General features: G+C 36.5%; 1 protein-coding gene across 3 annotated transcripts; it reads left to right on the plus strand.

Annotated features, from left to right (window-relative positions):
* Positions 1–21,098: 21,098 nt before the first annotated feature.
* OTC (ornithine carbamoyltransferase) lies at positions 21,099–104,067 on the plus strand. 3 transcript variants are annotated; one of them, XM_036226818.1, is made up of 11 exons: positions 21,197–21,366; positions 33,210–33,348; positions 34,815–34,896; positions 47,490–47,577; positions 66,982–67,135; positions 69,208–69,330; positions 75,232–75,285; positions 75,366–75,515; positions 77,952–78,089; positions 102,182–102,254; positions 102,620–104,066. In XM_036226818.1, the coding sequence occupies exons 1-10, from the start codon at positions 21,290–21,292 to the stop codon at positions 102,206–102,208; spliced, it is 1,032 nt and encodes a 343-aa protein (XP_036082711.1). In that variant the 5' UTR covers positions 21,197–21,289; the 3' UTR covers positions 102,209–102,254; positions 102,620–104,066. The 3 variants fall into 3 exon arrangements, with proteins under 3 accessions (XP_036082709.1, XP_036082711.1, XP_036082710.1); XM_036226816.1 differs by lacking the exons at positions 102,182–102,254; positions 102,620–104,066 and adding an exon at positions 83,641–101,846 and having other exon boundaries at positions 21,099–21,366; XM_036226817.1 differs by having other exon boundaries at positions 102,182–104,067.
* Positions 104,068–113,747: the final 9,680 nt, after the last annotated feature.

A 113,747-nucleotide genomic window follows, 5' to 3' on the forward strand; every position in this document is an offset into this window, starting at 1 on the left:
GAACATGACAGTTTATAATATAAAAGTGCAGATGCTGAGCTGAGCAGGCAATTGAGCAGAAGGTCCAGATGGAGGCACATTTTTTGGCAGATGCCTGGGTCTAGGTGGAGATAATAGCCTTGGGAAAGACTGCTAGGTGAACAACTGGAAAGTGACTACAGAATGAGAACAAAAGAGAGGTTAGGATGAGATGTGACAAAGGCCCACATTTAATGGCCCAGCAACAGATGCTGAAGCTGAAAAAGAGATAAAGTGACCAGAAAGGGACATCCTACAGAATAGGGTTTCAATAAGGAGAGTGTGGTCAATTGTATCATATGACACTGAGAAATCGAGTAAGGTGAAAACTAAATGCTCACTGAATTTAGGAATGCAGAGATCACTAGTGGTGCTGAAAAGAGCTGTTTGATAGAGTGCAGAAAGAAGAAACAATATTGGAGTGGTCAGAGTGGGAGAAGCTAAGGGAACGAAGTGAAGGTGAATGAATGCTTTGGAAGTAGGAGATAGAGATAGTCTAGGAGAGAAGGGGAGATAAAATTGGAGGAGGAAGAAAGGTGGATGGAGGGCTTTTATTAAGCTTGGAGAGACTTGAGAATACTGAGGGGCAAACTGAATAGAAGGGGAGAAAACACAGATTCAAGAGACCGAAGGAATAATCAATATTCTAAGGGGGGAAGAGATGGCATCCAGGTCTCATGTGAAGAGAGTGACCTTACCTTGAAGGAGAGACATAATTCTAGCATAACAAGAGGAAAGGAACAAAGCTTCCTTTCACAATATACTACTGATATATATGATATATCATATATCTATATGTAGATATCATCTATATTGATATGTATGATATAGATATATATCGTATGTCATATATGATAATACTATTGTCTATCTCATAAGGTTGTTGTGAGATATTAAGTAATGCATGTAGAATTTACAGCTTGGTGCCTGCAATGGATTAGCACTCAACAGTTTTAGCTATTATTAATAAGGCCAAGTCAGCTATGTTAACCTGGGCTATGATGCAATGCAAACAACACTCCATTCTCAGTGCTTGACACAAATGAAAAGTTTCTTTCTCACTTATGCTACAGGTCCAATGTGGATCAGGGAGGGAATCTGCTTGAACTGCTCCCTCAGGGCCCCAGGCTGCTGATGGAGGGTCGGCTGCCTTTCAGCTGCACCATATGTGATCCTGACCTCTTTGGTTGCTGTAACAGGGCAAGAGAAGGGGGCAAGACATTCAATGCTTCAGGCCAGAAGTGACATTTGTCTCCTCACAACCCATTGGCTAGACCTACTGTTCTGTGCCCCTGCAGGGGTGTGTGTGGGGGTGGGGAACGTGGGAGTGCCCATGACATTCAGTGAGTAGTAAATACCTCTGCCACAATCCCTGTAGCCAATGGTTTCAGACTATGGAGCCACCTCCCTCGTGCTGGAGAAGGCAGAGTTCAAAGGTATGTTTTTATGACTCTCTGCTTACCATTGTATGCTCTTTCAGTGCTCCCCTCATACATGACTGACCACTCATATACTCCTCAGGAAATCATGTTGATATTCAGAAGTCACCACCCATCTGTCAATATGTACAAAATGCTTGGCAATTTCCCTTATTAATTCTAGTTGTTATTCATTCTTCAGCATTTTGTGTCGAGTGAAAATAGAGGCACGTATGAACAAGGAAGACATTTGATGGATTATGCTTTTTAGCTGAACTAGTTTCTTTTTATACAACATTCAACAAAATCTTCCAAGGTTTGTATTTTGAATTGCGTTACAATGCAACTGCTATCGCTGTTTATTTCTCTATTTGGAATCAGATAAACAGGTTTGTCTCCACTTTGAAAACTCCACTGTGAAATCCCATAATCATTCGAATTTACAAATCAGATTCTAATGGCGTCTTGATTACTAAATTTTTGTAATGTAGCTCCAGGATAAATGAACTGAGGACACACAAGTCCGAAGCCAGGGACTTTTGTTTAAGAAGAATATTTTCTCCCACCTTATGGCTTACCTTTTTCAAAATTTAAAGAGGAGAAAAGAAAAAATAAATTAAAAAAAAACAACCAGAAAAAAAAAATCAATGAGTAAAACTACGGAGTTTGTACCAAAAAAAAAAAAAAATCTAATTTTTAAACATTTGAAAAGACAATTAACTCTATCATAAAAGTACAAATAAAACAATAAAACTTAGATATTTATTTTTCCTATTAGATTGGAAAGTATTAAAAAGATTGGCAAGGATTAAAAAGATTGCCAAGTCTAATTAGCAAAAGAAATAGTCACACTTATTCACGGTTTGTGGGAATTCAAAAAAGTATGATCTTTTCAAAAGACGATTTGGCAATACAAATTATAAATATTTTAAAAAGGCATATAACTCTTACTCATTATAACCACTTCTGTAGATAAATTCTTCCAGAATGTTTTTCTACAGAAATATACAAATTACACCAACTGCTGCATTTTTAGAGTGAAAATAATTGAGAAAGACACCTAAATGACTTCAATAAACTAATGAATAAGTAAATTATTGGGCTTCCATACACTAGACTACAATGCAACCATGAATATCAGTATAATCATTTTATGTGTACTTACATGGAAAAATATCTAAGATCAAATTTTAATTGATAAAAAAAGGTTGTGGTTCCATAGTGTAGCAGTTAATATGTCTGCTTTACATGCAGAAGTTCTTGTGTTCACACCTCAGTGAAGCCATGGTCCATGGTCTATGGCCACGCCACCCTGAACAAGTCCAGTGTCTGATATCGGAAGCTAAGCAGGGTTGTGCCTGGTTAGTACTTGTATAGGACACCACCTAGGAAGACCAGGTACTGTAGGCATACATAAATTAAAAAAAAAGTTGCAAAATGATAATGCAAAGTATTTGTTTTATTAAAAAGTAAATTAACACATAAGTAGGTGTGCTAAACATATGTAAAAATCTGGATCAATATTTACTATACTGTTTAATAATAATTCCCTCTGAGGCATAGAATTAGAGGGGCATTTTACTTTCTAAGTCATTCATATCTGTATGGTTTAAAATTTTCTTTTTCAACAAACACAATTTGCTTTTTCAATCAAAACAAAAAAGTTCAAAATGTAAAATAAGAAAGCAAAAAAACTAATAGAAGCTGACAATAATAATTGCTAACATTTAATGAGCATTTACTATGTGGCAGGCACAGTTCTAAATACTTTATAAATATTAACTTATTGGATACTCACAAAACCTTCTGGGGTATATTTTATCAAGTCTCCCCTTTTACAGATGAAGACAGTGTGGTACAGAGAGGTTAAGTAACTTGCTCAAGGTCAAATAGTTACTAAGAGGTGGAACCACGATTTGAACCCATGTATGTCTGACTACAGAACCCTAGCTCTTAGGATTATACCATCTGCCTATTAAGGAAAAATTAATATATTTTAGAAAGGAAAAAAAACATGTTAGAAGATCCTAGTTCATGCAATCCAGAACAGACTGGCTATCCATGATTATTGTACAAATTATGAGCATAGAGTAATAATGATTGTGTCTGTTTATCGATTTTATCATATACTAGTTATCTGATTGAAGCATTTTACTTACATCATCCCTTTAAATATATCTTCAGAAAGTTCTAGTTTCAAAATATATCTGTAAAGTCATCATGTCTCATCACTTCCACTATTACCTCCATGTTCCAAAACACCATCGCCTTTCATCTGCACTGCTGCCATCAGTTCTTAATTGGTGTCCCTGCTTCCGCCTTAATAGTATTCACAACCCAAGAGTCACAATGATCTTTTTAAAGGCATGGCATGCCTTCCCTTTTGTCAAGAGTCTCCAATGGTTTCCCCGCTGACTCAAAATAGAAAGCCAAAATCCTAACAATAGCTTACATGCCCCTGTATCACCTGGTTCTCCACCTCACTGAGCTCATCTCCCACCTCAAACCTGAAAGCAAGAAATTATTAAATCACCTTACAGATGTTAATCATCTGTAAGTGATTCTATTAGCAAATATCGAGCCAGGTATTCTAGTTTTATTTGACACTAATTATTGTATTCCTTGCATTACACTGTTCTAATAAAATGGTTATTTTTTGCATTAATATGAACATTATTTTTGCTAGACATAACTTAGATTTCTCCTCTTTGGGTGGTTATTTAGTATAGCATTGCTAAAAGTGCTGATAGCATGCTTTGCCTTCTTTTGGAAGAGATGCCGGAGCTTAGGGTATATTCTTGTAAAAGTCACAGAAATGAACATCCTTAATCTTTGCATTTGTATTAGACTTTAGAAAATAGATTTATTTTGAAGAATGATTTGAAACATAAGTAGACAAAACATTGTAAGATACCTAAATGTCAGATCACTGTTGTGTACCTGAAACTAATATGATATTGTATGTCAACTGTACTTTAATAAATAATAAATTAAAAAAAAAGTTGTGAGGGATCTGTGGTAGTAGTAGTATGACTAGATAATTTCTTGAACGATTACTTTGAAGGATCATGTAATGTGATGATAATGGCTTAGATTATTAGACTCTTATTATGTGCCAGATATTTGTCTAAGCACTCTATGTATTACTTAAATTTGCATAATACAGAAGAGGTACAGAGAGGTTAAGTTACCCAGGGTCTCTCAGCTAAAATGTGGTAGGGCTGAGGTTTGAACATATATAGTCTAGTTCCAGAATCTATGCTCCTAACAACTGCACTATACTGCTCTTTGCAAGAGCTCAGAGCAGTGGGCTTCAAACTTTTTATTTTACACATCCGTATTCATAACCAACCAGAAGCCAGAAGACATGAGAACTCATTAATGTACCCCTTGCATATCAGCCTTCTTGGGTAGATTTCTAGCACTTGAGGCTATCAGTTGGTGCACAGAATCAGTGAGAAGATTGAAGACCGAGGCTCAGAAAAAAATAAAGGCAGAGATCAAGAAAAGCTGCCCAGCAGAAGTGTAATGTGTATTTATGTATTTGTATGCATGTACTACTGTACTAATATATTATGGTTATACGTAAAACATATACAAAAAGCTTTAAAATGATGAAATTAAAAAATAAACATAACTAAAAGTTCTAATATTTGTTTTGCTCCACCAAAATGGATGTCTTGAACATCCCCTGGGGAACACATAGCTCAATTTAGTAAATAGACTTGGAATAGCATGATTTTGAATTCTGGCTTTACTACTTATTACCTGAGTATTCTTGGCAAGTCATTTACTCTTTACCTCTGATTCTTCATCTGTTAAATCAGGATAATAACACCTAATTTTCAGGATTGTGTGGTTAAAATGAGATGTGTACAAAAGCTGTAGGGCCTGGCTTTCAGTAAGCTCTTTACATATTATTTACTTTCCCTCATAATTTTAATTTCTATTATTTGTTTTATGGTCTGTGTTTTAAATATTGTATTACTTTGTATATACTCCTGTAATGAAGCAGGAGGCAGCTCTGCAGTTAGACTTCGTGCATCTAGATGGAGCCAGATCAATAGCTTTTTCATGCTCCAGCATTACAAACATGGTGCAGCTGTATCTCCCTGACAGTGAAGAAAACTGTGGAGGAGACATGTGGAAGAACCTATGTGCATTTTACTCTGCACAAAATACCATACGAAATGAGAGGGAATGAGGGAGGACTTAATGATTCTTCAGACACTTAAAAATGAATGGTCCAACTGTTCAGCACTGTATGTCTGTTATCTGTTAACAGAAGCTCCCTTTCACATCATCTGGTAGCCACTGCTCTTTTGTGATGGGCAATCAGGCTTGAAGACTCTGTAAGTCAATTTCGAACTATTTTTTATGTGTCTTTCCATGGGTGACTTTTTCCTAACAGGGTCCCTTTCTTACATTCAATGTCATTTATTACCATTCACTGAAAATTTCACCTTTGATCCCAGCTCTGGGCTTCTGTTTATTTCTCTTCCTCTTAGAATGCTAAGTTTGTTGTGTTTCTTTGGCACAAAGTTAACCAGAAAATAAAGGCGTATCAGTCAGGTTTATGACAAACAGATGATAGGATAATTAGAGAAGGATTTACTTACAAAGAAACTAATTTCAAAGGGTTAGAAGGGGATTGGAGCAGCCACAAGGCATAGTGCAAGGACTCAGGACTAAAAGCATTAGAGCAGTTACTATCCCTTGGCCCAAAGAGATGAAGGGACACAGAGTTTATTAGAATATGGAAGGGGAGAGAAGTGTGTTGAGTGGGCCACTTCAAGAGGAATAGTGAATTTTTACTGAGGAATAGCCAACCCAAGGTGACCTCATGGGAAACCATGAGAATAAATAGTCTGACTTCACTCTACTCCCTCCCTCCATTCTCCAGCTGAGATTCCAATAGCCAAATACTACCAGAAGCTAGCAGACATGAGAGTTCATAATGTAGACCATACAAATCAGCTTTCCTGAGTAGATATCTAACACTTGAGACTATCAGCTAGTATACAGAATGAGTGGAAATATTGGGGAATGAAGCTCATAAAAATAAAAAGCAGAGCTCAAGGAACAATCTGTTTAGAACGCCATGGCTGGATGTAGCCACTGCTCTCACCAGGCTTCTAATCTCATTGTTCCTTCATCTTTAGGTCATATTCTTGAGAGTAAAGTCTTGGCAGGGGTGGCAGGGGGTAGTGCAGAGAGCATTCAATTGTCTGAGGCTATTTCATCTACTAGTTCACCCTCATTGCCAAAGGGTGGAAACAGGGAATATTGCCTCAGGCTTCCCTGATAGGAACTGGGCTCCAGCCTTCTTTCAAGACTCACAAATTTGAGGATTTGTAAATTTTACGAAAGAGCTCAAAAACAAGGCAAGTCAAATGGATGGAAACTAGACTTTTGGTGGTAAGCACCCAATAGAGTATAGAGATAGCAAATTATAATGTTGTACACCTGATAATTATATCATGTTATTAACCAATGTTATCTCCAAAGAAACATTTTAAAGGCAGTTCTCTGTCTCTAAAAAAGACAAATCTCCATTAATAGATGATGTCCTAAAACTCCTTTATTAATCTGCAACAGTAAGACTACTAGACTACTAGAAAACACTACAGAGATTTGTTTTTACTTCTAGTTCTCTAACTTCTCTCTCTCATTTTCTTCTTTCTTGCATTTCCTGTTCTTAGTAAGGTCCCCTCATCTCTTTAGATCTTTGTATAAGAGAGCAGGACTAAGATCCTCAAATCTAGTTGGGGGTTCAAATGCTGGGCAACCGAAAATAAAATAAGCCCACTTAATAGAATGCCTTAATGTTTTCTTGATAGAATATGTATTAGGCTATTAATACCTAAAGTTTATTGAACATGTATTTCTCTCAATACAATGCAAGGTGTTGTTGTTGGTTTTTTTTCCAGCTGCTATTTATATAGAAAACATTTGTATTTATAGTCCTAAAATGCAGTGTAACATTTTTTAATAGAGTAATAAATGAGACAGACATAAGAGACACTTGCACAGTATGTGTCTTTTGGTGTGCATTCACAAAGGATATCAATATTCTCACCCTTTAAGAAGTCCATTCACATTTATTTTCCCCAAAACCTCTTCATCTCCAGTCTTTAAACTTGTTTCTTTGTCCTTAATCGTCTGACAAAGCCACTAACCATTGCTTGTGACTTGGTATAGAACCATGCCTTGAAGTTTCTCTCCAGGTATAATGCCAATGAAGTGTACTGCTTGAAGTTCTGTCCATTGGGAGTATTTCCTTTCTTCACCCCTCAGATTTAATATAGATGCTCAATCCACAGTGAATCTTGTATTATTGGATCTAGACCAATCCAAAATTTCATTCCTCATTTTTGATCAAGTATCCTCATACACACTTCCCCAGAGTTTTCCAATATAAACCAGAAATCCAGGAATTCTTTGTCCTTCTCTGGCTTTTGACTTTGTCATTGACAGGGTCATGTGGAAATCTGACAATCTTGGGAATTGGTGAGGAAGGAAGAAGATGAAGAGAATTTGCTTTATCTTACAAGTTAACTCCCTTAGGTAAAAGTGCATCTTCAATCAAGGGAAGAACTGTTTTATCAGACAAGCTAGGAGAGATTTCTTGAGCTGGCAAGGGAGATTCAATGAGAATTAAGGGTTCAGCATTCTGAGGGTCCTCTAAATCCTCTCATATATTTCCATGTTGATTTTCCAGTTTTCAGTCTAACCCAGGTAATGCCACAATATACACCTAAGAAACCTGTCAGGGCTATGAATATCACTGATATTGTAATTCATCAGCACACAGGATCAAACCAAAGTCTGAGTTTATCTTTGACCATCTCAGATCTGAGGCAGAGGCCTTTTTTCACCATTAAGCTATTCATTATAAGAAGCAGCCACTTCATTGGTTGTCATTGAACTCCTCATGCCCTTTATACTAGTCTCCGTAAATAGTACTTTCAATCAGCATTTCAGGTGACCATAAGTAATTGTTTAATCAACTATTGCCACTGTATTTCTAAGGGAGGGGGTGGTTAATATCAGTCAACCAATCCCGGTTTTAGCACTTTTCCTTGAGGGTCGGTTGCCTGCAGCTCACCTTGTGGTACCAACTTACGAATGAGTGTGAGTTTTTGGGGTGGGGGAGGATTTAGCAGGAAATCATCAAGGAGCTCATAGAATTAACAAAAAGTCTGAAGAAGAATGCTTAGGCAACGAGGGAAAGACTAGGGAGATGAAGTAGCAGGAGACTGGATTAGGAATGTTGCTGCTGATTTTGCTGTAGACCGTAGCCACCACTGGACCTAATCACTATGGGAAGAGTGTGCTAGCCAGTGGACACAGCCAGAAATGCTGGTAGATTACAGTATTGTAAATTTTACCTCATTGGCTCTTTAGGCCTTCAAGATTTAAAGCCCCAGGTGAGAGCATGTGCTAGATCGTGTGCCCATAACCTGGCTTTGCAGGGGGTGGAGAGGGAGGGAAGAATTTTATTCGAAGATTAAGATGCTATACTAAGACTCGCCCAATGAGAACTGGAGGGGTTTTGGATGCTGGGCAGTGAAAACCTCTCCTTTTATGTCAATAAGTAATGGAAAGAGCCTTCACTAGGAGTTCATAAGCCTTTTTCGATTTCTCACTCTCACTTGCTTTCTCTCTCTTTCTCCCTCTCTATCTAATTTTGAGAAAGTCACGAACTTTCCTGGTTCTCTGGAGGAGAAGGTTGAACTAAAATATTCAGGGTCTATGTATACCTAAGATTCCATGATCTCAGACATCTCTAGAATCTAATAAAGAAGGTACTATGCTTACATTAAAAGTTTAATAAATGCATAGTCTAAAATCTAATGAATAGTTTTAAATGATCATTTTGACTTAGTTTCTCATTGTATATGAAACTTCTATATATGTGAGAAAGTCATATTTGTGGAATTCCTCCTATAATATTAGCTTTTGAAGCATTTTAACCTTAATGCCTCTTGACAGTTCGTGTTGATTTTATTAGCTTTCTCAGTACCACCCCCCCAAAGTCAAAAAGCATATAAAAATCAAGGTGAACCTTAAGAAAAACAGCGATTAAGGAAGTTAATATTCCAGGAGGCCTTGCAGTCTTATCAAGGTTGGTGCATCAGTTTTACTTTAAATCTCTTATCTATCTAATTATTTCACCACTTTGATTAAATGAAGCTAAAATTGGTATTGATGAAATGAGAAGGCACAATCAAAGAAACAGATAAGCAAATAATTGAATGCAAATAACTCTTAATTATACTCACTTAATAAAGTTAAAGAATAGGGTCAGATGTCAAAATTACTTTGTCAAATCAAAGGCAGTATCAGGATGAAAAAAATAGCATAGAATGTTCTGAAAATTATGGTCATTTTCAAAATTGTTAAACACCTTTATAGCACTTTGGTTCCAAAACAACACTGAATCCTGGGTCGTGAATATGTTCGACCCTCCAAAGGAAACCCAATGCTTTGCATCCCACCCTATGTCTTAAGTATTTGTAGAATCTTACTAATATCCTCAGGCCTCCCCAAACACAAAAAAGTGTGGGCTTCCAGGTATGGCAGTTATACCTGGCAAGTTTAAAATGCTCTCCCATTTACAATTGTAATAGAAAAACTTGCAAATAGCTTTCACTTTAAGTTGATCAGTTTCTTCTAAATTCAGTAATGCATTTACACTTTGTCCCCTACCTAACTCAAGGTTACCTGGATTATTCTCCCTGTGTAGTGTCCTGCTGCTGTGATGCATGGTACTTAAGAACAAACATCTGGTAACAATATAAACTAACTAATATGTGCAGAGGAGATATCAATAACACATTTATTGGAGAAAAAGAGCTTGTGGATGGGAGGAAAGCCAATGTTGTCATTAGAAACTGAAGATGATCATGATACATTCGTTATTCTCATATGAAGTTTTAAAAATATATTGCCGATGTCTCCAGAGTTATTATGTGTTCGATTGATCAGAGACACCTACTTTAGAAAATGACTGAATTGTTTTCATGCCCCTCATTGCTTTAAACAAACAGGCTGCAATTGTAAAGTTTAACAGGCAAAAAGAGTAGTGGCCATGGTAGCAGAGATTTTAATGATTCATTTTTATTATACTGTTTGATTATACTGGAAGAGAATAATGACCCTTGGCATTTATAGTTCTATGTATTTTTAAAGAATTTAACAACCATTAATTACTTTATCTCGTTGCCATCTCAAATGGGATAGGTTAGTTAGTATGGCAGGGTTATAGAAGGAAAATAGTATCAGACAATAAAAGATTAGAAACTTGAAAAGTTAGGCAGTGGAAATACTGAGAGAGAACAAAGTTCCTTGTGTTCCCATCATTTGGGGGAAAAACAAAAAGAGAGAAGAAAACATTATAGGTCCTCACTGAGAAACATTGTTTTTTGTTTCTGATTTTTAATTAGTTTAAAGGACAATGGATGAAAAAAGTGAAGCACCTCAACACTTTTATTTCTAGAACATTGACTATAATAAGCCCACTGAGATAGGGGTGAGGGATCTCACCATGTGTACCGATGCTAGTAACTAATGAAAGCTAACACTGAACACTGAGCCAGGTACTGTGCTACAGTACTATATATCCATTATCACATTTTGCCTTTACAACAAAGCCATGATAGGAGCTGTTATAACCACCAGTTAACAGAAGAGGAAACTGAGGCTTAGAGAGGCTAAGTAATAACTCTCCTACCTTGATTCCAGAATCCCTGGATTAATTCTCCTTATATGCCTTTGAGGTGCTTTGCTTATTTCTTAATGGTGATACACTGGGTAACAACTGAGGATGACCTGGCAATCCATTGTCTCCTTGGTTCTTTGGAAGAACGGGTGCTGAACTCCAGCTGAAGAATTTTGGAGGATGAAATTGTTAAATATAAGTGCCAATCTTCATGACCAGGCTCCAAATAGTCAATAAAACTTCAGGAAAAAGGCTTGTTCCTCTCTCATTTTGGGAACACGATTCCTGTAGTCTATCTTCTGGATCCTGGGTAGGTTCCAAATTTACAGGCCACAGAATTGTTAACAGTGGAATAGCCTTAAGAGAAGAAGGCTGTGTTTAGCCAGTAGTTTAAGATGAGGGCAGAGCCCCTGCTTAGCAGAGATGGCCTAATAAAACGACCATGAACAGATCAAAAGAACCTCCCAAGCAGTGTTTTGTGGGAGGCACCAACCATAAAGATGACTGCACATTTCTCCAAGAACTAGAAATAGGCAGGGGAAGCATTGACAAAGCAGTGATTTTAAGGACATCAAGGATATGTGTCCTGAACTCATGGGGGAGAATATTGCTATGGAAATTATTATTGGGACTGTGCTTCTAGACAAGCCTTGGGCAGTAGAAAGCAATGCCAAAAGCCTCACAGGGGCCCCACAGCACTCATAATCTAAAATCCTCTGGCAACCCTAGGGAGTATCAGAGATGATCGTTGAGACACTGGGGGACTTTGAACCTCTGTGAGTTCCCTGTTTGCTTAATACTTGATAGCCTTTGGTCTACTAATAAATCTTTATGCACAGCTTGACGCTGTGTTTCCCAAGGGAGGAATTGGAATCAGCCTATAGGGAAAGAGATGGCTCTACAATTCTTGGTGGGAGCTTGAGAAAATAGAAGGACACCATGAAAGATAACCTCACCTTTTGCATTTCATTTGCCTCTGACACAAATGCTAGGTCATTAACCATATTTATATACCCTTTTCCTACCTCATAAATTATGTGTGCATTTCCTGGTCTTCTCTTCCAATACCCAAAATTTCCATATCACAAAATAAAAAACACCAGGTACGAAAAATTGAGATTTATTTTTCTCTAAGTACTGAAAAATTCTAGGCTCTGCTTAAAATCAACAACTGCCAGAGTAAATGATTAACAGAAGAGTGACATCAAAAAAATACATGTTTTCTATGGCAAGAGAGAAGAGAGATTGTGCTTGAATTTGATGATTAGTATTTCATGCTCTGGTTCAGAAGTTTGGTCTTCATGTAGGACCCTGTTTACCTTTTTCGCATGCCTCAATTAAAATGATATGGTGGAAAAAGGGGTGGAGAGGGGATCAGACATAATCCTCACTGATTGCACAATTTCCCCTAGGACCTGCATGTTTAAACAAATACTTAGCAGTATTTGTAGCAAGAAAACACCCCTGAATCAATATTTTGACTAAGTCTCATTACCATCTGTTAATTGAAAAGCAATTTTCACATTATCCGTAAAGCAGGGGCTCTATGGGTAACACATATACAAGTGGAGAAGGGAATAGTAGCCAGCTGTTGGGTGATTTACTTCGCTATCATAATTCTCATTTATTTCCTTTTGCAAATTCCTGTGTAGGTCCATATAATACATTCTTACAATAGGACAGAGCTTTACAGTTTATGATGCATTCCAGGGACATTAACACAAAAGAATTTTGTGGATTCTTCGGCAAATTACATATGATCTAGGACATAGAGAGCTCTTAAGAAAAGGAAAAGTGGACATCCATGTGCCCCCAAGAAAAACTCCCAACCTAAACCTATTCTTTGAACAAATGGATCATAGACCTAAATGTAACTTGTAAGGCTATAAAACTTTCAGAAGACATAGGAGAAAATATTTGCAACCTTGGCTTAGGTAAAGAATTCACAGATATACCATCAACATTATAATCTATAAAAAGAAAAATGGTAAGTTGAACGTGATCAAAAATACTTTTCCAATAGAATGCAAAGATAAGCTACAGACTGGGAGAAAATATTTCTAAATCATATATCCAATAAAAGTCTTCTATACAGAATATATAAAGAGCTCTCAAAGTTAAACAATAAGAAAACAAACAACTCAATTAAAAAATAAAGTAGGTAAAAGATTTGACAGATACTTCACCAAAGAAGATATATGGATGGCAAATAAGGACAAGGAAAGACATTTTAAATCATTAGCCTTTAAAGTAATACAAACTAAAACCACAATTAGAAACTACAATATACCTATCTAGATGGCAACAATGAAAACTACTGACAGTTCCATGTGATGAAAAGGACTCAGAGCAACTGGAGCCCTCATGCATTTGAGGGAGGACTGAAAAATGGTATAGCCACTCTGGAAAATATTTTGGCACTTTCTTTTAAAGTTAAACATATGCCTACTATATAATACAGTCATTCTACTCCTAAATATTTATCCTAGAGAAATAAAACCTATACATAAATGCTTGTAGCAGCTCTATTTATAAATATCAAAACCAGGAAACAACACAAATGCCCTTTAATGGGGGAATAAACAATGATATATCCATACAATGAAATACTACTCAGCAATGAAAAGGAGCAAACTAGTGATAAACTCAGCAATACAGATGAATCTCCAAGGCATTGTGCTGAGTGAAAGAAGCCAGTCTCAAAAGGTCGCATATTGTATAATTCCATTTATATTATATTCTGAAAATGATAAAAGTGTAAGAAAAAGACCATAAAGATCAATATGTCAAGAATTAGTGGTAAAAGGAGGGTATTACTACAAAAAGATTTAATGGGGAGATTTGGAAGGAGATAGAATTGTTCTGTATCCTGATTGTGGTGGTAGGTACATGAATCTATATGTTGCACTCATAGTACTGTGCACCAAAAATAAATAAATAAATAAATAAATAAATAAATAAATAAATAAAGTTTATCATATGGACATATACTTGATTTTTTTCAGCTTTATTGAAATATAATAGACAGTTGTTCCTACATTATACAATTCAATGAGTTTTTTTTCAGTTATAGTTGGCATACAATAATATATTAGTTTCAGTTATACAGCATAGTGACTAGAAATCTATATAATTCACAAAGTGAATCATTCCACTAAATGTAGTACTTCTCTCCCCCTTACATATTTTTACAACATTGTTAACTATTTTCCTTATGCTACACTTTATATCTCCATGTCTATTTTGTAACTATCCACTTATATTTCTTAATCCCTTTGCCCTTTTTTGCCATACCCCCAACCTTCTCCCATCTAGTAGCCCTCAAAATGTTCTCTGTATCTATGAGTTTGTTTCCATTTTTGTTGTTGTTGTTGTTGTTGTTGTTTATTTTGTTCTGTAGATTGCACATGTATGTGAAATCATGTAGTATTTGTCTTTCCCTGACTTATTTCATTCAGTACAATACCTTCTAGGTCAATCAAAGCAATATCATTTTCCATCCCCTTCTGTTTAGTGTGTGTGTGTCTTTTAATCTGAAATGAGTCTCTTGTAGGCAGTATTTGTAGGGGTTTTGCTTTCTTATCCATTCAGCTTCCTTGTGTTTTGGTTGGAGTACTTAATTTTTTTTTTCCATTTGAGGTACTTGTTGATAGGAATGTAGTTATTACTAGTCTTTATTCATGTTTTTGATAGATGGTTTTCTTTCTTAAAGAAGTTCCTACAACATTTCCTCTAATACTGGCTTGCTGTTGATAAACTCCTTTAGTTTATTTTTGTCTGGGAAGCTCTTTATCTGTCCTTTGATTTTAAATAATAACTTTGAGGGACAAAATATTCTTGGTTTTAGATTCTGGGGTTTCATCACATTGAATATTTTATGCCAAGCCCTTCTGTCCTGCAGAGTTTCTTTTTCTTTCTCTCTTTCTCTCTTTCTCTCTTTCTCCCCTTCCTTCCTTCCTTCCTTCCTTCCTTCCTTCCTTCCTTCCTTCCTTCCTTCCTTCCTTCCTTCCTTCCTTTCTTTCTTTCTTTCTTCTTTCTTTCTTTCTTTCTTTCTTTCTTTCTTTCTTTCTTAAATGCTTACAGCACCTGGTATTGCTAGGCGGTCTCCCATCCAAGTACTAACCAGGCCCTATCCTGCTTAGCAGACAAGATTGGGCATGTTCAGGATGGCATGGTCATAGACCCTGCAGAGTTTCTTTTGAGAAATCCGCTTCTAGTCTTATGGGTGCTCCCTTGTAGGTAACCGCTTTTCCCTTGCTGCTTTTAAGACTCTGTCTTTGTATTTAAACTTTAACATTTTAATTAAAATGTGTCTTAATGTGGGTCTCTTTGGGTTCCTACTTATTGGGATTCTCTGAGCTTCCTGGGGTTGTATGTCTATTTCCTTCACCAGGTGAGGGAGTTTTTCCATTATTATTTCTTCAAATAGTTCTTCAACTTCTTGTTTTCCTTCAGGTACCCCTATGACATGAATGTTGTTATCCTTAATTTTGTCCCATAGTCTCCATAAATTATTATAGTCTTGGCTTATTTTTTCTTGCCATTCTAATTAGGTGTCCTTGGCTTCCCCATCCTCTATATCGGTGGTTCAATCCTCTTGTTTATCCACTTTATTTATTCCATTTAGTATACTCTTCATCTCAGATAACGTGTTCTTCATATCTGAATGACTCTCTTTTATAATTTCCATTTCCATTTTATGTCTTTTTTTTATCTCTGTTAAAGTTCTCACTGAATTAATTCATCTACACTTCCCCTAAGTTCATTGAGCATCTTTATAACTGGTGTTTTGAACTTTGCATCTGTGAGATTGCTTGACTCCATTACTCCTGGATCTCTGTTCTGTTCTCTCATATGGTTTCTGCTTCTTTGTCTTCCCATTTTGGCTGTCTTTCTGTGTCTGTTTCTATGTAGTAAGCAAAGCTCCTAAGTCTTCTAGTCTTTTTAGCATGGCTTTGTGAAGTAGGTGTCCAGTGGTACAGTCTTGAGAGGGGTTCAGCAACAGGCCAAGTTTAGCCCCAGCCTATGCCCTTCTGGGGCCATCTGTTAAGATTTAGCAAGCAATCCACAGATGTTGCCTCAAGAGGCCACGCCAGAAACCAAGGCCAGCTGCCTCCAGTGTGAGTCTTGGTGCTGCTAAGCAAGGACCACCAGACTTGTGAAAGACACAACTGGATATGACTTGGGTGGGGCCATGAGTTGGGGGAGGCAGAATTTCAGGGAAACCTCTGGGTGGAGCGACCTCTGTTATCCAGTTTGATGACTATGGTGGTACTGTGTCTGCACACTGGGAAGTGAGAGGGCTCAACATAGGAACAATGGATACCACTGACACTTCTGCCAGGAGAGAGCCTTGCCTCCAGTCCCTACTCCTTTAGCTCAGGGTACCTGGTACCCCCAAGCAGCCAACCTGGCACTTGTACTCACAGCGAGCAGGTCCATCATCGCGAAAGTCCACTGGCAGCCACAGCCTCTTTAAGAGGCGTCTGCAGCTGCTAACTGCTGCTGCTGACTGCTGATGCCGTAGCTTCTGTTCCACTCAGCCGCTCAGGACCAGCAGCCTCACGTCTTCACCCCCTCCTGCCTTCTACCACTGCAGGTTGATTAATTATTTCTGTCTCTAGTTGTAGTGCTTCTGTTCATCTAGATCTCAGGTGACTTTACTTGCTATTTGTCCTGTGTTTCTGTCACAACTTTGATTTGGTTGCAAGAAGGATGAACAAAGCCTCTATCATCTATGCCATTTTTTCTACCTCTATAATAAGATAATTTTTAAAAATTAAAAATAAGAAAACATGCGAAGTACATTCATTTAACAAAATTTTTAAAAGATTAGGGAGAGAAAAAGAACAGTTTCCATTTGCAGATAAGGAAACTGACTTGCCCAAAATCGTTCCACCGAAAAATGATAGGTTCTGAACTACGAACACATCTTTGAAGAACATTATTCTTTCCCTGTTGTTACATGAAAAATAAAACTTCAAAAAACTAAGCCAAATTGCATATCAGCATGTATTTAGTTGCATGTAACAAAATATCCAATTTAGAGCGCCTTAAAGAAAATGGACATTTATTATTTTATATAACAAGGTGTTCAATGGTAAGGACAATCATGAAGTTGGTTGATTTTACAAATGAATGATGTCATGAATCACTGAGATTTCTTCCTTTTTCCACTCTGTCAAATCATAGCTTCATTCTAAGGCTACTTGTCTTCATGTTCATAGATAGTATAGCTATTGGATGCATGCATCTGTGTTCATATCCAGTGGAAGGTAGATCACCAGCAATAATCTAACAGAGCTTGTAACTAAATATATGCTGCCTGAAAATGCTATGGTTCCTTAGGGTCTTAAGGATTCCAGGTAACCAGCTATAAAAAGTATTTATGAAATTAGTAACACTGAGATAAACAGAGCTTCTCACTGCAGTAACAGCCATATGTCTTTTTTGTACAGAGCTCAAATTTGCAATAGATCTTTGGCAATAGCTATGCTGAGGATCTCAGACACTGTACCTCACGTTTGTGTAGCATGCTAAAATATCCCAAGCCATGTAATGCCTCCGTTTTCTTCCTACTCTACTTCTTACACAATGGTACTGGATTAATGTTTTCAAAACACAATGTGGGTAATGACATATGTCACCTTGTCTGCCCCAGCCCTAAAACTTTGTAAATTTTCCTTTGAATATAGATTAATTCTCAACTCCATAATCTGGCTTTCTAAGGCCCTCACCAATCTGACTCCAATATTCCTTTTCAAATCTTGAGAAAATCCTCCTTTCTGGGTGGGGGTTGTAGGTAGTGGTGTACTGGAGCCAGTTCACAATGTCTAGTAAAAGCCAATCTTACACCTTTCTCTCAACTCTCTGTTTAGTGATGTCACTTTGTAGCTGGAAGCTGACAATGGTAGGGGTATTTACACCAGACAGATCAGTCAATGCCACAAATCAGAGCTTTTTCTTTTCCTTTCCTTTCCTTTCCTTTCCTTTCCTTTCCTTTCCTTTCCTTTCCTTTCCTTTCCTTTCCTTTCCTTTCCTTTCCTTTCTTCTTTTTTTTTTGAAGAGCTGGTTTTTTAAACATTTAACAGAAAATCACAAGTTGCGGGGGAACTGGGACTAAATCTGAGAGTGAGGGTTCCTTATGAAATGGGGGACAAAGATGTTGATAGTGAAAGACCAGGTACCAAATCAGAGATAAGAGGGGCTGGGAGAAGAGAGAAACAAGCAGAGCATTGAAAAATTGTTGAGAAGGTAGACCCGGGCAGACATTGAGAAAGGGATTTGAGTTCAAGTGGTTTATTTCGAAGATGATCCCTTGAAGAACTGGTAAGGGAGTGAGGGAAGTGAGACAATGAAGGGAATATAGCTAATGCAGGTTGTATTGATGAGCAGGTTACTACTGTGGGCAGCTGAGGGAGTCTACTGGGTGTAGTGAGGAAAACATGTCTTGTGGCTTCCCACGTAGTGGTGAGAGGTATGAGGAGTTTATCCTCAGGTAGACAGTGGTGTGTGCTTGCATTAAGAAGTGGCAAATATGTAGGGAAGACTAAGTGTAAAGGGGATACAAACAGGACATGGACACTCATGGTTTTATATTTTTCATTAATTTGCTTGGTAGTGGTGGGAGTTCATTTAAATGGTCAATGAGGGTGGATCCACACCTTCAATTGTGAATCACCTGTTGCTACCCCCCACACCCCATGTATTCTTTCCTTTGTATCTACTTACAAGTTCCTTCCTTTGCTATAATATTCTTTGTAGATATCACCAGTTTTGACAGTTCCCTAATTCTTCCCAATTCATCAAGGATCAGTGCCACCTCCTCTAGGAACTCTATTGAACCCCTAACCTAACCCTGATGTTGGAAGCTGGATGAGGAGCAAGACAATCTAGAGGTTTCATGGGGTATGAAGCAAAGAAACAGGGAAAAAGTCTCTCCTCCTTGGTTAGAATGCATGGTGTAAGGGGACAGAGACAGAAATTGTGCTGTGGAATCATCTCAAATGGTGAACTTCATGTGGGAGAGATTATCACTCCTGTTTATCACTATATCCCTCAGAACCCACCCAGCACCGACACTGACCTATAATGGCTGCACAATTGTAATTGGTGGCAGAGAAAAATAAATAAATAGAAGGCCGAGTGGACAAAGAGAACTAGGTAGAGAGCCAAACCAAGAAGCTGAAGAGGAATTAGAGGAACCATGGAGCGAGTGGGTCAATAAGAGCACCTTGATGAATTCTGAGGACAAATGTCAAACCCTATAAGCTGTTTTTCCACATATGACCCAGATGTCAGTTGAGATATACTATCTTTTGAGATTCAGTGAGATTTCCTTTTACCTCATCCCACTGTGGGGCAGCTCCTCTCTTTCAATCTCTCTGGGGTTATGGGTGGTTTAAATTTTTTTTTAATCCTTCTGATGGACTGAGCATCTACGTCCATGGAATTATAAAGGTTTATGAATTGATTTGGCATCTCAGTAGTGTGGCTCATGTTCTCTACCACAGCACTTCAGACACTTCTTGATTTCTCCCCAAACATTGCTCATACAAATTGTATAGGTAGCACAGTTGACTGAAGATATGGCTTTACATTAGCATGCAGTTTGATCTCTTCTTTCTTGGTCTCCCTGCAAACATTGGTTTCCTTCCCTGTATTATTATGTAGAGTGATTTCGCTCTCTGAAACTTATCTAACAACTGGCTCATTTCATCTTTTCAAGGACGCTTTATGGTCTTTTCACATGAAGCATCCATCTGTTCTCCCACTTAGAGTATTCACTCTATACCTTCTTACCTTCATGCCTTTGCAAATTCTTGCCTCTGCCTAGAATATTCTTTCCAGAACAGAAGATTTGACAGAGGTTTGGAAATTTCAGTCTTTCCCTCTCTATAGCTCACATTATTCTCCATAAGTAGAAGGGAATTGTGTCAGAATTTGTTTCCCTGCTGATATTAATTATGACACTACAACTGTCCCTGCCCTGAAGTGCCTATAGTTGGTTTTTAAAGAACATTTTTCTTGCATTACGGAAACTTCTAGCAAGTGCTTTCCTTGCTAGAAAAATAAACTGACCAGAAAAGGCAGCCCCCACCCCTTTCCTTCTTCCCCTGCCTCCCACCTTTCCTAGCTTAGAGCATTCCCCTTCTCTGTGATGTGGTCCCACTTTATCTAGACTTCTCCTATGGGCTTGTGTTATGGATACTTAGTTAACAAATCTTATCACTCTTATTGAACTGTAAACTGCAAAGGTGAGATCATCCTCCTCCTCTGAAATTCTAAGGTAACCCAGTTTCTGAAACAGAATAGATTTTGAAAACATCTGATTTATAACTGTGGATGAATGAATGAATGTGAAGCTTTGGATGGCCCCTTAATGATCTGGAGAGGCTGCCATGGGAGGAGCATATGGTAACTCCCTACCCACTTCTACTAATTCAGAGTTCCTGCTAGAATTAACAAGCAACTACTGAGTTAGTGAAAACCTATTATGTGCAAGGCACAATGGGAGCTCCAGGAGTGAGATCTTTTTACTATACCTCTATCCAGCTTCTTGTCAAAACAACAGCAACAACAACAAAAACCAAAAACAAAAACCAAACAACTTTCTAGGGCATTTCTTGCTATACTCTTTTCTATTCATTTTGTGGAAATGCTGGGATTTAGAGGTAGAAAAGTGATATCACTGGAAATACTCAGGGCTGTCATATCTACATCTTGGGGTTGGCACTGCCAATTCACATTTTCTGAATGAGTTATTTCTATGTGCCTTCACAGTGCCCAGTACTGCAGTGCCTTGCATATATTATACACTCAGTGAGGACTTGTCAATTGATTTTGTACAAGCATGTGACAGCATAAATATATTATGAAAAATGAAGTGTCTGGACACCGACAGAGTCAGGATTCCTTCTCGAAAAAAAAAACACATTGGTGTAGCTTGGCTTAAAGTTCAAATGCCCTTGTACTCTGCCCTACGGTATCTCTAAACAGGGGAATTTGATAAGGTAGTTGAAGAATAATATTACCTTTGCTCTCTCAGTGCAATCAAAAGCATTCCTAGCTTTTAGGTGGATCCTACTGGCTACCTTTTGAGGCATTTTCAAGAGCATAGCAAAAGAAGATGCTGTTTAATTTGAGGATCCTGTTGAACAATGCAGCTTTTAGAAATGGTCATAATTTCATTGTTCGAAATTTTCGGTAAGTGATGACGGACAGAAATTTGAGTCTGATTTAGGAACCATGGTGATAAATGAAAATTTTCTCTCTTGCAGAGGAATGCAGCTTCAAAAGGACTATCTGCAGGGTGTAGTGTCAGGTTCGACCTTTATTTGAGACAGCTGTCTCTAATTACAGCTGAGCTTTCATTGCTCAGTCCTCTGTAATCAGATTTCATCGTGTGTTGGGGGATGGAGGGTACTAACCACGGCAGGTATAACAGACTAAATATTCTTGATATCTTCTGTTTGTGTATATTCTCAACGAGCAACTAGGTGAAGAAAATTAGAGGAACTAATTTACACAAGGCCTTTAGCTTGCATTTGGGTTTGCTTGAAAACAATATGTTATTCTAGGATGTGGGGATTAATCAGTTCTTTAAAATAAAATTCAAATAGCAACTAGATTAATATTTGTAAAGCTGTGGCAAAGGAGCCTTATGTGTGATGAGGAGAATGATTTTTTAAAAATAAAATGAAAATTTGAACTCTATCCCTGAAATTCTTGGTAGCATGTGTAGCGGAGGCTGTCTTTACTGAATTGATGTCAATTGAACTTACAGCCCCATGGAGCATATAGTGGTAAGTGGTGCAGAGTGTGTCTCTGGTGAAGGAAACAAGGGTGGTGAGCTAGCTATAGAAGAGCTATAAAATGTTAACAAGCAGATAGACTTTTCCCAGAGCCTCTTTACAACCTAAACCAACTTCAAAACAACTTCACTGACTTCCTCGAGGAGAATGCTTCTAGTCTGAAGTTTTCTTCCCACTGTTAGGAAGCGGGCCTATGACAATGGCCCTAGGCATCCCCTCTCTGGGTCACCTCACAGCTCTGAGTTCTCTGGATTCCACCATTAGCACCATCTTTGGTGAATATAAGACTCAGAAGCCAGAATGACCTTGTGAAATATTAGGTGGGACCTCAGAGCCACAGAACAATGCCTCCTTTTATTACATAGATAAGATAAAATAAAGTCTAGAGAGATTATGGGATTTACCACTTAATGACAGAATTACACCATATATCCAAGAGTAGGGAGGAAAGCTCAGGTTTTGTGTTCTCAAGAACTAGGTTCAAGGCCTGGCACCACCACTTCCTGGCTATATGAACTTGAGCAAGTCATTAGAATTTTCTGTAATGTTACTTCACTTATAAAATGGGAAAAAGATATCTGCTTTTATATCTTCTCTGCTCCACCACAGGGTACTTCAATTATTTATTTAGTAAATACTTATTGAGCACTGACTTTGTGCCATACTTTAGGCAAGGTGTTAGAGATACAGTGGTAAATAAGGTAAATAATATATTTTATTCCGGACACATAAAGTCACAGTCTACTGTTGATCAGTGTGATAGTGTGTGTGAAAAATGTAAAGTGACAGACAAATATTCATTATTTTGTCATTTCATCTCATTGAGTTATATTAGTGTGTGATGAAATTGTATTCCATAGTTTTTAACAGAGAATCAACATTGAGCTGAAAATAATCAACTTAATGAATAACCAAAGCTTGGAACTTAAACTTATCTAGTCTTCTTTGTTAATTTCAGTGATGATTGATTTTTTAAAATCATTATCCATCTCTCTTTTTTTTAAAATTAGTTTCAAGTATACAGTACATTGGTTAGGCATTTATATAGTTTATAGAACAATCCCTCTAATTGCTCCTTTTCTCCTCTGGTTTTCCACCTAGCCGATACATTAATGCTAACTACATTTCCTATGCCATGCCCCCATCCCCGTGACCATCTATCAACTACCAATTTGTACTTCTTTAACTCTTCACCCCATTCTCCCAACCCTCAACTCCCCCTTTCCTCTCTCCATCACCAAATTGTCCTCTATATTCGAGTCTGTTTTTGATTAGTTTGTTCTTTGTTCCTTAGATTCCACATATAAGTGAAATCATATGGTATTTATCTTTCTCTGTCTGACTTATTTCATTCGGTATAATAACCTCTAGGTCCATCCATGTCATTGCAAATGATAGGGTTTCATTTTTCTTTTAATGGCTGAGCAATATTCTATTGTATATATGAACCATAACTTCTTTATCCAAATAAACCCATGCCTATATGCTCCCTTAATATATGACAAAGGAGGTAAGAATATACAATGGGGTAAAGATGGTCTCTTCAATAAATGGTGTTGGGAAAATTGGACAAATGCATGCCAAAAAAAGAAAGAAAAGAAAAGAAACTGCACGACCTTCTTATTCTGTATACAAGAATAGGCTCGAAATGGATTAAAGACTGAAATGTAAGACCTGAAACCATAAAAATTCTAGAAGAAAACATTGGCAGTAAACTTTCTGATATTGCTAACAGTAATTTATTTTTAGATATATCTCCTTGGGCAAGGGAAACAATAGAAAAAATAAATGGGACTAAAAAGTTTTTGCACAGCAAAGGAAACTATTAACAAAACAAAAAGACAATGGAATGGGAGAAGATATTTGCTAATGATTATTTTTTTTACAATTATTACAGGTTAATTTTTTCTATTTTTAAAATTAACTAATTAATTGATTAATTTTTTAATGGTGACATTGGTTAACAAATCCAATAAGTTTCAGCTGTATATTTTAACAGTAAGGCATATATATATATATATATATATATATATATATATATATATATATGAATCACCTATCTTATTAGGAGCTTAAGAGTGTGAGTCTCTGTTGAAAAATAGGATAACATTGAAACGGTGACATTCTCATGTGAAATGGGCATTTTTCTTTTTTTACTCTTTTAGTTAGCCACACTACCTGCCAGCTAGATGAATTCAAAATTGCTGATCCTCAATAAGACGTACAGTCTTTGATGACCCCTCAGCAACAGAGAAAAGCTCCCTGTTGTAATTTTACTTTGATTTTCAGCTTTCCACAGAAATTTGACTCCTCCCATCAGCTCTCTTGGGAAAGGCGGATGGCCTTTCTTAGAAAACCTACCACATGCGTTTACCACTATAGAGTAATAGGAAATATGTGGTTATGGTTTGGCAGTGCCACAATACAGAAATTGCACAGTTTTGAAGTGAGAGCCATATTGCCATGGACAAGATAAAATAGTAGCTTAAGTGAGGTAGAAGCCATCCATGCTTGCTCCTAGATCAATCATTTTTAGTTAATAATAATAATAATTATTATTATTATTATTACAAAATCAATAGAATCAGATGTGAAGACTGACAAAAACACCCAACCCATAGGCTTTTCATCTCACAAATGAGGCTCTAGAGCCTAGTTGTGTTGGGAAACTAGATGGTATACTATGATTTGTTGCCTATTAGGAAAACCACTTATAGCTTTTAAAGAAACCACTAAAAAATCTCTTTATTAGAGAAGAGTTCAGTGCAGTTCAGTTTCATCTCACAAATAGAAATTTCTTCAGAGAATATTGAGCTATTGTGGAGGTTATGGATTGGAGCCGGAGGGAACTGGTTTTCAGGTATTTCATTCCAGGCCTCACTAACTCATATGCTCCCTTCATCCCACACACATGCCTATCTATATACACATGGACACACAGATAAAGCAATCACAGATCACCCATGTTCTTGCATAGAGAGAAAACAATCTTCTTTCATTATTCACATTTTCTGTCATAATTGAAAATGACTGCATTTAAAAAAATAAAACCGTATTTCTTAACTTCAGAGAACCATTTAAGCATGAGACCAGGAATGGAATGGAATCGTAATGTTACCCTTGGCCAACAGTAGAATTTGGGTTTTATTTATAGCTTGTTATTTTTAGTAATTTAGTAATTTAACTAAGATTAAAGTAGAGGCAGCCACAGATTTTTGACCGTTTGGGGTTTCTAGCCCTTTAATAGTATGTCTGTATAAAGTTAACTCTCATCTCACTCTTAAATTTCAGATGAGGGGAAATTTTACATTTTAGAATATTGACGATCTAAGGTATCTTAGAAACCACTTAGTCACTCAGTTATCAATAGCAATTTATACTATATATGAGTATGTGGCAACGGTGAGAAATGTTTCAAGTAAATTTTTATTGATACATTATTACTGTTATTGTTAATAATAAAGTAAAGAGATTTGGAAATGATTGTGTTTTTTTTCTAATCAGTAGGATCAGATTCAAGGGTTTTGTGAAAATGAAGTCACTCTTCTTTGTGTGCATTACAATATGCCTTCTTGAGATGGAAAGAAAGGGATGGAATTAAAGTTAGGTCACTGAGAATTCGATGACTCCAGTATGGCCTGTGAAAAATCCTTTGTTTATAAACTTCATGAAAGTTGTGGAAAGTAAAGACATGAAGAATCATTGAATTTTAGTACATTTCCTTAATTTCTCCGATGAGGAATTGAGGCTAAAGATGGGTCGGGCAATGATCTACCCAAAGTCATAATTGAACTAGGACTAGAATTTGAATATTTAAAACCACTGCTCTTTTCATTCCACTGCTTTGATTACTCTGAACCTTCCAAATTGATCAGGTTGGTTAATCTACCCTTGCACAATATCCTTTTTTTAAGGTACAGCCAAAATATCTCAGTAAAGAAAAAAAATCAAGAAAATATGCCTTAACTATTGCATCAATCTGTAAAGTTAAAGTAATACCAGAATCTCAGCCATAGGGACTATAGGCCCTTTCTTATGCCTCCAGAAGCTAAAGTCTTTATCTTAAATTCTCCATGGTGATCAAAATATCATTTAATACTGAATATTTTCCTACTCTGGCAAAGTCTATTTCTGACTGACCACATTTTACTTGTATCAAGCATCCTTCTCTTCCAACAAAATACAATTATACAAGGAAACACATCCAGGTCTCTCCCCATCTTCAAACAATTTACCAGAGTTGGAAAACATGAACTCTAATGATAAAAGTTTCATTCTGCCATAGAGAATATACTTCTATTTTCTACCTGGGAAGATATTTGGATAAAGCTAACGTAAGGGCCTACTATGGCTTTGGCTTAACTTCTTAGCATTCAGTGATTTGGGGTTGAAAAATCTCTATGATTATTTTTTCAAGGTATAAAATTAATATAAGGAACTTGTCTTGTCTTTTTCAAATGTGCTGGCTTTAACTAGGCTGCAGTAATAGTTTTGACAGAAAATCTGCGCCAGGTTCCTATTGTTTTCTAGAATATTGTGTATTGGCTGAAGAATGACAATGTGATTTAAGTCTGGTTTACCAAGGAGACACAATTGAGTACAAAAAGACCATGAATTTTCTGGGAACACTAAAGTAGTGATTCTGGCCCTGATCTGGGTGTTTGTGAATCAGATTAGGCTCCCTCCAACTGAGGCATGGGATCTTTATGAGAATTTAATGCCAGCGGTTTTACCTGGTTAATTTGAGTGTGAGTTTATCACCAAAGACCAAGAAATGCTTGATAGAGACCAGGAAAAAGAGGGGGTGAGGGGCCTGTGGTGGAGGCATTTCAACATGGCACAAATTCTACTTTTCTCTAATGTTTAAGGAGCTTAAGAAAGAGATGTGGCAGTTGCACTTTGGAGCCAAGCGGAGGTCTATGGGGAGATAGTAAACAGGATAGGAATTTAAACTGGAACCATTGTGTTTGTTTTCCTTCCAGTGATAAATTCTCCTGGTTAGCTCTTGATATCTATGAAAAACAGCTTTTTCCCAAGTGAACATTTCCTGCCCTACCTCCTGGGTAGAATTGAGGAAGGTAGTGATTACTCTAATGATTTTCAGTGGTGTAAACAGTATGACCCCCTTCACCAATTGAGGTGCAATTTTATAATTTCTTTCCAGTTAATCGCTCAATCCCTCACATGCCAGTATGACCCGATGTATAATATTTACCTCTCTACCCTTTTTGTCCCCAAGAACCCTTGGTTAGTGGAGAGAGGGAACCAATATATCATTATAGTTCAATATAATGGTACTTTGGATTTGGCCTTCATGGTGCCATGGGCAAAAACTTGTCTCATCATGCCCTCTGAGCAGCTTTCCAGGTTTCTGCACTTGACTCAGACTTCTGCACCTAGGATCCAAAGTTATGTTACACTTGTTTCACATGCATGTCCCACCATTATTCTCGGTAGTACAGATACTGTACTGGATTGATTGAGTTCTGGGGGATTTCAGCTGTAGCATCACAATAGGCTACACTCAGTTCTCCTCTATGACTCTTAGGCCTGGGCCACAGACCATACTTGCTTTTGCCTCAAATTTAATTCTCTTTTGGGGCTCTTGGTGTCTTTTTTTGTCATCAGATCTTGATCACTTCCCTATGTATTTATACTGACAATAAAAGACTTTTTAATGTTCTGACAAAAAATTTAAAAGTCGCAGAACAATTGTAATTTTTTGCATTGATTATTAAAGTTACTTTACATGGTTTCAGATTTAATCCCTCTAGAAATCTTCTGAATTTATTATACAAATTGATTTACTTCTGCCCCAGAGATGTACTATCTATCATTCATTCATCATTTACTTTAGAAAAAATTATTAAATGCCTACTAATCCCAGACATTTCGATAAGCACTGCATAAATATCAATGAATAAAAAAGGCAGGATCCTTGACATCATGGATCATATAAGCCAATGGAAAGATAAAAATTAAACAATAAATAGACATACATATATTAAAATTTATAATCAATGTTATTAACAAAGGAAAGTGAAGAGGAGGCTACTTAGTATAATCAGGAAAGGCATCTCACAGGGGATCTCACAGGGGGTGGTATTTAAGCTTCCAGCCTCAGGATGAGAAAAAGCCTGCCTTGAGAGCTGAGGGAAGAGTGTTCTGGACAGAAGGAATAGCATGTAAGAGTCTTATGATGAGACAGCATTTAAAGTACAGGCAGTATTTCATTTATGTGGTCTGAATATGCAGGAATTTCAACTTCAATTTAGTTAAATAACTCCAGTATTCTAAGTATGCATTTCAAGTTTCAGTTGCCATGGTATATTAATTGTGAGTACATGAACAAAGTAAAAACTTCAATGCTGGCTCTTCAGTCCACAAATCCCTATGTAAATAACAGATGCACATCATGATCAGTGATTAATCACACCCCTTCTTTCAGTCTGTTGGTGATTGCTCACTGTGCATCTGTTATTCTATTCACATATAGATAGCAAAAAGTATAGTTGTGTTGCCTTATTTTCTCCCAGTGATAAACCCATGTGATATTTTATAAAAACGAATAATTGAAGGAGGGAATTCTCTGACAGAAATGAAAGTGCAACTGAGAAATAAAAAATAACACTGGTCATTAAATTGAATCAAATGTTAATTATTTACGAAAGAAATAGCTATGCAGCCAGAGGAACTTAGTGAAGAAAAACTTATCAACATAAATAAAGAAAGAGGTTGTGACAAAAAGTATAAAGATGTTTCAGAGGAAGTAACACCTGCAAAACACTTCATATTAAAGAAACCGTCAGAGATATTTCAAAATATTGAAAGTACAAAGGATAAAATGTTGGGAGTTGATTCAAACTTAGAAAGGAATATGACAATTCACCAAAGCATAGAAAAGATGCTTGCTCTGTATCATAAATTATATGATAAAAAGACAGCACGCATTGTTCAAACTACTCTTGACAGTTTTTACAAAGAAATAAAACACTATAATTCTCAATGTTTTAATGTTTTAAATTTCAGTGTACTAAATATATATCAGTTTTGCTATCTTTGTCATTTCCCTGTGTATTTATACTGACAATAAGAGGCTTTTTAATGTTCTGGCAAAAAATTTAAAAATCACAGAACAATTGTGATTTTTCGCATTGATTATTAAAGTTGCTTTGCATGGTTTCAGATTTAATGGCTATTTACAGTTCCACTCTACCTTTTAAAGCCAGAACTGTTTGTGTGTTGTGTGTGTGTGTGTATGTATGTATGTGTATGTATATATATATATATGCTTATCTGCTAATATGTATTGGAGGTGCAATCCAAGGCCAACAAGAATGAGGGCAACATTATCAGTGACTGCCATTTGGAGACTGTAGTCATGAAGAGGCATTCTTTCAATCAGTTGTGGTCTAAAAAAATAATTTAAAATTTGAAATAAAGTTTCTGACACTATATAAGTTTGAAAATGAAAGATCTGGACAAAAACAGAAGGTTCGAGCAGGATGTTTGTGTCTTCTTTCTACCATCATACTCAAATCTGTCAGAACAGAAATAAAAAAAGCAACATCATATAATGCAATCTCAACAGCAGTACATTAACCCTAACCCTAACCCTACCTTCAACTTTGAAACTTCTTGAAGTGTATAAGGACAAATTTGAGAAAATCCCAATCTGTCTTCTGTTTGGGTCATAATGGCTGGACATTGGAGATTTTTTTAAGTAGTTAAAGGTGTTGTTGGTTCTCCTCTTTCACCATTATTTTCCTATTTCCTTGCATGGAAAAGGAAGAGAGATGATTAGTTCCCTTCAAAATTTTAATTTCCTTTTAATCTCTAATTCTTTTTCTCTGTGATTCAGCAACAACATGATTCTAAGATCTATGATATTTTCTTAAATGAAACTTGTAGTCCCTTGACTATTTAGAAGGGAGTAAATACAATAAAACTTTGCGGGAACTGAGACTGGAAGAGGGTATTGAATCCCTTGAGCATAGCAGTTTGGAGACTCAGCTTTTGTGGGCTCCAAAATAACTAGGAGTCTGAGTTAGAGTTGTAGGCAAAAAATAAGGACTCAAAATTAGTTCATGGTTTGTTTTTCCTGTTGTCGATGGATATAAGCTCATCAACTATAGTGATGTTTTCCAAATTCCTTGAATCCTGGGAGCAGAATTTTCCAGCAAAATTTTTGTCCCCCTTTTAAAATAATATTGGAGTAACTGTTAAGCCAAAAAATATTAATATATTATGGTAAGACAAAGAGTCAAGAGAGTTTATTCTCTGTGACTTTATGTTGCTTGGACCTCATTCCAGAAGAAAAATATTTTCCAAACTGCCCTAAATGTGAATTGGGAAAGATGAAGCTGCCATGCCTCTATTCCAGGCCAGACATGTTAAACTTGTTTACAGATCCCCAGAAAAAAATATCCACTTGACTCTGAAAATGCATGAATATCAGTCAAATGGTTTACTTCTCAACAATATCAGTATTTATATATTCTAAGTATTGCTTAATATTACCACTAATTAATATTATCAGAATAAAACATCAAATTACACATGTCAAAACAAATTTCCTGCCTAAATCCCATATCTCCAAAGTTATCAAATTACTCACTACTACTATCCAGATCTTAGACACAGTTTTGTAAGCTTTTTAGTAGGGTTCCAGTAGAAGGAATAAAATGGAGCTCTAATCTAGATGCTTCTCTAGTCAGCAAAATATTTTCGTATATTTACCATTTGATTTTAAAACACTTGGTTTTCCTTAGTCTAAACCTTTCCTTGTTATTTATTTTTCTTTATGTTTTGTTATGGACATAATCTATCAGGATAGTAGCACATATATTATTAATAAATCAACATAGATCTATTTTATTTTTTAAAATATTGAAGGTCTGTAATAAAATTAAGGAGTGCTGTTTTAAAGAAATTTCCATTTGGAGAATAGATGAACTACATATTTTAAAAGTTGAAGACTTCGGTTCATCTTGAAAAAAGAATGTTGACCAAAATTTTGATTTATATATAAGCTGAAAACAGTACTTTCTATTGAAGTTGAATACGTCATTGTTATCTTATATTAAATCAATCAACCAATCATTAACCAACTAGCCCACAAACCCACCATCTTTTTGAAAGTTCCTTTCCTTACTAACTAGAATTTCTGAAGGTCTACCAAAAGGTCTACCAAAAAAATCTATTTCCTTACTGAACACAAAATGAACCAATCAACTCTGCCGGAAATTTGGATATTTAGTGAAATACTCATTTGTCCAAGTTATTTGACATCATGCAGTAGAAACAACAAATTGAGTGAATTGATGAGTTTCCTATCTTGACACAATTGCAAAAAGACATACATAAATCCCACCGGAGATTTTACTTTTTATCTCAAGTATCACAAGCTGTCTTCTTAGGCTAGAATTTAAGCACAATCATTTAGTGACAGTTGTTCTACTCCTGGTAAAATTAATGTTTAATATATGTGGTGATCCACAATTTGCCCTTGGTTATACATAATTTCTAATGGTATACAATACTAATTACTGTTAAATAGAGATCACACTTGGGGATATTGAAGGAGTAAATGCTGTCTATTTTATGTACCGATTACCCCAAATGACAATTATTGTCATCACAATGTAATGGAATGTTAAAATGAGACCCCTTCTGTCTCTGTTTCTGCCCAGGCCCCATAGGTGCTGACTCTCCTCACAATACAAAGTGAGATTCCAGACCACTAAAGGACTTGTAAAGGAGATACACAAGAATTAGCTTTGCAACCCATTGGTGATCACCTGCAGCTTCTATTGCAGAAACAAATAAACAAATGGTAGATTTGAAGAAAATTTTTGAAGTGTTATCATTTGTGCCCCACATAGAGGAGAGGGGTACTCTTTCCTTACCTCAAGTCTAGGGACTGTGGTTCCAATGGCACCTATTTTTTCAATTGGAGAGCTTGGAGACACAATACACTAAATGTCAGGCCTACACCTGTTTTGATAGCAGAGCAAGAGGAGTCTATGGTGGGATGTACCCAACTCTTGTCAGAGGAAAGAATATGAAGGGCTTTCCATGAACCAAAATGGAATGAGAAAGAAACCTAGTGTGGTACTGTTTCACATCATGACCAAGAGACCTGCCAAAAGGGTGGGGAGAGCTCAACAAAAAGAGTCTGAAGGCGCTCCCTTGGATAGCAGAAGAGATTTAATTTTTTGCCATCAAGGACTGCTATGAGAAATTCCCAGCGGTGAGAGAGTTCTCCAAAGGACCCTGAAAAGCACTGCATGAGAGAAAGAGTTGGCCTCAAGCACCTATGCCAATTCTAGATTGCTAGAACAGAACCAGACTTTGCCTGGCCCTTAGCTTCTCACCTTCCCGTGGCTTTACTTGGAAGAACTGAAGGCAGAGAATCAGAGAAAACAGCTCACAATCCCTCTTCCCCCATATAGAGGAGGCAGTCTTAAATTAGGCATAAGCTGGAAGGAAAAGGTTTCTTAAAGTTTAAAAAAAAATCATTATTATTCTTATACATCATTTTACTGAGACTCTGAGGGAATAAAGCAAGTAGAAGACTCCCCCAGCCCCGCCCGCCCCTGAAAGTTACTAGAAAAGCCACAGGGTATTTGATTAGGGACAAGTAAAAAGAACAAATCTCCAAGAATAAAATTGAAGGGCAGTAAGGGGAAAAGAATTAAATTGTTTTCTATTGTATATACATTATAAATTCTGATTGTCCAATCTAATGATTTCAATAATAATAGCTAAAATTGATCAAATGCTTATTATATACCAGACACTGTCCAATTTTCATGTGTTAAATTATTTCATCTATGCAACAACCCTATAAGATTATTTTATCAATTTTCTAGGTGAGAAATTTAGGTGCAGAGAGAGGTTAAGTAACTTGCCCAAAATTTCACAATTATGGCAAAGCCACTTGTATGCCTATTCACAACAAATAAGAATTCCATCTCTTTCTTCAACTTCTTCTTTTCTCTCAACAATTGAAATACTAGATATCTAAAATGCAACCACAGCCATATTAATTTCAATGCATTAGCACTTTGCAGAGGCACATGAAGCTACATGTGATTTACTATGTTTTGTTTTAATAATAAAATGAATCACCACGGGACATATTTTTTTCTTAAAAAATATATGTGTATACATATACATATATATATATATATATATATATATATATATATTTCTCTTTCTTTTTTTTGGTAGATGTGGACAATCACTACAAAATAAAGAACAGCTGAAGGGGCGTGACCTCCTCACTCTAAAGAACTTTACAGGAGAAGAAATTAAGTATATACTATGGCTATCAGCAGATCTGAAATTTAGGATAAAAGAGAAAGGAGAGGTATGTAGCATTTTCATCTTACCTTCTGTTACTGCCAACCAGCCTTTTTAAAGACAGCCTTTCTAAAGAAAGAGGGAAAAGAAAACACATTAAAATTCCTAAACAGTAACAACTAATGAAACTATACAGTCAAGGTAATTGATTATCACTGAGTGTACAGGCATATAAAAAGCATAAAAATCAGTTATTCGATGGCAAGTCATTTCACTTCTTTCATGTGGAATGTTGAAATTCATTACTAACTGGATCAGAACCTAAGGAATCATTTCTCTGGAAAGATTTTATTTTTATACTTCCTTTCTTTTCTCTATGTGTTTTCTATCAAGTTAAAAATAAAGATACTTTTTTTTCTAGCAATAAATTTAAATTGTGAGTGCATATCAGATATATGATCATTAGGATAATGTAAAAAATGTACAATAATGTAATGGTGTTTAAAAATTTTTAGATTAGAAAGAAAAAACAATTACATGGGTAGCCAAGTAGAAGAAAAGATGGTATATGGTGCTCAGCTGTAATCATTATTCTGCAATTTGAGCACTTTATGTTTGAAACACACTTAATTAATGTAATAGCTTCATTTAGACTGCTTAATTGTGAAAGCATTTTCGTATTCCAAACTTTCGTATTCAAAAAGTTTTTTAAAGAGCTGGTTTCGGGCTGAAAAAAGTTTTACATAACCTTGATTTTCTTATCTAGTTCACTAGCTCTCCAAGTTCCTAAGAACAAATTGGATACAGGAGTGACTCTGTTATTAGTTGATGTTCCTATAAGAAGACCTGAAATAAGGAGATAAGGTCCCCCAAGGCCCTAGGCCTTTGTTCTTTGTGCTGTTGTGAGGAAGTTTAGCTAGCAGGAACCTATTTGTTCCAGAAATCATCCTATCAGGAAAGTCCATCTATAGAAGAGGAAGGAGGAAGAGCCCCACCCACATCAAACTCTCCAAATCATTTCCACACAACCTTCAGAAACAAAGCCTTTGCACTCCCACAAGCGTGCATGACGAAAGTGTGGCTAACACTGTGAGGCATCATCTTTAGGAGTCTTAGTGCCCCATGTTGTGATAGAGTAATATATTCTTAGCTGAGAAAATGCTTCTGAACCAAGCATCTTCAAGGTCATTGAACAATGAGGAGGATTTCCATGGATTTAAGTAAGAAGATGGCTCCAGTATGAAATATTAATATACAAGTATTCAGATTGAACCCAGGGCAACTAATAATACTTTTTAATTCTATGTCAGTTAGCTGTAGGAGTTCCTGTTCCTTCCTCTTATATGTATAGAACATGGGAAAAAACTATTTTAAATTCACTTTTTAAATAACATTTCGAATACTTATTTGGAAACAGTGATTGATTATTCTACATTTTCTGATAACGTAAAGAATAAGTTTTGAAACATAATCCTTGATAGTGGCTATAAATATATTTTTCATTTTAATTGTATTCTTGTTCTTGATTTTCAGTATTTGCCTTTATTGCAAGGGAAGTCCTTAGGCATGATTTTTGAAAAAAGAAGTACTAGAACAAGATTATCTACAGAAACAGGTGAGTCCACAGACAAACTCACCCTTGTGTTGAAGAGGGATTCAGAGGGTGAGGACCTAGGAAGAGCAGTCCAGTGGAGAGGATTTGTCTGTCTATCTCTTTAGCAACCATAAGGGGAAACATTGTCTCTGGGAGTAGCAACACAAGTCCCTAAATGCTCTCCAATTCTCATAGAAGCACAAGCAGAATGATTAGCTCCATCTGTAGGGATTCAATGAGGACTTGACTAGAAGTTTCAAATAGTACTTCAACTTAAGTACAAAATGTAAGTGGTCACAAATTCTCAGGACTCAAACTCATGTGGGCAAGAAAATGTGTATTTTTCTAACATGTAAAGAACTTTTCTTTGTACCAATTAAGTGGAAACCTAATCTCTGCAACATTAGGTGATCCTGTCATTTCAAGGTTTGCTTTGTTAATATAGGGTCTCCTCTCCCTTTTCTCACAGTCATAGTTAAGTCCTGGTGAGTATATGAATGTCAAGGCATCTAGGGTTATGGGGATCTGGTCATTGGTAATCAGGGCATCATCATCAAAGATCCACACTGGATGGAGTTTGTGGAGACTTCTGTATCCCCATTGGACCTTGGCTGTCTTCCATTCACTGTGCAGTTTGCATCACTCTGATCACAAAACCTGAAATGTATCTTAGTTTTGCTCTCTCAACCTCTTGGCAGTTCTGCATGCCACACTGAGCACAGAGATAATGCAAGAGTCCCTCTACTCTATCATTCTTTCATCATGTTGAGTACCAGGGAGTTCTATAATATTTGTTGCCTCCTAGAGCTCTGTCTTAAAAGCACGACACAGGTATTCTCAACTATGTGGTTTCCCAAACTCTTCTGTAATTTCCACCTGGCTCCCCACCCTTCAGCACTTGGTCTGGGGGACAGACAGCCAGACAGCAGGGTACAGTGTCAAAAATCCATAAATTTCTATTTCCATTGCTTCTTCTCTCCCACTCATCTTCCCCTTCCAGTTCACAGTATTGGAGGCCCAGTGATGAAATAAAAGGAAAAACTTGCTCTAATTATCCATGTATTCTTTCAAACCTATTGTCCGTGCCTGAAATCCTGGGCTGTTGAAACTCAAAATTTATTTTATTTTCTCAAACTATTGTCCCTGTACTGAGTTTCAAAACATCTATTTTGAAACTTACAAGCCACACCCCACCTCTTTTCTCTCTGCATTTCTGTTCTATCAGACAGCTCTTGAATCAACAATATGACTGACCAAATGGACAAATGGATAGGATCAAGGAAAAGGTACCATAAACAAAAGCACATTGGTTGATTCTTCAAATATCTTATCCTACTTACGAATATCAGAGCTTTCTAGGGCTTAGAAGTAAACATCTACTTTGTGCAATTCTTGCCTTGTAATGATTAGTAATGAAGTTATCAAATACATAACAAAATTAAGTTCAGAGGGATTAAGTGATTTGCTAAGTTTGCTCAATTTGTACAAACATTACCAGGATTCAGATGCCAAGTTCACTGTTTTTACTAATGCACTCCCCTTGTTACCTGAGTGAAGGAAGGAGGAAGAGGGGAAACATATAAGGTGTCAACTAATCTTTAAAGTCCTAGAAAGAAAACATATGAGAATGTTTTGCTCTTTAAAGTTGCCTGGCTCCTTTAAAAGATCACTTTGACATCTGTCATGTAGTAAGGAAAAATAAATATTGCATAAACAAGTCAGTAATTCTCAAATTCTGCTCACTTTCAGCATTGGTCTTCCATGAGTTGGGCAGGATTTGATTTGATTTGATTACTAGTACTTGAGGGGTGTTCTTTTGGGAAGTTATCAAAAGAATTGATTAATATATAGAAATTTCTCAATTTTAAGTTTTTTAAAGTCAATTTTTCTTAGTTGACAGAGTTTTCTATCACTTGTCTCTATTCAAATGTTATGTTTGATATCAAAGACCCTTGAATACGGGATCAGTTTTACTATTCACATATAATGTGGTTGTTAAGCTATTAATAAAAACAAGAGGGAAGATTTAATAAGCATTTGGGTGCAGATCCTGTGCCAAGTATTCTTCATTAATTACATGGATTATCTTACTTAATCCTTATGGCAGTTCTATGAGGGTGAGATCATTGAAGAAAACAGACTGAAACATGTTCAGAAAATGGCCCACATATACATAGCTAATAAATGGCAAATCCAGAAATGGAAGCTATTTTTAAATATATTTAATTTAATTTGGACATATGATAGTCATGTTTTATTCTAGTAAAATTGTTTCTACAGGTGGCATTACGCATTTTGTTAAACGATGGCTTTCTATAAAGAAGATCTCTGAGACCTGCGCAAAATTGCAAATTGTAACTATGACTACATGAGAAAAGGAACATATGACCATAAAAAGTTATGGTTCACAGAATATTCATCATTATCCTCAATAAACACCCATGGTTCTAATTGCATATGGCAGTCTGCCAAACTCAACAGTAGGAGAACTAGAATAAGTAGCTGCTTTAAATGCTTACAGAAACTATAAACCTCAACACAAACATGGAAAAGCTTTTCTACTGTGTACATGTGCATCTTAGTAGCTGTCCCTTGGCACAATTTTTCATCAAAACCTGTTACCTTGGCATTTAGAATGAAAATAGGGTGTAATTAAAACTGCCTGTTATTACCCCGGCTCTGTGCCAGCTTCTGGGATGGGGTGATCGTCACAAGACAATCCTTGAGGATTTCATAGTAAACCTGAATTGTAGAGATACAGCAGTATTTCTCCTTATCTCAGGGGACAGAATGAAATTCTCCATCCAACTTATGCCATATAGCTCATGTAATATTTTTATTATAGTGTAACACACCTACATAAAATTGCACAAATCATTAAACATATATTTCAATAAATTCTCACAGTGAATGCATTCCTGTAACTAATACCTAGATGGAGAAATAGGATAGTAATGGCAATCAGAAACCCTCCCTTGCATCTTCTTCCAGTTTCTATAGCCCCATCCAAGGGTTATCATTATCCTGGCTTCGAATATCGAAGATTAGTTTTGCCCATTTTTAAACTCTATGTAAATGGAATCACTCAGCATATGCTCTTTTGTGTCGGGCTTCTTTGGTTCAGCATTAGGTTTATGAGATGTATCAGTGTCTCTGTGTGTAGTTGTAGATCATTCATTTGTCACCCACTCTGTGTATGTCTGCCTGGCGAACCATGCAATTCTCCTGTGTGTCTACTGATGATTATATTCTTTTATTGCAAGTTAATTAAGCAGATAGATGGATACATTTATTAATATTGATAAGTATAGTAGCTAATAAAAAATGCACAGGACATCCTAAAAGATGGCTCTTTTTATTATTTAACATTGGTATTTGACTTTCAAGGTGAAACAAAAGCTGTTTTGCAAGCTGTTTCAAATTCATCTCCTTTACAAAGGTGACAATATAAAAGTCATGATACTATTCTTCAGGTAGGAAAGTGAAGCACAGAGAGATTAATGGCTGCCTTAGTTCTACCAAAAGAGCCCTCAGATTTCCAGTGTATGAATTCTATTTATACCATTTCTTCCAAAGCTTGTGGGGCTCTGTGAGGAAAAGAAAGAGCAAAATAAGATATACTTTTATTTTCCCAGACAGAAATTGAGATATTAATAGAAAAAACCTATTGTTCAAAAATGTCTAATGTGAATACATAAACAAATGGAACAGACGAAAGCAAACTTCCCTGGATGAAAGGTGCAGAGAGAGCAGAGACCCATCTCTTATCTCTCTGCCTTCCTCTCCTCAGCAATGGCAGCTCCTGGTGGCTTTTCAGAACCTCTGATGCTCTCCTGAAGCACTTATTGTCACCTAAGTCTGATAAACTGGTGAATATTTGACCTGTGATTTTGTACAGGGATCTGAGGCTTCTTTCTGATCGATGACCAAAATTACAGAGGCTACCCCTTCTTGGAGGCAATGTCCCCCTATTTTATATCCTCTAAGAACTGCTGAAGGCTTTGACTCCTACTTCTTAACACTTTCTGTAACTCTTCTTTCTACCCCTACCTCATAAGTCCAGGCTTAATGTTAATCTTCTTTATAATACAAAGAGAGAAATGAGAAAGCAAAAAACCAATCCTGGGTTATTACAGTAAAATGATTTCCAGTCAAAGTAAGAGTATGTCTTGGAGCACACATGCCAGGAGGTCTTAAACTTTGTATAAAACATTCCTCCATAGTCCTCAACTCTCAATGATAGTCACCCCTGTGCTATGCACATAGTAGGCACACAATAAACACTTTTTTGATGAATGTGCAGCATTCATATTTTTTTAGGTGTCCTTCCTGTTTACAAGCAGATTAAGTTTTCAAGAGTGGTTAGGGATTATAATCATCATTAAATCCCATTAGCCTCACTTCACATATAATAGAACATTCTGTTCTTCCTGTTAGCAAAATTAGGAGATGTTTTTCAAGTGAAAAGAGTGGGTCCTCTCTCTAGACTCAAAATCCTACCTACATTCATTCAATAGGCACTTGCTGAGTACTTACTATGTACCAGCATTTATTCCAAGTTCTTGAGAGTGATATATCAGTGAGCAAAACAGAGGAAAATCCCTGCCTTCATGAAACTTACATTCTAGCAGGTACACAGCAAATAAACAATAGACATAATCAGTAAGTGGATGATATTGTATGTTGGAAGGCAATAAGCGCTCTCAGCAAGCATAATGTGCCGGAACAAGGGGAAAACATGTAGTCCATTATTTGGACTTTGGCTTTTACTCTGAGTGAAGTAGGGGAACTTTTAGAGAGTTTTGAGCAGAGAAGGGATATGATCTAACTTGAATTTTAAAAGAATCTCTCTGACTGCTCTACTGAGAATTAACTGTTGGGGTGGAGTAGAGACAAGATAGAAACATTAAACCTGTTAATAGGTAGCTATAGTATATAAAGACGTGAGCCAGGGTGGTAGTAATGGAAGGAGTAAGAGTATATTTTGAGGAGAGAGCCAATAAGAATCTTCATGTGTCAGATAAGAGAGAGATAACAATGATGACTTCAAGTTTTCTGTCTGAGCAACTGTGAGCAGGATGGAGCAGGATAGAAGGGAAGATCAGGAGTTTAGTTTTAGAAGTATTGAGTTTGAGATGTCTATTAGACACACAGGCAAAGATGTTGAAAAGGAAATTGGAGATTAGTCTGGAGTAAGGGACTGAGATCTGGCCTATGGATATTTAGAGTCATCAGCATAGAGATGGTATTTAAGGCCATGAGATTGGATAAGATTTAAAAGTAAGTGTAGATGGAGGGAAGAGGACCAAGGACTGGCCCTGGGGTATATCAACATTAAGTCAAGGAAAAGAGAAGGAACAAGCAATGGAGTTTGAGGAGGAGCAACTACCAAGGTAGATGTAAAGGCAAGGTGTGGTGTTCTGGACAGTGTGTAAAAAAAATTATCAACGAAAAGGTGGTGGATAACTATATTAAATGATATTAAGTAAAGAAAAATGAGAACTGAAATGGCCACTAGATATAGCAATGTGAAGGTCATTGGTAACCTTGGTGAGAGGAGTTTTGGTGTAGAGTTGGAGGGCCAAAGCCTTATGGGAATAGGTTTGAAGGAAATGAAAAGAGGATTTGGAGAAAGAAAGAAAAAACAAAGAGTGTTTCTGCAAAGAGCAAAGAATTAAAGGGGTACCTGGTGGGGGAAATAAGACAAAAAAAGTTTGTATTATTTTTATTAGTGAGTAAAAAATGAGAATATCCTATCCAAAAAGTGAGAATAGGCTATCCAAATGTAATGTAAGGAAGAAAGGGAAGAATTGCTAGAGCAATGTCTTTGAGTAAGCAAGGGAGTATGGCTTCTAGTGCATGCACGGGGCATGGGAAGTTCATCTATGCTTAAAAGGAAAGAAAGCAGAATATATAGGTATAGATGCTGGCAGATGGGGAAATAGAGTGGTGGAATCTGGAGGTTCTCTTCTTGTCACCATTTTTTTCAGTGAGGTAGGAAGCAAGGTCATTAGCTTAGTGTTGGCTCTACTTTCAAAATATATCAAGGATCCCATCATTTTCTCATTAGTTCAGTTGCCAATACTCTGGTCCAAGCTACCAACTCTCATCCAGATTTTTGGCCTATGTCCCACTATAGATATTCTATTAAAATCTAAGTACAATCATATCATTCTTTTGCTCCAACCTTCCAATGTCTTCCCATTTTATTCAGACAAAAGTCAGAGTTGTTGCTTCCTCCCTACTTTCCTTCTGTAACCTCATCGTTTACTATCTTCCTCATACACTCTGTACCTTATGCACCATGCTTCCTGATGTCCCTTGAACCTACCAGTCATGACCCTTCCTCAGAACTTCAGGACAGGCTCTTCCCACTGTCTGGTATGTTTCAATGTGTCTTCCCTGACTACATTAAAATTACAACTCCTATTCTTTACATTCTCTGTCCCTCCTTTGTGCTCTATTTTTTATAAAGTACTTATCAACATTTAAAATGCAAAGTATTTACAGTAGCATCCCCTTATCCATGGGAGTTACATTTCAAGACCCCTAGTAGGTGCCTGAAACTGCAGATAGTACAGAACCCTCTATTTCCTGTTTTTTTCTTAAACATACATACCTATGATAAAGTATAATTGTTAAATTAGGCACAGAAGAGATTAACAACAACTAAAATAAAATAGGTAAAATAAAACAATTATAAATAATTAAAATAGATAAAATAGAACAATTATAACAGTATATTCTAATAAAAGTTATATGAATGTGGCCTCATTAAGTAAAATGAAGGTTACTTGAACACAAGACTATGGTACCATGACAGTTAATCTGATAACTGAGAAGGTTACTCAGTGAGAAATGGATGAGGAGTGCATACAGCGTGGAGACACCAGACAAAGGGATGATTTACGTCTCAGGCAGGATGGAGCAGGACAGTACCAGATTTCATCACATCACTCAGAGCAGTGCACAATTTAAAACTTATGAATTTTTTGTATCTGAAATTTTCCATTTAATATTTTTGGACTGTGGTGGATCACAGGTAACTGAAACTTTAGAAAGTCAAATCACAGAGAAGGACAGACTATTGTAATTTACTCGTTCAATTTATTATCTGTCTCTCCCCACTAGAATATAAGTTCCATGTAGGCAGGGACTTGTACTATGTTGTTACAATGCTTTCCCAAGTGCCTAGAAAAGTACCAGACACATAATTTCAGGATGAATGAATAAATTTCAGGACCTGTTGTGGTCACTCCACAGAGACAAGATTGCCTCCACCAAAATGTGGTTTGATTGTTGACAATGAGAGCATCACACATGCACCAAGAGCGTCACACATGCACCTCACATGCACCTCTCACTTTTCTGGGGAGAGTTGGGCTGGCTCCCAAGCTGGTCCAGAAGTGGTATTAGAGATCAGGGAAATTATATGGGTCTGGACTTTTATTGTGGTTAGGGGATGAGGCTGGAGTGAGAATTCCCATACATAGGCCAGCACTTGCATAGTCTGAACTTCCTGCTCGTGCCAAAGGAGGGATTATCTGCATTTTCATATCAGCTTGACCAGATATAGGACAGAAGGAGAGGGGAGAGTGATGTTTGACTGCTACCAAGACTTGAAAGCTGATAGCAGTCAAACATCATAAATGGAGTCAGACTCTTTATTATAGGACCCTTAGTAAGTAGGACTTTTACTGTGTTTCACATTCTCTGATCCTATATGGAAAATAGCACATCAGATCTGCAAGAAGTCTTAAGGCTCTAGGCAAACTGCCTGATTTTTCTGGTGAAGAAGATTGAGACCAGTTCTACTATGTTGTCCTGTCTCTGTAGATCCCACTGTAAGTTGGCTCAGGGGTTGTCTCCCCTGTGGCGTGCCCTAGGGCTCTAGGTTCTTAAAAAAAATCTTGAATAAGTTTTTAGACTCTTTGACTCTTGGAACCCATGTTTACAAAATTCTTATAATAATACCTACTGTGTGAAGAAGTGAAGGATTCAATAGAAGAATGTTTATAAAATGCCAACAAATGGTAGTGCTCTGTGACTAGTTATTGATAGAGCCAAAACACAATGGCCTCTAGCTGAAAACCATTTGGTCTGGGCATATTTAAGAGAACACTCTTAAGCATAAAATAGATTATAATTATTTCATTTTATGTAGTAACAGAAATGAGGACTATTTTGTTGTAGATTTTCTGAGTTTTACTTTTAATTAAGAAACTTATCAATAAGAAAGTAGAAAGATTAGCATAATGAACATACCAATATTCCTTACATCAATCTAACAACTGTTAATATGTTGTCTTTTTTGATTTATCTATTCATTTTTGTTGCTAAAGTATTTTATAGTAAATTAAAGCTATAGTGACATTTTATCCCCAAATATGTCAGTGTGTATATTTTAAATAAACAAAGATTTATAACTATATATCCTATATAACTATAATATCATTATTACACCTAACAAAAAGGATTCCTTAGTCTCATTTAACCCCATCCATATTCAAACTACATCATTCCAATCATGTTAAGGCTTGAAGTGCAGTGTTTCATGAGACTTGGGTTAAATTCCCCTTCATGGGTCTAAAAGTCCTCATCCTCCAATTTGCTATGTAATTAATGATCTTCTTTCTCATATGCAACAGATGGGATTAGAAAATTATGACTGTTGTATATTTCCCAATAGATAAATTATGTATATTACAATAAGGAGGAAAACAGTAATGTTTGAAAAATTCCTCGAACATGTCTCTATCTTGCAATTATACTTATTTGCCTTTACATTGTGTATCAAAGTTCTGCCTATTGAACCTGCCTCAAATGAAATAGTGAAGGTCTGATTGGGTGTCATCATTTTCCATAATTTTGCCCTTTAGTGTGTGATAAAAAGTCTCTCAACACACCCATAAATTTTAGCTGTGGCTTGAGGCAGATCCCTCTCCATGTCATCCTCTTCAGGCCTATGGAATATGCTGTGAGGATGAGGTAGGAGCCATCCTCATCTGCTCATATGTCTGCAATAATTTCACCTTCCCTGGAAGGTTGGAATGTGGTAAGAGTAATATGTAAGCAGTGCTTAGCTATGTCTTGGTTGAAGAACAAATCAAACAGTAGAATGACCTTTTGACTTTGCTGACTTTTAGTGACTTGAAAGTGCTATTTCAATGCTTATTTTAAAAAGTAAGGTATAATTTATATATAGTAAAATACACAGACCTTAAGTGTTCAGTTCAACCAGTGTTGAATACATATACCCATGTAACCTACAAAAACTATCAAGGTATAAAACACACCATTATCCCAAGGAAGTTCACCAATGCTCCTTCCCAGCCAATCACCCTCTCCAGACAACTATATATATACATATATATATCCCCAAATATATATATATATATATCCCCAAATATATATATATAATATTTATTGATTTATTTTAATTATCTTCAAGTATACAGTACATTGGTTAGACATCTATACATTTCATAAAACTATCTCCCCAATTGCTTCCTCCCTCTCCTGACATTCCATCTAGCCAACATATTGATGCTAACTGCATTCCCTCTGCCATGCTCCTCATCTCCGTGACCATCTATCAGCTACTAATTTGTACTTCTTAAACCCTTCACCACATTCCCCCAAACCTCCCTCTCCTCTGTCCATCACCAAATTGTCTACTATATTTGTGAGTCTGTTTTTGATTAGTTTATTCTTGTTATTCCTTAGATTCTGCATATAAATGAAATCATACAGTGTTTATCTTTCTGTCTGACTTAAATATCTTCTAGGTCCATCAAAGAAATATCTTTTTTCATCCTCTTTCTTTTAGTCTGTGTGTGTCTTTTAATCTGAAGTGAGTCTTTTGTAGGCAGCATATGTAGGGGTCTTTTTTCCTTATCCTTTCAGTCACTCTATCTTTTGGTTGGAGCACTTAATTCTTTTCCATTTAAGGTACTTATTGATAGGAATGTAGTTGTTATCATTCTTTATTCTTACTTTTGATATGTTTTTTCTTCTTAAGTCCCTCCAACATTTCCTGTAATACTGGCTTGGTGGTGATAAATTCCTTTAGCTTATTTTTGTCAGGGAAGCTCTTTGTCTGTCCTTCAACTCTAAATGATAGCTTTGCTGGACAAAGTGTTCTTGGTTGTAGATCCTGAGTCTTCATCCTGTTGAATATTTTTTGCCAAGTCCTTCTGTCCTGCATAGTTTCTTTTGAGAAATCATCTGCCAGTCTTATAGGGATTCCCTTATAGGAAATCTGTATTTCTCTTGCTGCTTTTAATATTCCTTCTTTGTATTTAACCTTTGGCATTTTAATTATGATGTGTCTTGGTGTGTAACTCTTTGGATCTCTGAATTTGGAATTCTCTGAGCTTCCTGGGCTTGTATGTCCATTTCCTTCACCAGGTTAAGGAAGTTTTCTATCATTATTTCTTCAAAGAGCTGTTCTACATTTTGATTTTCTTCAGTTACACTGATCAGACAGATATTTGGATCTTTAATAGTATCCCATATGTGCCTTAAATTATTTTTATAGTCTTGGCATCTTATTTCTTGCCATTCTGATTGAGCGTCGGCTTTCCCATCCTCTTGATAGAACATTTGATCCTTTTCTTTAGTCACTTTGTTTATTCCATGTAATATATTTCTCACTCCAGATAATGTGTTCTTCATTTCTGACGGGTTCCCTTTTATAATTTCCATGTTTGTTTTTTATCTTTGTTGAAGTTCTCATTGAATTTATCTACACTTTCTAAAAGTTCATTGAGCATGTTTATAACCAATTTTTTGAACTCTGCATCTGTTAGATTACTTGACTCCATTATTTCTGGATCTCTGTTTTGTTTTCTCATATGATTTCTGCTTCTTTGTCTTCTCATTTTCATTGCCTTTCTGTGTCTGTTTCTATGTGCTAAGCAAAGCTCCTGAGTCTCCCTGTCTTATTAGTATGGATTTGTGAAGTAGGTGTCCAGTGGTACAGTCCTAGAAGGGTTCAACTTCAGGCCAAGTTTAGTCCCAGCCCCACCCTCTAACCCTCCAGGGCCACCTATTAAGTAAGATTCAGCAAGCAATCCACAGATACTGTGCTTATGGTTGGCTCAAAAGGTCACACAAGAAACAGAGGCCAGCTGCCTCCAGTGTGACTCTAGGCACTGCTCAGCAAGGAGCACCTGCCTCCTGAGGCTTGGGTGGAGCTGCGAGTTTGCAGAGGTGGGGTTTCAGGGAGTCTTCTGAGTGGAGCAACCTCTGTTATCATTTAATGATGTCATGGCTATGGTAGTACTGTATCTGTGCACTGGGAGGGGGTAGGGCTCAACAGGGAACAGTGGATACTGCAGGCACTTCTGTACAGAGTGAGTCTTACTTTGGCCCTCACACTGACAATGTCGCCCTGTAAATCCCTGGTGCCTCCTGCATGCAGCTGAATTGGCACTGATGCTCAGAGTGAGCAGGTCCATCACTGCAAAAATAAGCTTGGGGGTGTGGTCCCTTTAAGAGGCTTCTGCTGCTGCTGCTGCTACTTCCACAGCCTCTGTCTCACTCAGCCTCTTGAAACTGGGCAGCTCTGCATCCTCGCCCAGGCCTACCTTCTGCCATTACAGGATGATTTCTTTGATTTCTCCCTAGTTGTGTTGCAGAAACAAGACTGGCGAGAAGCCAAGCACCACAAGGAGAGTTGGAGAACTCAGGTTTATTATGCCGGTGGTCCCAGAAGAGCTAGTGCTCTGAAGATCTGGGTCTCGAGCTCAGGGGTAACTTACTTTTATAGAGATCAACAAGCAAAGGCAATGCATCTGTTATCTAGATAGAGCAATCAAAGGAGGCGGTGAGTCTTAAGTTGATTTCGAGATCACTCTGCCCTTTGGCCTATGCAGCAAACGTGTCTACAGAAGCAGAACAAAGAGCTGATTACAAGGTTAGCCATTTGAGTGGAAAATTCTTCTTCAGTTGTGTGGCTTGTTCATCTAGATCCCAGGCAATTTTTTTTCCTTGCTGCTTGCTCCTTGCTTCCATCATAACTTCGATTTGGTCACTAGAGGGATGAACAAAGCCTCTATCATTTACGCCATTCTTTTCCTCTCCAGAGCAGCTATGTTTTAATCTCTGCCATCTCTGTTAGTTTCACCTATTCTGTAACTTCATATAAATTAAATTATGCATTATCTAGTCTTTATGTTTAGTTTCTTTCATTCAGCATGTTTGTGAGATTCATCCATGTATACATAGTCCGTTCCTTTTTATTACTAAGTAGTAGTCTATTGGAATCCATGATATCCCATACTAGTTTATTTCTCCATTTTCCTGGATAGACATCATTAAACATTATATATTTTAAAGCATCAAAACCAGGCATAATCTCCAAAAGAAAACAATACCCCATTATTGCCAAGTTCTGAATGAGAGGGTGGAGAAATGAGCATCCGAAGGAGAGCTGAGTGTACAGAAAATTCTCTCGGCTCCTCATGTTGCTTTGCCTGGGAATTCCCTATCAGAGAGGTTGGAGAGCTTTAAAAATTTTGACTTTTCAATTGAGATGGTGCCAGTTCCTCATAATTATGTTTCTTATTTTAGTTCTTTTTCAAAATGCCTTTGTTTTTCTTTTATTGTAGGCTTTGCACTTCTGGGAGGACACCCTTGTTTTCTTACCACACAAGATATTCATTTGGGTGTAAATGAAAGTCTCATGGACACAGCTCGGTTTGTAAAATTTCTTCTCTTCAAAGCTTATTTCAGAATTGATGGATACATTTCAAAAAGAAAATATGCTTCTCTTTTAATCATGTTTTTCCCTCTCAGTGTCCTTTGTACTGACCTGTTTTCCTTCTTTCCCTCTTTACTTGATGTTCTGAATGCCTCACCTTCATCTTCTGGTCACCTTCTATGGGTTAAGATAATTTTTTTCTTAGCAATTTGAAGATATTTCAGATTATAAAATTTCAAATTTCAGATAACTTAGAAATCATCAAGTATGACTGTTACATTTTATAATTGAAGAAATAAAGGTCCAGATAAATTAACATGTTCAATGACTCATAACCAGTTAGTATTGGGGCAGGTAATAATATTAATAACTAACATTTATTGAACATTTATTATGTGTCAGCATTGTTCTAACTCATTTAATCTTTATAACAACCCAAACATATTGGCATAAAGAGGAGAAACAACTTAATTAGGGATATACTTGCTACAAAATCTCAAAATGTCAGTGGCTTAACATAGTGTAGATGTTGCTGATTGGTAAGAGGGGTGGATTGATTATTTATGTGGCCATTGAGAGACTCTGGAAGAAAGTAGCTTTACAATCTTCAGCATGTGGCATCTAAGGTCACCATGGGTGTCAACATCCAACCAGGAGCTAGGGGAAGAGAGCATGGAGGTGGGGTACTTGCTTCAAAGCCACTTTAACAGGGCAATGACATAATCACTTCCACTGACATTCTGTTGGCAAGTACTACTAGCTTACCTGCACCTAGGTGAAAGTAGAGGTGGGAAAAAGCTCATAACCACTATACTATACTTAAAGATTAAAACAGGCCCCCCGACTCCCCATGCAATACTCTGTCCATTATACCATATCTGGTCAAGAACTACAGAGCAAATGTCTTTGTTTAAATATTTTACCCTTAATATGGAAGACTAATGGGTTTTTTTTCTGAAAACGATGTGCCATTAAATAACTCCTTGCCAACACTTCCCGATTTTTATGGCAGCTACCCTAGTATATACTAAAGAAGCCACCTCATTTGAGTTGCTGGAGGGATTTGAAATAACTCATCTTTAAAACTTTTTGTTACATTATTTCAGATGACAATGTTAATGTTAATAAGAAGTATTGTGTTCATCTTCTGGATGCAAAAGACTAAAAGAATAAATAAACGTAAATGAGTTTTTCTTTCAAACGTGATGCCACTGACTGTCATTATATTTGTCTAATAATTCTCCTTTCACAAAAATGAAATATATCTCATTCAAGAGCAAATATTACAAACTGGTTAAGGGATGAAGAAAGGAACACAGCCAGGGGAGCGTTTCAGTGGGTATCCTCCATATAGGACTAAGTGAATGACAGTGAACTAGTGGTTGGAAAAGGGTACAGTGGGAGGAACAGCTGAGCACCCAATAAAGACTTAAGAAGTGCAGATCGGCAGTCAGAAAGAGGTCAGGATCCATAAGTCAATGGAGTGGGCAGGACCCAAAAAGCAAGAGATAAATAGCCAAGCATGGGTTAAAAACTGAGAACAAGCATAAACATGTTCTTCTCTGTGCTTGCTCTTCACATAACAATTTCCACTGCAAGGCCTTAGAGCAGTTCTGCACAGATCCTGAGAAAAACAGTCTCACAAGTTCCAACATGATTGGGACCGTTAAGTCCACATATATAATTAATTCCATTGCTACATGGATATAAGGATACATAAAATTTGGTTCATAGAATTTCTTCTGATCATTCTGTCTTATCCAAAAGACTGTGAATGAAAATAATAGCTTATTTTTAGAGGGTATATGCTAAAGACCTCTTGTGCTATTATCTCTAAATCTTTGTAAAAGCCTTACAAAGTAAGCATTATTAGACCAATTTTATAGATGATGAAACTATGACTCAGAGAAGTAATGGAATTTAGCAGCTAAATCAGAATTTAAATTATGCTTTTTTTTAAAGGCTATATTTTTTTGACTACCCCTACTGCTTTTTCTATATATCCTATGAGAGGGGCAGTGAAATAAGTTATGGAAATCATTGGCTTCTGTGTCATGAGGTCCTCAAGACCACCCCCATGTTCGATGAGTCCCCAGGAGGATTCACAGGACTCAGCATATAGTCATAATCATGGCTGTGATTTATTACAGTGAGAAAGTATACTAAACACAAAAAAGGGAAAAGCACATGTAGCAAAGTTCAAGGAAAACCAGGTGCAAGCTTCCAAGAGTTCTCTCCCAGTGGAGTCACTCAGGACAAGCTTAATTCTGTTAGTAATGAGTTGTCAAAAAATGTATGAAATATTGCCAACTGGGGAAGCTCCTTAGAGACTCGGTGCCCAGGGTTTTTACTGGGGGATAGTCACATAGCATCTGTTTGACATGTACCCAAATCCTGGAGATGGTCTCATAGCATCCTTTGTTTGACATGTACCCAAATTCCAGACTCTCAGAAGAAAAGCATGCTTCAATTTAAACCATATTGTTTGTAAAAAACATTTTAGGCACAGTGAGCAACTCTTATTGGTTCTAGAAATGATGGAAATGTTGCCCAAATAGAACTTCCCAGATGCCATCCAGGGGCATCTTATAAGCAGGGCTTTCAAAAGATAGCAGTCAGGACTGCTATGTGAATTTTTTTTTCTGTATGGCTTGGAAATCACAAGACTTGAGATCTAGTCCAAGTTTTGCTACTTACCTATTCTGTGACCTCCACAGGTGAAAATTTCTCTGGACTTTAGTTTCCTTTTCTAAAATGTGAGAGAGTTCTGATTCTTAAGGTTCACTTTGTACTCTCAAATGCCTCTAAATGTATCAGACACAAAGTGATAGTCCTTAAACAGAGGTATATCCCAACATAAACCATGTGTAGACAGAAGTAGAATAATTGACCAGGATAGACATAGGAGGTAGACAGATAATTTCTAATTCTAATTTTAAAGGTTAGGGCCCAAATGGTATCTGGGCATCTATATTTTAACAAGCTTGTCAAATGATTCCACTGAAAGGGTAACTGGATCTCACTTTGAGAGACCCTGAATTGGGAGGCTGTGTTGTAATCCTGGGCTGTTTTTCTGTCACTCTATGCTAGTGCATTAGTGAAGGAAATGGTAAAGAAGGGACAGCTAATGAGATATTTATATGGTTTCATGATAACTGATTATGAAGGGTACACTGATAGTGGAGACAAATTATTTCAGATTAGTTTTTATTAAAATATATATGTATATATTAGCAGAAGAAAGAAACTGAAAAGAGTTGCTGCTTTGGAGAGAAGGTGATAGATTAGGTTTTGTACATATTGCATTAAAGGCTGAACCTCCAAGTACAAATGGCCATAGGCCATTGGAGATAAAGACCTTGGGAAAAGTTTAATGCTAGATAAATAAAAGTATAAGCTCAGTGGTAGAAAATGAGCTCCAAAGTTTCATTGTGGGAAAATTATGGAAGGCTGAACCTTGAGGACAGGTGCTATTTTAAGGGGCATGAGGAAATCATCAGGATACAAGGAGAATAAGGATAGTGCAATATCAGAAGAAGCTGGAATGTGAGATGGGGGTGTTAGAAAGTGGGGTAGAGTAGCTACTGTGGAAATCTGACTTTCTTTTGTATACCCCATTACTGCCTAATCTTCCAAAATATCTGACAAACAAGATATGGCTGAGATTCAAAAATTCAATAAATTTAAATTGAAGAAGACTAGAGAAACTCACTGCCTTTAACAGAAGCAACTGAATAGGGGAAGCAAGGAAGTGAATCTTAATGACATCTACCCTGCTAATACACACTGTACAATCCATAGTAATTGCCTCCTTGCTTTTTGTAGAAGTTAAACTTTGCAAGATGCAAAGATATTGGATGATGTTTAAATGACAGTGCTGGCCCTCACAAATCAAGGGAATAGTGCATTCCTGACAGTAATTGATGGCATTGCTTCTCTATCTGCCTGTCTGGCTGCCTCAGGGGCCTGGTGGAATAAAATAAGTGGCTGCTCACTGATGAAAGAAGAACCTGAGGGAGAATGCAATGAATGTGGCAACAGGAAAAAAAAAGGCAAAATTGGGCGAGTCTCCTGAAAGCTGTTAAGTGAAAATTTTAAAGTGTCTCTCTTATTTAGCCAAATGATTTAATTGTTCATTTATTCAAAATATTTATTGAATGCCTAGTTTTTATTCCAGGCATTATTTAAGCCCTGAGACTAAAAGACTGATCAAGTCAAACAAAATCCTTTTTTTGAATGAAAACTATATTTTACAGGGAGGAGGCTTTCACCAAAAAAATAAGTAAATATTGAATGAACTAGCAGGTTGAAATAAGTGCTATGATGAAGCTGTGGGTGGGGTGGGGGCTACTTTGGATTGACTGGGTAGGGAAGGCCTTTTTGAGGAGGTGACAGTTGAGTACTCATTGAAAAGGCGGAGCCAGGTATGCAGAGCTGTGGGAAAAGCATCACAGATAGAAAGAACTGCTGGTACAAAAAGATAAGGCAAGAATGTTTGATGTATTCAAAAATGGATAGACAGTCAGCAATATTTTAAAGTCTGCAAATAAACATATTTTAAATCTGCAATAAAAAAAAATACTGTTACAAGTTGGTTCTGTCTCAGTCACCAAAAAAAGGAAAAATAAAATCAGATCAAGGAGTAAAACACATAAATACACATCCAAAATAGAATGTATTGCTCTTTTCTTTCTTGATTACAATAACAAAACCTGTTCACTCTTCAAAATATTGTGGGCAAATTCTCCTTAGCTAAGTCTGAGTTGGGTATTATGTAATCTGAGGATACTAGTGAGAAGAGAAGAGGTACATTTAGAGCTGTGGACTGATATTGTGGAAAAGCTGGTATGTTAGGGGTCCCCAGGACCACCACCAGTTTCGATGATGCATTAGAACACACAAGACTCAGCATTTGATCATACTCGTGGATAAGATTCATTACAAAAAAGGGATACAAAGCAAAATCAGCAAAAGGAAAAGGCAAATGGGGCAAAGTCCAGGGGAGACAAGGCACGAGCTTCCAAGCATCCTCTCCCAGTGTAGACACATAGGACGTACTTAATTCCTCCAGCAACGAGTTGTGACAACAGGCATGAAATGTTGTTTATTGGGGGAGTCTACTCAATATCCGCGATTTTTATTGAGGGCTGATCACATAAGCACCCTCTGCCTAACATGAACCTGGATTTTAGATTCCCAAAAAGAAAGCAGGTATTGAGCTAATCCGTAGTATTTATACAAACAGTTTAGACAGTGAGCCATCCTTATTGTTTCTAGGAGTTGTGGAAACCCTCCCAATGTCCAAATTCCCAGACACCAGCAAAGGGCCAAACTTCCAAGCAGACCTTTCAAAGACAGCCATCTCAGGACTGTTATGTTAACTATTTTTTGCACATCTAAGCCCTCATCTTTCTTTTGGATTTTACTAACTGCCCTTTACCTAGATATATTCTAACTGGTAAGGGAATGTATCCTACACCATTTGGGAGGACAGCCTTAAGATTTGAATTGTTTCCTTAGTTCTGTGTGGGTTCCTGTAGGGCCAGACTCCTATTGGATAGAATCAACCATTGTTCACTTTCATTTTTCGAAAAGTCTTTCTTAGCAACCCTTTTCTACTCCCTAACATATCAGAGGACACAAAACATACACGTGTAATATTCATTTAAGTTTGTTTCAGATTTGAGGGTATTTTCAGATGTTGTTTATTCTCTGGTGCTCTGCTGGAGTTAAGAGTTGGATATTCTATTTTTCTCCTTGCTCTGGGCTTGTTCTTTTAGATATGACACCAAAAGTGAAACCTTGATATGTCTCAGATCACTGCTTTTTTGGAAGTTTAAAAGCAGATGGAACTTAGAAACAGCAGAGAGACATTATCACTCCAGTTTTAAGGCTTTCTGTTTCTTCCATAATGACAGCCGTTCATGCCTAATGCTCTGAGTCCACTACTGAAAGGTACATAATGACTTCACAGTAATTTTCACTTTAATACAGCACTTCATAACATAGCTTTAGGAACCATGTATATGAAAAGCTCCATATAAAACCAAAGAATGTAACTTCGTTCTACTCTAATTACTTTCCTTATAGATGTAATTTACTTATGGTGGTGATTACTAAAGTATGCTTTGTCAGTGTAAACCACTGTATTAATTTCCTAGGGCTGCCATACAAATTGCCACAAACTTGGTGACTTAAACAACAGAATTGTTTTCTTTCATGGTTCTAGAGGCTAAAATTCTGAAATCAGGATGTTAGTGCCGTCATGCTCACTCTGGAGGCTTTAGAGAAGAATCCTCCTATTAGCTTCTGGGGCTCTTGGCAATCTTTGGCATTCTTTGGCTCTCAGGCGCCTCTCAAGTGGCTGGTGTTGGTAGAACCCCAGGAATATTGAATGAAATTGTCATACGCAGTTGATTCTCAAAGGCTTTTATAATGGCCAGATTATTTTGATTTGGATGTTAGTTCCTAGTTTTGAGAACTTTAGAGATAAATAGGTAGGGCATAATGGCATTCTTCATGACCTCCTCAAAATATGCTATAGCAATTTTAGAGGTGGGTCAGTGTAAGCTGACTAGGACACCTCAGAGATGTCTAGAATTGAGTAAGAGTTTGTCCTGATTGAGTTAGGCCATAATTTGATTCAACCAATGTTACCTGAATTTCTTCTCTGTGCCTGTCCTTCACAAGCATAATCTCATTTAGTCTCATATAACTCACTGAGATAAGTATTCGTATCTCCATTTTACAGCTGAGGAATTTAAGACTCAGAAGCAAGTGGTGCAAACCATAGGGTCAGTGCGATATGAGCTGTGAATTGAACTGAAGCCTGACTCTGCTTTAAAGCTCCTGCTCTTTACACCGTGGCAAACTGCCTATAAACTATAAATATATCATATTTTATGCTGGGAGGAACTTGCTTTTGTTACCATTTACTCAAGGACATACAACTGCCATGCCTGCTAGTTTCTCGGTGACCTCTGTAAAGATTCCTGGAGACCTAATATTTCTTGTTAGATACCAATTTATTAGTACCTAATTAAGTACATATCACTCATTAGATGTCAATATTTTAAAACATTTTGTTAAGAAAGTTAAGAAACATTACCTTTTTGAGCCTTAATACCATTTCTATAAACACCTTAATAACAATATTACAGCTTTTTTTGTTTAGTTGGCATATAATATTATATTAGTTTCAAGTTTAAAACATAGTGATTAGGCATCTATATAACTCATAAAGTGATCACCCCAATGAGTCTAGTGCCCCCTGACACCATACATAGTTATTACAATATTATTTGCTATATTCCTTATGCTATACTTTCTATCTCTATGAATATTTTATAATCACCAATTTGTGATTCTTGATCTCTTCACCCTTTTTCACTGACCCTCATCCCCCTTCCCATCTGGCAATCCTCAAAATGTTCTCTATATCTATGAGTTTGTTTCTGTTTCTGTTTTGTTTTGTTTCATTTCTTAGATTCCACATATACGTGCAATCATATGGCATTTGTCTTCCTCTCTCTGACCTATTCTACTCAGCACAATACCCTCTAGGTCCATCATGAAATATCTTTATCCATCTCATTACTGTTAGTCTGTGTGTGTCTTTTAATTTGATGTGAGTCTCTTATAGGCAGCATATGTAAGGGTCTTGTTTCCTTATCCATTCAGCCACCCTATCTTTTGATTGGAGCATTTGATTCTTTTTCATCTGAAGTACTTGTTGATAGATACGCAGTTATTGCCATTCTTTATTTAGATTTTTGATACATATTTTTCCTTCTTCTTAATGGAATCTCCCTAACATTTCCTATAATACTGGCTTGGTGGTGATGAACTCCTTGACCTTTTTCTTGTCTGGGTAGCTCATTATCTGTTCTTTGATTCTAAATGATAGTTTTGTTAGGTAGAGTAATCTTGGTTGTAAGTCCTGGGTTTTCATCACTTTGAATATTTTATGCCAAGCTCTTCTTGTCTGCAAAGTTTCTGTTGAGAAATCAGCTGCCAGTCTTATGGGTGCTCCCTTATAGGTAAAGAATTGCTTTTTTCTTTCTGCTTTTAAGATTCTCTTTGAATTTAACCTTTGGCATTTTGATTATGATGAGTCTTGGTATAGGCCTCTTTGGGTTCATCTTGTTTGCAACTCACTGAACTTCTTGGGGGTGTATATCTATTTCCTTCACCAGGTGAGGGAAGTTTTCCATCATTATTTCTTCAAATAGGTTTTCAATTCCTTGCTCTCTCTCTTCTCCTTCTGGTATCCTTACGATGCAAATGTTGGTATGCTTGATGTCCCAGAGTCTTCTTATACTATCTTCATTTTTTGGATTCTTTTTTCTTGTTGCTGTTCTGATTAGGTGTCCTCTGCTACCCCCTGCTCTATGTTGCTGATTTGATCCTCTGTTTCATCCATTCTTTTGATTCCCTCTAATGTACTCTTTATCTCAGATACTGTATTCTTCATTTCTGACTGCCTTCTTATTGTGTTTTCCATCTCTATTTGTCTTCTATCTCTTTGTTAAAGTTCTTACTGAGTTCATCTACTCTTCCCCTATGTTCATTGAGCATCCTTATAACCAGCGTTTTGAACTGTGCATCTGGTAGATTGCTTGTCTCCATTTTGTTGAGTTCTTTTTCTGGAGCTTTGTTCTGTTCTTTCATGTGGGACATGCTTCTTTGTCTCCCCATTTTAGCCACCTCCCTGTGTCTGTTTCTATATATTCAATAGGGCTCCTAAGTCTCTCGGTCTCAGTAGAGTGGCTTTATGTAGTAGGTGTCTTGTGGGGCTCAGTGGCATAGTCCTGAACCCATAGCCCAGAGTCCAGCTGCAAGCAAAATTAAGCCACAGCCCATGTACCTCCAGAGCCACCTGTTAAGAGTCACCAATCAATCCACATGTGGCTGCCACCTGTGCTGGGCTTATAGGTGCCTGAAGGGTCCACATCAGAAACTGAGTCCGGCTGCCACTACTTTGGGGATTGGGGCTGCTCAGCAAGAGGTACAAAGCACGTTGAGGACAGATGCTGCTTCTTTGGGTTTTGTGAGCCTTTGAGAGATTTTGTGAAAGTTTGCAGCAGGAACAAAGAGTACCCGTTTGTAGGGAATAAATCACTGAAAACAGCTTGGATGGGCCCACAAGGTGGAAGAAGTAGAATCTCAGGGAATCTCCTGGACAGAATAACCTCTGTTATCTGGGTTGATGACAACTCTGACATAGCCTACAGTGGCACCTGTGTCTGCAGGCTGGTAGGGGGCAGGGCTCAACAAAGGAAGAACGGCTTCTGTCCGCACCTCTGTCTGAGAGAAAGCTGCCCCTCCAGTCCTCGTCCTGAAGCCTGACAACTCAGCACCTCCCCATGTGTCCCTGGTGCCCCTGGAGCAGCTGCCCCAGTGCTAGATCTCAGAGCAAGCAAGTCTGTCAGTGAGTAAGGCCAGGAATGGGCCATTTAAGAGGAAGGTCTCCGCTTCCTGCAGCCCTCAGTCTCCCTCAGCCGCAAACTCCTTTGGTTTTTACAGCTAGAGGTCATGGGGACTTCTCTTCCTGGCACTGAGCCCCTGGGCTGGGGAGCCCAGTGTGCAGTGGGGACCCCTCACTCCTTAGATAGGGGAGGAACTCTGCAGCCAATATAGCCCTCCAGATTCTTGGTTCCCTCATGGTTGTGGGACTGGGCTATTTCATGTCTTCGCTCCTCCTACTGTTTTGAGGTGACCTGTTATTTTTGTCCCTAGTTGTAGGGCTCCTGTTCAGCCAGACCTCAGGTGACTCCCCATGCTGGTTGCTCTGTAGTTTTGTTATAATTTTGGTGTGGTCATAAGAGGAAGCATGCACTGCCTCTACCTTCCACACCATCTTGCAAGGAGAGCCCCATATTACAGCTTTCGAAAACATTCCTTTCAATATGACAGTGATTCACCCTTCTTCTTGAGGACTGTGTCTCATCCACATATCCCTCTATATCTTACATTATTTAGTGATCAGAATGACAACTTGAAACCCTTCCATGTTGTTGCAGTGTGTGTGAATATGCGGTTTGTAGTTGGTTGAATGGTGTCCCCCAAATTCATGTCCACCTGAAACTCAGAATGTAACCTTGTTTGGAAGTAGGATCTTTGCCGATGTAGTTAGTTAAGATGAGGTGATACTGGAGTAGGGTGGGGCCTAAATCCAATGACTGGCATCCTGATAAGAAGATGAGAGCATACGTAGAGATATACAGAAAAAAACACAGGTGAAGATGGAGGCAGTTTAGAGTAATATATCTATAAGCCAAGGAATGCCAAGATTTGCTGGAAGCCACCAGAAGCTAGAAAAAGGCAAGGAAGAATTCTTCTCTAGAGCTTCCAGGGTGAGCATGACCCCACTGAAGGTATTATCTTGTCTGCTGAAGGTATTATCTCATTTTCTCATTATTCTTATATTGATATAATTAAAATTATAACCTAGATAGAGATGACAGAATGCTGGAATATTCTCCCTCTTATAAAGAGATTCAGTCAACAAGTTTATTACTTCACCAGTCTATGTCTCCTCTAGTACCTTGGCCTGCTTTGATAAAAAAAATAAAAATAGAAAACATCCACTTTTAAATGATTATAGTGGTAGTGGTCTCAAATGGTATCATTATGCACAGTCAAAAATTCCTCTCACCGTTTGCCAGTCAGCTATTCTACTGAAGGGAGATATCATTGATAACAAACTGGAATTTAGGGACACATGGTCTAATCCAAGGCAGGATGGGGAAGAATTCATGGCAGGACCCTGTGAATATACAACTTCTGTTTGCCTATGGCTTTTGCAATGCTTTCACTATGTTCCAATAGTTTAGCACAACTCACCTCCTTCTAAGAGCATCAGGATTGCTGTGTGATTATTCATCTTATCAGTATCTACTTTTGCTCTTAAGATCTGGCCCAGCATACAGTATATTATCGATGTTTATTTGTTTGTTTATTTTTAGTATTTATTCACTCAACTACAGAGATTGTAGCAGGTGTTCCTGGGGCCATAAGGGACTTTGCTTATGGTGTTTTTGTTTTGTTTTGCTTTGACCTTCTAGGTGGTTTAGTTAACTCCTAAAAAAGTTTCAATCTCATACTAAAGGAAAAAAATATCAACAAATAATATAAACTTGAGGTTGGAAAGGTCTTCATTGATTATTTAAATTGACAATCCTTTACATGCCTCCTTCATGTCTTCAAAATTGTCCTTGAGCCTGCATGAAAATATCCAGTATGAGGGCCATACTGAGCTATCTTGATCCATTTTTATACAGTCTGTTCTGATGAGAGTTTATACAAATCGACTGAGAATTCACCTTTAAATTGAATTGAAATTGGCCTTGCTATGACTTTTCTCAATGTTGTTTTATTTTTTACTATATTTATAAATTTATGCATTTAAATATATTTAAATGTTTCAATTCATTGTAGTTATTATTCTTATAGATGCTCAAATGATCCTATATTTAGCCAATGTGATCTGTCTTCGAGTTGGCTACTATATCATTTTTATATAACTCTATTTAGTTTTTGATAGTTCCCTCATTTTCTGATATGGTAAGATATTCCAGGCTCATCTTGCATATTTCTTTACCAAGGCCAAGAATTAGCTATTGCTCTAAGAAGCCCTATTTAATTTTCAATTACTATCAAAATCATGTTTGGGAGTATGTTTTTTTTTTGAATGATTTTTTTTTCTGGTTATTGCAGTAATACTCCTTTTGGTAAAAGAAAACATGTAGAACTACCAATTCCGCCATCATCCAGAAATAATTAGTTAACTCTCCTGAACCATTTTTCTATTTAAAGTCCTATGCCATGACTCTCCTTTTACTAAGCAGTAGTAAAATAGATTGGAGAAAAATAGAACACATTTTAAACATTTTGGCAAAAATAACTTGAATAAATTTTTTGACTTTTTTTTTTAAATCTTACTATTGGCTATTAAAAATCCAGAGGAAACTGATATGTGTGAGAAACTTTAAATTTGGGTAATTCGAATTTTGTAAAAGCTGTTTTGCTACCATTATGGAAAGATACTTAGGAATATCTTTAAAGTTTCAGGAATCCACTGGAAGGCAAATGAAACTCTCTGTATCCAATGGGAATTAAAAGAGACTAAATGAAAAGTCATTACAGAGCCAGAGAGAGAGAGAGAGAGAGAGAGAGAGAGAGAGAGAGAGAGAGTATTTTTAACTGGTCAACTTTTCACTCGTAGCAGATATTAATGCAGCTCTTACACTGTTTAAAGCCAGGGTTTTAAATGGATGGAGAGCTATAGAAAACCCAGAATACTCTTAGTGTGCCTGTAAGTCCAGTCTAGTACAGATTTGTCATTTTTTCCAGTGAAAAGGTGTTATTTGTTTTAAAGATCTTTAGTAGCCTAGAAGAAGAAAATTAAGGATGGTGATTTCTCTATCATTTATATCAACTTTAAACTTAAAGTAGAAAGCAATGTTATTGACAAAATAATATTTCTTATTTGTTTATTTAAAGGTCTTTAAGGTCTTTGTTTTCCCAAGAAATTTCAATGTGAAGACAACCTGGGAGCTGCTCCTCCTCTCCCACATCACTGATTCCACATCACCTTCACCTACTGTGGCTGAAATGGCATTTTTTATCAAGCTTTATTGTGCTCTTTTGCCCATCAGCACTTTAATATCCAAGGGGCTTTTTGTGTCTATAGGACTATTCTCTACTCTGTATTTTTTTTAAAAAGTCCAATTTATTAATCATGAATTTATCAAGCATTAGCGTTCCTTTAAACATAAAACTGAAAACATTCCTCAGTAGCTCTCAAACCAGCAGCATAATCTGATGTTAGAAGTGAAAATTATTTGGGGCCTCAATCCAGACCTAATGAAATCAGAAACACGACTGGCTGTGTTCTAACAAGCCCTCCTGGTGATTTTGATGCATGTTTAAGTTTCAGAATGATTGCTTTAAACATTCACATACTACTTATTCAAGCAATAAATCAAATACATATTAAATGAACAAGTCTCCTCAACCATTTAAACATTGATTACCAATTTAATCAAATACTTTTAGACATTTACGTTAATCACAAGCCTAGCATTTCAGATTTCTTTGAATGCTCTAAACATTTTAAAAAGGAAAAGATATACATAAAATATCACTTTGATTACAGAGCTGATTAATATTTAATAACAAAACTGGGCATAATGCTGTTAATATCATAGATTTAATTTTGTTCTTATCCTTATGTGGTCCCGGAATTTAAATTTCTATATACTGTTGGGTTGTCAGGAATTCTACAAGATACTATTTTTATATATTTTCGGGATTTATGTAATTTTACCAGACCAGAAGAAAAAAAAAATGTCACCTCAGGAGGCTAGGAGTACAAGTTAAGTGGATTGCTGATCACTTAATTTTGGTTGGGTTTTGGGAACTCATTGCAAAATTCAAGATTAATTAAACTCAAGCTGCTGGCCACTAGGCTGAGTATATTTTTATCACATAGATTTCACTTTTTATCACAGTTTCCTATTGCTGTTTTAACAAATTACCAAAAAATTAGTGACTTAAAACAACACAAATTTATTATCTTATTCTTCTGGAAGTCAGAGATCTAAAATGAGCCCACAGGCTGTGTTCCTTCTGGAGGTTACAGAGGTGAATCTAATTCCTTGCCCTTTCCAACCTCCAGAGGCTACCTACATCCTTGGGTTCATGGTTCCTTTCTTCCATCTTCAAAGCCTGCAGGAGAGCTAACACCTCTCATTTCTGACCTCCTGTCTCTCTCTTGTAAGGACTCTTGTAATTATACTAGGCCCACCCCAAGGTAATCTCCCCATCTCAAGGGCCTTAATTTAATCACATCTGCAAAATTCCTTTTGTGATGTAAGGTTCTGGGGATTAGGATATGGACATTTTTTGGAAGCCATTATTTTGTTTACCATTGGATGCTTATTACTGTTTTTCATACGAATTCTGATTTTTAAAGAGATTAAAAGATGAGGTATTCTTTAAGTTTTGTGTGTTTTAATCTGTGGCAGTACATGACACATTGTAACATTTTCATGATACATTAACCTGACCAAATATTCTAAAATATTTAGATATTCTAAAATATTTAAGTATTCAAAAATATATGCTTTTTTATTGGAATTATGTTATAATTAATTGGATAATCAAGAAATTTTATTCTCAGAGAGATAGGAAAGTGAGTCTGAAAATGTAGATATCTTCTTCAGAGCAGTTAACTAAGTTATTTTGGAATAGATAGCCATATTGTCTTTCTAAACTGGAAATTGTATATGGCAACTGGTAGTAGTTAACTGCTGGATTCTTCTTCTACTTCACTTTATATAAGCCTCCAAATGCTGATGGGGTAATCCATTTATGGTATAGTTTCTACTACTTCTAGGACTATTTGGCTTATCATTTATGTTAATTATTTGTGGTTTATGCTGATTAAAAATGGTACACATCTATGCTTTATGAACAGAAATATACTTGACAACCCTCCCGCCCCGAAATACCTATCTGTATATATATAGTTATAGTTATATATAAACATGTTCTTACTTTAAAGTAAATTTAAAAGTGCTTTGTAATAGTCATCCTTTGATGTTAGAATTATATTTTTGTACATTTTCTTTATGTTAATTCTGTTCTTTTGAGCATCATGGCCTTTTACAAACATAACTTGTTTCGTTTAATGATTTTTATTGCTATAAGTGATCACAACTTGACCATGGGAACTCCTTTAAAGATTTTTTTTTTTACCTTTCAACACTGTCCTTGACATTTTAAAAATCATTTTTGCTTCCTGGGAATGACAGGGTGGTATGTACCTATACTGATTTTATCCTGCCCAAGGACATGGAATTGACTATCTTCTAACGGCTTCTGGTTTCTTTTTGTATAAAACAATATTAAAGCCAAAATCTGAGCTCTAGGGATGGTTACAAGTGTTATTGTTGTTGTTGGTGGTGGTGGGGGTGGATTATGGCTACTGCTGCCGCCATGGGACTGCTGTTGATAGTGACTGAGCCAAGAAAATACTTCTTTTATGTATGTATAAGAACTCATTCTTTCCAGTATAACACATCATGTCGTTATCCCTTACTTTTCTTATGGTATGGGATTTCAACAACTACTAAGGCTTTCCTCCTCTATATTGATCCACTGTTCTACCCAGCAGCAGAGTATCCCACTCTCTTCCTACCTCTTCTCTCTCTATTTTCTAGGACAATAATTCCTAGCCTTGTCTTCATATTAGAATAACTTGGAGAGCTTTAAAAATATTAATGTGAATCCCACACATCAGGCAGATTATGGCATCAGGGTTTTTTTTTACAGCTTCATAAGTGATACTAATGTGCAGCCAAGTTAAGAACCTCTATTCTAGAAGATGCTGGGCAATCTCAATGAAGCAAACCAGGCACTCTTTCATGAGATTATACTATAGAATTTCCAGGGATACCAACTCCACATTATAAACAGGGCATGCAAATGCATGCTTGCTTTTTGGCTGCTTTGCTCTTAGAACACTTGGGATTGTTAGAGGGAACGAAGCACAAATGCCCTTTTTCAATCTTCTTGAAAAACTCATGCGCGTAAGGCATTGACTTTTTCCAATTGATCCCCTAGCACTGCCCTCTTTCAGCCTCATCTTTCTTCATTCTTTCCTAACCTTGCTCTAATTATTTAAAGGTTTTCAAAGGCCTTGGTTTCCATGTCTATGAGGTTAAGATAATGTTTACATGTGAAACACACTAAATCTAGCAAAACTCAACAACGCATTGTAAAGTTCATGAAAACCACATGTGGTTAACAGCCCATGGTCCTAGCTTCCTAAAATTATTTGAAAGGCTACAATAAAAGTCAAATATGTTTTTCCATGAGTTTACAGAAGGTCAACTGCAATTGTTAATCCAGATTTTTTATCCTATCTGTACATACTTTAGGGAGAGATGCATGTTTGCATCTCTTTGGGGTCAAACACCCCTTTACCTCTCGGGCTTATAATATTTCAGATAACAAAATTAACCAATTCTTCTGAAATAGGGAATTGATAATTGATTAAAATTATAGAAATTATTGGGCTATCTACCACCATTCGTTTAACTTTCTCGCAATTCTATATAGTATGAAGCATCAGTATATCTGTATTGGGAAGGAAATCTGTATTAAGGTCTTGAAGAAAGAAGTAAAGATTTAAAATTCTTTTAATGTAACAGCTTATGCTTTAAGACAGAGGTTCTCAAACTTTGGAAGATTATATGAATTACTTGAGAAACCTGGTAAAAGTAAAAAGACCCAGAATCTATCCTGCTTTAGATGCATGAGCCTCTGTAGTTTACTAGTTCTTCACTTAGTTTTGATACCCACTCAAGTTTGGAAACCATTGCCTTAGGACATCTGATAGGTCAGGGTAACTGGTTACTCTAATGAGGGGCCCTTAATAGAAGGGAGCAAATTATTCATAGGATTTAAGATGCTTTTTCCTTCAATTGACCTAGAAAGCACTCCCTGCCAGTGAGATTATGGGCTATCATCTCTTGATTTGGGGAGGAGGTGGGGGTGGGGCTTGTTAGGGTTCTAAGAAAAAAATGGATGGTACTTTCAAAAGTATGGTGACCTCAATTCCCGCTTTATTGGAAGTCTAAACATTTAATATGCTAATGAATCACCTGAAAACCCTGTTAAAATCCAGATCCTGATTTAGTAAATCTGGATGAGACCTATGATTCTATAGTTCTAACAAACTCCCAGGTGATGCTGATGCTCTTGATCTGAGGAGACGGGTGCTAGCTTTGGTTCTCAACCTTGGCTGCACATTGTAATCTCCTGGAAAATTTTTTAAAAATACTGATCCCATGGTCCTACCTCTAGAGAGTCTATTTTTCTGACATAATTGAGATCACAGCCTGGGTATCAAGAATTTTAAAAACTCCCCAGGTGACTTTCATGTGCAGCAAAATTTGAAAATCCTTGTTTTTGTCAACCATCAAACATCATCTGTTTTGCAAGAGAAACATTAAAGTAACTTTTTTTTACCTCTTTCATGCTATAATATACAATATGCTTAGATAGTTCAGAGCACTGTTTCCCCAATCTTGACCCTGCCACTGATACCCTGCCATAGGAGGTTTTCATTAGAAGTGGTAGAATAAGAAAAATAAATACAATATAATGAATTACATAAAGCAAAAGTAATTTAATTTCAAGGTCATTCACACTTTTTTGGGGGGGTGTTAAAATGTTCTTTTATTAAATGAAGATACTAACATATTATATGTGTTTATTTGCTTGTTGCTCATGCCTTTAATTTGCTAAACAAAAAGTTAGGGCTCTTATGCTGATCTTTATGTTTTTAGAAATTTTGATGATCCATGAAATCTGAAAATATGGCAACTATGGATATGAGAAATCAATAAAAATTTGAAAAAATCTGAGTCTATAAAATATTATTATAACAATATAGCTTTCAGTCTTTGATTCTCTAATCCCTGGTAGCAAAGGCATTTTTAATGATTCTTGAATTTTATAAGCACCAACAATTTTCTATAGAAGTAAATAATATATCTCAGACATATGAGGGACTAATTTTCCAAATATGTATGATGATTAAAATACAAATTTATGAAGACATTACTAAATACATACTAGCTTTAGTTTTTATGCATTTTATTTTGATGTGGTAGTAATATCTACTTTCGGTCTCTTACTATGCATTTTATTAGGTTATCTCATGTAATTTTCATAGTAACTCAATGGGATAGATATTGTTATTATAGTTTTACAGATGAAGAAACTAAATCATAGAGAAATTAAATAACATGTTCAAATTCACACAGCTAGTAAGTTACAGAGCCAGATTCGGAACCCAAGACTAACTGGATACCTTATAATTATGACTCTATATTTAATATAACTACTATCATGAGAGGCTTTCCAAAATTATTTGCCATTAAAAAGAATTCTTTAAAACTGAAATGGTTAGAAGACTATGCTATAGGGGTTTCCCTTAAATAATAAGAAACCATAATTGTACACAGAAGGCTATTCTGTTATTTTTGTAAGGCCGAAGCTTTAGCTGAGGGACCACCATCACTCTTACATATTGAGAGAACTTAAAATCTGGATCCAAGGCTCTCCTTCCAGATTTTTATCATTTGTAAATTTGAGGCCATGTGCTGTAATGGTAAGAACATGGGCTTTTGAGTTAAACAGACTTTGATATGAATATGAGCTCCTCCTAATAAATTAGCTATGTGGTTCAGGGCAAGTTACTTAATCTGTGTCTCAGGTTCTTCAGCTATAAAATGAGAATAATAATATCTATTTTTCTATGAATTACTTGAATGTGAGACCATGATTTGATTCATGTTGCTTTCTTGGTAGATTTTTGTGTTGTATGATATTGAACACTACTGTCTTTTTCAGAGATGCTGATAGCTCTGCAGCATACAGGGATGAATGCCTTCTCGGGCTCAGTCTCTGCAAGAGTTCATTGTTGGTAGCGTCAGTTCGAGTTCACTGAGAAGCAGATTTCAAGATGGAATTAGACATGCAAGAGATATATTTGAGAAAAGCAACTGTGAAGGATTAGGAGAGAGGAAGCTGGAGGAGGCAGGGAGAGCCTTAAGAAGGTGATGCGGGTTTGACCCTAGTGAAAGAAGAAGAGGAAAGAGTAGGATATACAAAACCTCAGACACAGTGTAGCTCTGAGAAATCCTCAGCCAGGCCGATGAAATGCCTTAAAGATTGCCCATCAGGAAAAGTCCTGTCAGGCTTTGGTGCCCAGAATAGCCCAGAACAGGTGCCCCCACTGTGCTCAGTCATTGGTGGGAACAGCCTGGGGAGAGTGTGGACTCTGTAGGAATGTTTCAGGGGATTCTGAAGGTACAACAGCTAGGGGCTGTCAGTTAACGCCACTCCTCCCAAAAGACTGTCTCTTATAAGGCAATCTGTGTCTGTAGCTCCATGGCTGCCACACTGGTACTTTTAATTTTAAAGTGAAAATAAAATTGTCTGTGGAATGGTGCAAAAGAAAATCAGCCACATGCCAGGTCATTCATGTTCCTGTGTACATCTAGTTTTTGGTCTTGTCCCTTTTAACTTTACCAACTGCCACTTATCAATTATAATTCATCATCATGACTGCTAGGCCCACAATTGATTTATCTCTGTAAAAAACAGTAAAATCAGTTGTTACTGGATCAATGGAACAACATTTATCTTCTGTAATGATTACATATTTAATAATAACTTTTAAAACTGTCATGTTGACAGCTATTTGTAATTTAGTAAAATTTCTAATTTATTAGCATTTGTTATTACTATTTAAGATTCTGTATTAAAGAAGGAATTATTAAGCATAATTAACTTAGATTATCTTTTATTGGTTTGCACAGTGTGTTGTCTAGCATGACAGATGCAGTGTTGGCTCGAGTATATAAACAATCAGATCTGGACATCCTGGCTAAAGAAGCATCCATCCCCATCATCAATGGGCTGTCAGATTTGTACCATCCTATCCAGATCCTGGCTGATTACCTCACTCTCCAGGTTTGCTTACTTCATTGCACAAGAGTAAAATCAACAAATAGTTCTTGACTATCTCTAAATGGAATCATTTAAATTATGGCATTGGTGTTTTGTTTTCAAATATCATCTTGGCAAAGAATTAAAGCATATGTATATATACTAGATATTCATTGTTTAAAACAGATTGTAATAGCCTTCTGTTCTCAATTTGATTCTCAACCTCTTTTAGCCTCTCCCTCATCCTGTTTTTGAAATAGTTTCACTTTTTGGTGCCATATTTAACACAATAGATGAATAGGGAATGCTGGAGCATACGCTCTGTGGCTTGGGAGTGATATGTGGCTAATTTTCTTTTGCACTATCCCACAGAAAATTTTATTTTCACTATAAAACTAAAAGTGTGGCAGACACAGAGTTGCACACACAGATTGCCTTGATAGTGAAGACTGGCGGAGTGTGTTTTGAATATTCAAAATGGTCAATTACTAAGTCACTTTCTAAGAAGGAGGCTATTTTCTGTTATTTTAATAAACTGGTTGTTTAAGATTGGAATTAAGAACATGCAGAATTTATAGAACTGAAGTTCAAATTTAGCCATGTACCCCCAAGTTAGGAACTTGAATAACTTTGAAAGATTTCATCTTTTTTGTTTTGCCACAGCCAATCTACATAGTTTTGATACTGGGAATCCTGACAACCATGGTTTCTGTGTCTATGGACTATTCTGAGGAGACAGGGAAAATTGGATGGATCTATATTCCTCCTCACTTGAAAAAGATACATATATATAAATTTGAAATTAAACTTAGAATTAAACTCATTGGTGAAGAGAATAAGATTCATGCAGAGAGGACGATGCAATCATGTTAGATATGAAGTGGCTGTGTGCAGGTGTGGGTTTACATATATGCCAGATAATTTAATGCTTTGCCCTGGGGATTTATCATTAGTAGATTATAAATTCATTGAGGGACAGCAAAATGTCTTATTCATGATATTGTCCCCTGTAGGACCTGGGTCAATGCCTTCATATAGGAGATACTTCAAAGTGAGAGTGGAATGAATAAATAGCTTTATAAGAACATGGAATCTAAATCAGATGGACCTGGATTTTAATCCTACTTAGCTACCTAGTAGTTTTGTGATTTCCAAATTGCTTAGCTTTTCTCTTTTTTTGCCTTATCTTAATATGTGTGTGTATAACATATATACACATATGTATTTATATTTATATATTTTATGATTTAAATATTTATAATATTTATATCTTATCGATAATCTATATATTTATATATTATATATAACTTCTATATTTATAATATATAAATATAAAAAGTATATTTTATATATTATTTATATATTTATAAAACCTACAGATACTTCAAGAAAAATAAAACAAACACCCATATGTCCATCAATTTTGTCAAATCTCACTTTAGATTTTTTTTTTGTTTTTCAATAAAATATTACAGATAGAGTTGAAGCCCACTGTTTAACTCTCCTTGATCTCATTTTCTTCTACCCCACAAGGAAATTATTATCCTGATGTCTGTATTTGTAATTCTCAGGTATATGTTTATATTTTAGCTACACATGTCTATATACATAAATAACCAGGGCTATTAGTGGGCATGTTTTTCAGCCTTATAAAAATTGGAACATACTCAGCTACTATGCTACACTATTTCAAGTGTATTGTATTTTCACTTTCTTATACCAATGAATGTAAGCTTCATAAAGGCAGTGATTTTTTTTATTTCCTTTGTTCATTGTTGTATCTCCAGGGCCAAGAAAAATGTCTGTATATAGATGGAGCTCAATTTGTTGGATGAATAAATACAACGAATATTCGGATTTGACATGCATGAAAATATGAGTCTTTGTATGGGTTCATATGATGTCTTGATTTAAGATATTAGGACACATTGCTATTTTTTTGTGATTGTACATTCATGTTATTGAATAGCTTTGTATAATTATTCCAACAAAACATTACAGTTGATGTGAAGACTATTTTCCTTTCTTTAAACTAAATGGATTCACATAAATGGATTTCCTCCTGTATGTAATCTCCTCCATCCCTTGCCTTTTAGGAACACTATGGCTCTCTGAAAGGCCTTACCCTCAGCTGGATTGGGGATGGGAACAACATACTGCATTCCATCATGATGAGTGCAGCGAAATTTGGAATGCACATTCAGGCAGCTACTCCAAAGGTAGGGAAAATTTCTGCCTTGAAACTTATTCCCCCTTAAATCATCCCTAGATGCAATTATCCAATGAACACAAACCTCTTGTCCATTCAAGAGCATGCAAGTGAGGCCACAAAATTTAGGTTGTGACCAGCCCTACTGTTCTATCTATTTGGCCTTTTGAGTGCCCAATTTCAAATCTCTACAAAAAGAGATAGTCTCGGGTGATGCTTTTTAACCTGTGAGTTTGCTAAAAGAATGTATGAATTATTCCTTTGAATGCCTGAGACCAGCCATTCATGTGATGTGATGACTAACATCCTTGTGCACTGCTACCACAAAGGCTGAAAAAAAGCAATGAAATCCAGATAACATAGAATTCCCAAGGCACAGGGAAGATGCTGTCATTTTTCTAATATAGTAGTTCCCCCTTATTCAGGGGGTATAGGTTCCAAGACCCCCACTGGATGTCTGACACTGTGGATAGTGATGAACCCTAGAAATACTAGTTTGTTTCCTGCACATACATACCTATGATAAGGTTTAATTTATAATTTAGGCACAGAAGAGATTAACAACATTAATAATAGAACAATTATAACAATATACTGTAATAAAAGTTATGTGAATGTGGTCTTTCCCTCTCTCTCAAAATATCTTATTGTACTTACTGTACTCACCTCTTATAATGATGACGTTAGATGATAAAATGCCTACATGATGAGATGAAGTGAGGTAAATGAGATATCATTAAGTAAAATAAGGGTTACTAGAACATAAGCAGTGTGATATGGTGACAGTCAATTTGATAACTGAGATGGCTACTAAGTGACTATACTGTGTGGATACACTAGACAAAGGGATGATTCACGTCTTGGACAAAATGAAGTAGGTCAGCACAAAATTTTATCATGCTACTCAGAACAGTATACAATTTAGATCTTATAAATGTTTGTTTCTTGAATTTTCCATTTAATATTTTTGGATTGCAGTTGATTGTGGGTAACTGAAACTGTGGAAAGTGAAACTGCAGGTAATGGGGGACTACTATACTGCAATTTGATAGAAAAATGTCAATCTAATATGAAGGTCCTGGTGTCTACGCCAGCTTAGTGTTTCAAAACTCAACTTGTAAATGTTTTACCTACATAATATAATAAATCCATAAATATACCCTCCAAAATTCAGATCCTCTGTAGGAGAATCCCTCTGTTAAGATACTCACAGCCTCATACAAAATAAATAGGTCTTTTAGAGGATAAATTTAACTCTACAAGAGACTCATACAGAAACCATTCCTGGAGGATTCCCACAGAACCTTTTAAATACCCCATCTCTACTGAATTGTTTTCCACATTATATTTCTCATTGGCTACTAATATTCCATCAGGAGTCTTTTGAATGAAATAATAGAAACTATTTCAGAAACAAAGTTAAAGATAGAATTGGCCCTCTCATTAAGAGATGACTACTCAGAATTATTGTACATCAGTGTATTTCTGACCAAGGATGTGTTTGTTGTTAGTTGTCTCAGTAGTCACTGCTGCCATGCACTCTGATAAGCTAAGACATCCAGAGGGGAATATATAAGGCCTAAAAATTCTTCCCTGCCTTGGTTTATTCAGTTTGAGATGTTTGACAATCATTGGGAACTTGAATTAGATAATGTAGATTTATAGCTGAATTTCTCCAAAAGGAAACACTTAAATCTTTGAGGCATTTATGCACTATTCATATCCCACCTTCTACCAGTGTCTTGGGCCAGGTTCTCCACAAGAAGACCACCCCCCATGAAGATTTGTGTACAGGTGGCTTATTAAGGAAGTACTCTTAAGGCAGACATGTAGGGGAGTACAGGGAGCAGAAGAGAGAAAGGTAAGAATCTAAAAAACAATGACATTTACAGTAAGTAACCATCCTGGTTTGCTTGGGACTAGGGATTCTCAGGGACGTGTGACTCTCAGTGCTAAAACTGGGAGAGTTCTAGACAAACCAGGATGATTTGGTCACCCTAGTGCTATGTCATGTACAGTTCCACAGAAGAGAGCTTCAGCCTGATCTCACAGGTGCTCTAAAGTATAAGTTATGACTGAATTCTTCTAACCTGAGGCAAAGAAGGTGGGTTTTCATCCTTTGTACCAATTCTTGGTCAAGAACAGTAAGGGGATGTGGGGTAGTAAATCTCCTGGCACTTTTGGCAGAAAAAGCAGCGGGGTATCCAGAGGGTCATCTGAAGGAGAACTATGAGTGCTAGATGTGAAAAGCATACTGAAATAAGAAATAGCAAAAGTCGTAAAAAGAGACCCTCTGATGGCATCTGGGTAGATTATCAGCTTTGTCTGCTGCATCCTTCCAAAAACAAAACAAAGCAAAGCAAAGCAAAACAAAACAAAACAAAATGTTTTTTTTTCCTTAGTATTCTTGCTGGACCAGTTTGAATCAATGCACCCTATAGCCTTAGTTTGCAAGGGCTGCCATAACTAATTACCACAAACTGGGTGGCTTAAAATAACAGAAATTTATTGTTGCACAGTTTTGGGGACTAGAAGTCGAAAATGAAGATATTTGCAGGACCATAATCTCTTTGAAGCCTCTACGGAAAGATCCTTCCTTGTCTCTTCTCACTTCTGTTGGCCCCAGGCATTCTGTGTTTTGTGCTGCATTACTCCGGTTTCTGCCTCTATCTTCTTCCCTGTATGTCTGTGTTTCTCTTTTCAAATGTCCCTCTTTTCATGAAGAAGCAGTCATAAAATTTAGGTCCACCCTGATCCAATATGACCTCATCTTAACTAATTACATCTATAAAGACCCTATTTCTAAATAAGGTCATATTCTGAGATTCTGGGTGGGAACGATTTTTTTTCTGGAGGATAGTATTCTATCTAATACACTTGCCATAGAAGAAATGTCAGGCATAGGCAACAGCATGTATTGGAAGCCACCCTATTATAATTAACTTTGGGTACTCAGAGGGATAATGCTTACAACAGATAATTCTCTTTTGTTCAGCATGAACTAAAATAAAGTGTCAGATCCGACATGTACTTAATGTGGTTCTTCTTCACTTTATGGGAAGAGTTGGAACACTCTTACTACAAATGTAGTTTGAAGAAAAATTCTGTATTAATACAAACTATTACTGCATTTAATTTTTACAGATAAAACATACATTGACAATAATTGTTCTCTGCTAGAAGGTGTTTTTATAAAGGCTTTATTCTGTTGGAGAAATACATGATTTGAATATTTTATTGCATGTCAAAGTTGTTTTATTAGCATCAAAGGAAAAAATGCCAATGCTATAGAGTAATTTCAGTATTGTTCTTATGCAGAAACTCATTTAAATGATAAAGAGTACTAAAACCTGGTTAAATGTTGGTGGGAGTAGGAGTTTTAAAAAGTCTGGAAAGTCTGATAGTATAGAAGTTGTTCTATAAATTTATAAGTAGATTTATTTCCTTTAAAGATAAAGCTAGGAGATTTATTGTAAATTTAAGAAGCAATAAAAAGTTTCCAAGGCCATAATTTAATCTATTTCCCCATTCTTCAACCAAGAATAACTTACATGTTCAAGAAAACATAATTTTGTCCTTGATTGCAAAATTGCTCCATAAACTATTGATGGTAATGATTTTTACATTGTTCTAAGTGAATATTTAGACTGAACTGCGTTTGTTAATCACCTTCTTCATCTGGTTTGAAGATTTATGTAAAAGCCAATGAATGATTTAGTATTGAAAGCTGAGCTGTGAGTAAAGAATTCCTCTTTGTATTCTCAGTCATGGCCCAGTACATGCAAGGTTGGGTGATTTTCTAATTTTCAAACCTCTCTGTTGGATCTCTAAGTACTTATTGATTCCTTCTCTAAGAATGATTATATGTAGGGAGTATAAAACCTGCTCTCCAAGGGGAAGGCTAAATTTTCAGGGCAGGAGGAACATGAGGTAATATCCAAGTCTCTTAATTTATGTTTACCAGTATGAATAGTCACAACATTAGTTACTAAATTAGCAAGCCTTTTTTAATACCTTCCCGAAATCCTGATAAACAAAGCTCAAAAATTATGGCTAGTTAAGGGTGGTAAAGCTGCTAAAATGTCTGGAGCCATCAACATCACCATCCAAGTAGTTTCCTTCCTCATGAATTTTATAATAAGGAACTACATACAAATAAACACAATTTCACATGAATAAACTTGAACAAACTCGTTGCAGGTTGAGATTCGTGGGAAGCAGTCTCTGAGACAGAGTTTAGCCTGCAGGATTTTATTGGGGTCTGACCTTGAGATCAACACCTGTGGAAGGGAGGAGAAGGAAGTAGGAGTGAGCAGAGGGAGAAGCCAAACTGTGATGCAGGCGCTATATCCACCTCGGCTAACCTTGCGGAAAATTCTAGATCTGAGATGTTCATCCTGAGTTGGGAGGAGGGAGTCAGGTTTTCATACCATCCTGTCACCCAGTCATGGAATGTAGGACACCCTTGAAGGGCATGTGACCTTGGCTGAGTTCGCTTTCTGCAGCTAAGGCAGTGCCCAAAGAGGACTGACAGCTGAAAGCCATCCTCTGGCAGCAGGCCCAGAAGCTGGAGGAATAAGTCCTTTATTCATGAAGGAGGATCTAGGTGGCATATAACAGCATCTACCACAATGCCTTACTGAGAATTTATAGAAACCAACTTATAATCAATGCTAAGAATTCAGGAAAATGAGAAAGATGAAGGAAGGTGAGAATAATTATGGTGTTTGGACTGACAATACTTCCATATGGAGGGTCTAAAGATGAAGCTGGGCTAAAGTTTTGACAAAAAGAGGAACTGACATATTCCAATGAAGACGCCCAGGAGGGGACGAAGGGGAAGGTGAAAGGCTGTGATGGCAGAAAAGGGCAAGACATGTGCAGGGATGACAATAAGATTGGCTTTCCTGAAGCAAGATGTTGAGAAGAATTAAAAGAGACAGAAGCAGAGGATGTCAATGGGGAGCCTTGATATTCTTAATCAGCTTTGACTTAAGAAACCCGTAGTAAACATTGACGGCTTCAAAAAAAAAAACAATTTTTGCTGATGTGTACAGAATAGTTTAGAAGGGGAAGATGGAGGCAGAGGGGCTATCTGTGGGGGCTGGAATAGCTTGGGAGACTTTAGCTCCTCTCATAGTGTCCTCTCACCTAGAGTCGAAACGAGGGTAAGCAAGCGAGTGCCTATAGTGCAAAATTTGTGCTTTCACAACTCTGACAGTGAACACTTTTTTTAGCCTTTGTGCCCTAGGCATCTCGCTTGCCTTCCATCACCAAACAACTCTCTAAACAAATATATTTAATCAAAAACTGTGTTTGCTAAGTGCCACTTTAGAGCAAGTGCCCAGCACTCAGAACACTTGTTGGTGAGTGCAAAAGAATAAGATGTGTGCCGTATGCTGTTAGTACTTAGCTGGATTGGTCAGGGAAGGTTTTTCTGAGTAGTAAATATTTGAGTAGAGATCTGAAAATGTTATCCACATGGAGTAGGTGTGGAAAAACATTTTAGACAAAAAAAGCATTAGAAAAAAAGAACAGTTCATGGAAAGACTCTGAGACAAAAATACATAAGGTTGTAAAATTATGTATATGATACTTTTAAGCTATTAAAGGAACAAGAGGTACCACCAAGATCTAGAAAGCACTCTACCCTGTTTGTCTTTATGACTAAAGAGATCAAAGACAATGAAATAAAAATGAGCAATTGGTTATCTTTTAAAATTCCAAAAAGTACTATTAAAGTTTGAAATTCCAGATGTAAATATCATATACTGCTGAACATAGTTGGGCCACATCTCAAAGCAAAAAATGGAAAGAGAGTAGGAATATTGTTGAAAGGAAAATAATGTATATGTAAGAAAGCATATATAATAAAATTACCTAAGTAACAGTTAAATTATTCTCTCTGCAGGGTTATGAGCCGGATCCCAATATAACCAAGTTAGCAGAGCAATATGCCAAGGAGGTATGCTCCTTATACGTAAAGTTATAATTGCCTTTTTCTGTCCCATGATGTTGTTTAACTGGTATGCTTGTGTTTTCTAGAATGGTACCAAGCTGTCACTGACGAATGATCCATTGGAAGCAGCTCATGGAGGCAATGTATTAATTACAGACACTTGGATAAGCATGGGACAAGAAGAAGAGAAGAAAAAGCGGCTCCAGGCTTTCCAAGGTTACCAGATTACAATGAAGGTACAAATTGATGCCTCTCTGAAGGTTTATTAATTCCATTTATAAAGGCCAGAATTGTCTAATCACTCATTCACTTTGGGGAGAGCAAACTGTCTTCCTTTTCTATGAAGGACTCACTGACTATCCCCCAGGGATTTCTCTCATCCAAAAGATTAGCTGTGTCCTTTGGAAAGACACTTTTGTCCTGGTTGAAGGAATCTGCAAGTCATGCAGAAGAAGCTAGCTTTCTCCTCTCACAGCAACAAAGGCATCAGAATGCTTTTACTCTTTGTGCCCTAGGCCTTATGAATTTAGAGACATAAATTTACTTCTGTTGCATGCAATTTCTTCTACTTTCTCCTCTAAGAAAAGCCCCATAATTATATTTTTGAGGTTAGTGCTGGCCTCTGTTTTCTAAGGATTCTCAAACCCAGTCTAGTTTTGCTAACTGCCTCCAGGGCCTTCCCAGGAGAATCCCATCTAGTTTGATATTTTTCATTAAGATCTGAAGTAATGCTTCTCAATCTTGAGCAAGCCTTTGAATTGCCTAGAGGAAGTGGTAATACACACCTGGCAGGACCTCACTCCTCTATGGATTGTGAATCAGTAGATTAGGGATAGGACTCAAGAATTTGCATTTCTACTAAGTTTCCAGGTGATGCAACAATGCTGCTCTAGGGTCACACTTTGAGAACCACTGTTCTGGAGGAATAACCAAAAACTCATGTATGTGTACATTGGGATTTTGTCATCAGAGAAACTAATCTGTTTTAGTTGAGAAAGAGATTAAGCAATTACAGTTGATATTTATTGACAAAGTAATGTATAAATACAAGTTCATGATTTATATGCATCAACATAATGAAGTTTGAGAAATAAAAAGTGAAAATGTCTTTCCCCCATTCCCTTAACGGTGACTATTCCCAGAGCTAGCCAGCATTTAACAATTTGATTTGTTTCTTTGCAGATATTTTCTGTATGTGTATTTGCATATGCCTACACACATACAACAATTGATTTATCATAAATAGTATATTAGATATATTATTCTGAGTTACTTTTTTGATTTTACAAATCTTAGATTTTCTTGTCCATTCATTAATTTTCATTCTTTTTAATGGCTGCATAGAACTCCAAAGTATGAGTGGACCATAATTCACTTAAAATGTTTCCTTTTGATAAATTAGACTATTATTCCAATTAACAAAAAATGCTGCAATGAACATCCTTATACACATTTCTTTGTGAAAATATTACTGGTGAATAGATCCCTAAAAATTTCTGGGTGAAATGGCTTATACTTTTTAAAATATAGAAATGCTGCTAAACTGTCCACCCAAAAAGGATTGATGACTTATACTCCCTCCACACTCTCTCCATTCTTATTTACATTTTTAATTTTAAAAAAAGCTGTATCTCATGCTTTTATAATTTGCATTTCCACGATTATTAGTGAAGTTAAATATCTTTTCATGTTTATTGGCCATTTCCATGTCCTTTTCTATAAACTACCATATCCTTTGCCTGATTTCTTTTTTTACCTATTTATTATTGGTTATAGGAGTTATTTATATATTATGAACAATATCTGGTTATATATGTGGCAAATATTTTTCACGGAGAAATTTTAAATTCCTTGTAGTTTACCTCATACTTACCTTGATCAAACTTAATTTTTTTTTCTGGTGCTGGACTTGTAGACATGAAGAGCAGTAATCTTACTGGTGAATGACAGGTTAAAATGTTATTCTTTACCCTTGTCACTTTTCCAGTATTTTAGAAACTCAAAAGGTTCTGAACCTAGAACTAGAGTGGGAACTAAAATGAAATTTTAGTACAAAGGCAGTAATTTTGAGGTAAGAAATTATGATGGAATGGAGTTTTGAGTCTTTAAGTGAACAGAGGAAATGAATGGGGAAATGTAGCTTTCAGGAATTAACTGTTGGAGAAAATGAAAACTGTTAGGATATTTGCATTAAGAATGAAACATATAGTGCATAGTGCCCATAATCCTGTTTAATGCACTCATATCTCAGTGCTTTTTCAAAATGGTTTTAACTAGTGATAAAGTATGCATCAAGTGCTAAAAACCATAATTTGGAGATAAGCTTAAAATATAACACAATCACATACAAGCAACTTCTACAATATATTGGGGAATAATTGGCGACTTTTGCTATCAATCACATATTACACTAGTAGAGCTCTTTACTCAAATGTCTACTATCTCACTAGACAGAGTACCAGAAAACTGAGTTAGTGGTTTAATTTGGAGTGACGACCTTCCAAATTAAAAAAAAAAAATGACTATAAAGTTTCATAAGTTGAAAGTACCATATATATTTCCCCTGGGTGCCTTGAGCTTATACCCTAATGCGTTTTTAAATATTGAAGAAGACAAATGTGATAGCCACATATAGCAGTCAAAGCACAGTCTTATCCCCATCTCTTCTTTAGACTGCTAAAGTTGCTGCCTCTGACTGGACATTTTTACACTGCTTGCCCAGAAAGCCAGAAGAAGTGGATGATGAAGTGTTTTATTCTCCACAATCACTAGTATTCCCAGAGGCTGAAAACAGAAAGTGGACAATTATGGTAAGCAAGAAATGGGGAATGGAGGATAAGGAGTTCTCTGTGTGGCCCCAACTTGGCCATTCATACCATTTGGTAAATAATAAGCAACCGAGATTATCCACCTACATTACTTGTTCATATGGCATTTATTTTTTTCCAGAAAATTCACAATAGATTTGTATTGCTTATTATCATTTATCGTGTATTTTAATGGAGTAAAACTAATCCCCATCCACATATATCTATTTTGATCAAAATTCTTACTTCTCTTGATCAGCCTGAGCACCAGCCACCACTGCCTACCAACTATTATAAGTTGCATAATTCCTATAATACAATCCCCTTGTTTATATTTATAGAAGCCCCTAATTCAGTGCCTGGTACAGAATGGGCATTTAAAGTAATCTTATTTCCTTCCTCCTCTCTTTCTTTGTTTTGTAAATTGCCTAGACAATTGTTTTGTTCTCTACTTGATTTTGGCCATACAGACACATTTGTTTTCAGGTATGGAACATTTTTAGAATTGCAGCAAAACAAACTTAAAAATTATTTGTCCCCTTAACATAATGCTGCTAGTTTCATCTTGATCACTTATATTCTAGGAAATATTAACCTCATGTCTCTGCTTTACAATATCCCAAATGTCACTTTCTTTGCCAGAAAACTGAATATTACTCAAGTGCCAAAATTTAGTGCCACTATTTTTTTCTTAGCTTTTAGTGATTTAACTAATCTCAATTACTATAACAGTCAGGGTTTTACTGGAAAACAACAGAGTCTGCTCTAGGTAGGTAAATGGAAAGGAATTTCTTATAAGGACATTAAGCAACTTCTAGAGTCTCTGGGGGAAGAGGGTACAATGAATCACACTTTCATACCACATATTTGGAAACAATACAAGCAGGAAACTTGTCCAACAACGCTGTGGTTCTTTTGTAGTCAAAACACCACTGACATAGCACCATAAACTGGTACCTAAGGCCCTTGAAACTAAATGTTAGATACTACATTATAACTGCCCCAGCAGAACCAGATACCTCCAGCTGCATGTGGATCAGAAGATCCAATCTCCAAGAAAATGGCTTCCACTGCATTTACTTCACTTATGGCTCCAAGTCTTGGGTAGGTGCAACTGAGTGGCATGTCTGTACCCTAGCTGCAAGGGAGTCTGAGAAATGTAGTTTATGGCTTACAACTTCTGGAGTAGAGAAAAATGAGCTGTTAATTATTTACATATTCTATAAATGAAGACAGAGTTATTCTGAGCATTAAATCATGTAAAGCTTTTAGTATGGTATCTAATATACAGTAAATATTGTAATTATAATCATTATCACCATCAGCATCTTCACTGTTGATCTAGTGCAGTGATCAGAAGAGATTCGAGCTCCACTATGGCTTCTTAGAAGCCAATCATGACTCCCTTTGCAATGGAAAATTGCAAAGGGAGTCATGATTGTATATCAGGAATGAATTTGTCATATCTAATAAGAGGGATAATTTTTTTACTGTACTTTCTAGCTTGCCACATAAGGACACTAACTTTGGCTAAAATGGCAATTGCCATGTCATCTAGACCAGTGGACCCCAACTTTTTTGACACCAGGGACCAGTGCTCCTATGAGAATCTAATACCTGATGATTTGAAGTGGAGCTGTGGCGGTGATGCTAGGTTGAGGAGCAGCTGCAAATACAGATGAAGCTTCATGCCCTCTCTTGTTGCTCACTCCCTGCTGTATGGCTCGGTTCCAAACAGGCCATAGACTGGTGCCAGTGTGCAACCTGGGGTTGGGAACCCCTGACCTATATTATTGCTTCTGAAACTTTAATGCCCATTTGAATCATCTAGGGATCTTGTTAAAGTGCAGATTTGGTTTCAGGAGGTCTGAGATGGAACCCAAGGTTTGGCCTTTCTAATAAGCACCCAGGTAATGCAGATTCCGCTGTTCTGTGAATTACTTTTTGAGTAGTAAAGATCTAGATGATGAAAATGTGTGAGCAAACAGAACAGAAAAGGTAGAATCACACATAAACCATATGACCAGAGAACAATAGGCATCCATAGAAAATATTTTTTAAAATGAAGAAAGAAGAAAAATGATGCTTTGATCATTGTTCAGGCGATAAGCCTACTCAGCAAACACTTTTAAAAAAAGAAGGAAAGAAAATGTGAGTTTTCCAACTATATACTTCAGGAAGAGACATAGCAGAACATTTTCCTTGAGCTCTATTTTTTATCAGAAGATGATTGAAGTTACAAAGATATATCAACCTAAATCTGTTAAAATGGATCCTTTCAGAAATTTGGGGGGATGGACTAAAAGAAAGCTTTCTAAAATATCATTTATGGAGAAACTTTGCCCTTCTGAATTTTTAAAGAGCTTATTAAACATCTTTAAATTGAATTTACTTTAAAAATTAAATACGTAATGTGTTCACATGGTTGAGATGTTTACAAGGACAAATATGTACTGAACATCTAAATCTACCAGGCATTAGAGATTAAAATAAAAGAATACTGTGCAGTTCCCATGTAGCCTATAGAGTTCAGAGAAACATTTTCAAGTAGGATGGGACCTTAGAGACTTTCTAGTCTAAATTCTTATTTTATAGGCAAAGAAATTATTCTTGGACAGCCTATGTAGAATAGCATTTAGACTCAGCACTTCTGTGATAGATTTTTCTGGGATATTATAAAAGCACAATACTTTCCCTCTAGAACTTATCCAATACAGTAGCCACCAGGTGCATGTGGCTATTTAAATTTGAACTTGAACTAATTAAAATAAAATCGAATTTAAGATTCAATTCCTCAGACACACTAACTACATTTTAAGCGCTCAGTAGCCACATAGGGCTGGTGACTATAGGATTTGTATTTGACAGCACAGACATAGAACATTTCCATCATTGTAGAAAGTTCTATTGGACAGCACTACTGTCTAGAGAATGATTTCCATACACACAATTTCATTTAAAATCAAGATGGGTGCTCACTTTGGCAGCACATATACTAAAATCAAGATGGAAGGAAGGAGGGAAGATATAATCTAGCTCCAAGTTCTGAGATGCCCATGACTGGTATACGATAAGTCATAAAAAAAAAATAGGGTGAAGGGCTTGTTCTAAAAGTATTTTAGAACATTTTTAAAGTAAAAGTGTACTCTTTCAGCAATCGGAGTAGGTTTTTAAGGCCTCCATGCTGGGTGATTTCCAGCAGTGCTGTTCAGAACACTCTAGCAATTGTACCATTCTCTTCATAGTACACAGGCCTTTGGATCCCTTTTTTTTTTAATGCACCCTCTTCTCCCCACAAAGCTTGCTTTTGTATTTTTCAATAATTAGTAAGGCTGTAGGAGTCATAAAAAATCAGAGGGTTCCTTCCTCTGCATATAAATTTTACTGTGGAGCTAAAGTAACCTAAAGGGAGCCTTCAAAAAAAGCTGACACTTCAAAGCACTGCTATCAGGATGACTCTCTGATATACAACACCATTGAAAATGTAATTCTCAGTATTTTATAGTCTCACACTTCTCTCCATGTTAGGGTTGCCAGATAAAATACAGGACACTCGGTTAAATTAAAATTTCAGATAAACATTTTTTTTTAGTATAGCTATGTCACATGCAACATTTGGGACATACTTAGAGTTAAAAAATTTGTTGTTTATCTGAAATGCCAATTTAACTGCTGTATTTATTTATTTAGCTAAATTCGAATACTTTACTCTAAGTTGACTTTCTAAGATTTTACATTTGAAAATAAACTTGACACATGCAATGGCAATTAAAAATAAAGCATAATGTGAGAAGTGGTACCAGGAACCCATAAAAAAGCTTAAAATATTCTACCTGGAATATGTTTTATCCCAGAGCTTGACCTTCCCACTTTCTTCTTATCATTCTATCTCAGCTTAAATGTCACTCCTTTAACAAGATCTTCCCTGGCCACCCATTCTTAAGTGGTTCCCCAGTCCCCTTTTTACCATTTTAAATTTTATTTTATAATGACATGTATCGTTCCTTGATATTTTCTTGTTTGTTTATTGACTGTCTCCCCACTATAATGAAAGCTCCTTCATAAGAACATTGATATTGGCTTTAATGTTTTTCATTATACCTAAAATGATGCCTGACAAATACCCTAAATATGTGGTCAGTACACTTTGGTAGCCTGAGGATAATAAGATATTGGTTCTAGAACATAAGCTTTGGAAATCAGGTTAAATGCTGGCTCTCTGTGTGATCTTGGGTAACTACCATAACTTCTCTAAACCTAGTTTATCCATATGAAATGAGGATAAAATTAGAAATAACTTCATAAGGTTGTGAAGATTAAATGAAATAAGAATCATCTGAGCACAGTGGTCAAGGTCTATGGACATGAAGGTGCAGATCTACCCCTTACAACCATCACTCAGGGAAATACCTATGTCTCAGTTTCCTCATTTAGGAAATACTAAATTCTCATGCCAGCATTTTATATCTCTTATCACCTCACATAGTAGGAAAGGATATTATATGGTGTGATGCACATAATGCACTCAACAGAAGGCCCAACATATGATAACTGCTCAATAAATATAGTCAATGAACACCTTTGAAATAGAAGACCTGCACTTTTGATATAGGCTAGGGACACACGCAAAGTATAATTGAAAGGAAAAAAACAAGTATCTGAAAAGCAGTAAAACCACTTCTTAAGAGTGGAGTCAGAGAAACCTGAGTCTAAAGTCAGTTCTATACTATCTACTCCTTCCAGGATTGATTTCCTCATCAGTAAAAGGTAATAACAGAAGTTACTTTAGAAAGTTGTTTCATTAAATGAGATAATGCATACACATTTCTCTCTAGTTCATTATAGCATCTAGCACAATGCCTTGCAAACATTTCTTGACACACTAACACATGATAAGGCACTTAGTTTGGTACAAAGTAAACCCTCAATAAACATTTGTCACCATTGTTTCTGATATTATTATTATTGTCATTATTGTGAAAGTTGAGAAGACTAAAAGTGAAAGTCACCATTTATGGCTGACAGCCTAATGGGAAGCTGTATTCTTAGTTATAAATATTTTTTTATGAGGACTCAGATTCAGATAGACTTTGTTTGTTAGCCCAAATGATTTACTTTTATTATTCTGCATTTGATTTCTTCTAACCTTCTCTAGGTTACAAGTGACCAAACCACAGTGCAAACATGAGGGTTGAAGGGATAATATTTCTCTAAACTCAGCCAATACCTAGGTTTCACTTATGACCAGAAAATCTAATCATGGCTACCACTATAGTATCTCATGTCAACTCTCTTACCCACTAACCCTGGAATGAAGCCTAAGTAAACATGATGTTTGTGCATACATTTAGGTCAGTCTGATATGTCCTGCCCTTCCTTTATCTAAATAAAAATAAATATTAGATTGGAACTATCCCCTTATCATTTCCTTGGGAAAACACATTTTAACCACAGGCTTTTGAATTTACAATCCAATTCCCCTTCCTTAGGTCTCTAAGCAGACTCTTATTAATGTTTACCCATTTCTTTCTCTTTCTTTGTTGTGTCATGCTAGGCTGTCATGGTGTCCCTGCTGACAGATTATTCACCTCAGCTCCAGAAGCCAAAGTTTTAATGCTGTGATGGTTGTCAAGAGAGAAACAATGTTCTTCAGTGACAAAATGAGTAGTTTATAAGGGAAGGGGAAGAGAATCCAAGAAATAAATCCCAATACATGGTATATGTGAACAATATGATATCGTTTTACCATGGTGCAACTTTCCTAAAGCACTTAATTTAAGTGTTGATATATGACTTGACTTGGTTTAAACTCTCTAATTCACAATTTCTGAGATACATTTGGGTATCATATACATTTGCTTCAACTAATATAAAATACTGTGTTCATAATGCATAATGTCTAAGCCATTAAATCTAATCTATGCTTATTATTTTAATAAATTATCACCCACACTAATTTATGAGTAAACATTTACCAGGCAGTCAGCAGCTGGTAGATCTATGGGCTGTGTTCATATCCCCCAGGACCAACAAAAAAACCAAATGATCCATCTTAACTGATATAGTGCAATCATCAGGCAAATGAGGTAGACAGATATTTACTTATGGAGGCAGATGATGAAATTCTTAGTATACAGCTATAACTATGCTCAAACTCTGGAATTTTTTCCAGTCATTTGTGGAAAGGAGGGCCCTTCTAGAGCACTCATCTATTTTCCATAATGAATACTTAATGTTACAAGACTAAAGAAGCCTTTGTAAACAAGTGGTAAAACCATGGATACATGGCTACGAATGTAAGAGCTATTAGAGTGACATTTTTGTAGGTTCACATTCTCCAGTAGGAGCAATTTAATTTCTCCTATTTGTGCTTTCATGCATCTACTCATACCACACACTGGATATTTCCATAAATCCGCTACTTGCCATACTTTAGCCTATTTTTCCTTCAATTTTTCTTTAGGATAATCAAAACTTCCATTGCTATATTATTACAGTGTACTTAAAGCTAGGTGTCTCTTGGGGGTGACTAAAATTTGAAATGTTAAATTATTATGACATAATTTGAATTTTTTGCTAAAAATTTAAACAACATAAGTGGAACTTTAAAAAAATAATGTATTTTACAGAGGACAAAAAAAGTAATTACTTTTACATTCTACCTCCACTATTAAAAGAATGTTTCCAGGCTGGATGACTGATATTTTTCAGCAGATAGCTATGACTTAAATGGGTAAGATATGAATTACAAATTAGATCTGCAATGAAGATGCAATAAAACATATTTTGTAGGGAAAAAAGGCTCATAATGTTACAGGGAAAAAATCATCTTTTATAGTAAATATCAAGGGTGACTTTCACGTTTGGTAATTCATTGGGAGCATTCAAGAAAGAAAGAGTAGAGTTTAGTGGACTATCAGTCTTTCAGCAGAGTGTACAGGAACAATTTAACCAGAGGGTGCTATGTAGATTGTGGGCCCCTCAAACTGTCTACATGCACTCTGTAATTGGTCCCCCATGGTGATGAGCCCTCATCTGTTTACTGGTTATTCTTTGAATCAAATGGAAAGTATAATCTTCTCTAATCAGAAAGAACTTGTAATAATTTTCTTGCCAAAATGTAGTCACTTTACTTCAAAAATATCCCAAGCTTTCTTTTTCAATGTACACATGATTAAACATCTTTCTTAAACCAAATCTCTATAAATTTGCTTTCTTAACTTTTCATCTTAAGAATACATTATTTATATTATCAAGAATAAAAAAAAATACAGGAAAGGAAAATTTAGCCTTAATTTTTCCAAAGCTATTTTTATCCATTTTGTTTCACCCATTTCTCCCTCATTTGCTTCTCTCTGTAACTACTGTGACAACAAAAATCAACAAAAACTCCAGCAATGACCCTTGGGTCTCTAATGTACATAATAGATCCTTCCCATTTCATCAATGTAACTTGCCAAAGAGTTCCTTTCTTCCAGGCTTTTTCTGCTATAAATTGGAAGTAAAAACATCAAGTGATTACAGTACAATAATTTCTATGTCAGAGAAGAATCATCAGTTGTTTTTTTTCTCAGTGATAGCTTTCCAGGAACTTTAGAAAAATAATTAAATGTCAGATATTTCTAATGGGTATTATGCTAATGATTTGACTATTATTAAACTCCCAGGCAGAAAGATCTGCATAGATTAATATGGCAGTGCAACATTAGAGTTCATATGCAAGCAAGTGACCCTAGAATCTTAGTTAAAATGGCAGGAGCCCCTTGGCCCAGTGCTAAAGTTCCAAGGCAAAGCTTCACACACACACACACACACACACACACACACACGGTAACCACATTCTTTTGGGGGGCCTTTTTGTCTTAGAAACTCTCATCAATGTTTAGATTATGGAGATGGTTGAAGCACATCTTAAGACATGTAATTTTGTAAGATTGATGATGTCTTTTAACCAATATGAAAGGCCATATCAAATGATGAGACATCAGTTAAGTCACGATGATCAGACTCCTATAACCAAGAACACCATATACTGACATGCAAGTTGTGCTCTGTGCAAAGATCTCAGGTGAAAGGTATGCGTGAGGGTTGAAATCTGGTCTGTCCTTCAGTTACTAAGTCTTATGCCTTCTTACAGGCCAGGAGGAAGGTGTAACCTTTTTTCTAAGTTTTCTACCTAGAGGGGACACTTTTCAATATTTCGTAAGGTTGAATACATGCTTTAAGTCACACAAAGGGACAGTATCTGGTCGGGGTGGCCCTACCATCGACTATTTACAACAGGATTAAAAATATATATCACCTTGTATTTGATTAAAATGAGACACATAGAGGCATTCCAATGATATTTTGGTATCTTGCCTTTGGTATCTTAGCTCCCTTTCAGTTTCTGCCATAGTTTCATTAGGACTCCAAAATAGTGTCTGTCCATCTTTGTGTGGCAAATACATGACACAGATCATTGAAGCAGAAATTTGACATCGACTCTTCAGTTCTTTTATATTTTCAAGAAATTCACCTCTAATAATTATCCAGAAAACTTAATGTCGATTATTTATAAAAGTATCTTGGTCAGAACATATGGAAGTGAATTCCCTGATCTAAACTTAAATTCTTTCATAGTTTTAATAGTGCCCAATTTATATCAATGACACCAGACTCAGTTTCTAATCAATGTTTTTGTGAAACTCATTTCCAGAGGAAATGCAAGCACAATGACAACTGCCTTTTGGAGCAAAGTCATTAGGCAAATGAATTTTTAAACTGTAACGAGGCTTAGAAATAATCCAGACTACCCCTTCATTTTACAAAAGAAGAAAACAGGAAATCACCAAAAAATGTTCCTAAGATACAAATATATTCTATAGGGAGGGACAAGGCATATGTTCAATACTCCTCTGCAAACTATCTGGGATCCTGCAAATGTAGCAGCTAGATTTGATTTACCTCATAGGCTGAGTCAGGAATAGGAAGCTGGCTGGTCCAGGACTATGGTTCTGTGTGGTCAAGGAATAGAGAGGAGAGTTCACACCTGAGGCAGGTATAGATATAGATACCCAGGGAAATGAATAGAGATCTAAAGAACATTCATGTAGTAAATGCTGTTGGTGCCCCATCCAGATTCCTTTTACCTGGGTTTGCCCATCCCCCAGCTACTGTCAGGATTAGCTGCTAATGGCTCACAGTTGCCTCTTTTTCTAAAGAGCAAACCCCTCAGCCACCAGGAACAACTTAGCCCAGGAGTTTAGACTGTCACCCTCATCTCACCACCAGTAGTCCACCATCAGTGAAGAAGTACCAAAATTTGGCTCCCTTCTTTCCAGTCAGGACCAACTCTGTGGTGAAATTCATGTGCCAGAGTTGCCCATGGGATCGGGCTGAAGTAGTATCTGTAACCAGATCTTCGATTAGCTTTCCCTGCTGCTAAACTGTTTCCCTTCTTCTTAGAATGCTTCCTCAGTAAATTATTTGCACAAGGATCCCCATCTCAGGCTCTGTTTCTAGGGAAACTAATCTAAAATGATCTATAAATCAGATTTTTCAGAGGTCTGTACTATTATTGCTCATCCTTTGGATATCAAGGGCAGAATAGGAGGGTAAGAGGCTATATGGTGACAAGTGGTGAAATGCTGTGCTTAGCAAGCAAAAACTTTTCTGGTTACCAAGATCGGCCTTTCTTTAGAAGGAAGCAGAACATTATACATAACAAATATTCTTTTCTGTCACATTTTCAAATTCATAACGAGGAATTTACTAATTGTATGAAATAAGAAACCAATTTATTTTCCTCAGAGAAGAGTAGATCTGACTTAACTAACAATATTTCTAGTTTACTTCTGTGATATTATAGTACCTATCTAGATTGGCAACCCTGGCAGCTGTTTAGTTGGTTTGCCCTTCGTGTTGGCTTTCTGGCTTCTGCCAAAGACTCTTACTCAGCAGTTTTGGATTGGGGCCTGAGAAATGGTGTTTTTAACAAGTTCTCAGGAATGCTGATGCTGCTGGTCCAGGGACAAAACTTTAAGAATCACTGGCCTGAGACAATTCTAAAGAATTATATGAGGTGTATTCATCCCCACATCTGCAAAGTACCACCATAAAGCATTTGACACAACACAAATCCTCTGACTATTAATATCTCTGGAGCCACTAAGGCCTGGGTTTCATTCCTCCTCTGCTATATAACAGCTGTCTAATCCTCCTTTCCTTATCTGCAAAACGGGAATAATGCCCATCTCCTAGTGTTACTGGGAGGATTAAATGAAGTAACATATATAAGAGTATTCGACTTAGAGCAAGTGTTAAGTCAATATTAGCTCCCTTTCATTTGATCCATTATTTCTAACACTATATAAGTTTTCTCTGGCCTTTTATAACAAAATTATATCCCAGCATCAGAAATGCATTGAGTAGAATACCTGGTGTCCAAAAAAGTGTAAGGAATGAGCTTGTATTCTGAAGTTAGCAGAACCCAGTAGCTGATGCATCAGTTGTGCCATCTCTCTCTAGAAGCTGGTTTGTGAATATGAGACCCCCGTGAGCAATTTGGATTTTTGCCATACCGAATCATAGATGACAGCAAGTCTGAAAACCTAAACAAGGTGACTAAACTCTGCTTAGAAAAACATGGCAGGAATGTATATTTACACGAAATGAATCAAATACATTTGACAATTGTTGGACTTGGGGTCTAACTGAAAAAAAGGGAAAGGGATTAGGGAAAACTCATCAGGGTTTATCCACCTTTGTCTGAAGCTAGAACTGCTCAAAGGAAGCAATTTCAAACTGTTCTTAAGGCAACAGTTCTCGAAAGTTTCAATCTCAGGACTTCTTTACATGCTCATAAATTATCTTCAAGAGCTTTTGTTTCTATGGAATATATCTGTCCATATATACACATTAAAAATTAAAACAGAAATGTTAGAAATATTTTCTTATTGCTTAATTTAACATTAGTAAATCAATTATAGGTTAGCATATTTTTATGAAAAATAACTATTTTCCCAAAAGAATTACTGAATAGAGTGGTTGACATTGTTTTATAATTTTTCACATCTTCAATGGCTGCCTTAATAAATGGCAGCTTAATTCTCATATCTACTTCTGCATTCTATCTGTGGCGCTATGTTGTTTTGGAGAATATTCGGCCTCACACAGATAAGTATTTAAAAAGGGAGCTCTAGTTTTTTCAAATAATCATGGATATTCTTTGCTGTTACACTGAAACTCCACAAATGATAGCTCCATAAAGATTAGTTGCAATGTGGAATCTGAAACTACATTGATGAACTTTTCTACACTGTTACATTAAACTTCATGTCTATTTTGTACTTTGAATGTATCTTTTACCCATGTGTGATTCCACATTAATCATTTGGAAAATATTAGTCCACTGAATTATGTAGATATTCTAAATAATAGCACATTACATTATTTAAAAATTTAAAAATCACAATTGTTAATATCACCACTGCTATGGTATGAATATTTGTATCCCCCTGAAATTCATATGTTGAAATTCTAACCCCCAGAGATTATGATATTAGGAGGTGAGAACTTTGGTCATGAAGGTGGAGTTCTCATGAATAGGATTAGTACCCCACAGAGCTCCCTAGCCCCTTCCATCATGTAAGGACACAATGAAAAGGCATCAGCTATGAACCAGGAAGAGAGTCCTCACCAGAACATGACCATACTGGCACCTTGGATCTTGGGCTTCCCAACCTCTAAGACTATGAGAAGTAAATATCTGCTACCCTGTCCATGATATTTTGTTATAGCAGCTCAAATGGATTAATAAAACTGTCTGTCTCATTAGAAAGATTTTTAGGTATTCTGAAGCAGATATAAATTCTACACAAATCTAATTTTCTTTTGAAAGCTCAAATTTTATCTTTGGCAAAAAATACTGTTAGTTACCTTCCTTGAAATGACAGGTTTACCTCATTCATTTTAGTGAAGATGTCTACCAAATACCTAAGTCCTAATGACCATAGTTTGTGAGTTATTTTTTCTTTCTTTCAATTAAAACTTGTGTACCATACAAAAGGTGGCTAGTTCAATAACTCAAAGAATTGCACAAGTGCTTCTTGATCATCATATTTCCTCATGCAACAGAAAGGCTTAATGTTTACTTCTCATGTCATCACACAGAATATTAAAGAGATGTGTATTTAAGGGTTGAAATTTAGCATTAATAATCTTTACTGCTTCATCAAAGACCTTAGTAAGTGAATCTGTCTTTTAAAAAAAACTGCTTGTGATAGTGAAGAATAAAATGACTTTTGGTTCGTGCTAAGGTGTCAGCAATTTTACCCACCAACCCTTTTGTACCACCCACTGATGCTGCTGGTTCAGGGACCACCCATTGTGAAGCAAGGCCCCATACTGCCTTCAGGGATCCAAGGAACGTCACATGGGAAAAACTCTGAAACATCCAATCCTGATTCAACCAGTAATAGCTAACTCTACTCTGATTTTATCTGTATTATTTAGAAATATTTCCCCAAAATATTGTGGTGAAAAATAAAAATTTTATGATTCACTTCTATAAAGCAAGTCTTGGCTCTCCACTAACTGATAAAATCTGTATTGAAATTTATTTTTATCCATCCTGTACATATAAAACCATCTATTATTTTGAGTCTCAGCTTTGTGCCACACAGTGTGTTGGGCACTGAGAGATATAGTAATGAAAAAGAAAGACATGATCCCTGCCCTCATGGTGCTTATCGTCTAGTAGGGGAGACAGACAACCACATGAAATAAGATCTGTGAAGGAAACAAATAGGATACTCTAGTAGAGATCCAAGGACAAAAGAAAAAGTACACATTTGGATCAACAGTTCTCAAACTTCAGTGAATATCAGAATCATCTGGAGAGCTAATAGATAATACAGAGGCCCTGGCTTATAGAAGTAGGTAGATCCTGGGTCTCCGTAGTTTTATCAAGTGATTTCCCAAAATTTGAGTAGTGCTGCTTTAAATACATTGCCCAGAGAAAGCGTCTCAGAGAAAATCACCTTAAAACTGAGTCCTGAATAATGAGAATAATTGAGGAACCTGAGTTTTTCAATGGATCAGATTTTTTTCTGAGGTGATGCCAGTTCTTTTCAGTTATAGGCTGAGCTGTAAGACTGGTAAGTCCATTTACTGCTTACGTGAGCCTGTTCCACTTTTTATTACAAAAAAAATATTTTATACTTAAGCAAACAACTACGAGTTGCTATAAAAACTATATTTTATAAGCAAAAGTTACACTAGACATTTTGTATTTATAAGCCTTGTTATAGAACATCTTACTAAAGATCCTATCCCATTAATAAGGAACAAAGCACATGTCTTTATTTTTAAAAACTTACGCCCCTACTGGCTATTTTTCCAACAATGCCGTTTTATGTGGTCACTAGAATATAAATGTCCTCTAATTTCTCTTTGTTATCTCTCTGGACTTGTACAACCATCATGACACTTTGAATTAATTTTCAAAGTTCTTATGCTAATAAGATTATCTCCCCTCAAGGTTTTTCATTAAATATAATTGTAAAAATTACACTTCTTTAACCAAGGTCAATAAAAAAAAATTAAGGTATTTAATTTTTGATCCCCATATAATTAACTGAAGAATGGAAGAAAACAGTATTTCAGTGAAAAGAAATAGTATACAGGTTGGCCCTGAGGTGAAAAAGGTGTTGGCTTCTTCAAGGAACTGGACAAAGATGAGTATAGCTAGAGTATGGTGATCAAGGAATAGAAGAACAAAAAACAAGTCTGGAAAGATGAACAGGAGTTAGTCAATGTAGGCATTTGATGTCAAGGCAAGAATTTTGAATTTTATTATAAATACAATGAGAAGCCATTTATAGGACACATCCATTAGGAGTATTCTGTGAGGACAGCTATGTGTGCAGTGTATTATAAAATAAACATCATTGTGTATGAATAGACTGTTATCTGTTTTATCCATTGATCTCTTTGATAGTTGGTTGGCATGAATTAGCCCTTAAAGTATACTCAATTGTTGACAAACCAATAAAATGACATTTCCACATCTTTAAAGTTGAGAACCAAATATCTGACTGAATTTGGACCATTTAAGAATCTACAACAAATATGTTTGTAAAAGGAGGGCCCTGGAAGACAAATGTTGACAGAACTGGCTCCAGAATCCTAAGCCCTATTTATTGACTTATACTTTACTCCATATTTTTATTCCTCCATTGTTAATTCTTGCCCTTTTCTGTTTCACTGTATTCACCTTACTATTAGTCTTTCAATGTGTTATATCCCCCCAGTCTCCTTGTCTCCCTCCTGGAGCAATTGGAACTTGAGATCACATGTTAAGTGTACTATAGCCTAAGGGATAGGAATATGGGCTATTTAAATCTCATCTCTCCTCTTATTAGCTGAATGACCTTAGCTAAATCCTTTAACATCTCTAAGCTTCAGATTCCTCATCTGTAAATAGAGGATAATAACAGTGGCTAATTATAGAAATAAATGTGCAAGCCCAGGAAAAATAATTCATGGCTTGCTACATTGTACACGCTCAAAAATGTTACTAATATATCTTTAATTTCCTAATTAAAATTTCCATTTATATTGTCATCTCACATTTTGAGCTTTTTTGGTTCAAGAAGTATATAATTTATTTTCGAATCTACCATGCCACCTTTTATTCCGTTGTTCTGTAAATAATTTCCTGTCCTCCTGATACAACTGTGAAATGCCACAAGACTTCAGAGAAAGGAGAAAATACCTTCTTCAGGACTGATAATGAAACTCTTCAGGTCAGTGGTTAGATATGATTCCATCATTGAAGGGCTGGTAACATCTGGATAGGCAAAGAAAAAGGAGGGCATTGAGGTTGGCAGGACTGTGAGCAAGTGTATGAGATGGGAATGTGTGAGATGGGAATTCTTGTGTGATGGTTAGTGAGTAGTCCATATTGTTTGAAATGGAGGATTTGTGTGTGCAAATATTTGGAAAAATATGTTCGTGCAAAACTTAGGAGCATCTCCATTAATAAGCTACCAAGTTTAGACTTTTTCCTGCAGGATTTGGGGAGACATTGAACAGATTGGCATGAGAAAGGGACATAATAAAAGCAGTGTTTCATCAACATTGATCTCGTATACTGTGTAGACTTATTTGGGAAACCAGTTTCATGGCTATTTTGTTCTTTGAACTAGAGTGGCAGGTGTGGAAATGGAAGACGATCCAAGAGAAAACTGACAAGACTTGGAAGTTGAATCAAAAACTCAAAGAGAAAGAATAAACACTTTGAACTTGAAATTATCATGAAACATATAAAAGCAGGTCAAGTCACCTCTTGGCCTCAACAGTTCTATCTTCAATAAAATATATTTTAGCTTCACAGGGATGAGAACTTAAGCAAAATACTTGGTGTGAAGCATAAATATAATAGATGCAAGGACCTCTAGCTCCTTACCTAGCACAAGAAAGCAATGAATAAATGTTTTCTCATTTTTTAATTATCTTGATACCTTGGGAAATAGAGCCCCATAAACAAACCAAGGCAGTTTTATAGGGTGAGACTAGTTAAGGGAAAGCATTAAAGGAGATGCTTGATATACATTTCTTGTCTTCAAATCTTGATTTACAGATTAATGGATCAAACAAACACATTTCCTGTTCATGGGTCTGATAGTAAAAAAGAGAAACTACTTAGTTATAATTATTAATGGTTTCCCCGTGTTTCCTTTTTCATCAGTAAAAGCTTAATAACAGCAAAACCTTGCAGATATAAACATCTCTTTTTCTCTGACCTAACAAAGTCCAAGTTCTTTTATAATTAAATTATTATCCTTTAAATGCCATTGAGAGAAAGTTACACATATTTAAGTAAGAGTAGACAGTTATTCTCAGTAATAAAATACATGATCCATTACTTCCTCTGGAGCTGACCACTTCTCTGGACCATGAAGTGACCACTTTCCTCCTTGCACCACTTCGATTTGGGCCAGAGACTCGACTTGACATTGTTTCTTGGAATCACTTATAGTGGCTTTTCTAAGGGCCTTTGTACTTATAAAACTCTTTTGTTATTCTACAGGCCTGCTTCCGAAGAACAAAGGATACTATAATAAATAGTAAAACAAATCCACATCACAAGCCTGTGTATCTAGCAGGGTACATGTACCTCAAGCTCTCTAAGAGGCTCTGAGAGCACTAATGTGCCTTTTTCCTGACTGATAACAGCTCAGTTAGTCTTACTTAAAAGTGGGGAATTCCCACCAGAATGGCTGACATTTAAAGGAATTATAACACCTAATGTCTATGAGGACAGGATAAGATAGGGTAAAACTAAAACTATTACATCTTGCTGATGGGAACGTAAACTGGTGCTACCATATTTCAAGGCTATTTGGCAATATCTAGGAAAGCTGAACATACATGTGTCCCATGACCCAGCAATTTCACTCCTGGATATACACTCAAGAGAAATGAGTGATTATGTCCACCAAAAGAGTTGTTCAAGAATCCAAAGCAGCTTTTTTCATAATAGCCCCAAACTGATAACAGCCCTAATGTCCATCAACAGAATGGGTCATTAAATGATTGTATATTCATGCAGTGGAATACCACACAATGAAAATAAATGAAGTATATCCAAAAAAACAAAGATGAATTTCATAGATATAATGCATAGTGGAAAACACCAGACACAAAGGGTCCCATGAAGTTCAAGGATGGGCAAAATTAACTTATGGCTATAGAAGTCAGAATAGTGGTTACTTTTATGTGGATGGATACTGAATGGGAAGGAGCATGAGGGAGCTTTCTGGGAGTTCTAGAAGTGTTCTATATCTTAATCTGATTGGTGGTGAAATGAGTATATGTAACAATTCATTGAGCTGTTCTTTTAATATGTGTGTACTTTGAGGTATAGAAATTTTATCTCAATTAAAAATAAATAGATAAATAAATAAATGAATGCATTTAGTTTTTCACCATTAAAAATGTAGGGAAATTCAAAGCATGGAAATTAATTGGGTTTCCCAAGGTTATCCTTTGTATAGATTTGAAAATGTACTCCACTGTACTGCTTCAACTACACTGCTCACTAAAGAGTAATTATATTTTGAAAACATTTTATTTGATTAAAGGAATTGGGCATCTTTTTTATTAGAACAAAGGTCTTAACTCTCTGTTATTGGTGGATTCACCAAATATCTGCTCTGCCAAACTGGGAGACAAGAGAGGGCTTCAAGAGATTGAAAATGCATTGCTGTTTCCCAGTCCTACTGCTAAAACTATCTCCCAAAAGAGACTACTTTGGCTGGGATCTTTATTGGATATCCATCCAACATACCATATTATTTACAATGTATTAGTACTGTGCATTATATTAAGAGGATACAGCCTCCTCTCTTTTAATGAAGAGGCTGAAGAGGCTATAATACATCCTTAAGGAATTTATGTCTTTTTTAAAAACTTTATATTAGTTTCAGGTATACAGCACATTGGTTGGACATTTATATAGTCAATAAAGTGATCTCCTCAATTACTCTAGTACCCATCTGGCACTATACATAGCCATTACAGTAATATTGACTATATTCCCTATACTGTACTCTACATCCCCATTATTGTTTTGTATAATGTGTTGTTTATCTTTCAGATAAAAGCCCACATCAGGCTATTCTCATTAAATGAGATCAGCAATAAATTCTGAAAACAGGTCTTCTTAACCGTTCATGGACTCCAAGGAACAGACTTGAGAGGCTTCATGAACCCCATGAAATTACACACATTTTTACACGTGTATTTAGTATTTTTTCTGTAAAGAGAAATAGATCTCTCAAATCTCCTACAGTGTGGACCATAAGTGACTGATAGCCCAGCTGTTACACTCTGAAATCTATCATTGTGTTGATGCCAAGGCTACACTTCCCACAGCCTGCTGCAAGCCAGTGATGCAGAACTTCTCTGACAGCACCTCTGGTTTAGGGACTCTCTGATAGCCTTGTAGAACTCCTTCAGAAGTGTGTTGCAGTCTAAGATGCTTCCACCTAACTTTTATACCTTCTTTATACCTTCTCTGGATCCTTTACCTAGAGTCAGATCTGCTTTGAGGTCTTCAGCCTCCACCAGTTCTCTCCCCATATTACTTCATAGGCACTATCCTTAATAAATCTCTTGCATGGTTAGCTCCATTGTGGCATCTACTTCTTATAGGATCCAGAATATATAAGTGGCACCAGAAGTGGTCTGAGAATATAGGTAGTAAATTGTGGAATTAGAACTTGGTCACTTACTGCCCTGCAGGTTAAGATGACACTGTCTTGGTTGGTAGGTAGAGCAGAGGTAGTCCCTGGTACAAAGTGGTGACTTAAGTGCTAAAGATTTCATCGGTAATAATCCAAGTGGATGAGTCCAAGGGTCAGGGACATGTTGGAATATCCGAATATCCCCTCAAAAGTAAAAACAGTGCTGAATCGTACATTCCCTACCACAGAGAAGGAAGCACAGCATCTGGTAGACTTCTTTGGGTTCTGGACAGACCCAAAGCACATTGCACTCCTAAAAATATTCCTCTGGCATGGAAGACTGCCAGGTTTAAGTATGGCCCAGAGCAGATAAGGGTTCTGCAGCAGGTCCAGGCTATAATATCAGCAACTTTGCCATTTGGGCCATATAATCCAGCAGACCTTATGGTGTTAAAAGTGTCAGTGGTGGAAATAGATATAGTATGGAGAGTATGGTAAGCTCCAGCAGGAGAAAAACAATGTAGTCCCTGGGAATCTAGAATAAAAGTATGCTATCTACAGCAGAAAAAATGATGTGCCTTTTGAGAAACAGGTCCTGGTATGTTACTAGGCCCTGGTAAAGACAAAACGTTTGACCACATGCACCAAGAACTGTGTAGCTGGAGCTATCCATTATGTGTTAAGTTCTTTCTGAACTGTCAAGTCACAAGGTCAAAGAGACCTAGCATCAGTCCATAATAACATGGAAATGGTACATCCAGGATGGGGCCCAAGCAACACTAGAGGACACAAGTAAATTGCATGAGGAAGTAGCTCAGATCCTCAAGTCATTCATAAGAGTTGTATCAGTGACCCACCAAGGCTTGACCTGTAGACCTATGGGGGAAGGTCCTCATACAAACAGTGAAAGGAGGAGAATAAAACTCTTGTTTGGTTTATAGATGGTTTGGCTCAGTGTGTGATTGAATCTGAAAATGGAGAGTGGATATATTACACCACATTTAGGAGTGAATGATAATGAGAGAGAAAATCTTCCCAATGCATGGAGCTGAGGTGGTGTATCTGGTCATCCATTTTGCATGCAAGAAACAGTGGTCTGAGATGAGAATATTTAGATTCATGGGAAGTGGTCAATAGCCTGGAAGGGAAGGCTACAAGATCAGATACAAGGTGTTCTGGGGTAAAGACATATGAATAGAAACACAGGAGTGGTAAAAAAAAAAGTGAAGATCTTTGTGTTCCATGTAAATGTCCACCAGAAAGCACCCACCACAGAAGAGGCAATGAATAACTGAGTAGACAAAATGACTCAGCCAGTTGACAGCAGCTAGAATTTGTCAACAGCCACCCCAGAACTGGCATAATGGGCATATTCAGGAAGTGGCCACAGTGGCCCACATGTAGGCTGATAACACTGACTCCCACTACCAAAGCCAATCTAGCTACTGCTACCTCTGAATGTTCAACATTTTGGCAACAGAGACCCATAATGAGCTTCCAGATGAGGCACTATCTCTTGGTTATATGGTGTCAAGTCAACAATACTGAGCCCCCTCCACCGTAGAATGGTCGTAAGTTTGTCCTTATAGGGTTAGATACTTATTCCAGGCATGCATTCACCTTTCCTGCCTGTAGAGCCTCAGCCAGTACCACTGTCCAGGGGATTATGGAGGCCTGATCCACAAGCATAGAATTCCACATAACATAGCATCTGACCAGGGGACCCATTTTACAGCAAATGAAGAGTGGGAGAGAACCCATGACCAGCATCTGTTGGTTGTATCACATACTACACTCTCCAGAGTAAGCCGGACTCACTGGAATGGCTTTTGAAAGGAATAACTAAATTGCCAGTTTTGAGGCAACACTCTGAAAGAAGGGGTACTTTTTAGGATACAGTGTAGATATTAAATCGGAGACCTCTCTTTGGTCCTGTGTCCCAAGTAGGAAGAATATATGGATCCAGAGACCAAAGGGTAGAACCATTAGTGGTTCTACTTACCGTATGAGGACTCTGCTTCCAGTTCCAGCAACTCTGGGTACAAAAAGGATGGTGGTCATGGTCCCCAATAAGGGCATACTTTTGCCAGAGAATGCAGGATGTGTCCCATTGAACTACGAGCTATGGCCACCACCAGGACACTTTGGACTCTTTATGCCCAGGGACCAGCAAACAATAAGAAGAGTCACAATCATAGCAAGAGTAATGGATGCTGATCATTAGGAGGAAGTAAGGCTTCTTTTACATAATGGCAGCAGAGAGGAATGTGTGTGTTACTCAGGTGATACATTTGGGCACCTCTTGCTACTCTCTTAATCAATTATGACTATGAATGGGCAAGTGTAGTAACTCTAGCCTCAAAAGAATATGATTACCAAGGGCTCAGACCTTTCAGGAATGAAAATTTGGGTTATACCACCAGATAAAGCCAGTAAAACCTATAAACGTGATAGCTGATGGTGAGAGAAATTTAGAATAGATAGTAGAGGGAGAGGATGACTATCAATCACAGCTCCAAGACTAACTGCAGCAACAGGGAATGTAACCCTTCTTTTCTGAGGATCCCCTCAGTAAGAGAGGTGCATGGGAACCATGGAGGATCTGCTCTTGAATTTTTGAGAAGTAGATCTGTGTAGTGCAAGGAATAGACTGGCAGCCATGAGAATGCCCCTCTTAGATTTCTGACTGTCAAACTGTACCTGGTTGAGAGCTCCAGTGGCTCCCAAGGCAGTGAATGAACATGGCAGGTACACTAAGGCAAGTGTGTTCCTGGGAGTTGTGGGACAACTCTGACAGACAACTTTGAATCTAGGACACTGGCCTTGTAGAACTCTCTTAAAAATGCACTGAAGTCTAAGACTCTTCCGCCTAATCTTCCTTTCCTCTCTCCTCTGTAGGGAATCAGATCAGATATCCTTCTCAGTCTGATGGCTCTCCTAGCCTCTCCTTTTCTGCCTTCCCCATTTATTTTCCCCTCACAAGCCTTTCTCTCAATAAATCTCATACACAACTAATCCCATCTCAGAGGACCTGGATCAACAGATCTGTGACATAAAAAAGGTTATAACTTGTTTGCCAGATGCTGAGTTTGCATTCTCACCTTAGAAGAACCAGGAACAGAATTTGGAATAGTTCTTGAATCAGATCACTGATCATTCTTGCCATATCACTGATCAAGGCAAATAAGATTGTGCTGATATATTTGGGAAAATGAGTCAATACTGGGAATAAGTTTAGGTACAACAATGATTATTATTTCCTCTGGCCAGGCAGGTAACCCTTCCAATAGAGTCAGCCTTATCATATAAACTATAGGGACTCAATGGAATGTCACAAAACCAATTAACCTGGAGGAATAGTCTGTTTTAAATTTACTTATTAAAATAATACATTAAAGAATAAAAATCCTTCCCGAATCATCTATGCTATCAGTTACTCCAAGAACTTGAAGTATACCATGAACAAAACGGCTTTCTCAATCCTGAAAAATGCAGTGACAAGGGAAGATAATTGCAAACTATTTCTGGAGAAAATTAAATACATACATTTCAGATTTTAGACAGTTAAGTATTTATATATATATATATAAAACATGCATTCTCCAACCACCCTTGAGCTTTCTTCATGGCATTAATCATGTTCTGCTAGTAGGGAGAGGGACAACAACTACCTAATAGATCTGTTACCCATGGGAGAGTGCCTAAGAGGCTGGTGACACCTTCCTCTTATTAGTGGCAGAACTGATTCAGAGTACAACTACCTGACTCATTTATTCATGGATATGTTGTCAAGAACAATCTTAAACTATTTCACAATATAATAAAAAACAAATAAACTCAAGCAAAATTCATACTCTTTCCTCTTTCTGTCCCATCCTTGTCTTGGTAATATGTCCTGGGTCTTTGCTCCTCAAAAGAGCAAAATAAAAATCTTATTTTATAAAATCCAATGTCTGAAATCCCTCCTAAATGTCGGCCTAACTTAAAGTAGTTGAGGGTATGATCTTCCTAGTGTAATATGTGTAGAGAGGAGAGACTGGAGGTGGAGTCCAGAATATAAGCAGGGGTGAAGCCTTTTTCAAAGCATGAAAAGTCCCAAATGATCCTTCCTTGAGAGTAATGTCTCTGGGAGAGCATCCTAGTATTCATGACAGGATATTAGGATGAAGAGGCTATTGGAACATCAGCAGGTTGATCAGATCATCCTTCATTCTTACATTTGTAGCTGATACGGTTGCTGAAATCATCTGGGTATTTTCTTAAGGACAAAAAAAATACTGGACGTTCATTCCAGATCTGCAATTTAATTAATAAGGAGACCCAATTCACCAAGTGACCCTAGAATAAGCATCTAATGTCTTGCACCCAAATTTATCCATTTGTAAAACTAAGGTTAGGCTATTTATCTGTTCCTTATTGAATAGGTTATTATGAAAGGGAAAATGGCCTAATTTTAATTGAACCAAGTTATAATGGCACAAATAAAGTGTGAAATCTGATTCATGGGAATCTTTCAACATTATCCATGTTGGTTTTGCATTCACCAAAGTAAAACCTAGTAGCTTTTATAGACTCCAAAAACCCAGCTTCAAACATTCTTTGAGTACCCCGAGAAGGAAAAGGACAGAATAAATATTACTAGTCAATATTACTAGTTTAAAGGTGATAATATTAGTGTTATAAAACCATTACTCAAATGGTGTTGTTTTCAAAAGAGCATATTTCATACAACTAAAAGTAAATTTTAAATAGCTTATTTTTTTATTTATATTTCAACAACTCTATGAAGGGAAATACACAGTCCTCAGCAATTGCCTTAAGATTCCCTTTTTCATTCTTCTCCCATCACATATCATCGGTGCTTCCCCATCTCTGTCTTTTCAATCAACACCTTGATATCCATGCTTACATGGAATTCGTTATCTACATCTAACGACTCATGATTCTATGAAACTCTTGTCCATGTAATCTGCTTTACCATTTTTTTATGATTCTCCAGTACCTAAATTCTCAAACCAGTCTATCATCAGAAGTCCCTCCTAGGAAGGTAAGAAAAGGAAAGAGCAAGAAGCAGTTCATTTTAAAGGACATGAGAAGCATAATGGCCAGAAACTCTCAAGTGTCAAGAATTCTGACTTCATCAAACTATGATCTGGCTTTCATCTACTATATTACATATTTATAAATCTTAAAATATTTCCTAAATGGTTTTCACTACTAGCATATTAAGAGTAATGGTTTTCATTGGAGAGGGAAGCAAGCCATCTGACATGGAAATAACAATAGCCTCTGTCTCTAGCTGGTCAGCTCCAGCTCCAGCAGTAATTGAATTGAATGTTTTCCAAGTCCATTCACCAAGAATTGTTCAAAATGATTCCAAGAGAGGAATTTTTCCTTTTAAATTTCGCAGAGCACCATTCAAAACAAAAAACTCTGAAACACACAGAGTATCAAATAAAAACATTAATAATGATTGGTATGCATTGAATAATTTCTTTGGAATCTTGCTCCCTCTATATATGTGTATATACATACACATATACATGTATATAAACACACATATATGTATGTGTGTATATCTAGATAAGTAGATAGATAGATAGATAGATAGATAGATAGATAGATTGATACATGATAGATGGATACACACACACACACACACACCAAGCACAATTGGTCATTTCAGATAAGTAGGTCAGGTCTTGGATAATATGTTCATGAGCTATAAACTAGTTTTTGTATTTGAGCACATATTGTATTCTACCTTGTATTATTGTTACTTGTTAACAGGCCTATTTCCATTAGCTCATAAAACTCTTGAATACAAGAGCAATACATTTTATTTATTTGTATTCTCTACAGCAGCGCTTCTCAAAATGTGGTTTGTAAACTGCAGTTGCTCCCTGTCTGTAAACTGTTACCGGTCTGCAATAAGGTAAGTACACAAACCAAGAGTATGTATTTACAGTCATTTATAGAAATTTAGAATTATATTAAGTGCATGATCATTGTACTCATCTTGTGAACAAGGCATAGGCCAGATTGGGTGAGGACGAACTCTCTTGGATGAGTTGCATATGGTATAAGCTGTATACTTGTCTTGGGTAGGAATAAATAAATAAAAACAAACAAACAAACAAACAAAACTGTGCTTTACCACAGATAGTTTGAGAAGCGCTGCTCTAAATCGGGCTCCTGTAAGTCAAATCCTACTAGCCACCTTCTTGATTTTTGTATGTAAACTTTTATTGGAATAATCCATGTCCATTCATTATTTTCTCTATTGCATTCACCCTACAGAGGCAGAGTTGAATAGTTGCAGCAGAGACTACATGGCCTTCAAAATTTAGTGTATTTACTATCTGACCCATTAAAGGTTTGCTGATCCTTGCCCTAAAAATATGTTTTAAAAGTTTATTTGACTGTAATCAACAATAAGAAATGAATTTTATTTTGCAAACAAGTGGACATGTATTTATCTGAGATAAAAGTTTAACAAACGCTATTTACTCATACTACATGTAATGTACTCTATTTCTATTCTTCTCTGTTCAGTTTTATTAAAAAATAAGATTGGATACCACATAATAAATATTAAAACCTACTATTGATTTTTACCCACAGTTTGAAAATTACCCCCTTGAAATCTCCTAGCATAGTGTCTGGCATATAGATGATATGTAGGAAATATTTACTGAATAGTTTATTGATATTTATTAATGTCATAGCTATTTTCCTCTTATGTCACATAAGGTTTGCTGATATTCAGTATCATCTCCACCTTCTAAGTTCTCCCTTGTACCACAAGGACTGAAAGCCTGGAAACTACATTTCTCAGATTCCTTAGTTATTAAGGTTCCACTTAGATTTTGCTATGAGAGAAAATGAAGGTGGGATAAAGGAGGAACTATTACTCCCCAATGGCAGGCACATGGGGATAAGCAAACAAAGGCAGTAAACACAGAATTTTGCCACACATTTCCAGTCATCCACCTAAGAATTATTTTCTCCATTGCCACAGGTCATGGAGATAGTGGCAACTTCATTGTGATCCCTGTACTTCCACAAAAGGAATTTGAGGGGAAAATTACAAAAAGGAAGAGTCATAGTTATGGTATACTGGTAAATATTTAGCAACTTGCTCTAATTTGTAGAATTCGCCAATTTCAATGATGTAAATACAGCGAAAATGATTACTTTCAAGCTGCCAATATGGCGCCAATGAATGTGGAGTTGGGAAGAGATGCACAAAATCAGCTCTGTAAGCTAGTGGGAGCTGGCAGAAAAATACTAGTTATAATGTTATTAATCCCAATTTTCATGTGTTTTCTAGGCATTCTATCTTTCACCTCCTAAAGTATTTCCTTTTATTTAATAGTTTATTCTTGTTATTTATAGTAGTTATGTTCTATAAAGCCACTGCAAACATTGAATTAGCACATACTGAATCAGCACTCCTAAGAAAAAAATACAGGGTTAGATTCCTGCAAGCCTTTCATCACAATGTTTTCATCAACCTATAAATACATAACTTTGTTTTATCTTTGTTTCTGTTTAAAGATATATGATTGTGTATACATTGTTGGTTTATTAACACTGAACTAACGGCCAAAAGCATTATCACTTGTGCCTGAATTAAGCTCATCTAACAAAGGTATTTTATCCATAAAACGCATCACGGTCTTTTAGTGCTAAGGAACCCTAGCCAGCACTTCAGCACTACATATTTGGGGGCCATTTTATTTATTTTATTTTTATCATTCTTTTAAGATTTTATTTGTTGAGATTTTTGGAAACATAAAATAAGTTATGGAATAAAAACAAAATAAATATTTTCAACATTTGAAATAATTCATTCAGTTCAATGATCAAATACATTTCAAAAGAAACACCAACATCTTGCTAATTTCAATAAGGGATAGCATGGGATGATTTTTAAACATTCACATTTTTTCCCATTTTATCAGTATGGGAGTACATTTAGAATTTGTTTTGAGTGGATATTTGGTTTACTCACAACTCACATTTTCAATGTTTGCGTGAAACATACACTGTAACTTTAGAAACAGAATTGCTAGTTAAGAAACTGGCATTCTGTGAACAGAGCATTGTAACCAAAAGCATACACAAAAAAGAAATGATCTTGAACTCCTCTGGTCAATGGAGATAAATATATATTTATTCATAGGTTTTTAATTTTGTTTGGTTTCATTTAATTTGATTCTTTAAAAAAATTAATTTTAATTAAGTTTATTAGGGTAACAGTGGTTAATACAGTTATATATTTTTCAGGTGTACATTATATTTGACATCTGCATATTCTATTGCATAATTACCACCCAAAGTCCAGTTTCTTTCAGCTGCCATATATTTGATCTCCTTTACCCACTTCGCCCTCCCCCTAAACCCTACATTTGATCCTCTTTGACCTCGTCTACCTCCGCCCTCCTCCCCCACCCCACTAGTAACCACTAGTCTGCAGTCCTCTGGTAACCACTAGCCTATAGTCCATGTCCATGAATCTCTGTTTGTTTGTCCTGCTCATTTGTTGATTTTAGGTTCACATCCCACATATAAGTGATATCATGTGATTTTCAACTTTTTCTGTCTGGCTTATTTCACTTAGCATGATTATCTCGAGGTCCATCTATGTTGTAAATGGCAGTATTTCATCTCTTCTTATGGCTGAGTATTATTCCATTGCATATATGTACCACAGCTTCTTTAGCCAATCATCTATCATAGGACACTTTGGTTGTTTCCACATCCTGGCCACTGTGAATAGTGCTGCTATGAACATCAGTGTACAAATATCTTTTTGGATATGGGTTTTCAAGTCTTTGGGGTAAATACCAAGTAGAGGGATTGCTGGATCATATGGTAGATCAATTCTCAGTTTTTTTGAGGAGCCTCCATACTGCTTTCCATAGTGGCTGTACCAATTTGCAGTCCCACCAGCAGTGTATGAGGGTTCCTATTTCTCCGCACCCTCTCCAATATTTGTTATTACTTGTCCTGTTGATTATAGCCATTCTAACAGATGTGAGATGATATCTCATTGTAGTTTTTATTTGCATTTCCCTAATAGATAGTGATATTGAGCATCTTTTCATATATCTGTTGGCCATTTGTATGTCCTCTAGGGAGAAGTGCCTCTTCAGGTCCACTGCCCATTTTTTTATTGGATCATTTGTTTTTTTGTTGTTGTTGAGTTGTATGAGTTCTTTGTATATTTTGAATATTAGGTCCTTATTGAAGGCGTTGCTTACAAATATATTTTCCCATTTGGATGGTTGCCTTTTTACCTTGCCGATGGTTTCTTTTGCTGAACAGAAGCTTTTTAGTTTGATGTAGTCCCATTCATTTATTTTTGCTTTTACTTCCCTCTCCTTTGAGGTCAAATTCATAAAATTCTCTTTAAGTCCAAGGTCCTTGAGTTTAGTTCCTATGTTTTTTTCTATGCATATTATTGTTTCAGGTCTTATATTCAGGTCCTTAATCCATTTTGAATTAATTTAGGTATGTGGTGATTGACAACAGTATAGTTTCATGATTTTGCAGGTAGCCTTCCAGTTTTCCTGACACCATTTATTGAAGAGGCTTTCCTTTCTCCACTGTATGTTTTTGGCTTTTTTGTCGAAAATTTTTGCCCATATAAATATGGGTTTACTTCTGGACTCTCAATTCTGTTCCACTGGTCCATTTGTCTGTTTTGCTACCAATACCATGCTGTTTTGATTAATGTCACTTTGTAGTATAATTTGAAGTTGGGCAGAGTGATGCCTTCTGCCTCTTTCTTTTTTCTCAGGGTGGCTTTGGCAATTTGGAGTCTTTTGTGCTTCCATTCAAATCTGATAACTGTTTGATCTACTTCTTTAAAAAATGCCAATGGGATTTTGATGGGGATTGCATTAAATCTGCACAGTGCTTTAGGTAATAAGATTATTTTAACTATGTTGATTCTTCCAATCCAAGAACACAGAATGTCTTTCCATTTCTTTGTATCTTCTTCCATTTCTTTTAATAGGGTCTTATAGTTTTCATTATATAGGTCCTTCACATGTTTCGTTTGATTTATTCCTACGTATTTTATTCTTTTTTTGTGCAATTGCAAAAGGAATTATTTTTTTCCACTTCTTTTTCTGACAATTCATTTTTAAAGTATGGGAAAGCTATGGAATTTTGAACATTGATTTTGTATCCAGAGACTTTACTGTATTTGCTTATTGTATCTAGTAGTGTTCTCGTAGAGTCTTTAGGGTTTTCTATATAGAGAATCATGTCATCCACAGTTTGACTTCTTCATTTCCTATTTGGATGCCTTTTATATCTTTCTCTTGTCTGATTGCACTTGCTAGGACCTCCAACGTTATATTGAATAAGAGTCGCAATAGTGGACACCCTTGCCTTGTTCCTGATTTTAGAGGGAATGTGTTTAAATTTTTACCATTAAGTATAATGTTGGCTGATGGTTTGTCATAGATGGCCTTTATTAAGGTATTTTCCTTCTAAATTGATTTTGTTAAGTATTTGGATCATAAATGGATGCCGTATTTTGTTGAAGGCTTTTCCTGCATCTATTGATATGACCACACGATTCTTATTTTTTAAATTTGTTTATGTGGTGAATATATTAATCGATTTTCGTATGTTGAACCACTGTGCCACTGGGATGAAGCCCACTTGGTTGTGGTGTATAATCTTTTTAATATGTTGCTGTATTCGGTTCGCTAATATCATATTGAGGATTTTTGCATCTGTGTTCATGAGAGATATTGGTTCGCAGTTTTCTTTTTTTGTGGTTTTGGTATCAGAGTAATATTGACTTCATAAAATGTGTTGGGAAGTATTGCCTCTTCTTCGATTTTTTGGAAGAGTTTGAGGGGAATTGGTATTAAGTTTTTTTTTTTTTTTTTTTTTGGTAGAATTTACTGGTGAAAGGCATGTGGTCCTGGACTTTCACTTTTTTTTTTGGTGGGTTTTTATGATTGTTTCAATTTCCATACTGCTGATCTGTCTATTTTGATTTTTCAGTTCTTGATTCAGTCTAGGAAGGTTGTATTTTTCTAAGTACTGGTCTATTTCTTCTAGGTTATTAACTTTGGTATTATATACTTTTTCATAGTATTCTTGTATGATCCTTTGTATTTCTGTGATATCAGTCATAATTTTCCCTCTTTCATCTCTGATTTTGTTTATTTGTGTCCTTTCTCTTTTTTCTTTACTGAGTCTAGCCAGGGGTTTGTCAATTTTATTAACCTTCTCAAAGAAGCAGCTCTATGTTGCATTTATTTTTTCTATCTTTTTAAAATTTATTTTATTTCTGCTCTAATTTTGATTTTTTTCCTTCTGCTGACTTTAGGCTTCATTTGTTCTTCCTTTTCTAGTGTTTTAAGATGAAGCATTAGGTTGTTTATTTGGGTTCGTTCTTATTTCAGAGATAGGCCTGTAATGATATGAGCTTTCCTCTTATGATTGCTTTTGCTGTGTCCCAAAAGTTTTGGTATGTAGTACTATCATTATCATTTGTTTCTATGTATTTATTGATCTCTTTTTATTTCTTCTCTGATTCTGTTATTCTTCAGTAGTATGTTGTTTAATCTTCATGTATTTGTGGTTCTTCCTGCATTGTTTTTACAATTGACCTCTAGTTTCAAAGCATTATGATCAGAGAATATGGTTGGTGTGATTTCAACCCTCTTATATTTTTTGAGGCTACCCCTGTGTCCCAGTATGTGGTCTATTCTCGAGAAAGTTCCATGTGCACCAGAGAAGAATGTATAAGCAGCTCTTTTGGGATGGAAGGCTCTGTAAATTTCGATTATGTCCAGTTGGTCTAATGTGTCATTTAAGGCTATTATTTCCTTATTGATTTTCTGTTTGGATGATATGTCCATATCTGACAGTGAGGTATTTAGGTCCCCTACAATGATAGTGTTTTGGTCTGTTTCTACCTTTAGTTCTGTTAGTAATTGCTTTATATGTTTCAGGGCTCCTTGACTGGGAACATAGATATTAAAAAGTGTTATGTCTTCTTGGTGCATGGTTCCCTTTATCATTATAAAGTGTCCCTCAGTATCTTTCTTTACCTTTTTTATTTTGAAGTCTACTTCGTCTGATATTAGTACCACTACTCCCTCTTTTCTCTGAATGCCATTTGCTTGAAATATCATTTTCCACCCTTTCGCTTTGAGTCTATATTTGTCTTTGGAGCTGAGATATGTCTCCTGAAGGCAGCGTATGGTTGGGTTTTGTTTTTTTGATCCAGTCTGCAACTCTATGCCTTTTGATTTGTAACTTCATTCCATTTACATTTAGGGTGATTATTGAAATATGAGATCTTTTTAAAGCTATTTTATCTTTCCTTTCTGGTAGCTTGGTGTTTCCATTGCTTCTTTGTCCTTGTGTTTCTGTTTTCTTTATTTTGGTTGGCTTTTGTGGATTTTTCTTCTGGTTCTTCTTGTTTTATGTTATATTCTTCAGTTCTGAATCTTCTCTGTGGGATTACCATTACGAATATGTAAAGATAGTTACATATATAGAGTTGTCCCTTTTCTTCTGTGCGTGATTTTTCTCTATTCCCCTTTGTGAATAAGGATCTTTGAATCCTCCCCTTTTCAGTTACCGTTGTTTCAGTTTGTCCCTATGTATGCTGAACATTCATTACTATCCTGCTATAGCAAATCTCTTCTTATTTTAAGCTTATAATACCCTGTTCCTAGTAAGGGTTGCAGTACTCTGCTTTTATCATCTTGCTAGTCATCTTACTCCTAATTCTGTATTTTCTTTTTGTCATTTTATTTTCGGTGAGCTGACCACTTTCAGTATTTCCTGTAGTGCAGGTCTCATAGTAGAGAATTCCCTCAATTTTTGTATGTCTAGAAAGGTCTTTATTTTTCCTTCTTATCTAAAGGAGAGTTTAGCTGGATGCATTATTCTCAGTGGTAGTTCCTTTCATTTAATAGTTTGAATATTTTATTTCACTCCTTTCTGGCTTGTAAGATCTGTGCTGAGAAGTTCAAAGATAATCTAATGGGTTTCCTTTATAGGTTACCGTCTTCTTTCCCTGGTTGCCCTTAAAATTCTGTCTTTGTCATTGATTTTTGATAATTTTAATACAATGTGTCTTGGTGAAGGCCTTTTTGCATTGAGATAATTGGGTGTTCTGTCGACTTCTTGAATTCCAAGCTCCAGTTCATTCCTTAGATTTGGGAAATTCTCATCAACTATTTGTCCGAAAATGCTTTCTAGCTCCTTTTCCTCGCCTTTGAGAATGCTCATTATTCTTATGTTTCCTCTCCTGATGGTATCAACTAGTTCTTGTACTTCTCTTTCATTATTTTTCATTCTTCGGTTTCTCTCTTCTTTCTGATTTATTTCTAGGTGTCCATCTTTGATATCACTGATCCTTTCCTCCATTTGATCAGCTCTATTTCCCAAGCTTGTTATTTCATTTTTCAACTCTTGCAGTGTGGTCTCTATCTCTGGAAGGTCTATTGTGTTCTTTTTGAGGGTTTCAATCTCCTTGGTAAAGAACGCATTCTACTCGTCTAGTCTTTTTTTCCCCCTCAATTCTTGAAATTATCGGTATGATTCATTTTGGATCTCACTGAGTTTTTTTTTTTTTAGAAGTACCATCCTGAATTCTGTAATTTAAATCGCATATTTCTGTGTCTGTCAGCTTATTTTCTGGAGATTTTTCTTTCTTTCTGAGATGCCTTGTCATCTTGGTTGTTTATGGTGTTTAATGGACTATTTCTCCGCCTGGGCATTAATGGAAGTGCATTCTGCTTTTTCTTTTCCCAGAAAGATTTATTATATAATTGTCCTTAGCTTGTTGCAAATAAGGTGTTTTTCTTTTGGTTTCTAGTAGGTGGGGTCTAAGCCTCTTGGATCTCTGCTCTATATAAAGTCTTAATAATGTCTTTTTTTCCCTTATAGATGTTTAATAACACTCACTACCCTCAGTCTCATTTCCTGTCAGTGTTAGTGACAGTTTCAGTAGCATTTTCTCAGTTTCCCCTGGGGCTCGATGGCGTTCTCTCTCAGAGGGTATGGCGGGGAGCTCTCTATGTTCGGGGATGGGGGCTGCTGTTCAGCCACTGTTTTGCAACTCTGGCTGGTAAAAATCAACTGTCGTTTCTCTGCTATCCCCGCTGTTTTGCCATCCCCATTTCTTTTCCTTCTGCCCTGATGACTGGGCCCTGCCACCGGCTGTGTGGAACTAATAACTCTCCCAGGCTGGACTATTCAGGGAACTCGCCACACCTTCTCCCCTCTCTCTCTTCCTACAGGGAGCTCCATTGGCTGTGAGAGGCAGTTTCTTTGTTTCTCTCAGACCACTGCCTGACACCCAGGGTTCTGACCAATGGCAGCTCTTATGCATAGATATCATACTCAGATGTCCTGGTGTGCAGTTTGGGTGATTTTTGTTGAGTTTTAGATGTTCAGCTTATTTTTGTTTCAAGGGGAGAGATCTGGGACATCTCTCACTCTGCCATGTTTAATCCAATCTGCCTCTCAAGAGTTTTTTTTTTAGTTTCCATTCTTTTTGAAAAGAGAAATGCATGTGTGTCCCAAGACTAAGGGTAGAAGCTATACACACTTTACTTCACTTTGCTTTCTTTGCTTTTAACAATATATCCAGGCAATGACTTTATAGCAGTATGTAGAGACCCTCTTCCTTTTTAACACTAACTAGGTTTTCATCGTTTAGATATGCCATCATTTATTCAACCAGTCTCCTGTTGAGGGTCATTTGGGTTAGTTCCAATCTTTTGCTATTATAAATAGAGGTGAAATGAATAGTTTTTTATGTATGTCATCTGGCGGTTTTGATAGATATCTAGAAGTGGAATTGCTTGTTTAAATGGTATATGCAATTTTTTAAAGATGTTACAAATTCTTCAAAGGAACCGCAGGACTAACACCTTCATAATGAAAGTGCCTGTTTCCCCACAGCTTAACCAATGGAATATTTTGTCAATCCTTGAAATTTTTTGACAGGGGAGAAATAGTATCTCAGTGTAGTTTTAATTTGCATTTCTCTTATTATGATTCTGGTAGAGCGTCCTTGCATATGTCTGAGGGCCATTTACATATTCCTTTGTACAAACTCCTTTGAGACAGGAGAGATTGGATGCTCTTCAAATTATGTAGCATGAGTGTCTTAGGTTAGGTTGCTCAAAGGCAGATGTTGAGACAAGGATTTGTGTGAAAGTGAATTATTTTTCCATGAAAAAGCAGTAGGTGAATGGAAAAACAGGACAAGGAAGGAAAGGACACCAAGCCAGGATGTGATAGCAAGCAAAGTTCCAAGGAATATTGCTTTGGGTCAGTCTCATAGGGGAGTTATGAAGACAGTAAAACATATCTAAGAATTGTTCCCATGAGAGGACAAGGGTGCTTGAATATTAATTCTCTTCACTGTCATTCACTGGTTAGGGGATGTTCTCAGGGAATACGGATTCCAAGGCACTTCTAACTTTCTGTGTCTCCAGGCAAATCAGGCTCTAGTTACCCGAGGCTAGTAAGCCAACTAAGAGATTTAAGTACTGGCTGTCAAAAATGGTAAAGAGATTGAAGGAGTCATGGCAGAGCACTGGCAGCATCTGCTTCGGTGAGTGACTACCCATCCTACACTCATGGGGGGTCATCACTATACAAAAGGAACATTTATTAGGCATGATTTCAAAGTCAATAACAGTATCTATGATAAATGAGAACAGTACTGGCATTTCGTTTGCTTTATTTGACTTTTTAACTAGTTGTTAATCACACGTGTTAAAATTATGGTATTATTTTGTGCAGCCAATTTTCCCTAGTCACACTGCATGGAGTTAGATGGTTCCTATGAGGCTGCCTTAGAACTACAGCTGCCTAAACTAATCCCTTTGTGTGAAATCAACACCCAGACCTGTGTTGGAATTAAACCTGGGTCCCCCTGGTACTTACATGAGGAATAAACAGAGCCTTGTTTTCCCAGCTAACAAGAGCAAATAGCTCTATCCCCAGTGGCCTTCCTTAGAGGTTTTGCAACTATAAGATAATCACACACAGGCCAGAGGTGCAGTTCAACAATCCTGAGTGAGAAACCAGGAAAGGAATAGAACAAAATGTCTTGCTATCAAGACTATCAAATGTATTAACCCTGGGGCAAGTTTACTGACAAAGCAAATAAATTTGACTTCTTAGGACTTTGACACTAGACTCCATGTTTTGATTCATAGGGGGACCTAAAAACCTGAAAGATCTCATTATGTCAGAGAAAAGAGAGCTGCTCCTCATGTATTTTCTTTTTTTTCCCCCTCTTTAATTCCCTCCCCACACCTTCCATCCCTGATCTATGGATGTTGCCATTTCCCCTTAAGAATTGGATCTGTGAAAGCAGGGCATCTCCTCCCACACGCTAGCTCATGGCATGCACCAAGGGCTTGGCACACCAGGAATATGGTGCACCTGGAGTGCGGTCCATGGCTCCAACTGGGACGCAAACCTGGGACTTTCTGCATGAAAAAAAAAAACAGATGTGTTAACCACTACACTATGGAGCCACTCTCCTCATTTACTTTCTTAATGCTTAAAATAACTGAGTTGAAATATTGATTATAAGAGCTAACACTAATGGAAGTTGACCTGGAGTATAATTTTCCCACATTCATATTTTTTTCCTCCTCAGTTCTTAAGTTGAACTTTGGGCAATTTTAGGGTGACTAACTGATCTTGATTTGCCTGGGACTTTCTTGGGTTTAGCACCGAAAGTATTAAGTCCAGGGTAATCCCTTAATCTAGAGCAAACCAGGATGTTTGTCACTTTAGCAATTTCTTGAATACTGGTTATGTTGATGGTTTAGGACAGGGCTTCTCAAACTAAACTGCATGCAAATTCCCTAGCTATCTTGTTGACATGCTGATTTTGATTTAAGAGGTCAAGTGGGGCCTGCAAGTCTGCATTTCTAGTTCCAAGGTGATGCCGATACTGCTGGTCTACCCAAGGACTATACTTTGAGTGGCAAGGATCAAGGGCAGGCATAATATTGATGCCATAGTTTTGCTGTAAACCTCCACCATTAGAAATGTAATTTTAGTTTATCTCTGTCTTTAACTTAAGGAAATGTGGTTTATGATAATATTATTCCATCATGAATATTTGTAGTGAAGAGAAAGAAATTAATTTACTTGCCAATGGTACATTTGTGCTTATAAAAAACAGTTTAAAGGAAAAGTACTCAAATTACAACAAAGCAACTTTTAATTGATACAAAAATTATAGATGATAGTTGTTGCTCTACTTTTTATATTGTACTATTCATCTTTTATTTAGTTCTGTTTTTTTTGGATTTTGAACAAATTTTAAACTTGATATTTTTAGACAATTTAAATTTCATGAACATAAATGTACTGCTCAATCCTATCACAATCACATATG

This window comes from Rousettus aegyptiacus, unplaced genomic scaffold, assembly GCF_014176215.1.
Source record: "Rousettus aegyptiacus isolate mRouAeg1 unplaced genomic scaffold, mRouAeg1.p scaffold_m13_p_9, whole genome shotgun sequence".
NCBI classification, from domain to species: domain Eukaryota; kingdom Metazoa; phylum Chordata; class Mammalia; order Chiroptera; family Pteropodidae; genus Rousettus; species Rousettus aegyptiacus.

What these genes read in the sequence shown, in the direction of transcription:
- OTC (XM_036226816.1), top strand. Translation starts at nt 21,290, where the DNA reads ATGCTGTTTAATTTGAGGATCCTGTTGAACAATGCAGCTTTTAGAAAT. An exon ending in GGATAAAAGAGAAAGGAGAG is followed by an intron (nt 33,349 to 34,814) that starts GTATGTAGCATT and finishes CTTGATTTTCAG; the next exon opens with TATTTGCCTTTATTGCAAGG. An exon ending in TTCAGGCAGCTACTCCAAAG is followed by an intron (nt 69,331 to 75,231) that starts GTAGGGAAAATT and finishes TTCTCTCTGCAG; the next exon opens with GGTTATGAGCCGGATCCCAA.